General features: G+C 41.0%; 4 protein-coding genes across 9 annotated transcripts; all 4 read right to left on the minus strand.

Moving 5' to 3' along the window:
- Nucleotides 1-8,197: 8,197 nt before the first annotated feature.
- Nucleotides 8,198-25,751, minus strand: LOC115591717 (high-affinity choline transporter 1-like). 4 transcript variants are annotated; one of them, XM_030434240.1, is made up of 10 exons: nt 25,623-25,751; nt 21,581-21,830; nt 16,888-17,001; nt 16,453-16,608; nt 16,214-16,362; nt 11,345-11,488; nt 10,387-10,540; nt 9,581-9,798; nt 9,234-9,404; nt 8,198-8,944 (listed from the first exon to the last, which is right to left on the minus strand). In XM_030434240.1, exons 2-10 carry the CDS (start codon nt 21,762-21,764, stop codon nt 8,831-8,833), a joined length of 1,404 nt encoding a protein of 467 aa, XP_030290100.1. In that variant the 5' UTR covers nt 21,765-21,830; nt 25,623-25,751; the 3' UTR covers nt 8,198-8,830. The 4 variants fall into 4 exon arrangements, with proteins under 4 accessions (XP_030290100.1, XP_030289850.1, XP_030289938.1 ...); XM_030433990.1 differs by having other exon boundaries at nt 8,198-9,404; XM_030434078.1 differs by having other exon boundaries at nt 8,198-9,404; nt 25,638-25,712.
- Nucleotides 25,752-28,395: 2,644 nt separating this feature from the next.
- Nucleotides 28,396-39,777, minus strand: LOC115585380 (multidrug and toxin extrusion protein 1-like). Its single transcript, XM_030423716.1, has 16 exons — nt 39,474-39,777; nt 37,562-37,663; nt 37,352-37,420; nt 36,984-37,132; nt 34,414-34,456; nt 34,225-34,269; nt 34,039-34,136; nt 33,541-33,638; nt 32,775-32,956; nt 32,518-32,626; nt 31,299-31,374; nt 30,449-30,518; nt 30,226-30,358; nt 30,034-30,128; nt 29,874-29,937; nt 28,396-29,793 (listed from the first exon to the last, which is right to left on the minus strand). Exons 1-16 carry the CDS (start codon nt 39,663-39,665, stop codon nt 29,552-29,554), a joined length of 1,767 nt encoding a protein of 588 aa, XP_030279576.1. The 5' UTR covers nt 39,666-39,777; the 3' UTR covers nt 28,396-29,551.
- A 2,311-nt stretch (nt 39,778-42,088) lies between these two features.
- On the minus strand, nt 42,089-54,981 carry LOC115585390 (multidrug and toxin extrusion protein 1-like). Of its 3 annotated transcripts, none has more exons than XM_030423734.1 (16): nt 54,538-54,981; nt 53,481-53,582; nt 53,283-53,351; nt 52,980-53,128; nt 52,120-52,162; nt 48,782-48,826; nt 48,590-48,687; nt 47,668-47,765; nt 47,302-47,483; nt 47,028-47,136; nt 46,629-46,704; nt 46,353-46,422; nt 46,152-46,245; nt 45,917-46,011; nt 45,763-45,832; nt 42,089-45,637 (listed from the first exon to the last, which is right to left on the minus strand). In XM_030423734.1, the coding sequence occupies exons 1-16, from the start codon at nt 54,682-54,684 to the stop codon at nt 45,390-45,392; spliced, it is 1,695 nt and encodes a 564-aa protein (XP_030279594.1). In that variant the 5' UTR covers nt 54,685-54,981; the 3' UTR covers nt 42,089-45,389. The 3 variants fall into 3 exon arrangements, with proteins under 3 accessions (XP_030279594.1, XP_030279603.1, XP_030279585.1); XM_030423743.1 differs by having other exon boundaries at nt 46,113-46,245; nt 52,980-53,083; nt 54,538-54,980; XM_030423725.1 differs by having other exon boundaries at nt 46,113-46,245; nt 54,538-54,979.
- Nucleotides 54,982-56,761: 1,780 nt separating this feature from the next.
- frmpd1a (FERM and PDZ domain containing 1a) lies at nt 56,762-101,905 on the minus strand. The gene is made up of 16 exons (XM_030432771.1): nt 101,521-101,905; nt 88,470-88,583; nt 81,090-81,212; nt 80,614-80,777; nt 73,779-73,881; nt 73,589-73,634; nt 72,286-72,390; nt 69,382-69,477; nt 68,711-68,836; nt 68,478-68,597; nt 67,400-67,536; nt 66,811-67,030; nt 66,513-66,695; nt 64,710-64,854; nt 63,255-64,592; nt 56,762-62,182 (listed from the first exon to the last, which is right to left on the minus strand). The coding sequence occupies exons 3-16, from the start codon at nt 81,206-81,208 to the stop codon at nt 58,785-58,787; spliced, it is 6,300 nt and encodes a 2,099-aa protein (XP_030288631.1). The 5' UTR covers nt 81,209-81,212; nt 88,470-88,583; nt 101,521-101,905; the 3' UTR covers nt 56,762-58,784.
- Between the last annotated feature and the right edge of the window lie 42,274 nt (nt 101,906-144,179).

Genomic DNA, 144,179 nt, shown 5'->3' on the forward strand with positions numbered 1-144,179 from the left:
ATGGTAGTTGTTGTTGGTTTCTGCTGCCAAAGCCAATGCAGGTAGTGGGCTTGAAATGTTCCTCAATGACGAACAAAAAGAAACAAGCAGCGCCGACAGGAGAGTTCGCCGCTGGCAGGCGATGCAATTATATGTAATTTGCGACACAAGGCTGGCAAAGCAGCTAATAGTAGCCAGACAACAGGGCTATGTAGGCCACACATCAAGACTGGCTAAAGAAGAAGGCAGTATATTAGAGAAACAAACAACAGACCAGTTGACCTTTTTCTAGTTTGGAAATACACTACGATGTTCAGAATTCTAAATGCATAAAGGCAGAAACAGGAAGAGCCAGAGTTATCAAAATAAAATTGAAAGTATTACATCACCTGATGGTCTGCAAAATGACCTCGGTCTCATGACATTCTTGGGCATTGTCCAGACAAGTGATCTGAGCTGCTCGTGCTGCTGGATCGCAGCCGGTGCCGAGAGCTCAGCTCACCACTAACATGTCATCATACATGTGAATAATTTATGCTGGCAAAAAGGCCACAACACAGAGAAGCGCTGTCTTTGTTCCAGCTTCTTGGTAGACAGCGGTCTACTTGGATGTGCTTCAAGCGAACAAGGTTAGGGTTCATGTTCAAGTTTGGATGCAGAAATCAGCAGCAGGGTGTAAAATCCAAGACGTGCATGAAACCAGAGGTAGCACATCTCAACCTGGTGCAAAGCAACTCTGCTGGTGAATTTACCAGTTTGATATTACTGGAAACACTCCTCCATTAGACACTGATTGCTTGAAAATGATCAAATGCAATTACAGATGAATTTGATCATTTTCCTCTCATAGGTGTACGGTCTATGCTTTGACCTCAGAATGCTGTTGAGCAGCGACATGTCTGCCAGTAAAATATGAATAAAGTGAACTAAATTACACGCGACACTCAAAGTACTCATCATTTGGTTGTTGTATGTTGCAACATAACATGCTGCAGGTGGCCAGTGGCGTGCACCGACTTTTTGAAGGGAAGGAGCGAAAAGTTAAAAAAAAGGGCACACGTTTTCACCACTGAAGAGGGCACTTTAGCACGCATTTTGGCTCCCAAGAGGGCACTTTAATGCGCGTTTTGGCTCAGAAGAGGGCGCTTTGTCTGCACACATTTGTGTCACATAAAAATAAAAAACATAAAATGCTTTCAGTAGGCAGACATGATAAGACTGTTTAGATGTTCACACTGTTGAGGGCCTGTGGCCAGCCTGTTTAAATGGCACACACTGAAACCAGCACTTAATCACAATTACTTCCTGATAGGAGGCAGTTCTGTTGTCTGACATTGATTTATTGAATGTTTTATGGGCTGTGTCATTTGTGCTAATTTAGTCGCTGGACTGGTTTATGTGTTCTAAACAGACAAATGTACCAACTGTACCGTATAGATATTAGCCGAACGTTAGCTAGCCACGGAAGCACCGACTGTGTGTGTGTGTGTGTGTGTGTTTATGCAAAACTTACACGAGTTCTTCATGATTCATGATCAGCAGGCCTGATGTTAGGAGAGTGTTTCAGTTTGGTGAGACACACATACAGATAATATAATACTGTATAAACAGCATAATATAAACTTTGTTTTGCTCTTAATCATTTAGTGGCTGTTTGCGGCAGTCAACAAATTGAAATGTGCAGCCACATTCAGCTGTTTGTCTCACGATTGCTTAAGATGGCTGTGGCAGAAAAAAGGGGGAAGGAGCTGCAGTCAGAGTCACGCATGTTTCACACGCAAAAAGCCACTGACTTGCACAACCTGAACATGCACCGTGGGACTGCTGCCCACTTGGACAGTGACTAAGGCTGACTAGATAAGATGGACAACAAGGTGTCGAAAGCTAGACTTTGATTAGTGAAAAACATCTGTCGAACTATAGGTGAGGAAGCAAAGCAGTGGGGGTAACGTGACAGGTAACAATATGTGAAGAGGCAAAGCAGTGTTTGTGGTAATAAAGTTAACAACACCAATATTTTGACCATCTTAAGATGTGAGCATGTTACACAAAGGCTCAACAGCAGTAACTTTATAATTGCAGGAGCAGTTTATCTGTCAGTGGTGGGGCCACAGAACCAGCTGGCTCACTCTGCCATGCCACGAGAGAGAGAGAGAGAGCTCACACGTGAGTATTTTTCCATGACGTGTGAAGTGCGAGTGTATGTGCAGTGTATTTCCTCTGTTACATAGAGTACTTTTTTGTTTAAAAAAACAGAATTGGCTTTTTGCTTTTGAAAGTCTAAAGGAAGTTGCAAAAAGAGGATTTGAGACATGGCACAGTGTCACAGGTATGAGTACATACATACATTCAAAACTACAAATGAAACCAGTAAATGAGTGTGACCTTTTCTCAAAAAGTAATATTTAGGAGAGCAGATGCATAGGTATGAAAAGGATGAATAAGTGGCCACATTAGTTATAAAACAAAACAAGAGAGACAAGGGAATATGAACAATTGTATATCTCATGACGTATATGAGCAAGATGCAAAATTACGCAAAACTTAACTGAAGTATAAGGACATATAAAGTGTCATGAAAAGCGTCCTTTTTTCACAGCTGTCTTTTAAAAGCCCTTGATAATCATCGTCACCAAACCTGCAAACATTTGGTCTAATCTGATCTTGATCTCTTTTCTGGGTAAGTGAAAAGGAAGTGAATCTTCTAGGTAAATGAGTAAATGCCAAGCTCTTCGGGTAACTAGTACCAGTTCTGATACCACCCAATAGACTGCTATATATAATCGCTTTAATACAGCCTTGTTCCTGTCTGTCATGTCGATCCAGCAGTGTCACGTTTACACTTTAATGGCTTTAATCGTGTAGGTTAAAAGCATGATTCTACAAAAGAGAACCAGTTGCTAGTACGCCAAACCTGTAAGGAGACACTTGGAAACTAATACATTTTTCAAGTCGGAGGATGGGCCTAAGTCCAACACGGGATGTAGATTAGTACAACTCATTAACCTTGATACGAACCAGATAGCCCAGCTAGAAGGTCCAATGAGGACACCGGCGCACAGCAGCGAAAACTACAAAGGCAGTTTACAAGGACGTTGTGTTTCAGCTGCTGTCTGCAGACACAGAGGTTAGATCAGGAGAAACATACAGGGAGGCAAACTGTTGGTCACGAGTAGTGGGTGACAGTGCCAGCGCTCGGCCTGAGAATGAAGACACAACGCCTGGAGCAGAGAGAGGGGCGGGGAGAGGATACATGCTGAGTCGCGCCGATGACACGTTCAGACCAGTTTTTGCTGCCTGCTTGCCAGGTGATTATTTATGTAAGTCATTGCTCTTATAAACAACGAACCTCAATCCAAACATGGTAAATCCCTGCATATCAACAGAGAACATACATCAAATACAACAGATAACAGTAAATGGGGGCTAGACAGCAGTGGTAGAGATGAAGCTAGAATCCACTGATGATTTACAGTTCAACTGAGGGTGGGGTTGTTTTTCAGGAGCTGGGCTTGGCCCCTTAGTTCCAGTGAAATGAACTCTGAATGCTTCAGCATACCAAGAGATGTTGGACAATTTCATGCTCCTAACTTTGTGGGAACAGTTTGGGGATGGCCCCTTCCTGTTCCAACATGACTGTGCACCAGTGCACGAAGCAAGGTCCATAAAGACATGGAGGAGAGAGTTTGGTGTGGATGAACGTGACTGCCCTGCACAGAGTCTTGACCTCAACCCGATAGAACACCTTTGGGATGAATTAGAGCGGAGACTGAGAGCCAGGCCTTCCCGTCCAACATCAGTGTGTGACCTCACAAACACGCATCTGGAAGAATGGTCAAAAAATCCCAGAAACACACTCCTGAACCTTGTGGAAAGCCTTCCCAGAAGATTTGATCCTGTTATAATGGCAAAGGGTGGACCGACATCATATTAAACCCTCTGGATTAAGAATGGGGTGTCACTTTAGTTCATATGCGAGTCAAGGCAGGTGAGCGAATTGTTTTGGCAATACAGTGTATGTTTTTACTGTGTTGTTTCCTTTAAATCGATGTAATGTCTCTTTAAAGGAGACAAATTTTGCTAATTTTCAGGTTCATAATTTTATTTTGGGTTACTACTAGAATAGGTTCATATGCTTTTATACATAAAACAATGCATCAGCTTTCTTATACTGTCCAGTGCTGCACTTCTGTGTTCACCCTCTGTCAGGGCACTCTGTTTTAGCTCCACTTTAAAATACCCAGTCTGCTCTGATTGGTCAGCGCACACGCCCGTCATGTTTCCAGCCTCCAGTGAGCTTCACTTCAACCGAAAATATAAGCATTGATCATGCAGATGTGGGACATGGTGATGTAGTGTGATGTCAGACATTACAAACGTTCATGCACTGCTCTACATGGCACACAATTCCCTCACAAATGAGAGCGAGGGCTCCGGGTTCTGACTAAGGATTGGCCTCAGCAGCCCACGTTTGCGCAGCCACAAGTGTTTTTATAGTTCCAGCTGCATTAAAGTGAGGGTACTATAGTAAAGCAGTAAACTCACCAGTTGGATGCGTCAAGTCAGTTTCAGGTATCAGAGTCTCTCAGTAAAAATTCCAATCATGTTCTATCAACAAATGAAGATGATTAACTTAAGGTTCTGAATGAGCTTCAGAATTTAGAACTACTATCTTTTGAAAAATATGTGCCAAGGTCAGCAGGCTACTGTTATTTAAATGTGTTAATACATACTTAAAGAACATTAGATACCTTCTGCTTCTATGTATATATTTATTTACTTTTTGTTTACTGAGCAGCTTTGGTGCTAACTTTCTTTCTTGCCTTATTTTCAAGTTGTAGTCACAGGTTTGTCAAAAGTTCTACTTTGTGTTTTACCGAGCACCGTCATCCAAAACATTCACACACAGAGAAAGGGGAGAAAAAGATTGTTATTGAACAGTTTGTCTAAAGAAATTCATGTGCAATAACAAGTTTTGTTTCGTTGGATTTCGTTCAGTACGGCCTCGTTCAGCCTCCTTTTGGCAGGCAGACTGCTTCAGTGACTTTGGCTGTTACATAAGACAAACTGGGACAGAGGTTGTGTATGTGCGGGGCATTTTTAATGAACAGCATTAGATCATCTTTTAACCTTCCTCTCAGATGGATAACAGCTGTCATTAGGGGCTTTAAATACAGTATGCCCCTCACAGGGTGAGTGGTCAAACACTTGAGGACTGCGTCTGCGTCTGACTCCAGGGCCACAGCTTCAGTAACATGGCTGGTGTCGGGACCTTCACGACACCCGTCTCATCACAAACATGTGCGTCAGGGATTCTTGTCCAGATTTATGATGCAGGCCCAGTTCTTCCTGTTCAAAAATAGATTGACCCACATCTTAACATAGCGGCCTTTTTAGGCCCCATACAACCCTATCCGTCTGTGTCAGTAGCATATGGTGACAACCTCATGCTGACAAAAGGTCAGCTCCAGACACGTCAGTAATTAGTTACTACATCTTCGCAGCTTATTCAGCTAAGCCAACGGGGCATCCCCGAAGTGATTAATACTGAAAGTTCACGATCATAATCAACACACTGGGTTGTTTCGCAGAATGACTTTTCCCTGTTCGAAATCACAGAGCTAACAGTAGCATAAGGCCAGCTGCTGAAGATTATCTACCCTTCAAAGCTTATGTTACACTAATGTAAGAGCAAATTTAGCTCACTGACATGATTTGTTGTTGGGAAAACAAAAACGATGACATAACTCCAAGAGGAGTATCCGTGTCTGTCTAGTATGACTGTATGCTTTACACTCAGCCTTTCTTAATTAGAATAAAAATTATAATATTTGTCTGAATGAAGCGCAGAACAGCACCAATCTCAAGTTTCAGCCGCCCAAATGTGCAGATGCAAAATCAGGAAACATCTGTCACAAAAGTAGGACTGAAAACAGACAAAATAAACCAGACAAAAGAATAAAAAGACAACATGATCAATGATCTTGCAGCGATCGTTCCCCAAAAGACCAAGTCTGAGAGGACATTAAAAAGCCTGATGGAAATAGGAGATTTGGACAGAACAGGACAAGAAACATCTTACAGCAATGTGGTCTTGAGCAAGCTACACGGATTGCTTGTCTGACTGATCTTTCAAAAACAAAACCACAGCATAATCTATATAATCTATCTAATATTTTCAACAGACTATTCAAAAGGTCCAGAACAGATACAGGGAATAATATCAAGACACTGGCATATGCTTCAATCACATTGTCAACTCATGGTATACAAGAGGAAACATGCTGAGACACAATCTGGTACTCAGTCAGTACCAGCTCAAACTACTTCAGCCCCTCTCTGATGGCAGCCGCTCCTGTGGTTCTAACAGTGGTCCAGTGTAATTACACTTACCGATGTAACAGCTTCAAACATCCTCAGATGAAGAGACCCCCATAAAAGGAATTATTTCATGCCACACTAAGGAAGTAATTCATCTTATTACTTGTCCCTGTGGTAAAACAAGTAATTAAAGCAATTAAAACTTGTGTTGCTGAACACAGAAGAACTATTATATTAACTGGTCCCATCACAATATCTTGAATTCAATCATCCTGTTCCCCCTACGGCATATCAAAATTGAAAAAGTATCACTTCCCCCAAGGGGAAGAAATTCACTTCCCAGAAGAGAACACTTTTGGATCCACTGTTTAAGAGCTCTGGCACCTCATGGACTGGATATAGATTATGACTTGTATTTTTTTTTTTTTTTTTTTACAATATGCTGATGATGTAGTTTATGATGTTCATTTGTAGCTGGGGTTCTTAGCTTGTGTGCATAATTATTACAGATCTTCTTTTTTTCATATTTATGATTTATGATGTTCATTGGAGCTGTAGTTTGACTTTTGCCTACTGGAAAGTCCATCCATCCATCGTCTGTAACCGCTTTATCCCTTTTATGGGGTCACGGGGGTTTTTGCTGGAGCCAATCCCAGCTGTCTCTGGGCGAGGGCAAGGTACTCCCTGGACAAGTCGCCAGCTCATCGCAGGGCCCACCGTGTCAACTGCACATCATGAGCAATTTGGGGTTCAGTATCTTGCTCAAGGACACTTCGACATGCAGTTCAGCTCAGCCCGGAGCTGGAATTTGAACCAGCAACCTTCCATTCACTAGCCGACCTGCTCTACCTGCTGAGCTACAGCCGCCCCGCCTACTCACAGTATTACGGAGTACAAATGTGGACATTGTGACTTTTTACTCAGAACTGGTTTGATCAGCTATGTTCCATTCACTGTTTTGATTGTCTGCTCACAGCCTAGTGTTGGGAGTGAATTATTTGAGCACTCTCACATGTGTCACTAGGGCATGGCCTTTTAACACGAAGGCATGTGAAACACGAAGGCCGGAGGGCTCATTTTTCATTTTTTTCAATCAAACAAGCAGACGTGCTGGCTCGCTCATTGGTCAGGTGTGTGAGGGTAAGAAGTTGGCAGGGTTTGAAGTTCCCTCTACAGCTCTCTGTTTCATTATTCTATCCATGTTTCTCACTTTCTGTGTTTATAATTGAGTGCCCCAACAGTAAGGCCTACGAGAAAACATAGAAAAAAGTGTGTTATTATCTCCGCTCAAAATACGATCTTTTTCAACTTTTGTACTTCGATGCAGTCGGATGACACTTTGTATAAACTAGTTCCTTGCAAGAATGCACAGCCCCATAGCGTCATTACAGAGTGAAACGTAGTAAGAGCCTTTGTATAACATGCCTCAATGTTACGTCCCCGTGAGGCCAGGGGATGAAGGGAGCAACATAGTAAAAATAAAAGTGGGTGTAAAGGAGGGAAAAGAAACGGTAGGTAGTGGTAAATCAAAAACCATCAACTAAGATGGCTATTGTCTTAAGAAAACTGCAGGCTGTAGCGCTGTAGCGCTGTAGCTCTGTAGCTCTGTAGCTCTGTAGCTCTGTAGCTCTGTAGCTCTGGCTCTCAGGCTCCTGCATATGACAGCCGCTGCAGCCCACTGGCATCAGCAGCACCTTATACCACTCAGCCTAAGTGGCAATTAGATTCAGGTGTGGTGCTTCACACACTGACAAGGAGGGGGGGGTACAAGGGTGGCACCTGAACAGAAGAAACAAAACACAACACAAAACACACCCACAGCACTGGGGCTGTCACATTCAATTTAAACCTTTTCGAGGCACAACGACCACTTTTCTACACAAGCAACAAGACAGAATTTATTTGTAGAATAACGTTTAATCACCTTTCAAATAATTGGCATCTATGTGTCGGTGAAGCCACTCTTACAAAGTCATGTAAGAAGTTCAGATTTTGATTCCAAATCCAAAAGTTAACCCAAATCACAGAAATTAACCCAAAAAAAAAAACGAACAAGGAGGTGAATGCAACTTTGGTTGTGCAGATAAAATTTATATTTGATAAAACAAGCAATGTTAATTTCTTGGTTACAATAAAACTAATCAAAGTGAATGACTCAGAGCAAAAGACACTGACACTACAGTTGAGCGAGCTTTAAAATAAATGCTTTAAAGAGCAGAAATGAAATATAATATCTCCACTGTATTTGGGTTGCAACAGATACCTCACAGTCTGATATCTCAAAATCCAGCTTACTATCTGCATTGGTAGATGCCACAAGTGGTTTTTAATCTAATGAATAATGTGTATGAATACTATAATATACATTAATTTAGTCACCTGTTAACTCTTTAAGTGAGATACCTGTTTTTTATTTTGAATAATTTCGAGAAAGAACAGGAAAGAGCTTAAAATAAAGGCACATTCTACTTGTGTTTTCTCTCTATATACACACTTATCAAGATCTTAATACACATTCAGGCAGGCAACTTCACAAAAGGAAAGACCAAGGATTACGATTCAGCTTGCAACATTGGCTGTAAGGCAACTCCTTGTCCGTTCTCGTCAAGCTCAGGATCACTTTCAGGATTCTGTGTGACGGCATCTGCTGGTGCAACAGATACATTACGTTTCACTTTGAAAACATCCCACCCCTCAGGTAACAGGTTGTGGTTGAACATGAACACAGCCAGCGAAGAAAAAACTAAGATGGCTACCAAAGTGCAGACCATGGTGACTGTCCGGACAGGGGACTTTTGGACAAAGACACCATCTTCGAATGTGCAACCAGGAAGACGCAGAACAACAGGAAGACCTATAGTGTTCTCTCCCAACAAAATCCTCAAAGGCATCCCTATGATGTAACCTGCCAGCGCACCGTAACCGTTACTCACTTCAAAAAAGAGCACAGAGACCAGATGGGGAAATATCAGGGAGTAGTTGATGTCTGCTCCGAGAAGCCAGAGGACCAGGGTGCTGTTGGTCAAGAAGGATATAGTTGTCCCAAGCAGACCCACGACCACCACTGTGACGCGGATCACCCATTTCATTTCATAGTCTGAAGCCTAGGATACAAAAAAGGAGATTCATGTACCTCTGTTTTTTCCAAATGCATTGTTTTAATCTAGCTGTGCTTTTTTACAGTTTGTAAAGAACAGGACAAGGACAGGACATCCTGACATCTACCCTCAAGACACGCTGTGTCACTGAACTGCCACCATCAACATGTAGCACTCCTTACCTGTTGACGCAGGATGTTCTTGTAGATGTTTGAAGAGAAAACAGACGTTGCAGACAACAGGCTCGAGTCTGTAGATGACATGACAGCGGCGGCCACGGCTCCGATTCCAATGATCGAGATGTAAGATGGAGTGAGGTTTTGTAAGGCCAGGGGCAGGATGAAAGTATTCTCCCCACGTTCGTAAGGAGATGGGGAACCGTACAGAGTGTGGTTCCAGTCTTGCCAAAACAGTTCAGAACTATTAATATCATATATATATCATTTTTTTTAGATCCATATAACACTGATACAAAAACATGGGCTTTATTCTGTCATTGAATAGGTTTGCTATCTAAGGTCAACTACATTAATTGTCTAAGGTCTAAGGTCAACTACATTGTCAGTAAATTTGCAAACAAAACATCAAATGTTGTTGCTTACAGCTTCTTAAATGTAACGATTTGATGCTTTTTTTTTATCATTTATAATAGTAAAAAAAGTCTGGCTGTGGTTTGAACAGAGAAAGATCTCACTGTTAGCTCTTGGAAATTTTGATGAGTATTTTTTCACATTTTTTGAAAAGTGCATCAATTACACGAGCCTGGAGCCACTTTACATTCAATCGCCTTTTGAAATACGTATAAAATAGGCAAAAGAAACAAAAGGGCAATATAGATAGAAATAGTATTTATCACAAAGATGTTATCTTATACTGTATTCAGTGCTTTTACATGTTTTTCATATTACAAAACAACTGGCAATAAAAAGCCACTGGCCACAATGTAAGGGTCTATATTACGGTTTACCATCTCTAATCCAATTCTTACCTGTGGAGGCAGCGACAGCTCCAACCAAGATAGGCGGGATTCCCAGTATGGCAATGATAATGGCAGAAGCATAGCAGGTTAACTGGGCTGTTTGTGGTGAGGAGGCAGACAGCGTCCTCTGGTGGAAGCTCTGATATCCTAGACTCCCCAGACCCTGAGAAAAAAGAGCACAGGTGAGGATGCACATTGAGGACCAAGAAATGATGAGGAAGACGGAACAGTGCTATATCAGTGACTATTCCTCCCCCAGACTGAAGACAGACGTTCACTGAATAAATTAAGCAAGGAACAAGCTGGTGCAGATTTCTTTTATTGCTCAGGAAAATACAAATAATTATCCTACTAAAATTGAGATCTCTCCTTCGCAATAGCTGCATATCTATGAACAGCAGTCCACAGAGAAAAACTCTGGAAACGTTCACGACACAGACCTCATTTGCGGAAGATTCTAATCATTGAGCCACTCTGCTGACATGCGCCTTCATATGAAACTCTGCACTGGAATTATTTCTCTCTCTAACTTAACCTGCAATAGTCAGTAATTTTAATCCAAACTGAGCACACGGATGTGGGTAATTTACACCCCCTCCAGAGTAATAATTACTGTAATTCTGTCTGGAGCGTCGTCATAGTACTTTAAAGTGGATATCACAGTTTTCATTCACAGGAATATCTTTTCATCTCTCAGTAAGCCGCAGTGCACTGACAGAAATACTTTCCCTGTATTTGGACCTGGTCATGTCATATAAAGCTAAAGGGTATTTATTTAATTTGGCATGGAATCTGACAAGGAATTGGGTTTCTGTAATCTCCATTCTAAATAACATAAAACAGTCTGTCTTGTTTACATGAAATTGAAGAATTGAAATGCATCGATGGCGGTTGTCTGTTCCACCAACATGTGGTTGAGTTCTGACTTTGTGGATGGAAACAGGAAAAGTGTGAATATTCTTCTCACAAGCATTAAGAAGTCGTCAATCCAGTTCCACATTTTGTCCATCTCCAGAGTGCCGACCCAAGGTGCTTGGAACGTGTGATTGAAAGCAGTCTGGGCGATGTTTGTAGATAAGGGGTTGAGGAGCAGGAAGGGGACACACAGCCACTGCAAATAAATCATATTGGAGACCTTAGCAAGAAAGAGTAATTTTTTTGTCAGTGTTAAAATATTGTGTTTACACCTAGGGCTGGGTGATATGGCTAAAAGTGTTATCATGATATGTTTTTTTATATCGATCCATGTCGATAATTATCACAATATCCATCCATCCATTTTCATCCGCTTATCCGGGGCCGGGTCGCGGGGGCAGCTGCCTGAGCAGGGACACCCAGACTTCCCTCTCCCCGGATACTGCCTCCAGCTCTTCCGGGAGGACCCCAAGGCGTTCCCAGGCCAGCTGGGCGACGTAGTCACACCAGCGTGTCCTGGGTCTTCCTCGGGGTCTCCTCCCGGAGGGACATGCCAGGAACACCTCCCGAGGGAGGCGTCCCGGGGGCATCCGAAACAGATGCCCGAGCCACCTCAACTGGCTCCTCTCGATGTGGAGGAGCAGCGGCTCTACTCTGAGCACCTCCCGGTTAACAGAGCTCTTCACCCTATCTCTAAGGGAGCGCCCTGCCACCCTGCGGAGGAAACTCATTTCGGCCGCTTGTATCCGGGATCTTATTCTTTCGGTTCATGGCCATAGGTGAGGGTCGGAATGTAGATTGACTGGTAAATCGACAGACCGATACAAAGACCGCATTACTGCGGCCGCTGCACCGATCCGTCTGTCAATCTCACGCTCCATCCTTCCCTCACTCGTGAACAAGACCCCAAGATACTTAAACTCCTCCACTTGAGGCAGGAACTCTCCTCCCACCTGGAGGGAGCAGGCCACCTTTTTCCGGTCGAGAACCATAGCCTCGGATTTGGAGGTGCTGATTCTCATCCCAGCCGCTTCACACTCGGCTGCAAACCGCCCCAGGACATGCAGGAGGTCCCGGCTCGAAGGAGCCAACAAGACCACATCATCCGCGAAAAGCAGAGATGAGATCCATTGGCTCCCGAACCAGATCCCCTCCGGCCCGTGGCTGCGCCTAGAAATTCTGTCCATAAAAGTAATGAACAGAACCAGTGACAAAGGGCAGCCCTGCCGGAGTCCAACATGCACTGGGAACAGGTCTGACTTACTGCCGGCAATGCGAACCAAGCTCCTGCTCCGGCAGTACAGGGACCGCACGGCCCTTAACAGAGGGCCCCCGACCCCTGTACTCCCGGAGCACCCCCCACAGTATGCCACGAGGGACACGGTCGAATGCCTTCTCCAAGTCCACAAAACACATGTGGACTGGTTGGGCAAACTCCCATGAACCCTCGAGCACCCTGCGGAGGGTATAGAGCTGGTCCAGTGTTCCACGGCCAGGACGAAAACCGCATTGTTCCTCCTGGATCCGAGGTTCGACTATCGGCCGAATTCTCCTCTCCAGTACCCTGGAATAGACTTTCCGGGGAGGCTATCACAATATATATTTAACAATACTAATAATGTTGAATTATTAGTATACTTCAAACTTGAAGGTTAATAATGGTTTATAAAATACAATTATTTATTAATTATAAGATACAAGATGACAAACATGCAACAGAACCAGCCAACCGAACGGCTTTACGTTAAACACTGAATCCAAAAAAAGAATGATAAATATGTACAACAAATTTGTTGTTTCAAACGTGTCTCAAATCGAGGTAGTGTACTGAACTGAACATTGATTAAAGAGAATAATAAAAAGTTAAATGTTGAGGATGATTATGCTACTGTATTCTGTGAATACTGCACATTCTTGCAGGTAGTTGTTCAGTTCAGCTTCATCAGCCTCCTGTTCTGTAAGAACTGATGTGGTTCGGACGTGCGACCAGACCACATATCATCTCTGAGCTGCTGCTCCACCTTGACCCTCCACTCTGGGTACAGCTGAGGGGATGATGTTTGGCAGAGTGTACTTAACATCCATAACCATCATTAGCTTCTTGAAGCCCTGTTTTTAAACTGTGCTTATAGGCATCATATCTGTAGTGGTACAGTACATAGTTATGCTGATTTTGTCTTTGTATCGCTTCGGTTATGGGGGAATGGCTGAAAAAGCAGCGGAGATTGTCGTTTGTCGAAGTGGGTCGGTACCGGTTGAGATGATGGAAGAGGTCGGTGGTCGCGACACATTTTGCACCTAATGTTGGTCTGCCATTTGTCAGACTTCAGGTAGGAGAGGGGTGGTATGACCTTTCTTCAGTTCAATTTCTTTGTCTTTCTTCAGGATACAACATTGTTGATACAACAATTCAGACTGTTCTGTGAGGAAAATGGCATCACACACATTAAAACCACACCGAAATACGCTCAGGCCAACGGAGAGGTTGAGCGTCAGAATGCATCACTTATAAAAAGGATCAAGACTGCTCAATCAGATGGATTTGATTGGAAAAAAGAGCTGAGAAAGTATGTGACGGTCAACAGGAGCATCATCCACAGGAAAAAGCCCTTGCTTTTCAACTGAAAGGTAAGCGGAAAGCTGCCTGAACTGATTGTAGTGCAGACTGATCAAGAAGTATGTGATCGGGACACAGAGCAAAAGGCAAAGAGCAAGCTGTATGCAGACGCCTGCAGAGGAGCACCCAGCTATCTGAGGTCAGTGTTGGTGAGACAAGACAAAACTGCCAAATGCAACACCACACAAGATCATCAGCAGGACAGGAAACAAGGCCATAGTGGATCTGACAACAGGAGCACGGTATGCGAGAAACACCACTTTTGCCAAGAAATATGAAGGGAAGGGACTGAAACAAGGGACATTCCAAGATAGGGGGAAATACAGGAAGCTGAGGATGACACAGGAATCGGCGAAGCAATAGAAGAACACACACACACACACACCACTGACACTTAGAGTCCACAAACCAAGAATGACACTGACACACAGATAAAAGCAGACGTGCCATCCAGGCCGCAAAGGGTCAAGCGAACACACAATAGATTGTCTGACTAAGATCTCCAATTATCTAAAGAAAAAGAAGAACGTTTTCACATTGTTCATGAGTTAAAACCTGTGGGTGTACAGAATGTGTTTGACTTCCAGCAATAGAAGAAATTATTATAAGTTCATGTCTTTGAAGAATTGTTGTGATTTATGGTTTCTTAAAGGACAGCAATATGTTCACTGAGTAATGATTTCTAACTAGTACTAAGTAATGAAGTGATTTTGATAAGCATGGTACATGTTCCCGTGTGGTGAAGTTATGTTACAACTCTGGCCGCTCAGAAAGAAGTTAAAATGAGTATTCCTGGAATGTAGAGTATAATGTGAAGTATAATCCCGCATTATATTTTCTGTAACTAAGAAGAGTTACATTCTAAGAAAAGGGGGGGATGTTATGTCTATTGGTAACAAGCCCTATTAGAATGTTGAAAGGTATTATGGGTAGATAATAGGAAGATTGTATTCATTAAATTCGCACTCTGCAAGAGACAGACATGTCCATGTGTGGTCCATATTATTCAGATTACATCCTGCAACCTCTGCTTAATTCAGTAGTAAAGCAGGGATACAACAGTCAGCTTCCTCGCGCTCAGTTTTGATAGCCGGACCGCGCATTTTCTTGTGTCGGCGGAGTTGTTGAGTTGTGAGCGAGAGGGGCCAGAAACATGCATCCACCACATGCATTTGTTTCTCTGCTGTGCGATTGGCTGTTGGTGTAGTGTTTTCTAGTTAGTGAAAAAATGGACTCAAAAAAAAAAAAAAAAAAAAAAAAACGTTATCGAAAATAAATGTCACAAATGTACGGAAGAGGATTAGGGCCACACATGAATTTTTTTTGTAGTTCTGACTTTAAAGTCAGAATTCTGAGATTAAAGTCAGAATTCTGAGAAAAAAGTCAGAATTCTGAGAAAAAAGTCAGAATTCTGAGATTAAAGTCAGAATTCTGACTTTTTTCTCAGAATTCTGAGATTAAAGTCAGAATTCTGACTTTTTTCTCAGAATTCTGAGATTAAAGTCAGAATTCTGACTTTAATCTCAGAATTCTGAGAAAAAAGTCAGAATTCTGACTTTAATCTCAGAATTCTGAGAAAAAAGTCAGAATTCTGAGAATAAAGTCAGAAGTCTGCACATGTAATTTTTTTTTTAGTTCTGACTTTAATCTCAGAATTCTGAGAAAAAAGTCAGAATTCTGACTTTAATCTCAGAATTCTGACTTTAATCTCAGAATTCTGAGAAAAAAGTCAGAATTCTGACTTTAATCTCAGAATTCTGAGAAAAAAGTCAGAATTCTGACTTTAATCTCAGAATTCTGAGAAAAAAGTCAGAATTCTGAGAAAAAAGTCAGAATTCTGAGATTAAAGTCAGAATTCTGAGAAAAAAGTCAGAATTCTGACTTTAATCTCAGAATTCTGAGAAAAAAGTCAGAATTCTGACTTTAATCTCAGAATTCTGACTTTTTTCTCAGAATTCTGACTTTAAAGTCAGAACTAAAAAAAAAATTCACATGTGGCCCTAATCCTCTTCCGTACAAATGTATCATTGTTTTTGTGGAAAATGTTATCGTGAAAATGAACGAGATATTTTCATCGCCCAGACCTGTTTGCACCCCACACCTAACACTGCCGTTTCCTTTAAATGGTTTTGGTACAGACTCGATTTTCAGTGGATTTTTCCCTTTCCATTTAAAGGGTTAAAAGTGTGAAGTCTGAACTATTGTAGCAGGATAACGCTTATCTTTGGCTTTATACTACGTGGCAACATACACACCTTCAGACACTGTACTGTTTGAAAATGAACTTGGTTTACTGTAACTTACCAAACTGAGGAAAGTTAGAGAGAGCTGGATGACGTCAGTGTAGGCCACTGAATAAAGGCCTCCTAACAAAGTGTAGATAATGGCTATAGCTGCTGAGATCCAGACAGAATAGACATAGGGCACGTCCAGTATCACAGTCACAGTTGCTCCTGCCAGGAAATGCATACATTAAAATGCTTTAGTTGCAGCGACTAAATAATAGAAAAAAATGATTTTACCTGGTAGGCATGCATATTTACCTAAGCCAAGCAGGGTGCAGGACACCCACATCAAATCCCCCAGCAGACAGGGCAGCACTAAAACAGCACTCAGTATTTTGCCATACTTAATCTGGAATGGGTCCATCATGGTGATATACTTCTTGTCCCTCATTGGCTTGGCAAAGAAAAGACCACCTAATGCATTGAATGAGATATAAACCATTATATTGCATTAATGTATTAAAAACTGCACTGGATGCTGTGGCCACTGTGCTCTGTAAGATGCTGACATCCAGAAATCAAGCACACCTAAACAAATTCCTGACTTTTTAAACTATAGTACATTTTACTGCAGCTGTTAGATAGATTGTCAATTAAACAGAACAAAGCAGCCACACAGGTACAATAAATCGATGTCTAATATTGTTAAGATCAACACAGCCTACTGCCTCTATAATGCATGATTTGTCTTACCTATTATGAAGGATAATGAGTATTGTATGGGCATCAGAGCCCACATTAGGCCCAGTTTAGGAGTGTAAACTGCCTCAGCCAGACCCAGGATGAAGCCACCGCCGACCCACGTAGCTGCATAACAATGACACACAGACAGACACACGTTAATTATGTGCATAGTGGTATATGTTAGTATCAAAATGTTGTTTCAAAGTGTATAAATCTAATACGTCTGAAATTCATCTTTGATGTTTTAAAATCTACTTACAACTCTTTCCCTAAAGTTAGTCATTTTTCCTGTTGTGTTACATAAATGTCAGCTTTTCTTCATTCCGAAAATAGCAGCTTCTTGTCATGGATGAATTCTACAACAAAATAACAGAAACATCTAAACTGAAAACAAAAACCGTGACAGTTTGCCGTGTCACTTAAAGAAAAATCACACTGAAATTAAAGTAAAATGACTTAATTCTTGGATTTTGGACTGCTGGGCAACCACTGAAGAAACTGTACCTGACAATGGCTAACACATTTGAGGTTCGTGCTCACGCTGATTACATACAGACTGAAAATCAGGCATTTCTACTGTGTCACTTTGCACTACATGCACAACTAATATCAAGTAATTTTACTGTGTGCTTTTTATGTAATCCCATTTCAAAGACTGTTTTTAATGAAGGATAAAATCATTTCTATAGGTGGTTAATGAGTAAATAATTATTTTTGGACCTCTCGGACTATATGCATATATAGTCTGAACCATTTCTACCCTTTAGTTTAGAGATAAGAGATAAGAGATCTCATTTTTAAGTCGTTTATGAGTACGCCTTTTTTGCCAGATATCAATGAAATAAAAACAACTTCTTCTTGAAGTAGTTCAAGACACTTTTACTGCTGGACTTAGTAGTTCTCATACCACATACACGAATACCATGAACTACTATTACTGTGTAGTATTTAAGTAATCCAGTGTCAAAGATACACCAGGTAAGACAAAACACTGTAGTTTTTGAATATTTCCACCACCACGTTTCACAGTGTGTTTGTTACACTGCAGTATTATCGTCCGTCCTGTTCTTATCCTTACATACAGTATACCCTTATATTAATGCCACAAGTCCAGTGGTGAAATGTAACTAACTACATTCACACATGTAGTGAAGTTTTACTTTGAGTTGCTTTTACTTTCCTTGAATAGTTTTAATATTCTTAAACTTCTTCTCCGCAACATTTTTGAGGCAAATATTTCACTTCTTACTCCATTACATTTAGATGCTGAATTCTGGTAAGTTTTAGCCCGCCAACAGCATCAAAGCTCACAGTTAAAATTAGATTAAGGCCCATGAAAGGAATGAGATACAGTTTAAGGAGCAACTGGAACAGGTGCGGAAGGTGAATTCCAAAGTGTTCCTAGTTCTAATAGGAGAATTAAGGGCACTGACCCCCATAGTTTATGACTGGCGCCAGAAGATTCAAGTTACAACATCCGAGGTCTCTGTCCAGCTAATATACTGTGGAGTAATAAAATCAATATAACCTGATGGAAGTCCAATGTCAATAAAACACGATATAATGGTCCTTTGTGGCTTTTGTGCTTTTTTTAATCGTTGTGTAGGTATATGTTTTGGAACCAGAAGGTGACACCAGAGCAGGGAGCAGTTTAAAATATATTCATTGAAGCACTTGGGTTTGGTCGAAATATGAATTTATAAATCTGTGTGTCAGAGAACGCGACCAAGTTCTTCGTCATAATTATGAAATCATTTGGCAGCAAGCAGAATATCAGGGTAATTAATAAGGTGCTGATAAGTCCAAGCACATGGAACCCTGCCTAGCTTCTCCAAAGCACCTCTGAAAAACACAACAAACAAAAACACCACCAACAGGTATACAACCAGTCCAAAATATAAAATCACTAACATGAACTTAAATTGTATATACATAACATTGATTTGGCCTTGTATATGTATCTAAATGGCTGTCTTTTTTCTGTATTTAAGATAGTTTGCGGTTGGATATTTGACATTCACTCTGGATCTCACAGCATCTTCTTACTACTCTCCTGATATTATTATTACTTTGGACAATAAGGACACATTTCTTTTTGGATTGGATTTTAGTTCTTTTCCATCAAAATAATATTTTTGAGATACAACTCTTTTAATTGGATTGTAGTGCTTTGTCAATTTCATAATTACATTTTAGCTTGGATGGTTTTTATAGTGGCGTAACAACCCATCAAATCAGAATTGATACATCAATTTCATGATTAATGGTCTAATACCTGTTAGATGTGCTCTGTCGCTCTCTCCCTTCTTTCTTTCTGTTTCAGGTGGCACCTCCTCCCTCTCTACCTGGGCACACCTGTGGGTAATTGGTGCTCTGGTGGAGTGGGGGAGGTGTTTTAAGGGCTGGAGTGCAGGGACAAAGGAGAGGAGATCACACACAGACGGGAGAGGAGAGCGACTCCTCACCGGTGTGCGGCTCTCCTCACCCATTTTTGGGCTGTTTCAAACAGGTTGGAAAACCCCAGGCGTGAAGGTGCTGGGGTATTTTGTCATCTTTTGTTGTGTTCTTTTTTTTGGCTGGAGATCACCAGTAGCTCAGTTATCTGTGTCTTTTTGTTTTAGGCCTTGCTGTCCTATAGGCAGGTTAAGGGGAGGTGTGGGGGGCGACGGCTCACTGCGCGGCCGGTCCCGCATCTTCCCTTCTTTTTGTTCTTTTTTGCTGGGGTCTCCAGCCATCTTTTGCTTGTTCTGCTCTTCTTTTGATAATTATGCAATAAAGCTTGATTAATTGAGGACTTTGTGTGGGGCGTCTTTTAATATGTTACCTCCTCCTCCCTTTTGAGCCACTGTGTTTAAATTATCAGAGGAGGCCATAACAATACCCCAGATGCAAAGTGAAAACATTCATTCATATCATCATCTTTAGATTACCCCTTTATTTTGAAATTCCCATGGAATGATGCATCACCATTTCCATTAAACTTCAAACATTTAAACTGTGCTAGCTCAAGAAAGGTAATGGCAAGCAGCCAAAGAAAAATTAGGATATTTACCTCGCACTTTGGAAAACAATCAGCATTGAGGAACTATTCTGGATTTCAGATAAAAAACAAGTCAACAGACAAACTGGGCAGCTCACTCTGTGAGGCTGAAATAATCTTCATGCACACTGAAATTCATCCATGCTTGTCATGTTTCAGTTCGTGTTCCAGGGATTTCCTGTTTAATATTTAAGTTTCCTCCCATTGTGTGAATTCCCGCCCTCTTTCTGTGTCCACCTGTGTCTCGTTTGTGATCAGCCCTTGTGTGTATTTAAGCCTGTGTTCTCCCTGCTGTCTTTGACAGTTTGCCCTGTTTCTCCTGTGTTATTCTCCTGTGTTTCACCTAAGCCCATTCCAGAGTCTTCCTGTGTCTCCCCGCGGTATGTTCCTGGTTTTTTGTCCCTCGTGTTTTTACTGGTTTGAACTTTGCTTTTGGTTGTACTTCGTTGAGCTGTTGTTTTTGGTCTTTGTTTTGTTGGTATTCGCACTTCTTGGTTTGTTGGATTTAACTTTTTGGATTTTGTTTTTGGTTCCCAATGCTGCTCCCTTCCTTGATGTTTTTTTTTTTTTGCATTTGGCTCTTATCCAATTTCAGCCAAAGGTAAACAAACTGACCAATATGGACCCAGCAGACACTAGCCCTCAACTTCTGAGTATTTGGGACAATGTGTTTTTTTTTCGGGTTAAGGACTATAAGAGCTGTGTTGAGATGCTTAAGGCCATAGCCATATTCAAAATGAAGCTGGCTCTTTCAGCTCTGGTTGCGACAAGCTCCTGGCGCAGCAGAAATCAAATCCGGAGTGGCTCTGCTTGAGAAGACTATTGGACAAATTACAATTCCAGTTATCCCCATATACAGCTCCAGTGTATGCTAGCCTCCCGTCAGCTCCAGAGCCTGCTAGTCCCCAGCATAAGACTGTTTCTGAGCTGATGGGCATTAGGGCATTAAGACATTTGACACATCAGACAGGCCCCAAATGTCTCCTTTGACTGGCCTACAAGTTCTACCACCAGAACCAGAACATTTAACAGGTAATTTGTTTGACAGTTACTGTGAAAACAACCCCTCTTTTTTACATCTACATTAAACAATAAAGTTTTGACTAGTTTACGATTCAGTTTAAAATGCTTTACTTAATTTACTTCTTTACTTCACAACATGACACAATTTGGCCTTGGAGCTTGGCTGTTATTTGAAGCAGCCTGGTATTAGTTGTGCAAGATTTATCTTGGTGAACTGCAGTGAATCTGGCAGCGGGTCTATTTGGCTGTTATATCATATTTTACTAGTCTAGAAGTTCATGCTACTAGATCCTCTCGATTGATCAGCTGCTCCAATATCACAAATCTGTGCATGTTGCTGACTTCATATAATTTTCTTATTATACAGATGTGATAAAGAGACTACATCACTGAAATATAAAATTCTGTTTCCACTATTGTTTTGAGAAGACATTTTTTTTTTCTTAAGATCAAGCGATAATTCAGATATTAAGTTTATCTCAAAATAATGAGATAAGCAATTTGATACTGAGATTGAAATAATAACACTAGCTGTTCTCAGCATCTTTCTACAACCTATGTTCTACTCGAAAACAAAAGTGACAAAAAATGTTCAAACAAACAAATAACTAAGTTTCTGAGCCCCACAAAATCACATACCAGTCATGGTGAAAATCCCAACCAGGAAGCCTATGTTCCTGTCTCCAAGGAGCACCACTTCAGTCCTGTCTCCATGACTCTTTCTCTCAACCTTCCTGGACTTTCGGGCAGCCCATAGTCCTGTCCCCAGAATCAGGAGGTAGAACAGCACCATTGCGACCACACCGGGGATGTTGAGAGCCATGGTGTTCAACCACTATGGAGCACACTGACAGATGGGATGGATGGATAACCGATACAAATACTGTGCCTAAAACGAGAGTGTTTAAGAACAAAGGTCACAGTCAGGAACCCAAAAACCCAGGTGTTTGAAATAATCCACGGTTGGCCTAAAAGTGTGTACATAAGCAAAGTTAAACAAGGAAGAGATAACAGCTACATGTCAAAATGTGCTTAGTATCAGTTTTGATTTGTTTTAACCTCTTCCCTCGCTTGCCTTACTTTGTCCTGTTGTTGGCATTATGCAGGTCAGATAAGGTTCCCTTTTAAAACATTTGGCCTATAACCCGTATACACAGATACACATACCTGCACGTGCATCTCAATGTAACTACTCAATTTTACTCGGATACCTCCTGTTAACTACATAATCAATGCATATTCCTGAATGGTTGCAGCAGACAGGAACTACTCAAACACATGAATCTGGGCAGTGAGTGAGTACAGTTGACGAAGAGCCAGAACCGCAAATCTATTGATTCATTCAACCTTTGTTTAAATCTCATAACTCATTGAGGGCAAGCCCTCACTTTCAATGATGTCGACAGCACAAATAAAAAAAACAAAAAACAGAAAAGCTGCAAAAATGAAAAAAAGTGCTGATATTGATAAGAAACTACAAACAAACATGTCACATTACAAATAAAACAGGTGAATTTTATAATCAAAGTCTTAAACTGACCTGTAGGTATGAGTGTATCAATATTAAATGTACAAGTGTATGGAGCACTAAAATTGAAAGCAGGTTTACCAAATGTTTTTTTTTTCTGGGGAACTTCGAGCATTATACAACCACTAGAGCGCACTGAAGTGACTCTATGACCATAAAGAGCTGATATTTGGTGGCATGTTGCCCTTCAAGGCTTTAAAAATTAACAGAAACCAATGGATATCACGTTTTACTGTTGAAGGTGCCCATCCAACTTTTTTATACAGAATACAATGATGCATGGAATAACAGTCACCAGTAATGAATCTGAGGGGGAGTGATAAACCGAGCCTAGTGGAGAGAGAGGCATGTCTATGAATATCGCCATAATTCAGGACAGATAAAACATTTTTTTTAAAAAAAAGCTTCTATGATCCTCTGATTGGTCCTGCAGAAGATGGGGAAAGTAGTTCTGTTTCTGTATAAATAACCCTTTTTTTTTAAGTGTGTTAATATGACATTTAAATGTGAGTTTCTGATCTAACAGATACCCAAATGTTTGTATTCAGGAACCCCTTTCAAGACTGTGTCCATTTAAAGTGGTAACATGCAGCCCAATGTGTGCGATATCTCTGGCTAAAATGAGCATCATTGATGGTTCTGAGCTGACCCATGGGTTTGATCTATCTTTCACCCTTACCTGAGCTTTTTGAAGGGTGCATGTTTATCAATAATGGTATTTAAAGAGTTGGTGAAACGTTTAAGAGCCCGTTCTACATCCAGTATTTCAGTAGTATATTGTACATTACTGTTAGCATTGTCAGTAAAAAAAAAAAAAAGCCTGTTCATTAAAATGTTTTTCATTTCTTTTGATAAACATTCTTGACCCTGATTTTGCCAATCCAGCACTTCTAATGCAGGCCACAGGGCAGTGGTCATTTGGACCAAATGCAAAAACTCCAGCGGCAGTAATTGCTCCCTCCCATTACACAGAACAAGATCTATCAATGTTGACGTTGAGGGATCCCTCAAAGTAGGTCTGCTCATCAATCAGCTGTGCCGGATTGAGATTGACACATATCTCTTGTAGACCATTAGAATCACTCGTTAAGCAGTCTAGGTTAAAATCGCCTAAAACCAGCATTTCAGAGTTACAGTACTGAGCAAGTAAGTCTGCTAAATTATTAGTTGCACTGGAGATAGCTGAGGGTGGTCTATATACACCCACAACAATGATTGCAATATTACAAGGAAAGTACATTTTCAGAGCAATGAACTGAAAGGAATGAGGTATAGTGAGAGCATTTAAAACAGTGAGAGATAAACCTGATTTCACATAAACAGCCACACTGCCCTCTCTTCCAACTCCATCTATTCTACATGTTATAGAAATGCAGAGAAACCTCTGATTCACGAATACTCTGCTTGAGCCAGGTTTCGGTCAGAACCAAGATATCGTTGTCAATATGTAATGATATGACAACTTTTACATCATCTAATTTAGATTGATTAAACAAACTTTTGATATTTAAATGAATCAAGCCTAAGCCCTTTCTGCATTTGAAAAGCATGTCATCATAGGGCTTACTGGCAGAATGCATGCATTTTCAGCTTTATAATTTGTACGGTAATAAGACATGTGATGTTTGCCACGACTGTTTGAAATCAAAACAGGAATATTAGATGCAGGCGCAGATATTTATAGTGGAAGACAGGGAGTACTCTGGGTGTCATACCTTCATGCACTGAATACCCTTCTATTATCACAAAAAAATATATATACAGTGGCTAATGTTTGTGGATCTAATTAGAAAATGGACAAGGCAAACTGAAAACACATAATAGAGCCAATAGCATGAGAGAAAAGCTCTGGTGGTGTGAGCTGCATTGATATGCAAAAACTCTGATAATCGAGGCATAATATTTTCACCAATAAAAAATGCGGTTCAGGCTTCTCCATTGCAAGGGTTTTCTGCTTGTTCTGTTTTACAGCATTGTAATTGTAATTTGAACATGTTCACCCTTTTTCATATCAAACAATAAATCTATTAATTGAAAAAAACAACAACTAAAAAAACAAAAAACCAACAATAATAGGCAGATCAATTAATAATCAAAATGTTTTAAGACACACACCATTACATTGGCTTGAATCAAATGTCACAAAACTAAATATACTTTTTCCACCATTTAAGACCCAAACATTATCTTAGGCTGGTTGTTGGCTAATATTGGACTTATACGGCATAGCATTTACATAATGAGGATCAAATATTTGCAACATTTAGCAAGCTAATTTCTTTAGATTAAGCAAATAAACACTGCTTCACCACAATGTCATCAAATTGTGTCTAATTGTAGTGAAAATTGCCTGTCTCCATACATACTATATACTTTTATGATTTATACTTTTTATAATTTCCACTGACCACTAAAAAGCATAGATATAAAATACTTATACTTACAAAAAAAAGAAAAGAACACATCTAAAGAGGAAAGTCAGCAGGAGCAGCTATACCTACACTCTGCATATTGCTGCCCCCAAGCCAATCCTGCCTAACCCCCACCCACCCCCCAGTCCAGTGTTCCTCCCCTACTCGATCTCCATGCCCTCCTTGCCGCAAACCATAAATTCTGCAAATAATCCAACATAACTATGTTTAAAGGTTGGAATATCTCACGGTTTATCTTGTTTATCCTTACTGAATAATTTATTGAATTATTTAATATAATTCTATTTGTATGATATGGTTGGCGAGTGTACTTATGTCCTTAGCTTTACATGTCTTCCTGTTATCATTATTAGCTATTAAACTACTAGTAGTAGAAGTAGTAGTAGTGGTGTCTGTTACTGGTATTACTGTCAGTATTTATTGGCTGTTGAAATAAAAACACTGTTTTTTTCTTTTCACTAAAGCTGATTCAATTAAAATTGACAATTTGTTAGCAAACAACTTGAAACACTGAAATTAATGTTAGCTAGCAGCTAACTAAATTAGCTTAGCTAACGTTAATAGCGAGGGTTAGCTAAATAGCGGTCTTTACAGCACTAATAAGCAATGACCATGAACTGAAAATGATGAGGACTTTAAACGGTATCTTCAGTAAATGTATTCATCCCCTGTGAAAAGGAACTACGCAGAATTGGTTATTCAGTAGTTAAAGTCAGCTTAACTTGACTCTCCATACGTTGACGCAGTTCTACCGCGGGTTAAGCCTGCCTCCATCCCGAAATCCAAAATAGTCAAACTAGCTCCCAGTTATGTTTAGGTGCCTGCCTAACCCTGGTAGATATTACGGAAATGCAGTGTAAGAACAGAATTCAAAATAAAAGCACGGACCTATGAACGCAATTTGCAATTTCACATTAATTCAGTCAGTCAGTCTATCAATTAATTGAGAAATTCATCCATCTTTCCATTCTAATTCTGATCACATTGAAGCCTTAGAAGATGGAGGCCATGGCATTTCGAATGTGTGAATCATTAGTCCAAGGTAGAAATAAACACTACCAATAGCAATATATTCAGATGAGGAATTTATAAAGTAAATCAATTCAGATTTATGTTAGAATGACTATTTTTAATGTATGATTTGCGCGTCACTATTTCACTTTAATAAATACGCCGGCCTGCATGCAATTCTTGTCCTCACCATTGAAGCGTGGGGGCGCTATGTCTTAAACGTCACTTTAAATCAGACATCGGAAACGAAAAAAAAGACGCGCTGGACCACTTGCGTTGGAGATGCTGGGCCCACTCAATTTCGGTGCTGTATCGGCAGATCCTACCTTGAGGACAACCGTCACCACCGCTGCACCTGCGGGGACTGCTGCCGGTGAAAGGCAGCCAACAGCCGGCCCCGGGCTGACCATGATACAGGACGAGCCGACGACCAGCCAGAAGTGGAGAGAATACCTTATACCCCATTATGTGTGATGTGAGAGGGAAAGGAGACGGACAATGTATTTTTAGACATTACATAACTGACACATGGCACAGATGCGGAATACATTTACAACAGTTTGAGACAGAGTTTGCGCGAAGCGGTAAGGGCTAATCTGTATAAACGGTATTATTAATTGTTGGCACTGTGTTGTATATGATGTTGCTGAGGACTGGATCTCTGGTAGGCAGCATGTAATGCTCGCCAATGTAATAATGTCCGCAAACGTAATAAACCACAAAGGTAATAAACATCTGCAGCATTTAATGTAATAAAATTAAACCCACAAATGTAATACATTTTCCACAAACGTAACACGCGATTTCCCACAAATGTAGTATTACTTTAGACTTGGCTGCAGTGATGCGTCAGGGCTTCTTTGGTTCAGCACCGCGGACAGCGGTGAGAGAGGTGATCCTCATCAACAAGAAGCATTTTGCTTATGCAAAGAAATAAATCAGCACTAGAAGGGCCGGAATTCCAACACTACTAGAACAGCCGTAAACTGTCATTTTGACCACTAGATTTTAACTCTATAATCTCTCATGTAAATACCCAATTGAGTGATAAATGCATTCATTGTGTCGTGATATTTTTTTCAAAAAACGAAATAACACCAACATGAACATTTTAACAAGTTTAATTATTTTTTTTTTTATCATTTATCAATATTATTTATCAATAAGATTTTAAAAGAGAAAACTCAGAACACAAAATTAACAATTAAAAGTAACTTATTTGATTATGAAACATTTTATTTTATCACTTAATAATATAAATTTAAAAAATAATAATAATCGAAAAAGGTTGTGTGGCATTTCAAGTATCCACGTTTATTCTGTTGCTGCGTGTTATAGTATTTCAGAGGTTATTTTGCGCATGTTAATGCGGACTTTATTTCCTTGTAGCCAGACTGGGATGTTTTGGTTTGATTTAGATTTGATGCTTGTGTGGAGATTGGATGTGATATGTGCATATATGTACTAACACTGCTCACAGGTATTGGACAGATGTCACAGAAATACTTTCCATACACTAGGCTCCTGAATAAGCACTCCTTATACTACTTGCAAAACGGTGACGTACTTTTTACTGCATTTAAAAAAAAAAAAAAAAAAAGTAATTTAATTTCTTTTAAAGCCAGGGTCAGTGTTAATCAGAACAGGCAATTTCCTACTCTGACACGCATATAAATGGTCTTAAAAGTAATATAACCATTAACTACTACTTTATTTTTATTATCTACAAAAAGTATTTTTATTTGGACTATTATTATTATTATTATTATCATTATTATTATTATTATTATTATTATTATTATTATTATTATTATTATTATCATTTTTTTTATTATTATGTTTTTACTTAAAATATGAACAGGAGAGGTGCCATTAAAGTTAATGATTATTTTTTTCATTACTTGTGATTTTGTAACGTTCAAGTTTTTAAGTTTAAAATCAATGAAATAATAACAAAGCCTTTCACATGCCTAAGGTGTTAAGTGGCTCCTAGGATGTCTCCAGGAAAATTAACTAATCTGGGTTATTTATTTAGTCTCTGAAAAACTCACAAAGCCAAAGAACACATTGTACAACTTGTTCCACAGGGCAAGAAGTACTTATTGTGATGAATAACCCTAGCTTGATGTATGTTTTCCCTCCTCTTCTTAAATCATTGACAGACTCCTCATAAAGTCATTGTCACAGCTTTGGACAAACTGTGGCTAAGTAGGCACATTAATTACTTTTTCAAAATGGCAACCTATGTACTTTACTTCAGCATTAATAAGCACTAATGGTTTTACTTAAATTTGAGCAATATTGGGATGAAGCAATGGTACTATGATTTTCATTAGGATGTTCAAGGACTGCGTCAACTCCCAGATTGTAATAGTAAGAGGACATGCTCCAAACTATGAAACAGTCTCATATGTACTGTGAAACACAGCTTTAAATTGCATGGTGTGGGGCCATGCTATACACAAATACATACAACCCAAATATATCAATCATTCAACTATTTATTCATATATAGACATATGACGTGAAAAAACTACTTATAATAGAAAATACTTAAAATGCATTGCTTACACAACTTCCTTTTATGTTGCTGAATTTCACTTTGATTGTGGTCTTTGGAATTTAGCAGCAAAACATTCAGCAATGTCCACAAAGGCATAAAAAAGATAAAAGATCAACACATTTAGAGGATACTAAATGAAATACATGTGCATACTAGACCAGAATTCTTTTGTTTTGGTCTTCCAACAAGCCAGTGAAATCAAAATAAGAAGCACCTAATGTAATCTCATTAGTGCTCCTTACACAGCTCCTTACACAGAGTGTAAACATCTCAAAATGTTCTTCTAAAATCCAAACATTCTTCTTCTTCTTCTTCTTCTTCTTACACCTGAGCTACTGAATAGTGTTGAACAGTGAGACAAACATGAACTGATTCTTTAACGAAGCAATTTTCCCCCTTGAGGGGTCACAAGTTGAGTCCAAAACAAAATCCTTGTAAAAAGCACTGACAAAGAACATATAAAGACTCCGGCAGAAATATAATAATAATAATAATAAAATAAAATAAAATAAAAGTAATAATAAAAATAATAATAATAATAAGCAGTTTTAACTAGGAATTGTGATTTCTTTACTTTAGAATAAGGTAAAGGAATATCTACAGCGGGAGCTGGTCCTCTTCAATGTCATGTTTCTACAGTAGTCCAGAACGGACAAATGTTATGGTGGCCATTCATGTTATCAACCTCGTAACAGAGGGTTCTGTGGAAAGCATTTGTTTGGTTCATATCTGCAACCTCACCTCTACATACCTAAACCTTTTTTTGCAGGCCCAATTACTTGCATTTCAGCTCTAGCTTCCTCGTGATCATACGTTGGAGTCTCTTTGGCTTCCTAGGTATGACACCTTCATCACTGTAGTTAATTCAGCTCTGTCATTGATTGCTCTATGTTATGTATGACAGGGTTTTGAAAGGATGCACAAAGTTGCAGAATCAACCGTTGGTCCTCAGTGGGAACAAGGAATCCTATCACACCACAAGGTGATTTAGTGTTATATATTAAACATTATTTAATCAAACTTTATCAACCCTGACAACCATCAGTCTGATTACTATCTTTACATTATCTAAGGACTCATTTCATCAGCTTGATCAGGAAATCACTAGTGAAGATTCCAATGCCGAGGATAATGACCATTATCAGCAAGGCGAGGCCACGTCGTAAAACCAGCTGTGTTACTGACAGAACATCTCCAACCGTTGTGGCCGTGGATTTATTCTGGTCTGGAATTTGTACCTCCTGGTATGTATGGTCTTCCACAGCACTCTCACAACTGGATGCAGAAGTGCTAAACTGAGCCTGGTTCTGATTGGAGTCTGGAGGTTTGAAAGAATAACCTTTAGTATTATATAGTTCTGTCACAACAGGATATTTTAGGTAGTGCTGCGGGCCTTACCTGTATTTTCCATCCTGACCATCTCTTTTTCTTCTTTGCTCTTGACTCCTGCTCTAACAAGAGCCTGATTGGGGAGACAGTTTTTAATAGCAGGTTCTAACTTCAAATATATCTCAAGACAAAGTTGGACTTTGATTCGTCAGTGGATAAATGTACACACCTCTTCAGCAGCCTTCTTCCAATCGAGTTTGTACACAAAGATGATAAAGAAAATGGACTGCATCAACACACAGATGGTAAATCCGGTCCATAGTCCTTTAACAAAGATGAGAGAATACTTTTATTGGCTTTTCTGATGACATTTGACAAACGGGAAATAATGATACATACAGTACTAATGGTCTGTTCTTACCAACAATGCCCATATTTGCTGCGAACATTAGGGAAACACCAATAGGAAAGCCAATCATGTAGTACCCCACCAGGTTACACAGAGCACCAATCAGCTGTTTTCCTGTTCCTCGTAGAACACCTCCAACCACACCCTGACAACATCAAACAGACATTCAGTCAGATCATATTCTATTTGCCAGTATTAGTCTGAAATCCTGATTACTTGCATGAAACTTTCTCACCGCAACGGCATCAGCAAGATGCATGAAGAAAAATATGATCATGACATCAGATACCCTCTGTAAAATTTCTCTGAAACACAGAAAGACAGATTCTTGATGGATACTAACATATGTTCTGATAAGGAGACGGAGAGGAGAGAATAACTATTTATTTTGTGGGAGAACTATAAATAAAAATATCTTCAACTTTAAGTTTTACTTTTGTAAAGTGTGCAAAGCTTAATGTAGCATGTAACTTGTCATGTCATCGTCTGTAATCGCTTTATTTCTTTTTCAAGGGGTCGTAGGGTTTGTTGCTGGAGCCAATCCCAGCTGTCTCTGGGCGAAGGCAGGGTACACCCTGAACAAGTCGACAGCTCATCGCAGGGCCCTCACTGATGAAAGCAATTTGGGGTTCAGTTCAGTATGCAGCTCAGTTCAGCCCGGGGGAGCCAGGATTTGATCCAGCAACCTTCCAGTCACTAGCCGACCTGCTCTACCCGCTGAGCTCCAGCCGCCCCAGCATGTAACTTAAAACTGTGAAATAGTCTCACCCTAACGTAATAATTTTAAATGAATAATATTTGTGTGAGTTAAGTGAAAAGGAACAAACTGGGCAACAGATACTGTCTGGCAAACTCTGCAAAAATTGGAAGGAATAGCTGTTCAAGTTCAATGTTGCATAACAAATGGGTTCAGTGATTGTGAGTTGGCATGAAGATGATGACCTGAGTTAATTTATAACAGCCTGAACAACAATATGAAACTGACCCTGCTATTGCACATGTACTGCAACTAGAGATGCACAAAATAACTGAACAATTCACTTAGAGCAAGAAGTGAAGGATATTGTGTCAAAGACTCTACTCACTGCTCTGAGGTGAAAATGTATCCAATGACATTTCTGGAGAGGCCGAGACTTCCGCCAACAAAAAATGCAATTATGACTGCCATGAGAAAAAGAAACAAAGATCCGTTGTGTTGCTGTTAGTGTTGTTTTGATCAAACACTTAAAAAGTACCCAAAAGTCATACTTCAGAAAAAGTAAAGATATTTCAAATATGAGTCACCCATGTGAATATTTTCTTGAGTGAAAATTGTCAGTCCTTAAGTATCAAAAGGTAATTTACTGGCAGTAAATGTACTTGGGTATCAAAAGTACAAGAAAACAATTATTTAGCATTTTCCTAGTATGGACTATACATATTGTATATTACGGGTCAACTGAATTTCGGCCAGACTGATAATCGGATCTAATATTTTCTGACTATCTGAATAAATGTTTTTCAATTAGATTGGCTCTATGTAACAATTTACATGTATAAGTCACTTTTTATTGACCATATGTATCATTTCATATGAAAAATGAGAACTTGTTTGATGCTGCTTGATTGTGGATTTCTTTGTGAAGGTGAATGTGACTTTATGCATGTCCCTGAGTGCCTTGTCTCAGTGCCTCGCTCCCCTCCACTAACAGAGAGCAATGGTAGCAATCATTCGTCTACAAATGGAGTCTGCTAATATAAACTAACCGACCTCCAGCACAACACAGAAATTCCACAGAGCAAAACTTGGGCTCTGACGCAGCATGTAGTCTACAAAGACACTAGTAACCAAGGCCCTGTACACACTTGTATACAGTAAATATTTTTGTAAACAGGGTTTTTGGAAAAAAAAACAAAAAAAAAAACCTTTCTACAAAAGAATTTTAGCAACGTCTCAGAAATAAGTCTATAAAACTTAACTGAAAAGCCATATTCTATGCTCATTCACATAAACTGGGCATGCGTATTCCGTTAGCTACAGAAAATAATGTGAACGAGGCAGGGAAACCGGACTGCTCTGCACAAAAAAGTACAACATATGCCTCCAAAATGTAGAAACATGGAAGTATGAAGTTCCAGAAATACATAAGTACATCATAAGACCATACGGAAGTACATCAAATTGTACTTCAGTATGGTCCTAAGTAAATGTACTTTCTTACATTCAATTACTTTTTATTTCAAATCGCCATTAACAACTATTGTTACCAAGCGCGAGTGAATAAGAGCTTAAAGGCCACATGCACTGTATGCTCTGGTTCTTACATGCACAAACGATGGGGACTTTGCAAGACAGCTTGGCCTGCTCTATGTTTCCTGCACCAAGAGCATTCCCAACCCGTACACTGGCAGCAGCAGAAAATCCTAGAGGGAACTGTGGGAAAAAATAGATAACGAAAGTGTATTAAAGTTGCGTTTTCTTAACATCCATTTCACTGGATCACTGGCCAACACATAATCAAAGGGTTAGCTTTTACAATTTATATGCGATTCATGGAAGGGAAAGCACTGAGAGGCATTACCATGTAAGCTATAACAGCCAGCTCATATGCTATAGACTGGGCTCCGAGCTCTGCCTCACTGATTATTCCAGCCAGAAATCCTCCCACCTCAAACATCCACCACTCCAGACAGAGCATGAGCATACTGGGGATAGCCAGCTTGACAAAGGATCCCCACTCCTGCAGACAGTCCAGTGTCCAACCTGTGAGTCAGAGGTTTGTAAATTAACCTGTAGGTTAAGCTTGTGTTAATTCCTGTGTGAGTGACATGACGTAAGTTGATGTGAGATTCATGATTGACAAAATCTATAAATGCAACTTAATCATTTAATGTATTTAAATAGAACAGCAGTCATAATGTGTGCTTCAGGTTTAACAGAGGCAAGGTTAAAAAGGTTCACTCAATATTTTATTCTAAAATTATGCAGACCTTTGTCGCAAAAAGGATACAATTACTGTGTTGCTGGCAAATCATTGCTCATACAGTGTTCTGACAAATTAAAGCAAATACTAATTCATCTGCTGCGTCATTGCTCTAACCTCTCCTCTACACTACATTACACAGTAATAGAGTGTAACTGATTTTGCCAAACATTACACACTGGAAAGTTCACAGTGGATAACCAGTTATGACGTTGTGAAAGACAGAGACTTGAATGAGGTAAGAGGATGAAATTACTGGTTAGCATCAAAGAATCAATGCAGTCAACACCTGAAGAAAACACATTTAATATTTCAATTCCACATTGTGGTCAGTTATCTCAATAATAATAAGAAAACAGCCAACCTCCCCATGTGGCCTTATGCAGACCCCTCCAGCAGATGTAAATGTATAAGACCACAGCCAGAAAATACTGTGAGATAGCATTGGCTGCTGCAGATCCACTGAAAGAAGAAAAAGAAAAATGCAGCTTGCTAGCTAAATGCTAGATGAACTACACTTCACATACATCTCGTGTCCAGATGGCCATTCAGATTGTTATAAAAGGTGTAACTGAATAATGATACAGAAGATAAACAGATGCTTCTGTACAATACCATCCATTACAACAACAAAATACACAATTAATTTGTGAAACTAGGACAGGCAGATTGATTGACCAACATTTGGTCACTCAGTCTAATACAACATATTCAATACACCTCAACTGTACTTCAGTTCAATGACATAACATGTTCATCATTATGAGAAGAAATGAATACACCTAAGGACATAATTATCCTAATATAATTTTGTGTTAGCATTAAACAAAGCTTTACTACAAAATGTTGTTGGAAAACTCACGCAACGCCCAGTTCCAGAATATGTAGGAAGACATAGTTGATGATCGCATTGCAGATGTTTCCCATTGCTCCAGTTATAACCTGAGGCCATATAATTCCCTGTAAACAACAGCACAACCTGGTATTAGTATATATCTATATAAATATGGTCTATCCAGTACCTTCGAGTGTGTTTGAATTGTTGGACCTGATTTTGTAGATACCGCCCTTGCAGCTGATACATAAAAGCAGCCTGAAGAAAGGATACAGAGTCAGTGTCACTATTTGCAAATTTGAGCACGAGAATAATGATCAAGCATGACTTGAAAACCTCTTCAAAATCTGTATCATATTATTAACTTATCTTGTATCTTATAACACGGGGTATAGAACTCACCGGCAGAGCAGGCATGAAGATCTTCACATATAGCTGGGAAATACTTCATGCAGAGACACAACAAAACACAACAAACAAAAATGCATGAGACATGTGGTTTGAAAACATAAGTACGCACATATATGTACACATAATGTAAAGATCTGCACCTACAGATCATTTTAATTGTCGACTCATCTGTTCATAATTTGATTAGTGTATTGTTCTACGTCAACGAATGGAAAATTATTGCTCAGTGTTTCCCAAAGCACAAGATGACATCTTCAACCCACAGAATGTGGGGAAAAATCATCTGTGTCTCAGTCACAGTACTGAGGTCTTTGTGCTCTGAAGTCACTACTCCACCACCTGGTCACTGATATAAAGTCTCTATCCCCAAACTCAAATTGTCACCATTTCAGCACATCCTGATTGATCCAAATGGTGAATAGTAGGAATGTGGAGTGAAATCAGGCAATATTTCAAGGAACTTTACATTTTTTTTTTTATAACTCACTAGCTAACATTAGCCATCAACCACTTCCTCGCTAACATTACTGTTTGATTACATCCAGTGTGTTGTCAGAGGAAAATAGCTGCCATGTGAAAATGGTCTATGGAGCCATTTTATGTTTTAACGTTTTAACTCGACTCCCCATCTACTACAGTTGTTTAAGAGAATGCCGCAACCCTGCTTTGCTGTGATGCTCCATATATGTTTTGAAGACTGTGAAACTTCGCCTGACTCTCCATCAGCATGAGGGGAGTAGATAATGACAAAGTTTTTTATTTTGGGGTGAACTTATCCTTTTAATGTAGTTTAAAGGTATGTTACTTCAAATGCTGCACAATTAAAGCCATCTTCACAAGTAGGTGACATGGTTGATGTGTAACAAAGAAAAAAAACATAGGAGGGCCACCCCATAACACGAATACCTTTCCCAAGTTGATTCTTTGATAAAAACCTACTAAGATGCATGTGCATGGGTCTAATCTAGAAATTAAGGCCTCCATACATGTCATAATCATGAACTTATGTCTTGTCAGAGCTCTGAAGAAACACCGGATGCAAAACAACCACCCAAAAGGTACATAAAAAAGATGTAATTATAATTATTGACTTATTATGGAAGGGCAACTGAATAACCTTTCGAAGAGGTTTAAGATATTCATATTGGCTTTAGGTGGGCTGAGTTTTCCAGCATAGTTAACTGTGTTTAAATGTGTTCTAAATCACCACAATATTTACCAAGCGCATTGTTATTAATGTCACTGTTCTTCACAGTAATTCTACAAATATATCTTTCATAGCTTACAGTTACTATTGTAGGAAAAGCCATTTTTGCAGCATGAGTGAAATCATGTGCACAGCCAGTGTCAAATGAGTGTTAAGCTTTAACTAGGCTATACTGGTTGGGAAATTAATTATCTGCCTGATGTCTTATCGTGTGAAACCACCACCTACTGTGTGTAAAGTTCCTGCTATGGATAGAAAACTTAAAAACAATAGGCAACAACAAAAAATGGGGCCTGCTGTGAATGGATTGAGTGTGGAGAGTGGCTTGGATTGACCTTAGATTCCCAGCTTGAATTATCATCCCAGTCGCCCCTGCTGCAGGGCCTACTGACAGGTCAAAACATTGTCTTGCATGAATGGGCTTCCATATGAATGCATCCATAGGAATGTTTCCACAAGAATGCTCACCCCAGTTTGCACATTTCGCTGTGTATTGATGGCGCAAACTTATTGCATTCATTCCAGCTCTAAATTTCTGCGCATCTAAGAAGACACCCAGTCTAGAAAAGACAAAATGTCCATCACGTCAAGTCAGTAGTGTCACTTAATGAATATAGACTGTTTAGAGCAAGTCTTTCGCAGGGCACCTTAACCCCCCTTCCTTCCGCTATCTGTATTGTTCTAGAAAATCCACCCCGCTACATTAAATCCAAGCTGGCAACCTACATGCTTAAAATAAGCAGCTCTACCTCCAACAGTGTGTCCAGCAATTATTTACATGCCGCAACCGAATGTTGATAATGCATCATCACATTGCATGGCAGAATTTAGCACGTTCACCCAGGTCTTATTTTTAAATCAAAGACGAGGCGAGCCGAGGAGGTTAAAAACCAATCTCTACTGCAGAGTCAACTGACCTGGGTGTAAATGCCGAGTGCACCCATTCCCACTGCAAACAAAAGCCAGATATTAGCAGGTTTAAGTGGGATATTTGACCAGTGGTAAATGGTAAAGGGGTATAACAATTACCTGTTTGCTAAGGGCATGAAGGTAAGCTAGCAGTTGTTACCTTCTTTTGCAGTGATTTAGTCATTCTAATGCCAGGGCTCCCCTACCCACACGCAAACCAAGTTTCCCACGACAGTACTGGCAGGGGTACCATCGCCGTATCCTGAATTACGTTTAAAGCATGCACACATGCCAGAGCACTTTTCCTTTATCCTAAAATGAGAATTGGCGCAACCAGACCTTTCCTTCAACGCTGAAAAGCACTGTGGAGATAGGTTTGGCTTCCCAAGACTACTTAATTAGTTGCTAAAAGTCAATGTTGTTTTTCGGATTAATTATGGCTGACCTGGCCACCTCCGGGCTCTGTCTGACAGCGAGAAGGAGGGGTTCGGTGTTGATGAGAATGGCCCAGCAGGGGAAGCAGGCCAGCAGCAGAATCAGAATCCCTCTCTGCAGAATCACTCCCACACGCTTCAGGTTACCGCTCCCATAGGTCTGCATGAAACAGGTACACAGATAAAGACGCAGAGTTGGAAAACACTAATCACACGAACATCCAAGGTATGATGAGTCAAAGTAAACTAACTTGATACAAAAGCTCATTGTTGAGTTATTTGAGAGAAGACCCCAGGACAACCTGGGAACCCAGCAGCAGCTGTTGTATTTGTCTTGATTACATGAATAAAGTGAAAGAATCTCTAGTGAGAATATTACCTGAGATATGAGGGTATCACAAGTTAATGACAAACCAGTACCAATGGAAATACCAGTGACATTAACCACCTGCAATAAAAAGAAACATAGTCAGGGAAAACACATATATATATCCGAAAACTGAGTATTCAAAATGTGTGAAATCCCGTTTTGCACTGGTAAGCTGTGACACCAGTCCGCACACAGATAGGACTGAGCAAGTCTCCTCACCGCAATTGATAATGCTACTGCTGCAAGTTCAGTTTTTCCCAGGTGGCCGCAGAACACAGTGCTGACGAAACTGATCATAAAGATCATCAACTGGGAAATTACCTGGAGTACAAAAAAAACACATTACCTGTTACTTTCCTTTTCGTTCACACAAATGTTAGATATACTTATACAAAAATAAATATAACCATGAGATGTCATAGAGAATTTGGTGACACTTTATCTTATGGGTCTGCATGTTTCATGGTAAATGGGTGGTAGTAACCAAGTAACATATTTGAAATGTCTTTGAAATGACCCCCAACTTACCACTGTAGTTACCTTAAAATTTGTTGAGGAGAACAACAACATTATTTAAAGTGGCACTACGTAGTTTTGGAGAGGAAATTCAAACTCAGAAATATAATATTTACTATATTAATGAGCTAAGAATACAAATCAAAAATATTCATGTTTCCATAACTGAGTAAGCAAGCTGTTCTCAGAGGAAGATAAGGTCCCCAGAACATGGTTTGAATCTAGAGAGGTGGCAGGGTCCGCCAAATATAAACAAAGTAAAAGTATGAAATTGTATTGTCCTTTTGTCCCTTGTGTTTGTTTATTCAGTCATGAAATGACTTTTTTTTTTTTACTTTGTTTGTTTATGCATGTCTTCTCCAAAATGACATAGTGCCCCATTAAAATTAATGTTCATCTTTTTTTCAATTAGCGGTTAATAAAAAGCTGGTAATTTCTTCATACCAATTAGTTTGTCCAACTCAGGAGGCTACTCAATTAAAGTGAGGTCCGTAAAGTGAGGTATATTTTTAAGCAATGTACATTTTCACCAATATCTATTACTTCAGCAGATCTGTCCAACAATTCTTTAATGTCATTTTTTATGATTAGGCAACATAAATAGCTAATTACAGACAAATTCAACTTCATAATCAATAATCAAGTCTTTTTGTATTTTGAGACAAAAATACATTAGCAAATACATTTATAACAGGAAACTAGTTAAGCTATAGTATAATTGTATTGTACCTGCTTATAATAACTGTTTGTGTGTGTGTGTGAGCCTAACAGAGAAAGACAGATGAGAGCCTGATTGTTCACTGATGTATTGGTGAAAATTTAAGTATTTATAAGAAATGTATCATGAATTTCTTGACCTAAAGAAGGAGTGCAATTACCAGCTATTTATTAACTGCTTATTGGAAAATAACACAATAACCTTATCAAACAATGTCAGGGTGATTTTCAATACATTTTGAAGAAATTACAGTGGTAAGCTGAGGGTCACTTCAAAGAAATGGCAAACATATTGCTTGGTAATTACCAACAAGACACCATCAAATTTCTAACACGGTTAACATATACTTGCTGTTTAAATTATATGATACAAACAGGACAGGAAACAGTGTGTGCTTCTTCAGAAGTGATTTTAAACGAGATGTGTCACAATTTGATACCCGTTAAAAAAAATCCACTAATTATTGATGTACAGATGCGAACATAATGCTTAACATCATATTTCGATCAAAAAATATTATCAGAAGATACGTGATGCTATGCCATCAAGTCATAAGTCGAATAAATGACGTCATAGGCATGATAACAACAGATGAGTTAGTACAAACAATTAAATAAGTATAGATACAGTGCAGTCCGCGGTTATTTAGACTGTGGCTTTCAGGTTTAAGTGTTGAATGTTTGTGGTGTTCTGATAATTGCGATTTTTTTTCTTACAAACATTAACAAACATATCTTAACATTAATACAAATTAAAGGGCCAAAATTTGACGCCTGCGTTATTACATTAACATAGAGTGGGTGAAGCGTGCACACCAAGTGCCTTGGTATGCACTGGAAACTACAGGTATAAAATAAAAGACAGTAGAGGAGACCTGGAGACTGCTGAGTGTCTTACCACCGGGCCCGCCAGTTTCAGAAGTTGCACGAGCTCATTCCGGTACTCCGGCGGGATGAGGCGCCTCGTCCTCTCCCGGCAGGAGCCGCAGCCTTCACCCGAGCCCTCGACAGAAGAAGTCGCCTCACCCGCTTTTGAATCTTCTTTCACTCCTTCTGTGTATTTGACTGGGTTTTTATCAGGGCCGTCCATGACTGAATAAACTTTAGTGTTCCCCACAGACAGGCTTCTCACTGCAGTCTCCTTGAGAGCGTCTATGTTAGACGGAGTGAGTGAGCACGTTATGTCTCACAACTATAGGAGGGCTGACGCACGTGCGTGGTTCCGACCCTCCCAGGAGCCAACCAGCTCGTGCTGGAATTTTGGGGCGTCGCTGCCATTGGGTAGACTTCAAGTTGCATTCAAGTGCATTTTACCAGCTTCAGCTAGCTTGATCCTGCCTCATGATAAATTACCCGCTGTGCAATATATACATCTTGCCATAAGTCTTAATACTTTGTGTAGTGTACTGTACGATGACATGTAGCCAGTACATGCACAATTTTGAGATATCTGTACTGTATGCGAGTACTTGTTAATTCGATGTTAATTCTTCTTCCCTATATTTTACTTCATTAGATCTATTTTATAGCTTTAGTTTCCACTTTTTGATATGATAATAAACCTTACTCATACAGCACCTTTAAAAAACAAAAGTGCTTTATTACTACTGCAAACGCCATGAAAACCAGAATTTAAGATATTAAATATTTAAATATTAATACAAAAAATGACCTTCTATGCAGATGGATTGTCATTTTAATAAAAAGATTTTGTATTAATAAAGTATGAAACATTATCATATGGAATTAAAGTTTTACTAAATTCTACCAACTGCAACATGTTCACATTCAAGCATTACTAATCATAATCCAGTAATATAGTTAGTGTAACTCTGAAATGGCCATTCTTTATAAAGATCTCTTCTTGAGGTATTTATTTTATACGTCAATACCAGCACTTACAGCCCTTGCAGTGCTTGTGACAGAGTTTTCTAGACTCTTTTTAGACACTTACTTTTACTGAACAAAAAGATCTGAATCCCTATTCCACCACTGCATACCTCCAGCATGCTTCAGTCATACAATGTGTGTGCCTGAGTGTCCGTCTCAAGTGTGTGCTGTAGCTCTAGGACATGCCTCTCATGAACTACCACATTCGTAAATACTCAATCAGACTGGTGCAATGGAAGGTTGTCCATGAAATCCAGTAAGGGCTGCCATATCTTGTAAGCCATTTAGAATGGCTACTCTTAAGGTTGGAGGTAATTAAGTTAGCCAGTAAATCTCAGAATCCAGTGGAAAGACAACTCCATGATTGTTCAATAGGGTGTCGCATACTCCCTGCCAAAACCCCTTAAGTTAAGGGCAATGCCAGTTGGAATGTAGAAAAGTTCCCTTTTCTATATCTCATCTATAAATGAGGGGAGATATGTTGAAGTTTTGTGCAGCTTACATGGGGTGATACAGAGCTTATGCAGAAATAAAATAAAATCAATTTCTGAAGTTTAAAGTAGAGGTTACACCATCACATAATCACAAATCACCCCATGGCTCCCAATTCAGATTTATTCCCCAATCTTTTTCCAATCTTAGTCTGGGTATGTCCTTATTGGGTATTGATAAACTTGACACAAGAGCTTCATACATTAGAGATACATAAAGTGGTTGGTCAGCATGGCACAACTGTACCACAGGTATTAGAGTAGGTAAATCCAACAGGCCTTTGTGATTGTCTTTACCATATCTGGAAGCTGACATGGTAAGCTGAGCGGATACCAAAAAATTATCTATGTGGGTGTGTGTGTGTCATGTGGGTGCGAATAAAAGGAATAATCCTTGTCCCGTGGGGGCATCTGTCACCAGGCATCAGTCAAATGTTGGTCCCTCATGAAAGAAATTGTGGATTTGGCTGTCTTGCTAAGAGGGGATGGCTTATTCGAAGACCTATCAAGTACTCTATTGAAATTAATTAAGTTTAAATCAGTTTGACAAAGCTTATAATGGGAACTCGTCCAACTCCCCTGGTCCCAGTGAGGCTATTTTAGGTTTATCTATGCTGCAGTCTCATGGCTTCATCAGTGGCATAGTCATTGTCACCATTTGTTCTCTCTTTTCAATGTCGTGTAAATAACTAAAATATGTACAGACATACAAAAAAAACTTTCATGGAAAGGACAACACAGACAGCAGTCTAAACAATATTTCTACCACATGGGGACTGTTATGTCACTTACAGAGCAAGGAGCATAATCCAACCAACAGACCTGAAATTGAAAGAAAATGCTAATTATAATACACAATCAGTCTAAGGTCCTTCCAATGTGACACTTTAGACTTAGTGTCTCACATCTTGCACATGCAGAATCATTTTCAACAATCATTGAACCAAAGATGGCATACAAGGGAAACATACTCAACCAATGGGGGAGTTAAACGTCATCATTACTTGGCTTTGGCTTTGTTAAAATTTGCCTCCAACAGTGTGTCCAGTAATTGTTAATGTTTGTTTTGACCTACGAATGCTGCTGTGTTAACATCACGTTTTTCTTTATTGTGAATTAATGATATCTGCACTTGGAACAACTTAGAGTGGTTTATTAGGGTTATTCAAACCAGACTTTTCAGAGCAATTTATGAAACAATGTTTTACAGAGAAGCTCAGAGTTGAAGACGTCTCAGCTTAAATGCCTTGCTGACACTCACACAAGCTGCCCAGTACAACCAAAAATTAGCTATCCCAGAATGAAAAATAACACATAGGCCTACCCAGGTGCATGCTGGTCATACACCAATCCTTCTGCCTTTATCACCCCAGGTGCCCACAGTGTTACCCAAAATTCCTAAATAAAGCGAAAACAAAACAAATCCTAACTGGACAAAACTGAACAAGGTCCAAAAGGAAATAAATAGCAAAGAACTAGCAAAAGAAAAGCTAACTCTAATCTAAATAAGGCAACCATCAAACAAAAATACTACTTGTGATTAGCAAAAATATGAACCAAAACTAAGAACAAACAAATAGTTTCAACAATAACAGTAATAATTGAAATGAAATAACATGGCAGATGATACAAAAAACAAAGAAAGAGAAAGTGCATTGTTTAGATTACAACTAAAGAAGTTTAAAAGCAACATTATGTTGAAATTGGCATTTTGTGCGATTTGGCATTCCTCACAGTTAATGAGTGCAACACTACTGTCGTAAATACAGACAGAAGTGCAGGGGAGGAATTTTCCCTATTTTGAGCAGTGTCTATTTGCTTAGCATAGTAAAAATCACAACAACTCAAAGTGTTTATCCTAAAATTTAAACATCTTTGAATTCACATTCTAACCTAAAAATCCTTATTCCAAAAAAACCTTTGGACGCTCTCTAAAACTGACATAAACATAATGTGATCATTTGCTAATCCTTTTTGACATATACTAGATATCTGAAGACAGTACAAAGACAATATATCTCATCACATCAGCTAAATTGATTTACAAAAATATATATTCCTGCTCTGAATTTGATTCAAGCACCACGTTTCCAAGAAGTTAGGACAGAGGAGCGAGTTATAAATTGTTCTACATATGAAACTTAACAATACAGATACAATATTATTATGTATTTAAAGTGAAATCTCATATCTGTTAACTTCCAACATGAGCTCTGTCTTATGATAATCATGTGGTTGAGTATGAATTGATGTATTCATGTATTGTATGTGGTATAATGTGCCTTGAAAAATAACAAATGGAACTTAGTTAAGGAGTCATCCTGAAGGGGGTTGGTGAAGCCTCTTTAAAGAGTTTTGACCTTAGGTTGACGTTTGACACACAACAATGGTTGAAGTGTATAAGAAGTTGATGTGTATCGTGAGGCATATCGATATTGAGATCACTTACTGTTTTGGGTTATTATAAAAGATGAAAACAGACTGCCTCTCTTCAATCATATATGCACTCCTGATGTGTGACTCTTGCTTGCAAGCAATAGAGAACTTCTAGAAAATAAATATTGTGTCACACTCAAGTTTTGACCAACTCTCATCTGCCATGGCAACAGGCTAATTAGTAACATGTCATTGTATCATGAAGGGGGTGTGAAAAAAGGCATCCTCCAAAGGCTCAGTCGTTCACAAGCAGAGGTGGGGAAGATTCCCCGCTTAACCATGAGGATATTATGGGCTCTGGAACACCTTGTTAAACTGCTGTTGGTCAACACAGTTTCTACAGATATTCTGTTTTTAGGCACGTTTGACAGTGTCCCAACTTATATAAAATAACATATCCAGTCAGTGATTTGTTCATTCTTAAGAGGGGGGATGGCACAGTGGGAGCCGTTCCCATTCCCAGCCCTACAACACCGACCAACACACACCTGTGTACACTTCTCAAAGGACACAATTGGTAAAAACTTTATCTGTCTTCATGTCATGTCATAGTTTAAGTTCATGCTTTTGTTATTTTCTGGTTTATCCTGTTGCGTTTCTCATTTCCTCCCTTTGTTTTCCCACCCTTTTCTCGCCTCACCTGTGTTCTATGAGTCAACAACCCGTGTATTTAAGTCCTTGTCGTCCCCTTGCTCTTTAACAGTTTCGTCTGTTCTGTTTTGCCCTTGCTTTCCTCTGTTTCCCTGTCCACTCTTCCTGTTGTGTCTTTCCAGTATTTGGTTCCTGATTCCGCATATTATTTCTGGTTTGTACTTTGCCCTTTCGGTTTGTTCTTGATGTTGCTTTTTTTTCTTAGATTTCTCCTGTTTAGTCATCTGTCTTTGTTGCTACATTTTTCGATTTTGGATATGGATATGAAGCTTTACTTGCCTGCCTGTGTGTCTGTGTTTTGGGTCCCCTTTTTTTAACCTCGACAGTAGGTCAGTTTGCACTGCAGAGGTTAAACAAAGGGCACCCAAATGAACCAAAATCCGGAAACACGGGACAGGAAGATGGGACAAGGAGACACCGGAAAACAAGAGCAAAACAGAAATTATGAACTGACAAAGAGTGAGGGGAAGATAAGCACTTAAATACACAAGAGGTGACTAATTTATTGGAACACAAGTAAGGAGTGAAAAGGGTAGGAAAACAGACAAAGGGAGGAAATGAAAAGCAAATACTGGCACAGAACTTCAAAATAAAATAGTAAATAAAAATAACAAAACCTCAAACTGTGACATGTCTCCCCTAAATTATTTTGTTAAAAGAGGCGGCTTGTATGGGGGAGTATTTCAGCAGCACAGATGTTACAGAACAATCAAATAAATATTATCTAAAATCTACAGGTAGCAGTGTGTAAAAACCTGATAGTGTTGAGGTAGAAAAAAGTCAGCTTACTAGGCTTCTGTAGCCTGCTGCTTAACTGCTTCTGCAGCCCATCCATTGTAAGTCTGACAATTATGTGTGCTAAGCTAATTCGATGGATTTCTCTTTTGAAGCAAATAGAGAAGATCTGAACAGATTATACGGTAAAAAGCAATAAGTAAGAAACAGAGTTTAAATACTGGGTGTTGTAAATCACAAACTTATCAAGTTCCCATTGGCCAACATGATGGCAAAAATGTGACCTATGAAACTGACATATCAAGCATCCAGAGCAACATGCGTATTCCATGCCGTATGTCCAGTATTTCTTTGCATTTTATCCCTGGTTTGGTCTGAAAGCGAAGAAAAATATTTGGTTTTCTCTTTGATTTCACTCAACACAAGGTGCTTGGCTCTCAATCATTTGTATTGCAGCAGAAAGTACGAATGTTAGGGACAGACCAGCCAGCTCATTCATAACCCTGAGGGGAACTGGAAGCTTCACAGAGTTGGAGACTGTGAAGCTAACTCTAAGTGGATTCAACATGATGAGCAGCCCTTTGACACTCAATGTCTGCTTTTAGGATGAGTCACTTGAACAGTTTAACCAAAACGTTGCTGGTTGCAATCCCAGCGATGAGGATGAAGATCATGATTAGCAACGTCACACCACGCCGTACAACCAGCTGATTTACCGACAGAACATCACCCTCTCTGCTGGCAATGGACAGTAGCGGACTGTGGTCTGAGTCACACAGGTCCAGGTCTGCGTTATCCTCCTCAGCGCTCACGGAGTCGGATAGAGTGGTACTGACCACAGTAGGGCTCTGATTCAAGTCTGGAGGTTTGAGGCACAAAATGAGAAGGGATGTTAAGTATGAACACAAATCTGTCACACAAGACTCCTTCCAAGAAGGAATCTTTGATGTGATTACAGAAGAATTAGAAAGTGAAGGAATTCACCTCTGTGTTCAAATTCTACCATCTGATTTTCTTCTGTGATCTTGTTCTGGACTCCTGCTCTTACAAAAGCCTGATCAGGGACACAGAAAAGGGTAGCTTACTGTGAGTTGTATCTTCAGATACATTTTAATAAAAAGGTGATGTAGCTACCAACCTCTTCAGCTGCCTTTTTCCAATCAAGTTTGCTCAAAACTGTGATAAAAACTATCGCCTGCAGTGACACACAAATGGTAAGGCCTGTCCACAGTCCTGCACAGAAATGGACAAAGAGTTTAAATGGACTTTTTGAATGATAGATGTCAAATTAAAAGCAAAAAACATAGTAGTCCACATTAGAATTTTGGTTTTACCAACAACCCCCATTTTTGCTGCAAACATCAGGGACACACCGATGGGGAAGCCGATGAAGTAGACAGCCACCAGATTACACAAAGCACCAATCAACTGTTTCCCTGCTCCTCTGAGAACTCCTGCAGCGACACCCTGATCATACCAAGTACACATACAGTTCAATAACCATTTATGTCCATATGTATTGAAGGCTTAATGGATAACATGTATCAGTCAGTTAATTTTGCATTGTTACTCACCGCCGTGGCATCACCAATGTGCATGAAACCAAGCAGAAGCATGACATCGGCGACTCTTTGAAGAATGTCACTAAGAAAGATGCAAAGACAGATTCTTGTTAGATGCAAAAAGTTCATACTGACAATCACACCTGAAATGCAAGATTAAAAGTTTTAAATAAGGGAGCAGCAGTATGAATGACCTGTAACCGAAAGTTTAACTGCGTGTGATTGAGACATTGTGTGTTTCTGCTGGTGCAAGATAGTGAAGGATATTGCATCAAAGACCCTACTCACTGATCTGAGGTGAAAATGTATCCAATGACATTTCTGGCGATGCTGAGACTGCCACCAACAAAACAGGCAACAATGACTGTGTTGGCACAAAGACACAAAAAACAGCGGCTGTTGTCAATAGAGTTGAGCAATATAGTATTTCTTAGAACACATGTTGAAAAAAAGTTGGCACAAAAGCACGTCTTTTCATATACTGTAGTTCTCCGTTTATGGCTTTTTTGTGTTGATGGGACATGTGGTTTAATGTAGCAAATATATTCTTAATACAATATATATTAGTATATTAGTACTATAATAGTTAACTACAACCAGAGTTGAAATAGAAATATGTGTTCTTATTACTTTCATCACTTTCTAGTTCTAATGGAATCAACATGTGCTGTATGCTTTGGTTCTTACATGCACAAACAATGGGAACTTTGCACGAGAGCTTGGCCTGCTCTATGTTTCCAGCACCAAGAGCATTCCCAACCCGTACACTGGCAGCAGTAGAGAATCCTAGAGGGAACTGTGGGAAAAGAATACATGATATTGAATGATGAAGATCATCATTAAAGGAAAATTTGTGCAAATACATGTATTTGCTTTGTTGCTGATAGTTAGATAAGAGGAGTGATACCACTGTGTGATGAATATGCAGCTACGGCCAGTGGCCGTCTTAGCAAGGAGTTACCATGTAAGCCATGATGCACAGCTGGTAGACTATGGACTGAGCTCCCAGCTCAACCTCACTTATCACACCAGCCAGGAATCCTCCGATTTCAAATATCCACCACGATAGACAAATCATGAGCATGCTTGGAATGGCAAGTTTGACAAAGGGACCCCACTCCTGCAGACAATCAAGAGACCAACCTGTTGGTCAGAGGTGTGTTGTTATAGAGTGTAACTGTACGACGACATAAGAAAAGATTTCTGCGCTGTAAGATACGAGAATGATGAAACGGGATGAATGTATTGGACAGAACAACATAATTATTATAGACAAAAAAGACGAAAAAAACAAACATTTTTAGACATTCACTGGATAAGAACTGACCTCCCCATGTGGCCTTGTGCAGACCCCTCCAGCAGATGTAAAAATATAGCAACAAAGCCAGCAGATACTGTGAGATAGCATTGGCTGCAGCAGATCCACTGAAGTGGCATCATGGGGAACCAGCAGGTTTGGAGCAAGGGCAGAAAAACAAAAAAGACTAACTAGCTGATATTATAGTAAAGAATGCTTAATATTTATTTTGTATGGTTCGTCAGATTGTTATTAGATAATATTACAATAAATAACAAGAATAACTGAAACCCCTTGACATTGCAGTCCTATTCATTAACAACCCTAAATACTACCTTGACGACAAAATAATAAAAAAAAGAGAGAGAGATACCATGTTGGCTTTTCAGACCTCTTTCCCCAATGAGTCAAAATAAGCATCATGCCCTGCTGCAATAACATTTAGAGCCTGCCAGTTTATGTATTTATTTGAAAAAGCGGCTTGTAATTATGTCCAACTCGTTTTTTGCTCCTACCAGCTAAAGTGGAGGTCCAAACACAGAATGATTTGCAGTTACTACAAATTCAAACAGTTCTTACTTAGATGTTACTGCAATTCATCTGGAAGATATGTGTGCACGATTTGTTTTAGCTCTAAGGCCAGGTGAGAATATTAATCGACTAGTTCTTCCAGCATTAGTGTGTTTTTAAGGGTAGTATTTGTGAGTCCAACCACACAGACACAAAAGCCCGATCACACTGTCTAGCATGTTTGAAAAGAAATGTATGTATGTATGTACGCACACAGTATGTCATAAACTTGGTGTTTATGGAAGCTGGGAGTGTAAAAAACAATAACTATCCAGATATTTTCATGGTATAATGCTTGTGTAAGAAACCTAAAGATTGACTGTTATTGATCAATCAACAACTAATCTATAACACATGGTTATGATAATAAAAAAGAACTCACGCGACCCCCAGCTCCAGGGGAAAGAGGAAGATGTAGTTGATCACCACATTGAGGACATTTCCGATCCCCCCAGTTATGACCTGTGGCCACATGATTCCCTGTAATCCACAGCACAACTTAATGGTTAATGGGTGATTTTAATAGCTTCAGTGCTTCAGCTGTTATTCAATTTCATGAAGTAGCCTCGATCACCTGATTCTGGAGATACTTCCCTTCCAGCTGGTACATAAAAGCTGCCTGCAGAAGACAGACACACGTACAATTTAAGCAGTGCTAATTTGGCACAGCGATCAGAGAACGTGAGCTGGAGAGTAATTATGAAGTCTAGAAAAATGTGTTAAATCTAAATCTGTTGAACATAGGGTTATGCGACAATGGATACTGTAAGGGAACCAAAATGTGTTTATTTCGAGGTAGCGTCCCCTCAGGCCATCATGGGCAATGTTGCAAATCATTGAGCAGAACTGCCTTATGACAATATTGAATTTAAAGGTCTCCCACTACGCTCTGTTTCAGCTTCAAATGTTTATTTTGGGCGCTATTAGAAGATGCTACATGCTTTGATGATTCAAAAACCCATTTTTTTTCTAATACTACCCATTGCTGCAGCATCTCTATTCACCCTCTGACTAAATGCTCTGTTTCAGGGCCTGTGTCCTTAAGGCTCTCCTCCCATCAAGCCAAGTCTGGTTGGTCAGTTCTCGCAGACCTGAGCAGGCACCACGCAACGCGTTTCCTGATCAGCTCTGACGTCTTTTTGCAACCTGACATCTGACATTCTGACATCACACCCTGATAGAAGTCCTGGCTGCTTGTTTGGAAGCACAGTTTCTGAATACGGACTGTTTGCATTTCTCAGCGGATTGAGTGTTTTGATACTTTTACAGTATCTATATAGCACCTAAGTCTGCTTTCTTAAGGTTAGGGTTTTTAATTTTAGTTTAATGTATGTTTAATGTATGTTTTGTATTTTGTATGCTACTGGACACTTGAATTTCCCTCGGGATAAATAAAGTATCTATCTATCTATCTATCTATCTATCTATCTATCTATCTATCTATCTATCTATCTATCTATCTATCTATCTGTCTATCATCTTTGTAATAAAAAAGAACAGGAAATCTGACATTCTACAATATGGGACCTTTAAAGGTTTTGAGCTGCAGCCTGCTAAAACACATTGATTTGTAGGGTGTTAAATTTGTTACAAAACAATACATTACAAAAGTGTATGTCATGACAGTGCAAGGTGCAACATGATAACGAGAAGAGCACTCTCTAGCTGACTGCTGAAATAATTATTTACACATTTATTCACACTTAAATTCCTTCCTTCAGTCACAGTCATCCTTAACCATCTGCAATGCAGATAGCATCTGTCCCTCCCTCCATCTCCTGTTCACATCCCCCAGTCCATACTTTACTTTAAGTCCTCATTACATCTCCTCTCCCTCGGTCTGGATGCTCCATTTCAGTGTATTTAAGGCCCCCTTCCCAAAAAACACAGTCTGCTCTGATCCTTGAGCTGTCCACCAGATGCCTTCTGACTTTTTTCTCCTTTTTTCTCCCTCCTCTCTCACACCTGTTCCCACTTTTCTCATCAGCCCTGCAGCACTTATGCTGCATTCCAGACAACTTGGAGTAAGAAAACTCCCGACCTCGTACTAGGAAAAGAACAATAGAATGCCCCTGAAAGATAGAATTCCTGCTGTAAACCTGCGGTGCATCCATCTACTCTTACATGAAGAAGCAGTTGTCTGACATCACACAACACGGTCAGCCGTGCGGTGAAGGTTTTTGTGTGCTTGGTGGTCACAAACTGAACTGGACTTTTTTAGATTGGTATTATTTTGTTTATCTGTCTATTTATCTATGTGTTTATATTATAGAGACAGAGCAAGTTAATAATAGTCAGTATAAAAAATACACGACTACATGTTGGTTTTAGCATGAAAGCTAATTTACGTCCGTAGTCCCTTGAAAGATAGCAAAAATAGTCAAATTACAAATAACACTGTGATAGAAATTTTGTACTTCAAAGAGAGATGTAAACTGAAGTCCTACATAAGAATGTTCAATGTAACTGTTCAACATGACCTGTAACCTGTGATCTTGTTTTAGGCCATTTTATTACCTATGTCTGGTATTGAGTGACCACTGAAGCTTAACTCTTCCTTATCACTTCCTCCTCTCTGGAGTATTCCTTTAAGTGCAGGTCATAAATTAGGAACTAATTGAGTGAAAACACACCCACAAAGAGGGATATATACCATGCTTTTCTCTTCAGATATTGAGTCTTCACTTAGTAACAGACCTGCGTGTTGCTCTGTGAATGCTCCTCCTGTACAAGATTAAAACTTTGTTCCTTCTCCTTCCTCCAGTTCTAAATTAACGCAGAATTATTTTAACAAACACTATACAGATATAGCATACACAATCCAAAAAACAAACTGAAAACATTATAAAAATGTCAATTTAAAAGTAACCACAGCTCTGATTTTCTTTAAAGTGAAACCCTAGCCAAAAAGCAACTGAGGCTTTATTTGTGACTGAATATGAGTCAAACTTTCAGATAAAAGCGTAATTACGTTCGGTCAAGCTAGTTTTTAATGGAGTGCTGGGGCAGTCATACACTAGCATCAATTTTTAAAACACTAAGAAGGCTCAACACAACATGAAACTGTGCTCGTAGTGTCACCAGGGTCTCTACACATGAACACGAGCATTGAGAACATTGTTTGTTTACACAGCGTTTACTAAAAAGAAGGTTTTTGACAACTCACGGTAGTAGCTGTATCTCCGGCGCGCCACCATCATGGCAGACACAGTTGCGATACCCAAGTGCGACCTAACAGTCAGGAGAGTTATGGTGGACCGCTCCTCAAGCCTTCCTGTTAGGTTGCACTCGGGGATCGACACCTTTTTTTCTGCCATGACGGCGGCGCGCCGGAGATCCAGCTACTAACGTGTTTTAAAAATAGCGATTTTGATGCATAAGAGTGCTCCTGCACTACATTGAAAATTAGCTTGCCCGAAAACTAAACTACAGTAAATCTTAAAAGTGCCCCTTTTGTCGTAATTATGAGTTTACACGAAGGTTTGACTCATATTCGATCACAAATAAAGCCTTGGTTGCTTTTTGGTGAGAGTTTAACTTTAAGATGAGTTTTAAATGTGGGATATGTTAGCCACTGCCTTATTACAAGTGCTAGGTCATTCCAAAATGTACTTCCCTTCACTGACAACACAGTTTGTCCAAATGTTATTTGTGTGGCCCCCCACAGTCCCCTCCAATAGCAGAAGTTTCATTGTTGCCATGTGGTTCTTGCTTACGAGCCACCCGTGCCTGAACATTCACTCACCTAACACAAATTATGTTGCCTAAAAATCAGCCAGCCCCATTCACATGGGTGCTGCCATTTGTTGTGTGATGTTAGACAACTGCTAAACTACTCAAGTTCTGAGTTCTCTCTCTGAAATGCTTCATTAGTACCTTGATTCACGGGAACACAAAGGGCAACAAACTCACCGGCAGTGCAGGCATGAAGATTTTCACGTACAGCTGGGAGAGACTTCAAAAGACAAACAGTGTGTATTTAAAAAACATGTAGAATTCAACCATAAGACTATATATGATGTATGTAACATATGAAGATATTAGAGTAATCAACATTAAATTTGAATAACATTTGAGGTCACTAAAAAGGAGATTCTACGTTTACCAGCGCATAGGCGCAATCCCGCTGTTGTTTTTCTGTAATGAGCATCAACTGCAAGGGCAACATAACTTAGTGGTTTTCTATGGTTTTAAATTGTGGATATAAAAAGTTGATTTTATTTAAAGGGGATCTATTGGCAGAAATGCAATTTATCATCCATAATTTTATTTGAATTTGTGTATAATCACCTGATACTAAGAAGTTTATTGCAGTTACCTAAAAATGAGACTTTTTAATGTACAGAGGGAGCTGGTTCTCTTCAAGTGCCTAATGTGTTGCACCACCATGTTTCTACAGTAGCCCAGAACAGTAAAAGCAAACACTGGCTCTGGAGAGGGCCTTTTGTTTTGTTATTTTGCAGCCAACGTAAAAGAAGACGAGGCAAGGTGTGTTCAGTTGGTAGCAAGATGCCACTAAATTCTACATTAAATAGCATACGTTCACTTTGCATGCTCATGGTGGTCTTCTCTGGTGTTTGCTGTGTCGGCTGTATGCACTTTAATGCCACCTACTGGCCCATATTTTGTAAAATGTCGTGTGGGTAGAATTTGCTTTTAAAACCGCGGGGGAAAATATCTGTTTCGAAAAATATCTGTATTCATATGGAAATGGCCTGAGAGAGCCGATAACAACAGCACCATACGAATTTTGCCTTATCATTGGGACTGACCTGGCAACCTCTGGACTCTGTCTGACGGCGAGTAGGATTGGTTCAGTGTTGATGAGGACTGCCCAGCAGGGGAAACAGGCCAGCAGAAGAATCAGAATCCCCCTCTGAAGAAAGACACCCACACGCTTCAAATTACCGCTCCCATACGTCTGCATGAAACAGGTAGATAAATAAACAGAGTTCAACAACAGCGATCACACTACTAAGCAAAGGTTTGAATAGGGCAAGAAAACAAACTTGATACAAAAGCTCAGCGCTGAGCTGTTCCGAAGGGGAAAAAAGAACAACATCTGGCGAGAATACCTGAGACATGAAGGTATCACAAGTTGATGACAAACCAATGCCAATGGAAATACCGGTGACATTAACTACCTGCAATTGACAGAAGAATGACCATATTAACTTAAAAAAAATATAGGCAAGATTACAGTGGGAAATAACAGCAAATAGTCTGGGATGCCAGCATAAACAAAGATTGGGCTCAGAAGCATTTCTCCTCACCGCAGCTGCCAAAGATACCCCTGCTAGTTCTGTTTTCCCCAAGTGACCACAGAACATCATGCTGACAATACTGATCATGAAGGCCATCAACTGGGAAATGATCTGGGAAGAAAAAGAAACAGATGAGTAATTGAAACTAAGTTGTCCAAAAAAAAAAAAATTCAAAACACAACACATTAAATATCCATTCAGCATTCGGTTCAACAAATCTTCTGGCTACATGTTCGTCTGACTGCGCTAGAGCTGCTCTGATGTATTTGTGTGTGATGCATCAAGGCCTTCTTCTGGATTCCTCTGTGTAATACGCAAGAAACACTACTATTATAATAGCATCTGGACTTCTGATAGAGAAATCAATCAGGCTTTTGATGCTTTCTGCAACCTCACATGTTTTCTGCAACCTCAGATGCTTTGTGCAGTTTTAACTCCCATCTAGATCCTGCTTCTATGGAGGATTGAAACCGTCAAAATCAAAAACAAATAAATAAATGCCTTCACAAGTACATAAATGAATGTGCTGTTAAATGCACCAAAAATAATATTAAAAATGAATGGAGGCATTGATACATTTTTCAGTGTGACATCATTTGATATTTACTTTTATTTGCTTGCATAGACTGATAGATAGATGTGGGCTGTGGTCTGGAGTGGTTGGAGTTGGGGGAGTTGGAGTCAACTGCTGAATAAGTAGTTGAACTTGTTTGCTTGTGTAAATGTCCCTAAGCTACTTTATACTTCATGGGATTTAGCAGACACTTCTGTCCAAAGCAAGTTACACTAATTCATATTAATTCACTGATCGCGGTGGTGACCATGCTAGGTGCCGACCAGCACATCAGGAGCGGTTTGGAGTTCAGCGTCTTCGACATGCAGTCCAGGGAATTCGAACCAGCGACTTTGCGTTACCAAGACACAGGCTTTACCCCTGCTGCTTAGCCTACATAGTGTTAGGCTGTAAAAAAAAACAAAAAAAAAACGTCTGTCTGCGGTCTGTGGCATTTGTAGTTACTTTCTTTCAGCCCTGGACAACAAGGAGAGGTGCTCTCTGTAATCTTACCACCGGTCCTGCTAGCGTCACAAGCTGCGCCATCTCATCCCGGTAGTGTATCGGGACGCATCCTCTGAAGCGCTTCGCGCAAGAGCCGCTGCCGCCGGAGCTGTGGGCAGAAGAAGCCGCTTCAAGTAGTGCAGCAGGACCGTCCATATCCGAAAAGGGACGATCTTTAAACAGACAGCCTGGCCAAGTCTCTACATATCAACTGGTTCGCTACGTTACGTGCAGTTAAAGACGGTGTTAACCAGAACCGTTAGTTCACAGCAGCTGTGGGCTGCAATACGTAAACAACTTCGCCTCGCGCTTCAAACTGAAACCGGGTCTGACGTCTGACGTGTCAGGAGCAAAGCGGACTTCCTGTCTCACAGTGAGGGGGGTTCTTCTGGGGCAGCTGACGACTTGTGATGACACTTTACATAACGGTGCTCGTGCTCCTCCTCCTGCTGTTCGAGCCATCACCACGCTCACAGACAGAGACAGCGTCATAAGATCGACGTCACTGCAGCCGGCTCCAGAGGGGATTTATATCCTGACAAGGTACACAGAAGAAGCCGTCACACACCAAGTCCCACTCAATAGCTATCAAGAGTAACCAGCATCAATCTGTCCACATGTATTTGTGGCCTTCAGTCATTGTGTTGCATTCAAGTCCTCACAGAGGTGTATTTTATACTAAATCTGTAATAATAAATTGGTGCACAAGACGTTCAACTGTGTACTTAGCAACTTGTTAACTTTCAGCTGGCTGTGACGGATGCTTGTACCCACTACTAACAGGGTTGATCACAGCCCCCCTGCCCCACATCGCCTACTGGTTATACCCACCCAAATACAGGACACTGTACACACGTTGGAGGCCCAGTGGTTTAGTGGTGATCAGTGCAGCCTTACAGAGAGGTTCTGGGTTCAAATCCATCAGCCATCCGTGATTTTGACCATTTCAAGGACTATTTACAAGCTTTTCGGGAGCTTTCACTCACATCGCATGTTTGTGAAGAGCCAAATCTTCTCTGGTTAGGACCATGACACAGTACACAGCACGATTGCTGCTTGTTTGAAAAATGTCCCTGTCCTCTAGTGGTACAATGATTTAATGCAAATTTTAAGAAAAACTGACCTCTCCTTTAGCCGCTTGAGAGTATTCATAGTACCAAGAGTGAAGAGAATTGTGAATATTTACTGCAGTGTCACCAAAGCTGAAGAAATGTGATGTGATAGGTGTTTTAATAAGTGATCTGGACCTTCATATGCACCAACTTCACTGGGGTTCTGCCTGTGTGAGAAGCTTTGTTCTACTGGATCGAGTCCAGCATTTTATGTCATGTGTATTTTACACCACATACAATATAAATGCTACTTGTCTACAATATAAATATGTTTTTTAAAAGGAAGGAAGGTCTGACGTGAATCATGGTGCACCATATACAAAACATTTGTGAAAAATTAAATAGTTTTGAATTCAGTAATCAGTGTAGTGTAGAGAACATCTTCAGGATGTGAGAAGAGGGGAGACTTCCCCCTTTGGTTTCAAGAGGTCAGAAAGTCACATAAGGGGCAATTCTCTTTGCCTGAGGTGTTTACAGGAAGGTAGATAGGATGACATTTGCTGTCCTGATAAAATATCAAAGGGTCACTGCGCTGGGAAAGGCATGATCAAAACATCAGGAGGTCATTGTTTTGGGAAGAAATGATTAACAGTCATAAAACTATGTTACCCCTGTTCTGTTGTATTCAAGTCGGAAACATTTTAAGATTCAAGATTCGAGAATTCTGATTCATCACACTGAGTCTAACATTTTTCTGAGAATTAGCAACTCTCGACCTCAACAAGGAGAATTTCCCTTACACTTTAAAGGTTGCATGCATCATTTTATAGGAGAAATACTGGTAAAGACCAGTAGAGAACAGTGTATTAGTTAGTGTGTAATTTTTCTCCGTCAGTAGATATACAGATAATGTTTCAGTAAAAACACAATTCTGCGTAAACACAGTCACATTCATATTTGGTGTGCTAGACTAATTTTAGTCTTGCAAATATCCCTTTTTTATAATTCAGTGCTTGCTAAATCACATCCTTTTTCCCTAGTTCGGTCTTGAGACTACAAAGACTTTCTGCCTGTGCTGGGGAATAAAAAGTGATTGTAAATGAACCTGTCGACGTGGCTGTCAAGCTGACTGAGCAGAGAAGCTACAAGTGGATGAGCAACAAAGGAGTCATAAAAAGAAAATCTTGACATTGTTTTTAATGGTGGGAGTTAAGCATTACAAAGCAAGAGCAGACATCATCATTCAGTCATTCACAGATAAAATCCCTGATAAAACAAGAATGCATTTTATGGCTTACAACAGCATGCTTTGTGAGCACAGATGATGAGTTAAAAAGGTTATTATTTCATTATTTGTTTGGGGCAATTTTCTCATGGAGATCAAGGTAAACGTATTTCAGTTCTTCTCAGCTGCATATTGGGAATACAGGAAATTATATTATTTTGCAACCACAGGGAACAAAACAGGACGAGTTAACAAATAAAGTGTTTCAACTGCCATTATAAATATATATAGAAACACTGTTTGCATTAAATTGTGTTCCCAGCACTGCAGTGGTGAAATTATTTCTGATAACTTTAATTTCTCCAGTGAACATGCAGGTCCAGTGTGCTTCAGTCCTTTTTATTTTTTAGAAACATTCCAAGTGAAAATGCTGTAATACGACAGCTTATCCACAATTATAACTTTTGCGTAAATCAGTGTTTGACATGATTTTGTGAGAAATGTGTCGAGTTCAAGGAACTCCAACAATAGTCTGTCAACCAATGACTGGGTGAGTTTGACAGATGTTCTGAGACCCTCCCACTCAATGTGTTAATCATAAGCTGAAAAGTATACAGACAGCAAACAGTGCTACACACTGAACTGCTTGGGCTACCTGTGCCTGTATCGACTCACTGGTTTGCCACTGTTAGTGGTCATACAAATATATGGGAGATCTGTAGTAATAATGCACTTAGTGTAAGGGACATGGTAGACTAAGTCCTTCCTGACTGTCCCCAGAGCTCAGAGAGAGGTGTGTAGGTTTTTATGATGTTGAAAAGCCTGTGGATTGCTGGAAAATTAAGATTCTTAAAACTAACGATATAACATGATGAATGGAGATTCCTGTTCTCAAAGAACATGTTGGTAGCTAATATAAAAATCAATAAGTATATGTAAAAGACTGGTGGTTGACAGCCACGTAACCATGCTCCGAGGGGTCAGTGTTTTAACTGGAGGTGGAGAAAGAGAGTGTTAACAAATGTATTACACTTAAACAAATCATACCAAATGTCTGTGCAAAATGACAACAAACTGAATGTGCAAAGGACTGTAACTCATCCAAACTGTTTCATGAAGTCACATAATGCGCATACATCAGCATTCTGCTACTAGAATTATAAAATGGCAAACACAGCTTCAGGCTTGATTTCTATGATTTGATGAAATCATTTCTCACTCGAGTTTTTGGTTTTTGTAAACAGTAACATTCAAAGAAGTCCGCGCTGACAGCCTGGCCAATGTAAAGATATATAAGCATCAGTAAACTTCAGTGTTCCTTATCTTCACATGTTCAGTCAGTCACACAAAAGGCCTGTGTATTGATGCAATCAAATACTGATTCACTCCGTGTATTTGAGGTTGTGTGCTTATGTATGTGTGTAAAATGCCCACTGCTCTCACACACCACTATTCCTCTGTCTAAAGCTTTGTCTGTAAACATTTCCAAATATCTTCCTTCCTTTATTTACATTCCTTACTTGCTCACTGTAGTAACTCGCTAATTAAATAATTGATAAATAAATAAACATAGAAGTTAACATAGAATACATTCAAGTACAGTAGTTCCTCAATAATGGAATGCAAGCAAGTTCTGCTCTTGCATCTTGCACCGCTTACAGTCGGTCGGTTGTTAGCTGACTGTTTGCGGGCTCCAAGACGTGCACAGCAAATCAGTCAGTAACCACATGCACCTCGCCAATCTCAAACTGGCTTTATGATGTTGAGTTTGTTGTGATCATTTGAGTGGTCATGTCAGTGACACCAGTGTGTTTCTGAGGTTACCTCACCTCACACTCTACTGCCCATCCTAAACATGGCTGTTCTGGGTCACACTGTCCACATTTGCAGCAGCGTTGGGCTCACTGGTGACCTCACTTATGTGAGGTCAAACGCTACAGGGAGCTTGAAGGTCTAACACTTCATAGGTTGTGATCCACTCATAGTGCAGTGAGGGTGCGGAACAGCTGAGTGAGGCAGAAGACAGAGGCGGTGAGCGCTGTGCATTGCTTGGCCAACAGCTTGGTGCTCAGGTCCTGGCAGCTGCGCTTGCTGCTGGCTCGCTCCGCCGCCAGACAGAAGTCCCTGAATGAGCGGGCCACATCTGCCAGACCTGCCACTGCCTCAGCATTCCTCCGGTCACATCTGTCGCACCCAGAAAACCAGAGGCATATACCAGCCAACTCCACCAGGGTCCGGAAACTGTCAGCCAGGGAGTGAAGCATTTCCTCAGGGCTCTGTCCAATTCCCACCACCTTCTGGCAGCCTGACATCAGCCGCCGTGCCTCTATCTGCAGCACCCGCTTGTTCTCTGTAAAGTGAGCAGGGCAGGTGTCCCTTGGGTGGCGACCTCCATGGCCTGATCGGTCAACACCACTACTTTCCAAAATGGAAAGGAGCTGATCCACATCGACACGCAGTACTTGGAAACCTGTGGGGGGTTCTGGGTAGCACTGCTGGCCTAGCCGACTGATGGTGTCCTTGTGCGTTTGTGATAGGAAACTGTCAGAGGGGTCAGACAGTGGTGAGAGGAGAGGGCTGAGCTCAGAGGTAGAGGATGAAAAAAGGATGGAGCGTGGGAAGGAGGGAGAGTGGGTGGAGGAGGTTGAGAGAAAGGAGGGAACAGGTGAAGAGGTCATGAGAGGAAGACCTGCTCCAGAAGTCTGAGTCAATCCGCTGCTCTGTGTGCGACAGGAGAACTCATAGACTGTCAGCTCCTCGTCAAAGCTGTCCCCGCCGCTGAAGCAGTTGGTATAGACTGCTGGGCAACCGCAAGCATCCAGTGGAATCTGCATCCCCTCCATAACCGACTCACATCCAGACGCCAGCACAGAACTGCAGCCGAACTCAGGCTTCAAGGGTGGGGTCGTCACCACCTCGGTTAGGGTCTTTGTCTGGGATGGTTCCTCACAGATGGTAAACACCCTGCAGCCTGAGGAAAGGGATTTTGCTGAGTCTAAATTCTGCCCAGAAGGCCTGCAAAGACCTATTAAAGGCCTGTCGCTACTGGTCCTTCTTACTTTCTGTGATTGACTGTGAAAAGAAAGTCCTGGCCCATTTAGATTCTGTGTTGTCACCACTATTGGAGGAGGGACAGAGGGTGAGGAATCTTTTATAGGGCCAGGAGCGTCTATCTTTTCGCCCAAAGTGTCTTTTTGGATGCTGTTCACAATGGAGACTGGAGGCTCTGTGATTGGTCCTGGCGTGTTCTTGATAGGAAACGTGTACAGAAGCTGATTGTGGTATTGGGATTTGGGCTCAGTTTGAACAGGCAACGGAGAACTTACTTCCTTCACCTCTGGCACTGAATGAAGAGTCTTTGCTGAGGTTGTTTCTACAAAAAACTCCCCATCCACCTCTGATCCTGTAAGGGTTGCATCTGAATCGTCTGACTCCACGGATTCTGCAGTTGTGCCCGTTTCGAGGTCTATTGTTTGTGTGACGTCATTAACGTCTGTGATGGTGATCTCGACATTGTCTTGCATTGGACTGTTGTCCGTGGAAAGACTCTGGGCTACGTTCCTTACCCCAGCTTGGCTGAGATTTTCCTGGGATCTTGATAGATACAAGGGCAACTTTTGGATCTTCTCCCTAAGTGTGGAGGCAGATAAGCGACCCATAATGGTAGGAGAGCACGTCTGGAAGAGGAAATGAGTTGGAGAGGGAGGGTCTTTGGAGCTATTGTTGACTATGACTGTGTTAGCTTTTGCTAAACTAGAACAAGCTAAACTATCTTGAGTTTCAGCACTTCGCATGGATCCACTTTGTGGTTTCTCTACATTTTGATCTGAATCATTTTTCAGTCTTGTACCTGAATGAAATGTAGGAGACGTAACACTTGTTGCAGCTCCAAGCTTTGCAGTTATGGAGTTTATAGCACGAGTATAATCGGAGTTAACTGGATGAATTCTTGTCTGAGCTTCAGTGTTGGTATGAGTAGTCATCTGACAATCACCTTTATCTGCTGGAGTTGAATTAGCACTGATGCTATGCTTTGTAGCTATGCTCCAGTCATTTTTCTTGTCACTTGAATGAGAATTTAAGGAATTACTCACTTCATCATCCTCGAAAACATTGTCCGAATTGGTGCTGTCACTTACTTCATCACTAACACCACCGGTGGCTTCATCTTCATAGACACCGGTTATGACATCTAAACGTAACTGTGCTTTATTTGTGTGATTTTGTTGGCAAGGTGGCATCTCCTCAGAATTGGATGAAGATGCTCCTGTGTTTTCCTTTCCTGTTTCTTCCCTAACCACACAGTCACTTTCTGATTTGTCGACAACTGGTAGAGGAGGTAGAGGGGATGAGGGTGGAGCGGGTGGTGGTGAGTATGATGGAGGATTTGACTTTTCACAGACACCTTCAAGGGTGTGTTCTGCTATGCATGAATTTTGCTCTAAAGTGATCAGATGGGCTCCTAAAAGGCCATTACTATCCTTTTTATTCACATCTATCAAACACGTAGGCAGTGTGTTGGCCTCTGGCTGCCTCTCAGCGCCAATGAGTGGTCTCTTTGAAGTGGACGAGGACCCTCTTACCCCCTCTTTCTTATCCTCATCCCGCTCCTCAGTGATTTCTGGCAAGAACATATGACTAGTGAACGGCCCATTCCCTGGCACAGCTGTTGTCTCCTCCTCTCCCTCCTCACCACTCTCCTCCTGTCCCTCCCCTTCCTCCTTTCCATCTCCCCTTCGATCTGCACACTCCTTCCCGTCTGGATCCACCCGGCAGCGGACAACAGTGATTGTAGGAGATGCTGCCTTCACCAGATCTGTGACCGATTTGGATTCCATTGCATCTGGTTCCATCTCCATGTCCTGTTTCCTTGTCCTGGAGGAAGGTTGTGATTCTCTAGTCTGCTCACGAGACCCAAAACCACAAGGAGAGCCTGGTCCACGCAAGCGGGGTTTGGACAGGATGGGCTTTGACTCGAGCTGAGCTGGTTCCCCTTCAGAGTGAATCAGAGAGGAGACAGTAGGACTGGGATTCTGGGTTTGCTCAGAAGGTTCAGGATCTGAACTCAGCATCTGTGCATCATTGGCTTCTGCTGAACGGTTCTTATGGAGAGTATTAGCGAACAGGTCCTGCCTTGATTCTGGATCTGGCTCTGGATATGAGACCCTCGAGGTGTAATCAGTTTCCATGAAGGAACGCCGCTTTCGTGATCGTTTTCTGAGCTGGAACAATGTTTCTATGCCTCCTCCTTCCTCCTCGCCTCCTTTTCTGTCTTCTTCTGCTTTTCCATCTTTTTTGTCTGCATCAGTCACTGAGACTCTAATGTCACTGAGGCTGACTGTGCTGAGGAAGTCCAGTTTCATCTCTGTGCAAATATCTGCAAGATAATAAAAAAATTGTCAAAAAAAACAAAACTAACAATTTCCTCTTGAGTTTTGTGAACAGTACACAGATGCAGGGAAAAGACATACTGTGGGCAAACCCAATTAACTAAATGACAAACAAAACATTACTTTATTTCTGCTTGGAGGTTTACAGTGATTTAATGAACTAGTTAATTTATCTAATAGTGAGCTGTGTGTCACTATAGCCACTCAGGGTGTTATTTGGGGGACAATTTTCTTATTATCTTATTTTTGTCTTTTTTTGTTTTAAATTGTTGTTGTTTTAAGTTTATATACTATAGTACTACTACTTTATTAAGAGTTAATATTTTGGAACAAGGATGATGGATTCAACTAAAATGTTGCTGTATTTCTTTACTTACACAACAGTACCAATACAATAATCTAAAAACACTCCATTACAGGTAAAAGTCCCTCCTTTAAAATCCGACTGCAGTAAAAGTTTAGAAATATCAGCAGCAAAATATTCTTCAAGTAAAAGAAAAAATATCTTATGTCATTTATGTGACATCTGTTATTATGTGTACATTAGTAGATAATTAATACTGTAACATAAATATGTCTTTAGCATTTTACATTTGAAGAACAACTGGTATGATCTTTATTGAACTGTATTTCATCTGGAAAGTAACTAGTAGACCATAGCTGTCAAATAATTGCTGTGGAGTAAAAAGCACAATATATTATTCTAACACGTAGCAGAGGTACTATTAAAGTTTTACAAATTGGAAATACTCCAGTGAAGTAAAAGTATCTTGAAATTGTACATAAGCACAATGCTTATTTTTATGCTCTTGGTTACTTTACAGCACTGTACTGACTTAATAGTCAGTGGGTCACATTAAGCATCAGAGTAGGTGTGGTCAGAAGCTGGTCTACTTTTTTCCTGGAGTTACATAACATTGCTCTATAGAGTTGTATCACTTAGGTCGAGTAATAACCTTGATCACTAGATGGCAGCAAAAGCAGAATTAACCGCCTGTGCTTTCAGTCTGCAGGGCTTTAAAATGTATGTGATGAGCCCCACAATAAAAAATGAATCACCTCTTGGCAACGCCCCCGAGGTCGGGTCTTCAGGTGAGGTGAAGCGATCTCTGGCGTCATAGAACTCCTCATCCGAGCTGCTGTCTCCGAAGCCGGGCGGTGGCTGAAGGATGGGGACAGGCTCCAGGTTAACCGCCTTCGCTGGCTCTCCCTTCACCTCGTCTCCATTTTCTCCATGATTAGGTGAAATGGGTTGGGGAAGGCTGCGAGCGCTGTCGGGGGTGATGCTGGAGCAGAGTTTGTAGTAGCAGCGAGCATCGCTCTGGTCAAAGTTAAACACAAACTCCGTGTTGGAGGAGGGGGAGGAGGGGGATAGTGCATGTTCTTTAAAGCCACCCTCCCCACTTCCACTTCCACCTTCACCCGCTCTTCTCACCGACTCATCCATTTCTTTCAACATCTTCCTCCTCCTCCTCCTCAACTCCTCTTCTTCATCTTCATCTTCCTCGCTGGCCTCCGGAGGGCTCGGCAGGAAGTCCACGAGGCGGGAGAGCTCAGCAAAGCACAGGGAGTTGTCATCAGAGCAGGGGTTACCTGGATATTTTAGGACATGTTCGAGGCTTTGAGAGGGGGAGATGGGTGTGAGGAGTTGTGGATCAGCTCCGTCACCTGACCTCCTGCAGCCCCCTCCTCCTCTCTCATGATTTGCAAGGTGAATAAGGGGATGGGAGTGAGCAACTGGAGGGGCGAGGAGGTGGGGCTGATTGCTCCGATGAGAGTAGTGATGAAGCTGCAGGGAAGGGTGGATGTTGGCATGGGTTTGTGATAGAGCACTAGGGTGAATAGAGGAAGAAGAACATGAAAGTAAGTCGTCTTCCTCCAAAGCATCAAGGGAGTCGCTGGAGGGGCTGGTGAGGACACGAGAGTCAGATTGACAAGAATCTGATGCCTCTGATATGGATGGTTGCTCATCTGCTGCTTGCACATGTTCTCCACCTCTGTTTTTACCTTCTTCTCCCTCTTTTTCCTGTTGTCCCCCTGAGCTTTTATTTGTTATCTCACTCTGTATTCGCTGACCATCCTGAGCACTCCCTGTCTCTTCCTTGTGCTCTATGTCTCCATTCTTACCCTCTCTGTTCTTATCGAGCGGACAATTTTCCTTTTCAGTGTCAGCATCCTTTTCTTCTTTTTGCTTCTTATTCCCCCAGGGTTTGTCTCCTTTTTCTTTGCTATCTTTGTTTCTCCTTCTATCTTTGTCTTTTCTTTTCCTTCCGTCTGGGTCGGATGAAGATCTGACACGAGGGCAGGGCTTGTCGTCATGAGATACCTTGGTGACCAGTGGATCCATGTCCATGTCTGAGGAGTTGTCTGAGTCGCTGCCACACCGTGACACATAACCTGGAACATACGCGACATGAAAACAAAAGTGGTTTATTATTCACAACAAACTTGTGTTTGAATGTATTGATGTATGGACTATTTTATGACTGTACATTGCTGTAAATGTTTCTGCACCTTCCTCAGCAGACACTCGATGCTTCTTGGAGTCATCAATCCAGGGAAAGATGTTGAGGTTGGGGTCAACAAACAGTCGACAGTACCCTGCTATTAGACAGGACATATCTTTCGCTGCAACTGACTCCAATAGCAACGTGATGGGCTTCATATGAGAAAGGAGACAAGATGGTATGGGATGAGGCAAAGAAAGACAGGTAATGGTACAGACAGTGGAAAAACACTTAGCTATAGTGATTTTGTATCCACAGGGCTCATAATATTGATGAAAAGGCAGTTGTTCTTTTCAAGCTGACATCTGCACATTGTATAGAGGAGGGGGTACACAAAATAATGAATTGAATTGAACACTGAATTATATTTAGCAGTATTCTTAAGCTATTAAAAAGTTCTGGCAGTCAGCAGTTGACTTCAGAAGCTTCCAGACCTCAAATCTCCTGTGTCAAAACTGCAGAAGCATCCAAAAAATGCTAAATTATGTTATTGCTCTATGAAATCTGTAAAAAGAATCATAACACATGATAAATGGTGAAAAAAACTGCCAACAAAGAGTGAACAAATAATGCAAATTGATGTGCACACTAATATAATCCTGCTGTGTAGCAGTGTTTGCAATACTGATTTAGTTACTTTACGGTTAAAGTGCTTTTTCACGTTTGCAGTATTCTGTCTTTGCCCTGTTTATTAGGTGTGTGTTGCAACCAATAATCTACAGTAATAATTTCCTGAAAATGAATAATAACTTTAATTATTATTACTGTGCCTTTAATGTAAATTGCATTGAACTTGATCAGAAATGTAATAAAACTGAATAGGCATTAACTTTGCCAGTAAGGTTATAAATCATCCTGACTATTATTGTAATATTTAAACAATAATACAATAACTCATCACATTTTCAGTAGGGACATTTCATTTTCATGTAATACTTTTGATAATGATCAAATAATGTAATACTATGCTCATTTTCAGTCCACATTTTGTGTTAAGCAGAAAGAATGTTATGGGACTTTATATCGGATTTGAAATCGCAACAGTGACAACATGCAGACATTGAGCCCTATACAGCCATAAGCACATGGGCAGAAACTCAGAGACACCAACATCCTGGTTTTTTTCGACTGGGTGATGGGCTACCTCCTTGGAAAACCACAATTTCCCTAAACCTTCCTCTTCACTCTTTGTTTCACTGATCTTAAATAGAACACTGCCTCAAGACAACAACCATAACCCAAAAAAACAACTATATGTAACGTTTCAACACTCACAAAATTACACTAAAAAACAGTTTTGATGTTATGAGGTTCATCAACTGTGTTGCAAAGTAAGTATGCTAACCAGCTAGCACTGGCCTTTCCCAGTCCATAGCTCCTGTGCTAGTGGCTTAATGTATATATATATATATATATCTATATATAGATATATATATATATATATCTATATATATATATATATATATATGTATATATACACACACACACACATACATAAAACGTATACACACTACATGGCACCTGACATAAACATACCTAACCAGTTGTAATTGTTTGCTCAATCTGGTCATAAAGATGATCATTGCCTGCTTGTATATCAGCCATTAGTCATCTTCTACAGCTTTACAGTCTCATCTTTGATTAATTGCAATATCTGTTTTGAAAAAAAGTTCTACCGGAAAGGTGCAATTTAGAATTTTTTGATGCTTCTTCAGTTTTTTCAATTTTTAGTTAGGTTAGTTAGTGGCAGGAAATTCTTACATTATTGGGTGCTCCAGGTGTGTGATGTATGTGTGTTTCCAGGTCTTACCTTGATGTCCTGCAGGTATATTTTGACAAGGCTGACCTTGTCAGATTCAGGCAGCAGCTCGATGCGTGTGATGCTGGTGAACTCTGTGAGGCTGGACAGGATGCTCAGTTTGTGGTTGACCACCTGACTCACGCCGTAGCGCGCCCCCACCAACAACGTCACCATCGACTCTCTGTCCTGGAGCTGTAGGGTGGGATGCAGGGGAGAGGTCGTTGAACAGACAAAATATTGAAACTTCAATCAACCAAATCTCAGTAAAGAATGAATATAAATGTACAGTAAGCAGTCTGAACCCTACCATCATGGTGGCACTGAAGGATTTCCCTCCAAATGACTTTAGATCACTAAGTTCCTCCAGGTAGTTGATCCGTGCCTGGTCGACTGACAGGCCCTTCTGCTTGGGATCGTGCTGTGATTGGCTCTTCTTCATGTGATATGCAATGGCCTTCCTCAGATCTTTCTCTCGCATGTTCCTCAACAAGGTGGATGACACAAAGTTCTCGATTCCCCACGTCTTCCTGGAGCAAACACAGAAACCAACACTGAGAGGGTCTGTCTGTGTGCACAACACAGTTAAAAAGCTTAACTGTATTTACAGTGTGTGAATTCATAGTACACATGAATGGAATAGTATTCTCTTGATCCCAGACCAATTTTTGATGCAGGCTGCAGAATGACTTTCAAATCATGAAATGCATACTTGATTCTCATTTAAAGGACTACAAGACTGCAGTTCTATTCCACAACTTGTTTAACTGTGGGACTGTTTGTCAGGGTGCTGCTTGAGAAACATGTTGGGTCCATATTCACTACTGTTACTCCAAAAGGTTTATCATAGTTTAACTCAGCAGATTTAAAGATCATTCAAAGGTGTGCATGTGTCTCACGTGATGATCTTCAAGTTGGTCTTTGGTGATTGTCCAAAACTTGCCAATCTCTCCTGGATGTGCAGTGCAGCCAGTCTCAAGGCAGTGTTACACCTCATCTCTATTGCAAAGCGCTCCTGCAGCACATCATTCACCCCCTAACATGCAGTGACACACACGCACACACATACACGCACGCACAGTGAAAAACAGTAGAGATTATGAAAAAAATACAAATCTGTGCACATTTCATTGGATAAATGTGTTTGTTAAGTTGTTAGGATTTGAACAGATTTCAGGCCTGTTTATGGTTTTAAACAACTCGAACTGAACACAAATATAACATAACAACAGGAGGCAACGCAACATGGTGTATTTACCATTCAGATTTTGCTTGTAAAGAGACAAAAGCCTTGGCTGCCAGTCACAACAGCATCTGACATGTTTTCATTTTGTCAGTCTGTACGAGTGTGTGTCATCATGGCAAAATGTGGTCCTTGAGACACCTATTGTAGCTGGAACTAACAGAGAAGCGTTTTTGAGTGTTTCACCAGGTGTTTGTATGTCTGTCTGTGGACAGAGTTTTGTCAGAGCGAAAGTACAGCAACAACCGTGCAAGATGTAGCCATTAAACTTCTCAGGTGTATAGTTGAGATCAAAATGAAGGCCTTTTTCAAAGATGGGCCTGCTCCGACCCATGAGTACTGAATACTAAAGTAATACTGTAGTAACGATTAATGAGTAGTCATGGATCAGAACAGGAACATGGTGATGGGTGTTGTGGCTGGTGTGGTCCCATCACAAGATGAGCTTTCATTCTTCTAATTTACATAATTAAGAAATGGGCAGCACAAGCTGTACTTGGTAAAAATGTTACTCCTTAATTTGATTCAGAATTCCCTCAAAGGTAAGGATTCGAACAGCTGAACAGCTGATTACATATTTTTTTCCAAAACATTACAATTATAAAACAAAATCTGAAAGATTAGGTTAAGGATACAATGGAAATCCCAAGATTCTTACAAGTGACAAAAATGATTAGTAATATGAGGAGTCAACTCCAGGAGTTGATCTGTGGATCTGAGGTTCATCAGTTCACCTGCTGGTAGAGGTACACAAAGGCAGTGGGATCCTCCAGCAGCATGGTCTGGAGGTTTTTGGGCATGAAACAAACACGAAACAGACATCTGTAGTCGTGGGCCTCTTTCTTCTGCACCACCTGCAAACATACACACAAACACACACATAACTGTTATTACTGTGTGTCTGTGTGTGTGTGTGTGTGTGTGTGTGTGTGTGTGTGTGCGTGTTTGTGTGTGTGTGCACGTGTACCTGCTGTATCTTCTCCTCATCATGTAGCAGCAGCAGTTTACTAATGCTGTGCTGCTGCTCCAGCACCAGGGAGAAGTGTTCAATCCGGCTCAGAGAAAGTTTTTCCTTCAGTGTCATCACAATGTCCTGATGCACAGAGAAAATTATATCGTGAGAGACAATATTTTATAACATCAGGGAACAAGATTGCTGAGGTGAGCTGAGCTGAGGTTTGTAGGTCTCAATGAAGGAAGGGAAAGGCTGAGTAGTTGGCAAATTTAGAGAGCTGATGTACAGGATATCGAATATTGACAAAAACTGAGGAAGTGACTGAATCACATTAGCTGTAGTTTTAAATTAAATTTAAATTAGCCTATAAATTCAATGGATATACTTAAATATGCAGCTTTGTGCAGTCTTGACAATGCATCACATTAATCCACATTATGGAGTTGTCTCCTTGACAAATATTTTGATCTCTAAGGAAATTAGCATGGAAATAAGCTTTATATTTGACTTGATTATGAATCACAGAGAATACTTTCATAACATAAACACTTTATGAACCTCAGCATCATCTCAGAACCTCCAAACTCAATTACAATTCTTATGTGTCTAGTATGAAGACAACATGAAGTTGGTAATAGATAGGAATGGATATTTATGTGGTCAACTGCATCATTGCATAGTACCTTGACTGTGGTGCCTGGTTCAAATTTAAAGGCCTTGGTCTGCCCGTTCTCCAGATACACCTTTAAAACGTTTGGCAGGAAGAGCAGCGAGTTGCCCTGCAAACCAGACATGAGGTCAGAGGTCAGAAGTGTCAGGTGAAACTGTGAGCATTACATATTATATCTCTAAAATAAGAAGCTGATTTTGTCCGAGTTTGTCAGGTATGTTGTTCCAGAATAACAGTATGTCAAGTCTTGACATCGGACTAGACAACAGGCAAAGTGATGCAGACACAGTCTGGGGACAGGCTATGAAGTGTTTCAAAAGTACTAAGAAAATGTTTCAGTTTGATTTTTCTAATAAACTGGTAGCCAATGTAAAGACATGAGAAGGGTGTAATATGCTGGCTGTTTAATTGAAATTCACAAGGCCATAAATCAAATGAAGAAATTAAAGCCTGTACAATTAATTTGGTTTCTCTGCAGCTTAGAAAATAACACAATGTTAAATATTCTTTCAATGATGAAAGCACAATTCACTGACCTTAGTTTTGAAATGCTTTTTGAGACTAAGGTTTGAATCAAATAACACACCTTGGTTTTTGACAAAGGCTCAATGGACCATGTGAGAACTGCAATTCTGTATGCAGATTTTCATGGCCAAATGTAGCACAGATATACAGAATATCTGCAAAGGAAAGTGTAAATAATGCACATTTCTATCCACTACACATTGTTTCAATATGATAAATGGCAAAACCAATCCTCCAGTTGGGTGCCATTAAACCACCTCAGAAGAAGAGGACACAAACTGATGAACAATAATTAAAAAGACCATCAGTTGAACCTTAAACGATGCAAAAGTGCACAAGGAAATTATGCAAATATGACATTTCTGTTTGTGTCATGTAATAATTCGAGGAACTTTACATTGTCCTATCCGATACTTTCATTATTTCAGACTCTTCACTGGAAGCTATATGAACTCTTTGAGCTCACCTAAACATAACAAACTTGACTGTTCTTCCTTTACATACATACTTTTCTGCTTAAATTGAAAATGCACAACAAAACCAGGTGGATGTTAATACATCTAATGACAGAGGTTAAGAGTTTAATCAGAATTAAACTGAAGCCATTTCTCAAGCAATTCTGCTTTTACATTAAAAAGTATTTAATATGCATTACAACAATGCCAAATGAACAAAGCTAAAGGTTTACACATCACAACATACTTAGACAAGGAGAGAGACACAGAGAGAGAGAGAGAGAGAGATTAGCCTTGTCTTATTTTCAGCTCTTCTCACAGAGCATTTCTTTCCATCATTTCATCTGGCCTGTTTCTGTCGGCCCAGCTTATTCACTGTGGTGAGTCATCTTTTCCTGCTTCATCTCTGTTCGCTTATCATCTTATAAAGTGTTTTTTCTGTATTGACACTGTGATATAATGCAACATTGATGTTGGTATGTTTTTAAGATCAAATGGAGAGCTTTCACATTTTAGACAACCCCTCCCTTGTCACCCTCCCATCTTCCATTTCTCTTGTTTCTGCTCCTTTTACAGTGGCTAACACTGCCCCCCTCTCTCCCTCCTCTGTCTGCCTCTGTCTCTTTTCCTACCCCACTCCTTAATCTGATGCTTACTGCCCTGTAATCACAGACATTAGGACTGTAGGATGAGGCAGATATTGATCCGTGTTTTCTCTGTGATTAGTAATGGGCACTCCGGCCTCTGTGGTTTTCCTCATACTGCTAATTTCACATCCGCTGGCAGGATGGGAACCCTGACCAACCAGAGCCAGGCATACAAGAGAAACACTGCACACAGTATAGAATAATACTGAACAATTATAATACATCTCAATACACCGTCCAAAAGTTACACTTGGTTATAAATGTCACTTAAAGCAATGTCTGACCAAGATCTAGGAGGCATTGAAGGGGCCCTGTGGAGTTTTCCTATGAACAACAACAACAAAAATCATTCCGGGTTACTAACCAAAATGTACTGTATATCTGTGAGGTCTAAAAATACGTTGCAGCTATTTCCTTCCTCACGAATCATTTGTTTACATCCGTGTTAACTAGCTTGCGGTCTTCCTCTATGCTTTTGTTGATGGCACTGCAGCATACTATGTGGCCGTTACAGCCTCATTCTAATCAGTGGAATAGTGTCACAAAATTGGAATGATTGTGTATCATGTCATGTCTATGTGTGTCCTTTTGGAAGTACATCAAATATTGAAAAACAGGGACCCAATCAAAAAGAAAGAGCTAGCACCATAGCACCACTAGAAGTCTTAAACTCCAGAAGGAACCTTCACAACACCTTTCCCAACCCGGGGGTCAAGACCATCCAACTGGATCCCAAAATACAGTATATCACAAGATTTAAAGGAAGAAGCGATAAAATATGTTGATGTATAAATTACCGGTAAATGTACTTTTTTTCTTTTATCTTATGAAGTGTCTTTTTTTTCACCTCATCAGGCCTCGCAAACATGGCTCCTTACTGAAATATCCTTTTGACACCTGACAACAAATGTGTTGGGGCCAGGGTGGACATAAGTAGTTCTTATATATGTGAAATGTTACAGAAAAACTGAAGATATCCCATGTATTTTAGACTCTATTTAGACCTGGTATAAACACATACATGATGTATCTGGATATCTTATATAGATGCAAGAGAACGTTAGTGCCACTGACTAAGTTCAAAGACACTTAGCTAGCTATTTCGAGCATGACAGGCAAAATGGCACAGAAGACCTGTTCCTGACAAAGCACAGTTACAATGTTTGTTGTGACTGAGCAAAATTTGTCTGCTTTAAAATAATCTGAATTAAATATGATAAATATCTGTCTGAAAGATACAGTGCTAAAATAAAAATAAGCAGAATAACTGCATCATGTACTCTCACTCACCTGAGAGTGTCCATTGACTTCCACCTCCTCAGCAAAGTGAACTTTAACAGGGTTGGACCTGAGCTTGGCCCTTTTCTCTGGTGTGATGAATGATGACTTGGGGCCCTGGAAGGAACACAGATCAATAAAGCAAGTTGTCACAGTATTTCTTATAATTTAATTAGGACTGAATGTAGTGCAGATGAAGTATAGCGGTACAAATGAGTGAAATGAAAATATGCAAAACCCTTTTACCTTTGTAAATGTATCCAAACACATCTGATTATTTAATGGGTTGATAATTTATACCCAGATTTTCTTTGGCAGTATTCTATGACAGGTTGCAGACTCAAACTTAAAGCAGATGAAATCACTCTGCCACTTCAATATCACTTCTGCCATTAAAGCTATTAGGCAGTGGGTGCATCCATTTTCAAAAACGTATTAATGCAGTAACTGTAATTCTTCTCAAAACAGCACAAGCTTCCAAATACATGAAGGTCTACATTTAGGAGCTATCATTATTTTACAATATTAATCCAAAGTACAGGTTCTCAGTACAAATATATGGACATTGCTGCGTTCATTAAAACCAAACCAGTTACAGTCCATCGATAAAAGCACGAAAAATCAATAACAAATTATAATTACAATCTTCAGGTTAAGAACCTTTTTGATGTTTTGTTACCATCACCAAGCAGTGATGACAGTGATGAATACTTTATGGGAAATGCTAATAATTCCTTGAAGCTCGATAATGATTTCTTAGAGGAGCTGTGAATCAGATGGTAAAGGTGCTTCCATCAGCAGAGCCGCTGATGAGAATCACTTAGGAGCAGCCATTTATTTACCGATCTATTTCTCCTTAGTGCAAACACATACGTCACCTTCACAGATTAAGGTCCCACACATGCACGCACGCACACAGTAAAAACACACACACACATGGATTGAGTGATGATGGTAGAGTGTCTATTTGAGTGTGTGGGGGTTGAAACATGCTGTCACCGTTAACAAAGATGTAGTGGCAGGACCTAGGTGACAGGTCGCTTGTTAGCAATGACGCTTGACCCCAAGCCTCATTGAAATGCTGATTAATGTGTTTGGTGACAACAGCTTTCTAAAATCCCATGTGTGTAGAGACACTGTACATCTACAGTATGTAAGTATGTGTACACAAACATGCCTGTGTATGCGTTTGTGTTTTTACAAGAGTAAACAGGAAAAGTTCATCTAAAATACTGCTGGAATTGAATTTCAATTAGGAATCTATCAGTGTAAATGTGTGTTTCTGTTTCTGCGGTTCTAAATCAAGCAGACTCACCAGCATTGTTCTGAGGACAGTCATTGTCAACGAATCTTGACACTCCCTGAAAAGAAAAAAAAAAGGTAGGGTGAGATTTGATGTGTATATCTTAATTTCAAACAGCAGTCTGTACCAATACTCATGGCTCATGATAATCATGTGTGTGTGTTGTGTTGTGTTGAGTGTGAATGCAGCTGTCAGTGTGGACCTGATTATTTCAGCAGCTTGCTCCGGGGTCAGGTCATCGACAGCGACGTTATTGATCTTCACAAGCTGGTCGCCGGGGACGAGCCGGCCATCTGCAGGACCACCTGGATACACAAAATGTCCTTGTGTTGTCATGCCTGAGCGTGTTCAATTGGCCTGCATTCATGCTGCGACCGGGATTGATGACAGACAGTAGCCTGTATTCTAGTGATCTCCTTTCATCTCACACTGATGCATAATTTTTCACACAGCAGTCCAAACCTCCCCGCTGCAGGAAGAACAGCAGTGTAATCACTGAACATACTATACACTGTGTATCAAACAACTGTATATATCTCTGCTTAATTTAGCATTCTACTACCCTCCTAACGTCACCTTTCTTTTAGTGTCCCTAGTTTAGCAACCAACATTAAATGGCTGCTGTTAGCCCTTCTGATGACAGAATTCAATATGTATTTGCATACTGTACAAGATAACCGTGTACAGTATGCACTGTTAGAATATACAGTTGTACACCAGTATAACAGTGCTGTGACCAGAAGTTACAGCTGTTTGTAACTGAAGATGATTTCTTGCACATCCAATGTTAAAACTCCTCCAAATACATTGATGGTGCTGTTCCATACAGTGCATATTTGGATATGACTGAAACACTTTGGGCAACACTTTATAGTAAACATTGTTAATACATGGTACATGTGTAGTTAACTCAACTTTAGTTAATTTAGTTAGTTAGTTTTTTCCCTGAAAACAAACAATGCAGTGATTTATAAACCATGTATTACCCCCACCACAGAGGTTATGCTTTCACTTGTGTCTGGTGGCAAGTTGTCAGCAAATAAGACTGCTTACAAAGCTAACAAGCTAACGGCAGCTACAGTACATGTAGAAGCAGTTAGCACTTACATTAGCAACAACACTACTGGTATCTGTCAACCAGGAAACTCCATAAACAACCTTGGTGCTGTAACTGGAACCCTCTCAGAGGCAATTGATATTGAATTAGGCTCTTTTTTAATCAAGGGGACTGTTGAGCCTTGGCGAAGTATGCGCTCTTACTGAGTGCCATTCTAGTTATACAATTGTTTATTCTAATGTTGCAGTATGGGGAAATAACTGTTAACTACAGTTAACTAACTATAAATTTACCATTTATTAATGTTAGTTAAAAGATACAGTGTTACCACCCTTTGTTCTTGATGTTATCACTCCTCCCGTTCATACTGGCCATTAAAAGTTGGCCATTAAATTCACAGTCCTTGTTCTGTGCAAGGACACAATTAAATGTTTATCATACATAACTCCCTCTTCACATTACTATCCTTCAACTGCAGCACAGAACCACACAAAGAGTGAATTTTATACAAAAAACAGCCACTTGAATTGGCTGAATCTAAAACATGAGTGTCAGTGAAAAAGAGTTTGACAATATTGCAATAAAGACATGTCAAGGGATCTTAAGTATAAACTCTAACAAAGCTTTAATTTAAAGTTTATATATTTTATTTATACAAAACTTAAAAAGATTCTTTATTTTCTTATTTAGAAAGCTGCTTTTATTATGCATATTTTATCTACTTCTATATTAATTAATATCATGGGGTAAATGGGTCTAATTTTTCTTTATGTGAACAATCATAGAGGCATGAACAGTGTCTTTGGCTGAGTGTCCACCATACAAATGTTAAAAGGCGAGTTGGTATTTGATTTGATCTGAAATGGGCAGTAGAGCAAAAATCATGGCTCTGAACACAGGAAACTCACATGAATTCATGCGGGTATTGTGCACAAAAATACAAATTTTGTACCCTAAACTACATGGAATCTTTGTCTACTGTGTCAATAAAAATGTGCATACATATAGACTTTCATCTCATTTTCCCTGCCTCTGTAGACCACTCCCTGCCATCACCTCCATATTACAATTATACACAGCATCCTCAGCATATTTTTCAGGGGACCTTCCAATACCGAGTAATACAATTGTGATGGTAATGGTTATTACTTGATGCTACATCCAGACATAGATATAGACAGATGGAGGTGACACAGATAGCTCTAGAAATGCTTTTAAATGAAGGCCTCATATTTCACTGTCAAGATGCTGCAGCACGTGCCACAGAGACACAGAGAGAGGAAACACAGAGCCAAGCCTTAGTGGGGCCACTGGAGACTGTGATGACCGTGCACACGTGCGTGTGTGTATGTGTGCGTGTGTGTGTGTGTGAGAGAGAGAGAAAGAGAATGTGTGTGTGTGTGTGTTTGTGTGTGTGTGTGTGTGTGTGTGTGTGATCGGCAGAAGCAGATGGTGACAGAGCAGACTTGAGCCAGACAGGAGAGAGCGGGGTAATCTGCCCTCAGACCTCAGGGGGATTCAGATCGTTGTGGCTCTGCAGCTCAGCAGCAAAATGCACTTCAGAATACAAATACAAGCACAATACACAATGTGTACTGAAGTCATTCAATACAGCATGTCTCATACATAGGACCTACTTGGGCTGGTTGCCCAGGTAGAAGCAAATCTAAATACATATTTTGAACTAACTTTCCACCAGCGTGCCTTCATAGTCAAAGTGATTAACTGATTTAGATTAAGACACACGCAAGATGACCTTTGCCAGTAGGTGTTATACCTCGACAAACTGCATCCACATTATCTATAGGAAATACATTTTCATGGCCTCAACTTTTAGATGAATCTGACCCTTTACTGCACTGCAGCTGTTCCTCAGAATGGATGTTTCCAGTGTGGCTTAAAGGAGAACTTCGGTCGATTTAAACATGCAGCTTCATTGCTCAAGCTACCCTTGACTTGCCAGTACCGAAGACGCGAACACATTTGGTCCAACCATTACAGAGCTCTGTGAACGGAGATTTAGCATTGACAGCTAACAGCATTGGGTCAGAACTTTACACTGTGTTTTAAGCAACATCAGCAGACACCTTACAACACAGCACTGTAGCGTGTATGACTCAAAATGAATAAAAAAGTAGTTAAAACAGTGTGTTTGTGCAAGGAGCTACATACCTGTTTGTTGACATCCATGTGTTCCGGTAGCTAGACCAAACTAGTCAATCTGTCGAGCGATATATGTAACGCTGTTACTGTGATGATAAATGACAGTTAAATATTGAATCTGTGTCTTATAAAAACACATTCTGTGGTTTGATGCCGACCTGTATACTGAACATATAAGGAGTAGTTAACGTTTATAATCATCAGAGAACGTTACAGACGTTGTTTTTGGTTCCTCTCTGTTTCCTGAATATATCCGTACTTGTGTGAATGTGTAAATGAGACAACAACTTATAGCACTTTGTAGAAGGAGCTTTATAAAGTTCACTCCACTGATTTGTATCAGTTCACGGGGCTGAGCTGCCGGCAATGTTGACGTATCGTAGCAACGGGCCAACCCGCTCAGTGAGGCATCTATGTCTATGTGGATATGTACCGGTGTCAACTATGTACCTAGCTAGTTCCCACCTCCTCAGCACAAGCTGAACAATAAATCTAACACAGCAAGAGAGGCGGGACTTAAGGCAGAACAGCCAATCATCAGCTAGTCAGACCCAAAGCCAGTGTCATGTTTGGAACAACAACAGGAGAGGGAGGGGGAGAGGAGGCAGCCGCAGCGAGCGCGGACACTTAGCGGCCAGAGAAACTGAGCGACTGTAGTAAGGCATTTGTGCAAAACTGCAGAAAAACTGCAGAAAAAGTGTAGGTGTTGAACCCTCACACCGGGAAAAAGTGTGGGTGTTAAAACACCCACATCCCCCACGGATGCGATGCCCCTGCTTTAGACCGCCCTAGAATATATTGTAGACCCAGTGTAATGTGCAACAGAATGCTATACAATAATGTTCCATCTGTCCATTAGCTAAGGGGTCCTTGGCCTTGGGTCAAATGAAGTGTTTATTAGGAATGTACATAAGACATAAACAATATTATTGACTAAACACAAAGAAATTGTATTTTCTGAACCGACGTGTCACAATTTAGAACTGTACACTCTACCATGCAAAGAGAGGAGTTGTGTATAAACATTGTATTTACAACATGTTGTGTACAAAAACGCTGTAGGCACAGATTGCCAATACAATTCAAGGAATCTCTGAATGATTCACTATGCACACAGCATACAGGTTGCCATCAGCTCTAAAAGGCAGTTAATCCTTAAGTAAGTATGATGGCTGTAAGTAGATCATATTCAGGATACTGTATGTAATGATGAATGATTTAGCTCTCTCAATAGAGAGAAATGTATCTGGCACTAAACAGAAGAAGCTCTTTCAAATCTTGCAGCATTAGTGTTGCATCACTCTTTTCAAGTTCTGCAATCGACACTAAAGCTAAGGATCATTAACAGGGGTGGACAATACTGTACATCTGTGAGTTCCAGAATTGTGCAAAACTACATATCTCTAAGGTTACATTGTGAAGAGCAGAAGGTGCAGTGCCTTTAATCAAGTCAAGGTGACATGTCCACCTACAGGTGCTATCACAACCTCATGTCCCCTTTAGTAGAAAGTTGTCCAACAGATTTTTCCAGGCACACTTTCAGCTGTATGCAATCCCACCCAGTCCAGTCACAGCCCTAACCCCACTCTTGCCTATCTATTGCATTACATAAAGTACATTAGGTATGTGATTGGATGAGGTTCTTGGTGAGAGTAAACAGCCTGGAAAAAATGCTGAATGAGAGCCTCAATTAGGAGCAAAAAGTGCTCCCTCTTCTTGAAAAGCTCCTCCTCTCTTTTGCCTCCTCATTATAGTGAAGATGCCTGACACACACACACACACACGCACACACACACACTCTCACACACTCTCTCTCTCTCACACACACACACACACACACACACACGCACACACACACACTCTCACACACTCTCTCTCTCTCACACACACACACACACACACACACACACACACACACACACTCACACACACAGTTCAGTTCTACACTATGTTTTCGGTGTCCGTGTATGCAGTATGAGCACACAGTATTGGCTCCTTCTGAGTTTACACTTTTTACAATTTGATTTGTTCAGCGGCCAGAGGCCTGCAGTTGTCTGGCACCACTCCACTATTACATTTGCTGAGAAGACTTGCTCTATGCAAAGTAGGAGACAACAGGGAGAATGAGACAAAAAAGCTTTGTTCCTGAAAGATATACATTTACCTTCTTAATAATTATGGTATAACATAATGCAGTAAAGGAAGGCGGTTTTCATTGTTTAGATGTTGCACAGTAAAGCTCTTTACAGAGGCTTGCATTTCGATGCCAAATATAGGACTATTGTATTTATTCAAGTTAAAGAAACGTCAAGACATTTCATTGCTTTGCTGATTCTTTACGACTCCTGTGGACAACAGCAGCATTGTTTCCACCAATGGTGTTGTGTCCACTGATCTTGACCTGGCTAGCATGTGCATTTGTTTTGGAAGTGAGTGAAAGAGTGAATTTGTTTTTATACTACTTTTCTTTTTTAAACACAGTTGCTTGCAGGATGCATAGTGATGAAGTAGTGTATCTTTCTGTGGCTATAAACATGACGATGTAACAAACTTTGTGTTAGTACTCTGTATACTCTGTAATTCTACAGCAAACAAATTTGGTTGCTCTGTAATTTTGTTGAGCTATATTTAAAGCTATCAACACTCCTTCGTAATATTAATATTTTCATAATAACAAACCAAAGAAAAGAAATACTTTAGCTAATTTGCAAGGTCAACATAAAATGTAAGATATAAGCCAGTTGTTCTGCTGCCATACCACAAGACTACAAGACAGCTTCTTTCCCCAGCCCGTGAGACTAATTTTCAATTTTAGGAATTCGACCCTGTTACAGGCATTAAGAATTACTATATAGAAATAGCCAAACTGCACATTAATGGTCTTGTTTGCATATGTAGGCCATACAGAGGTTTTCACAGCTAAAAGTTCCTTGTAGTGCAAATAAATAGACTCTAAGATTCATTAAAAAAAAAAAACTAAAAAAAAAAAACTGGATACACAGGAAGTAAGATAACCTATAGTACTAGGTACTAATTGGAGAAGGGGTAGGAATTAATAAGCTAATGCTTCTTCCTACTCCTTTTCAAACATACAAAGGGTTTTAACAACTAGTGCTTCAAGTGTAAATATTATTCACATGTTTGAAATAGAGCATTAATTCATTCATTCATTCATCCATTCATAATTCCAATCTTCATAAGCAGGTTTTAACTCTGGTTCAACTGATTAGATTGGACTTAACTGACAAAACAATACTAAACAGCTCTTGATACAAAACTGTATCTACATTACATGTCCTGTATATCTGTCAGTGTGGCCCTGACCCTCCCATTGGTGGAGCAGGTTATTTCAGTGCTGCTGCCATAGCGGCTCAGCACCTACAAAGTAACAGCTGTGCCTGTTGTGCCAGAGACACTGACAAAGCAGACCAAAACACTGCAGACCTGGCACATAGAAAGTGATCTCGGCGGGGAGGGAGCCTGCGCTGGTGTTGGGTAAGATGATAGGTACCAACAAGACAGAGCTGGGCCCACCTAAACCTGCAGAGTCAGCTGAAATCAAACCCCCTGATACTGAGTAGTACTGTGTTTCGTTCCACTCATGAGCTGGGTAAGAAGCACTGCATCGGTTTTGTACAAAAGGGTTATATATCTGTATATAGAGCAATTACGTACACGCACAATACCATTTGTAGCATGAGAGCAGCTTGAGCTTTATAACCGCTACCTCAGAACAGATAACCGGCTGAGGGAGGGGTTTGGCTGTTAATAACTAATTCATATTTTGTCTGCACCAGTTTAAGAAGTCTTGTCATACCTGGGGTGACCTCCTGCACCAGAATGGGGGTCTGGGGGGACAGAGTTAGACCATGAGAGTTGAGGTTGGGGTCCCGTTGGATCTGAACGTTAAAGCGGAAGGGGTAATTCCTCTGATCTGAGCCACTGGACTCTGCCGTCTTCCCATCCGCTGCAACCCGGTCTCTGGGGAGGAGCAGGTGGGCATAAATATAAAACCAAAAATAAGTCATTCAGAATGATATCTTGCCTTGCAATTTCCATTTTATGCTCTGGCAGTCTTAACAGTTGTTTGGTAAACAACTTCATATTTGTATATTTAGAAAAATAAGAAAAGAAAGAATAAATACTATATAAAGTACAAGACATTGCTTGGTGGGTCATTAATGTCTGTAAATGTTTCAAAAAGGCCCCTCCCTCAGGCAAAAGACAATTTTAGGCTAGATAAAACAGAGACTCTAATTACTGAATCTAAATGAAGCAAAAACAGAGTTTTACCTGCTCAGAGAGTGAGACCTGCTGCCCAAGTCTCTGGAACGTCTCAGCCATCGTCCCACCACCTGCTCCACCCGGCTTGTCCTACGGGACGGGGAGCGGCTCCTGTCCTGCACCTCCATTTACCTACCAGGGGACAAAAGTGTAAAGGGGTTACACAGACATTTAGTTAACTGACTTTACTTTTTTGCCAAAGCAAAAGTAAGTGAAATGTCATGAAAAATTTCCTGCATGAATCCAACCAGAAAATATAGGCATATTAAACAGGACACAGAGAGCTCAGCTGCTGAAAAACATTTCTCAAGGTTTTTGCAAATGATCAAAATTGAGCTGAAGTGACAGTGTGTCAACAATCAGATTCAGAATATGAGATGCTGAATGATTAAGTTAATTGCAGTAGTGAAAATAAATAATGCTTCTGAGACACAGTGCACTCACTCACAGACACACACACAAACACATGTATTAGGCCTGGCAGTGGGACATCTGGGCTGAGGCCAGCAATGATGTCATTTGTGACTTCATGCAGCCTAATAGGCTCTTAGCCCGAGTTATGAGCCAACTGCTCTCATGTTGTGCTCAACCCTCAGTAAATATCAATATCACTAATTCTGAATTATCAATAAAAATGCAGTCTTCTTTAAATGGGTCCCTGTTGTGTTTGCTGTAAGGCAGGTGGTTGTTATAAATGACTGTTGACAGGCTGTGGTGCTCGGTGAGCTGGATGTTATGGACATGGGTTGCCTCTGGTGTCTGTAGGTAGGAGCTGTAGTTGTGAGCTAATGGGTCTTTGTGAAAGCTTGAAATCGTTTATCTAATGACATATCAGCTTACACACACACACACCCACACCCACACACACACACACCCACACTCTAATGTTGTCCTTGAAGGGCCACTTAAACTCAAATGGAAATTGTTGTGCTTAGAGCCACCATTAATGATTCTCTTCATTACTGATTATATATAAGATATTATTAAAAGTTGAAATGCTCGTTGCTTGTTTTGTAGAAAAGAAAAAGATCACAGTTTTACATTTGAGAGCTGAAACCAACAGATGTTTGGCCTTTTTGCTTCGAAAATGCCACGGAATGAATAATCTATTATTAAACCATCTCGAAAAATTAATAACAGAAGGTTTTATTGTTAAACCTGATGAATATGAATGAATAATAATTTCAGTTCTAGTTGTATTTATGCTACACTGGGTATCATGTTAGTAGTAATACACTAACTCATAGATTGTGCAGTCACATATTTTGGGCTGAATGCAGACAGTCAGTCCAGACACCACAGATACTGAAATCTAGTTAATGTGGCCTTTTGCAAACAGTTTTCATGGTTTTGCTTTTTGAGTAAACTAGCAAAGGCTCAAAGGGCACAAACATTAGCATGGAATTTGTGTAGATGCTGCCCAAGACTTCCTCTCTCTCTTACTTTATACACGCACGCACGCACGCACGCACGCACGCACGCACACGCGCACACACACACACACACACACACACACACACACACAACCGTCAACATGTTCATCATACATTTGAGTAACGTAGTCATGACTACATTATAATGTAGTTATTATTGAAATTGTCCTTCATTTTAATTCATACTACATACCTGTTACGTTTCTTGAATGCATCTTGCACGGTTGGGAGACTATCTCTGTGACTGTCCAGAGTAGGGTTGGGCTGATTTTAAAATGTTCAAACCGGTTTTCTTATGAGAATGTAATGGCAGTACCAAATTTCCTCAGCTTTCTTTTTGATTACACACCTGTACATTCTGATAGTTGATAGTTCATACGACAAAAGGTGTCTCCAGGAACACATTTTAACATGATGACACACACACACTGACGCAAAAGGTGAAAACATCACCAGCCGACACTGTTGCAGTTGGTACTGACCAATAAATCAATGATCAAAGATGCCATTCACAAAGAATTACTGAATAAAAGCATGGATGGATGATGAGCAGATACATGAATTAATACACTGATGGATACAGTGAATGAGTGAATGATCTCAGCAGGCCAGTTGTGTCCCTCAGTGAGCAGATGCAGGAAGGGATCTCCCCCAGACGGACGTTGCTGTTGATGGACATTAGCACCATCCATTAGAGAAAACCAGAGAGGGAGGAGGAAGGAGGGGGAGGAGGGAAGGAGGGGGAGGAGGGAAGGGGGGGGAGGAGGGAAGGGGGGGGATGGGGAGTTCAGGTTCTGAATAAAGAATAGAAAAGGAAGGTGTCTAGTGATTCACTAGAGACAGTACGATGATAGAAGAGAACAAAACTGAATGAAAGGAGGAGAGAAAACAGAGAAGTGTGATAGAAGGTGAGAGAAGATGAAAGAGGTGAGTGACACAGTGAGACAGCAATGTCTCCTGGGGGATCTTGAGTCATAAGCACATTATCTATCCATCTGTCTGTGGATACCCCTCTCTTCTCTTCGCCTCTCTCTTTCTTTTCATCGCATCCGCCCCTTACTTCTATCTCTTCCACAGTTCACTCTTCCTGTTTGCTTCACTCACAGGATCTCCCTTCTCCGGTTACACAGACACAATGGAGAAGTGTACTTCAGTTTGTTGGGGTCAGAATAATACTCCTAACTCACCAGCCTGGTGATCTCACAAGTGAAAATGATACAACAAATATAAAGGAACAGTACGACCCTGAAGGGATTTCCAAAAGGGTTACTTCATCCTAAAATATCAGGGGTGGATTACAGCCAAATGTCGGTGCATTTCAGATGGGACTAAGTCTTCATACACACCTAATCACCTCTAATCCATAAACATGTTTTCCTTCCTAAGTGGCTTTGATTGACTGTAGTGATGAAGTACAAGAACAGTGGTCCACTCTGGGAAAACAGTGTTGAGACCTCACAACAATTCTTGTTTTGCAACCACAGCATTCAAAATGAGGGCGGCAGATTTTTTTTAAAGGAGTAACATTAGAAGCTGCTGGGAACATTACACTGTACTCCCCTCTCACATGTAACACAAGACACATCACATTTCTCAACTTTCAAGAAAGAATAGGTGGTTTGGAGCATTCTTAGTCTGCAACTGAACCTCACATGTGTGAATAACGATGGGTAGAAAACAATACATATTGTACCATGACAGTGGGAGGGGACTGTTTCTTTGTGACTGCTATGTTTCACACAGTTTTTAATGAGGAACAGCTGGTACAAACTGAGTAGGACACAAGCACAGCACACCTCTGATTCAATTCCATGTCCCAATTTGATGTATCAGGGAAACTCTCTGCACTTGTGCTTATGTGCCTGTTTAACAATGGTTACCAAATCGTTTGTCGTAATTCTATGGTTTGCTTATAGGAACGCTTCCTTGACAGTTCCCATAATTAACCCATGGTTCTTACACATTTTATAACAGTTTTGAATTTAAGCTAAAAACCTGCATGTGCTATCACATGATATTGTGGCTGGTACAGGTTCATTTGACTTCTCTACTGAGACACTTCTTTTTAAGCAGCCTTGGTCCATCCAATTGTTGGGTCCACATAGTTTTAACCAACCTAATTGAAAAACGTAACAGTGTTCAACACAAAACTGTTCAGGTTAGAGGCAGCCTAGCTCTAGGCTAAAGGGCCGTCCACACCAAGAACAATAACTATAACCCCAGTCCATCTCATAACAATGACAGTGGCGATCACTTTCAGAGCAATTTGATGACAGCCATTCAAAATTCATACAACTTTTACATATTGCCATGTATTTACATTATGTAATTATGGGCTTCAAATAAAAACACAAATCATTAAAATAATTTTTCATGAGATATACTGCAAAATTGATGGGGTCTTTGAAATGTGTTTTGTCCTTAATAATGCTTGCCAGGATAACTAATTTCTATATACAATTTATTCTGTACAGATATAGAGCCTTGCAACCTAGTTGAGAAGGCTGCTATACAGATAAAGGTTATTATTGTTATTTATAATAATATTATTATTCTAATTATATGTCTGTTGCACTTTGTTGCACAACAAAACTGTACTATTGTTCATTATTCTGTGCCATAGTTAGAAAATATTTTTTTTTTGTTGAGTCAATGACATGGTTCCCCACTATGTTTCAACCAGGTCAGCCAAAGAATAACTGGTAGTAGTTAAACATGTAGAGTTTTATCTGACAAACAGACATTTAATCCTCTGGCCAACATTTCGATAGAGATTCTACAGCTACAGCATGTTCTGCCAGGTACTTGCACTGTGCAGTGACCTGGATGCTGCTACTGGCCCAGTTACAACTCAGCGCCAATCTGGCAACCCTACTGTGGGGACAGGTGTAAGAAATAACTTCACGTCTACCGAATCAGCTCTAAAAGGTCAATCCATTATATCGATGACAGCTTTAGATTTCTTATTTCTTTAAAAAAATTACATTTTCCTTTTCACACTGGTCCTTCCTTGGTGTTTATCTAGCCTAACGTCTGCTGTGTCTTTATTTCTCATGAATGTGTTGCTGCCATCCAACTCCTCATCATGTAATCCCTAACGTGTGTGTCTCCCTCCCTGTCTTTCTATTAGATTATTGTCTAAATGTGTGAGGAATCAGGTTTCTCACATGTTTATCTTTTTCTCTGTGTCTTACTCACAACTGCAAAACAACCCTTACCCTCCACCCTCAGAGAATTACACAAGATATAACTTATAGTGTGATCAATCTTAGTCACCAGGTGAGCTAAATCAGACACGTATCCGAACAGCTGCTTAACTCATTACATAGTGTAAGTGACCTTTTCTTGTGTTCCTCTGCTTTGTTTTCCAAAGTTTTATTTCTTCTAACAATGCCAGTCATGGTCATTGGTCTTAGGCTTGGTGGCTATAATACACTGCAGGAAACCCTAACGTCATCTCCCAGCAGAGAGGTGCTTTAAGAATGCTGCATTCTTAAACTGGTGCAGACAAATACACACACTGAGACAAGGTGAGTGATAGAGCTGCAGCAGCATTTACAGACTATGCCATTGTCCATACTTATGCTCGCTCCTGCACCGTCATTCATTCATTTATTCACTTTATTCACCACGTCTCCCTGTGTTTCACACATACTGAAAATACAAATAAGTTTTTTTCCTATTGAATGCAAGTGAAAACTGATCGCATAAAAATCATGAACACTTTTATACAAAAAAAGCAATATTATTTACAGTGTAGTGTATTCTTCCTCACTCTAACAGTCTAACGTGTTGATGGAAAGAGCAGCAGCGTATATGAGCATTATTAAAAATAATGAGCTGTGTTGGTTGTCCTCTAACAACCACGTCAGCTGCTGATATAATGAATCTCATCACAGAGCTTCAGTTTACCACTGAGATTAATCTGCCCTGAGACAAACAAACCATATTTATATCCAGACAGACATCAGAGGGTGAAACATTAAGTAATCTTAAAAATACAAAAAATCTATTTTTATTCTATTTTGTTTCCTACAGTAGGTGGCTTATACAACTACAGTAAATACATTTCATAGTCAAAGTAATCCTCTCAAATAATGTTTTTTTTAATGAGTGATGAACATTTTCTATTTAAAGTATTGCATCTGAAGAATATTCTCTGTTAACATATTTAATTTCTTCTCCTTCGTTATCTACCTGTGAAAACTGAAAAACACTTTATTACAATTTTTATGGTTATGTTTGGACACTTCAAGATGATCAGGGAACAATCATTTTCTCTAACCCTAACCCTTCGATTCAACGTTCAGTTTAAACATACTACTCCTACATACTGTACTTAATCCTGGTGGCTTTTTGCCGGTTATGGTTTAGGTAATTTCAAAGAATATTCATGAAAGATACAGATTCCAGTGTTCATCAAAAAATGCCACCCTGCTGATATTTAACAATAAACAACAAAAGATTGAAATTCAGTTTGTTACAAATGTTGGTTTCTCAAATCTGGCCCAAGTAAAACCATCTTCCCAAACAAATCAAAAAAGGATCTCTGACAAAGAATAAAAAGCCAACATCTGCAATGTTGTGGGAGTTTCCTCCAGCAACAGTCAGTTCACCATCTTTATGCACATGATAGAAACACACCTGAGTTAAACAAACACTGTAATTAGAATTTACATACACCTATATAAAGCATGTACAGTATATCTTGGCAGTCTTGAGTTCCAATGATTTCTACAACTCTCATTTTTATGTGATGGAATGAGTGGAACACAAACTATTTTGTCACCATAACATTCATGAAGTTTGGCTCAATAATGGATTTATTATAGAGCTTCCGAAACTCTAAATCTGCTGAGTCAAAAATATACCTAGAGCAAACTGAACTGTCAATTTTGAAAGTTGTGTAAATCAAATTTGCTTTTTAGCATGGCCTCTTAATTTCTGCGAGTGATTATGACTGACAACGTCCGATGACTTTTCTGGGGCCATTTAAATAGGGCTTGTCTGATACACCCATTAGACTCAGCCACAAACACTGCAATGGGAAAACCTAAGGAGCTCAGCATTGATCTGAAAGAGCCCACACTGTACCACACTGGAGTCGTAGGAGGATGGTCTGGGTTTATAGTGGGAATAAAAAGTGCAGAACTGTGACACCAGATTTGGGGTTCACATCCAGACTCCTCTCTGTTGAAACTGGTTTATGCAACAAGAGAACTTCCTATTGTTCCAAAAATCTTACGTCTTATGTCTAACTTTTTATGCATGAAACAGAGCATGACACTCGTCGAACCTTTTCCAAGTTCTGCCAGGGCCAAAACACAACGATATAAGTTGAATAATGCAGGAATCACTTGATAGCATAATTCGCTTGGCATTTTGTTTACCTCAAAATGTATTTGCAGTAGCCACTCAGCTGTATACAAAGATGATTTCACTGAGACAGGGTGGAGTATAGCTGAGCGTGAATATATTTTAAACTGTAACTATGTTTCCTCAAAATAGTATTGGGTATAGTTTCCTTTACTTGCACCATAAACTTACTTTGTATAATGCTCTGAATGCAAACAGACACTAACACACAGAGCAGGCAAATGGGATTACCAAGTGTGTCTGCACGCTGTGACGGTGAGCTTGTGCGTCACTCCCGCTGAGCCAGATTACATTGAGCTTCGCCAAACCTTACAGGTCTGTTTAGAGTAACAGATTGACTAAAACTATAACACAGACTCTGTCTCTGGTTCACTATTCACTTCCCTCTCACTGTCTGTTCGTCTGACTCTCCGCTTATCCCACGCTCTCTTAATCCTCTTATCTAAGCATCTTTGTTTATGTGTACATATAAAAACTAAATATGTTTCACATTTGCATTTACCGACTTGGAAAGACTGACACACACGCAGGCACGCACGCAGGCACGCAGGCACGCAGGCACGCACGCACACACACACACCTGCTCTTTGCCCTGTGTATCAGGGCTCCATGAAGGCGCCAGTTACAGTCCCGCTCTGCTTTCTCTCCGTCCATCGTTCTGCTGCTGACGACCGGCCTGATGTGTCTTCATCTCCTGAGGGCAGACACAACAACAGAATTAAGGGTTGGGATATGCTATGGGGCTGAATCACAGTCTGAATGATTTTGCATGGCCAAAAATACTCAGATTTGCGGATGGAAATGTACACAGACGAACAGTCTATCTATGGATGGATGGATAGATAGATGCAGTAGGAATATCAGTCAAGCACCACGCATGATTTTTACAATGATCTAAAAGGAATAGAAAGCTATGAAGAGGGGAGTAAACAATGGAGGGGAAGCTTCTCTCTTTATTCATTAGCACTAATCAAACAACTGGGCAATCATCACAGGGAGGAAAAAAAGAGTGAAGAGAGGGAAATGAGCAGTGATGAGAGAAGGATGAGGATGAACAGATGAAGGAGGGAGGAAATTAGCAGAGGGAAACGACAAGAACAGACAGGACGAGCAGTGAAAATAGATGCACTTTGTCATCAGAGTGGCTTATAGACACAACTGAGGGAAGAGAGAAAGGCTGGGGAAAAGGAAATGAATGAGGGAGGAAAAGGGGGGAAGACAGTGGAGTGAGTCAGGATGGAGAGACAGACAAGGCGAAAAAGACAGCCAGGCTCCATCGCAGTAGGATGGGCCTGCCTGGGCTGCTTGTGCTGTTTGTGGAGTCCCACTTGCCCCTGCTCTGCTCCAAACACCATCCATATTTAATGAGGCCCTTACAAAGCCCTGGGAAAAGAGATGCTGGGAACTCTTCTGCGCCCCCCTCGACTACCTCCGCCTTCCCCGCCACTCAAATTGTCACTCCTCAGTACTTTTCTCTTTCATAACTCTTTCTCGTCTCCTCTCTTTTTTGGTTGATTTGAGTTTCTCTTGTGTGACTGCTCTTTAGTTATTTTAAAAGATTGATAGTTTCTTCCAGCTCCTCCTAAAGTACTATAGGGTGTTGAGCAAGCACACAACGCTAAGCTATTAGCTCAGTGTGTGGTCGCAGATGTTGTGCTTAATTCTAGTCTCGTGCATTTCAAACAAAATGACTGTTTCATGTCTTCTTAGAGACAAAGTTGCGCAGAATCAGCTGTGCATTCATAGCCACAAAGAAAAAGCATGCACGTGTGCTGTCGTTCTCTTTTTCTCTACCACTCCCACTCACATTCAGAAACAAATTGAGGCACATGCTCTTTGTGGCAGTGTATGGGTGTGTGTACGTGCAACAATGTGTTTGATTTTATGAGTGTATGTATGTTTTTATTATGTGAGTGAGTGGTTGGAGTTTGTGTATGAGTGCATGTGTTTGTGCGCGTTAGTCAGAGTGCTGCGTGCATCAATAATGTATCTAGATAATGCAGCCGCTTCACTCTACCAGGAACGACTAACAGGCATACCGACGCAGAGCCCAAGACAGAGAATAAGGGAAGGAGAGCGAGAGAGAGAGAGAGAAAGAGAGAGAGAGAGAGAGAGAGAGAGAGAGAGAGAGAGAGAGAGAGAGAAAACACATGCGGTAGCAGAAGAGACGAAAGATAAGAAAGGGAAAGGTAAGTGATACAAAAATGGAACAACATAGTGAGAGTATGATGTTTCGGAGAGAGAAACCTAAAGAACACAAAAAATCACACCTGGTAGCAAATTCTACTTGGGATCAATCCTCAGTGTTATAACCCATTTAAAGCACACATGGGGTTTATGTAAGAAGCTAATTTGGGTATTGTTAGTAACTGACTTTCAAGTACTAAGTAAACATTCTGGCAAACATTATCATGTACTGAGATTATGTGTATTACGTTGGATTAAGTAGAAATCCAATTTAGAGCTAGAACCCATTATTCAAAGTAGGAATTCCTCTGTTTATTTTGTAAATACAGTAATGCCTGAAACTACTTTTAAATCCATATTACAAAAATCCAGATGAACATCAGATTTCCCAAAAATAATCTGAGGTTCAATAAAGTGAAAAATTTAATTTGTATAGTGTATTACTAATACTGTGTGTTAGTTTATAACTCTTTGAATGTTTGCAAACCTGCAAGCCACTCAAGTGAACTCTGTTAGGAAGTGTTGAGATCACTACATAAACTCTAACAGCTGTGATTAGCACTACTGCGTCACACCAAGAAGGTTCTGGGTTCTAAACTGCCTACTGGCCAGGGCCTTTGGATGTAGAGCAGGCGCGTCGTTAGACCTGGGCATTTGGGGCTATAGCCCCAGATGTTTTGGGAACAGTCCCGGATCTCTGCGCCTTAAAAATATAATTGCCTACCGATTAAAATAGCCCCAGAGGTTTTTATGTGGTTGCATACCGAACGGCCAGCAGCCACAAATGCAACATGTCACCAGCGCAAATTGCGCAGAAGCTGACCTGGCTTTCCTTATGGTATATGCCCATATATGGGCAGAGTCAGAATAATTTGTTGCAAATTCAACATCAGTGTTATTCTTTCCCCCTCTATGCATCACTGATATTACCAGAGCCTGTCTATTAGCTTAATGTTTAGTACCATTGCAGCGTTTATAGTAGTTAGTTATTATGGATACATGGAGGTTCTTTGGAAAAAAAAGTGCAGCCAGGGCAAGAAGACGTGGAGACATCATCTCCCCCAATTGCCTGATAATACTTCAATCAGCTCAGGTTCGTGAAAAATTATTATTAAAATACGATGAGGACCCCAACGATTGGCCTTCCTTTCCATCTCAAGCTACATTGAAATTGCATCTTTAACAGCCAGATTTTCAAACTTTCCCAGGGGAGAAATCCTCGGACCCCCGTTAAAAAAAGACTCTATCCTGCAGTAGTAACACGATAGTCTAATCTGACGCTTTAATATTTCCAAACCAGTAATCGGATTAAAGTAATTTACTCAAGTCACTGTGCGTTACTATTATTTTTGTCATTTTCCTAAGTAAAAATATATATTTTTGCTTTCTTCTTCACAAGTCACGTTTTCAGCACTAGGACAGCTCATGTTTAACACCACACAACGACACAAACACAAACAACAATGGAGGGAGGAGAGTGATATGCGTGTTTTCTAGTTGGAAATACAGTCATTATTTTGAGTTTGTGTCAGCTAAAGATGAGAATATTAAGGTTTGCTGTACACTCTGTGCTAGCGACAAAGTACTATCAAGCTACCAAAACACGTCAAATTTGAAGAAACATTTGGAGTTGCAGCACAGCACAGTTAATTTACAGCGCAAGTCACACCAGGTGGTGTTAAGCAAAGCCACGGCCTTGACTTTTGCAGGAGGTCCCCCACCACCCAAACAACAAAAGCTGGACTTCGGTGCAAAACGAGTAAGAGGGGGAGAGTTGAAGAAGTTGGTCGGGCGGTATGTTGTAGAGGAAATACTGCACTTAAACACGGTTGACTCGCCTTTGTTTGGTGCCATAATAAACAAGATCCCTGCTACTATCAATGCCGTGCTTGGTGTTACTGTTAAAAATGCACTTTTTATGTTGAGGCGGCGGGGGTGTTTAGCAGCTGCTGAATCTAACTAATAAAAAACTAGTAATCTAAATGAGTTACTTTTAAAAACAAGTAATCAGTAAAGTAACTAAGTTAATTTTTAAAGGAATAATCAGTAATCAGATTACTTTTTCAAGATAACTGAGGCAACACTGTCTGCAGGGCTAAAGCCCCGGATGTTTTGCACTCCTAGCGATGCTCCTGATGTAGAGTATGTGTTTCTGCATGGGTTCTTTCCAGGGGCTCTAGTTTCCCCCACAGTGCAAACACATATACATCACTAAAAAAATGAAGTTGCCATCATTACCTACTCTGAGGCAGGTGGAAAGTCGGAATTTTCATAATTCACAAAACATTTCTGGAAGCATGTTTGTCACGAACCTGACAGCTAAATATAAATATTGTGAATATTTTGTCTGGCAAATGTTTAGTTTGGTCTTTAATGATTTCTGAGTGTTATTTAATGCTTTATTCAGAACTTTCTTCTATCTTTATCTATTTGAGGCACAAGTAGTAGCTGTCAGTCAATGGCTGTGCTCACAAAGTTCAGAGCAGATTGGGTCAAAGTAAAATTGTATAACTTTTAGTGCGGTGGATAGATCAGCATTGGACCATCACAATACAGCACATTGACGATAATGAAGGAGGTGCATGCAAAATGAGTTTTTCCTGCAGTAAAAGACAAACATCTTAACATTCTCCTAAATCAATTTCTTAAAAATCCTTTACACAGGTTTTCTTGTGATTTTACTCCTGACTATCTGTAGACCCTTTCACGGCAGACATTTTGAGTTGTCTAAGTAGGAAAAGCACAGGTGGAATTAATAACATTAATGAAAGTTGCATTACATCTAGGTGAGCCACTTCCAGTCCTCTGGTATTGTGTATGCTCACTTTCTGACATGGCTTACTGGGACATTTAATAGGATGGAGCCATCGTTAACGTCATTGGTCACACCTGTGTCTCTGCTCTAAAAAGGGTCTATTACAGAAATGTACTGAGAACAACTTTTGAACAGCAGATTAAAGGCAAGAAGGAAGGATTTACTGGGTGGAGTAGTGTTAAAAATTTGAATAATGATAATTGGTGCATGAAGACCTTTATTCTGCACTGACAGAGAGCTGTGGAGATTGGACTGGCTATGTGTGACAACCACAAAACTACCAGGTTAGTGAGAGATGTCTGTTCAATCCCACACAACCCTGAAACAAGAACTAATCTATCAAGTGAAAATACCTGTGTGGGTGGATTACATGTACAGCAGGTGTGAAGGCACTTTTAGGTTGCATTAAGGAAGTCCAGATTAAAAAAAGAATTGTATCTAAAATGCCCAAAGCTGATATATCTGTAAACTGACCAGACCACTGCTATGTTTAGCAGCTCAGCTTTTTGTGACTGCCTCAGGTTATATGCCTACCCCGGTCAATGCTGGTCTAAAGAGTGTTCATTACATTACTTGCTCTAGATTGTTCCCACAATGATAACTCCCAATTGAAAGCCAACCTTTAACAACAATCTTTACATTACTCGAAGATAGTCTCCTAGATTGTTTAATTATATCAGAGGATTAGGTTACTGTGGATTTTTAAAGTAGCTTTTTAAGAAATCGTGTCAGGTATGTGTAGACCAATACAATACCCATAGGCCTTTTTTCGGCCATTGTTTAGATGCCAGAGGAGCCACAAATAAGACAGAACAGCACCTGTTTGGCTGAAATGCACCAGTCGAGAGCATTTTAATGTCTACAGCAAAATGCTCCAAATGTTTTACAGTGCTTTTACACAAAGTGTTTCGACCTATTCCATCATCTGCTGGTTTGGCAATGCTACTGAGGCACAGAAAAGGACTCTCAGAAAAACTGCAACATTGGCCAGCAAACAGGTACTGCACCTTATCTCCCATCCACTTTGACCACTTCTTCACAAAGGATGTCCAGAAACTCTTGCATGTGCTATTCTGTTTTTCCTCTTCTTTCTTGCCTAAAACTTAATTAGTTGCAAAGTGCAAAGTTATGTGTCTGGGTATGTCCATGAGTATGTCTAGTGGTGAGTGTTGTGAAGTGATGAAATGCCCTGAGATTGTGCTGCAAACCAGTTTACCCATGAGGACAAATAAAGTATGTGTCGAGGACACTGCTTGGGTTTTTGTCAGCCATGTCTGTCTGTGCTGACTGTTATGCCTCTAAATGGCTTCTTTGTATGTGTCTGGCTGAATTATAGCAAATGCACAGACAATCTTTAATCATTTGTCTGAGATTTCTGTTTAACCTATTTTTAATTCATAGTGGCTAATGCAAAATTTCGCTACCAGCAGAAATACACAATGCTTCACTCCATGTTCAACATTGTTCTAAGGAACAGACTTTAATTTGTCTACATTTGACAGCAAATTAAAATACTGAATCAATTAATCCTACAAAAGTATGAGCTACACAGTCTTACATGATTGGAAAAATCATATCAGCCTCCTTTGCACTGCATCTGTTTTATGTCTGTTTATCCTCTTTGTCAATGTTTATCCAGAGACATAGGGTACTTGCATCTCTACCATCTGAGCATTGGTTGGGCATGTCCTCAGAAATGAATGCAACACATCCAAAAGATGCAGTACACACATAAATGGTATTGGCAGTATGGGGATGTGACAGGGCAAGAGGTCAGCAGGCATGTCAGCAGTGAAACTATGGCAGAAATTTTGCAGACAAGCTGACAGACCAAGTCTGCATCCCTACAATGTGTCACTGTTGCTGCTGCACGGTGACAAATGTGCACATTCAGGTCGATTCCATTTATACATTTTTTTTAATGAGAATTTACAAAATAGTTACGTCCTTGGATGTCGACATGTTTACTGTTTAAATTCTATAGAGAGGTGGAGTCAGGTCAGACCTTATTTCAGAACAAATATGCATGGTGCTGAATGGATAGAGATAAACCTTTGTTTTGATCCCATTCAAACTGTGCTATGAATTACACATACAATCTAATGTTTTTGAAATAAAGAGATCATTTTTTGATTTGAGAAAGCCGAAGTTTGTCATAACACTAATGACATGCGTAAAATAAACTGCATACCCAACACTCGGCGAGGTGACAGCATCTTGTTGAACGCTAACTAAAACCCATAACTTCTCAAACCAAAGAGCAGCAGAGAGGAGGACACAATCCAATTAGCAGCTTACATCACAGTTACATACAGACCTGCAAGCATGCACACACACACACACGCATGCACGCACACACACACACACACACACACACAATCGTTGTAACCGAATGACCTTTTCAGGTAAATGCCAATCATTTAACTGACACAGACAGCAGGTGGCTGACACTGGATGCATGTTTGTGTGTTAAAAAGTTTGGAAGGTGTGTTTTTTCAGGAACTTTGGTTTTACATGCAGTGCCAGACAGAATGGTGATTGAGATGATAAACTGCCTTTACTCTCATTAGTTGATTCATAATTCATTGCAATCTATAATGAGTATTTAGTCTCAGGGTGCAGAAGTTTGGCTTTGTTTCAGGGAACACATTTGTCTTCGATCTCCACTCCCTCAGAAAGCCAAAAGGGTGTTTATGGCAAATATGAAAATAGGATACGAGGCAACACTGGTGTCATATTTATTCATATGTATCTAACTTTGCAAACCCTGTTTCTATTTATTCAATTCACTGATGCGTTTGTTAACTTATTAATGGCAACAGATCAAGAATCTTAGTTACTTTTATCTTGTTGGGGGGATACTATTCGGACTGAGAGAAATTAAATAGAGACAGAGATGCCATCAGTTAGTTTTACATATGACATTTTGTCAATTAGACAGATATACAGCCATTGGCTTTACTGTTCAGGAGGGTAGTGTGGGCATGTGGGCAATGGCTATAAGTAAGAATGCTCAAACTGATCCTATCAATAACTTAATATTGTGTGTGGTACTGTGTGGTCTCCACTGTTTAAATGTTTACTGAAAGCGTCAATCTGCTCTTTAGAGGTAACATTTCCAGTAGTGTTTATAGTTATTTGCTGACATCTGTATTTCACAATAAACTGAATAAAGGGTACAGCTAAGTTGTGATCAATGCGGTAAAGGATACTTAGTTTCAATGATACTGAGGCACACCATCTTACCATTATTTTGTACCTGTATTTCCTGAATATTTTGTACTTAAAGCGAGGGAAATTGTAGCACACCATCTCTTCTTTCACAGACTTGCAGGGAATTGACAAAAATCTTCATTTGATGTTAAATGCCTATAAATATGAGTATTTATAGACATTTGCAAGTGAATTAAAGTCTGCAGAGAAGAGAATTGGTTCAGCAAAAATAGACTCAGCATGTAAAGAAAGCAGAGTGGAGAGAGGAGCTGTGTGTGAGCAAGTGAGACTCTTCATTCACACATCCGGTGGACACTGGCACAGTGTGCTGAATGGCAGCGGATCATCTCCAGTATCAAGTAGACATTAGGATTTATAAATACATTGTACTGGCTGGTCTGAGCATGTGGCATATAGAAAGAAAAACATGTTTTACCTAAATGAAACTGGTCACAACTATAAACATATAAAAGAAGGCCACATTACATTGCCCTCGACAATATAGGGCCTCTTAGACATATATAGTTATACTTATACTCTTTCTACACTAATACGCAATGACATGTTTCAGGGTGTGGTACCGCACCATGCCAGGTGGCCCAGGATCCCTAAGAAGGCAATGGGCTAAAGCAGTGATCTTTGGAGCTTACAGGGACAGTTTACCCAAAATGTAGAGATACATATGTCTTCTCTGACCTATCAGTAGAGCTATTTTTCATCTAGATGTTTTTGGTGTGAGTTTCAGAGTTTTAAAGATACTGTCATAAAGATGTCTGCCTTTTGTTGAATTTTCCGGGTCATATAATGGGGCAAAATGGAACTCAGCTTCTGGTGCTCATAGCACCAAAAAAGTCCACAGATCTTGTTGTGTGCAGTTTCATGTTGGAAGTATTTTCTTTGTACTGATCTAAATACCATTTTTTACTTTTGGGAATAAAAAAAGTAGATGCATCTTCTCTCTTGATTCTTCACATCTGGCGAAAGATCTGTAGTGAGTGACAACTTTCGTCAAAGGCTAATCTGAACACAAACACACAGACTAGCAAGCCCCTTAGATAGTTTGGAGCTAGGTGGGTTAAGTAACCATGTTTCATTCTGCTTGCCTCTGCTCCCCACATTAGCCGGTTTTCAGATTAGCCGTATTTAGGTGGAGTTGGGCACTGCCAAGATGGCAATAGTCAGCTGCACCCAATTTAAGCTTTACATTAGCTCTGGAAACCTCTGGGAGACATCACTGATGCTCTGTCCACACTCTGTCCCAGTCGTCATGGCAGCCGAGAAGTATCAATCTCAGAATGCAACGTAACTTGGACGAGAGTTAAGGTGGACCGCTACTGTCTTCCAGCTACTATCCATGTGATATCTCACGTGACTTTTCTGGCTTTTGATTTTAGTATTGTTTCTTTAATGAGGCTCCTTTTTCAACTTCAAGGTCAATATTGTTTTTCGCTAACGACAAAACATTGAATTATCCGTGTATTTATATGGAACTAAGCTTTAGGAGCGGTCCACCTTAACTGTCCTCCATGTTACGTCACATTTGGAGATCAACGCTTCTCACTGGCAGGACGGCAGCGAGTGGAGGAAACATCTGCTAACGTGAGTTGTCTAAAAACTTTCTTTTTAGTAAACTCTGTGTACACAAACAATGTTCTCAAAGCTCGTGTTCATGTGTAGAGACCCTGGTGATACTACGAGCACAGTTTCATGTTGTGTCGAGTAGTGTTGTCACGATACCAAAATTATGACTTCGGTACGATACCTGCCTAAAATGTCTCGATACGTATACTAAAACGATACCACGGCGGAGAACTAGAACATCATCAAAAGTAATGGAATGCAACATCAGATGACAGAATGTGGAACTTAAAATGATATATTTCTTTTTATTAATTAAAACACTTCAAAAGTCAAAATAAAAATATATATTTTGTAAAAGCTGCTGAGCTATAGCTTCTATAGCAAGTGTCTTCTTGTTTTGGTCATTTGTCTTGTTTGCTCTTAGAGATTATTAAATAACCTGATTTTCCATTAAAAGCTCAGTGCTTGTAGTAGAAAAAAAATTAACAGCACATTAACTACAATTCTATTCAGCATAAAAATAATGAACATAAATGACATTGACTGTAAATCTGGCAATTCATAAAATAAGATAATAATTTATTCATCCTACAAAGAGGAAATCTGCAATTTGCATTTCATGTTGATAAAGTTCAAATCCTGGATTATTAGCCTGCTAACTACATTAGTGCACTAAAGTACAACACAAATGACCCAGACCTGGTGGAGGTCTGTGCTAATCAGACCATTTTCTAATAATATAAATTACAATATATATTATAAATTATTGACAAAAATGAACATGCTATGATTATATTACTAGTACTGATTGACTTAAAAAAAATTATTTATAAGTGTTGTTGTTTAGCATACTTGTGAACACCAGCGCATGTTATGGTGAAGTTCATGTTACCAGTGTGAACGTTGTGTTTGCATACAGAGATGTGTGGAACCACATCGGACTGTTAAACAGTTAGCTTTACCCCTGACTGCCTCGTGCAACTCTGATGGTGGAAAAAAGCTCGCTTGACTTCCATCCGGGGGATATTTATGTTATCTATCGATAACCTGCAGCTCTTTGAACTCTTTGAACAAGTCCGCATGTCTGTCAGCTCCTGCCGACCGTCCTAGGCTTGTTGAAAAAGCAGACGCACGGAGCGAAGCATGGAAATATTTTGCTTACGTTGCTGACAGTAAGAGCAAGCCCACGGACACCACAAAGCCCGTCTGTAAACGAGGCTTTAAATCCGTAATGACCAAAGGAGCCAAAACGTCTGTCTCGCTCTGTGACTGTCTGTCACTGTGAAACCACGCCCACTCTGGCTGCAGGCAGTGAGGAAGCAGAGAGAAGCTGCACACAGACATGCTGCCCCGCTGTCGCACAAAGTTCATAAAGTACCGATACTAATAAAACATGAAAAAGTATTGTTTTTAATGGCTGGGTACCGCGGTACCTTTATAGTATCGGTTTACCGTGCAACACTAGTGTCGAGCCTTCTTAGTGTTTTAAAAATAGTGATTTTGATGCTAGGGTAAGAGTGCCCCAGCACTCCATTGAAAATGAGCTTGCCCGAAAACGAAACTACGGTAAATATTAAAAGGGCCTCTTTTGTCGTAATTATGCTTTTACACGAAGGTTTGACTCATAAACATTCACAAAAAAAGCCTAGGTTGCATTTTGGCGAGAGTTTTGCTTTAAGATGAGTGCGTGACTTTCCCTTTCTGTGTATTGATGTCTGCCTGATAGCAGAAGAATAGATGTCTGTTTTCCCTCTGTTCTTTATGATGTAGGATGCCAGGAATTCCCAATAACCTCCTGGAAATAACATTTTTATGAAGGTACAGTCTAAAGTAATAGAAAGTTGACTGACTCAGCAGGCAGGTATCAGTTTGTTTTCTGTCTCCATCAAATAAGAAGTGATGGATAGCTACTGATGAGCCTATTGCCCTAGGAGCGCTTATAGAACTATTTGTGCTGTCGTCTGAAAACCCTTTAATCAGGAGTTTCAGATTAAAGCCAAACTGACTGAAAGCACTGTCTATGTGGCAAAAGAGATTAGGGTCGACCTAAACCTTTTAGACCTCATTAGAACAGTTTCTTACAGTCTCTTTAGTTGGTGATTCACCATTGTGTCCTGATAAGCCAAGAAAAGCGGCAGCAGTACCAGTTTTTGCTCTCTGGGAAGACTCTGAAGATTATCTGACGCATTCATATCCTCAAATGTTTTGTGGAGCCTTTTAAAGGGATTTACCTCTTATAATATTCTGGTTTCAAAGCAGACTAATTGTAGCTCAATTTGAAGAGTGACATTGAGTTTTGGGGTCATAAGTTCAATATGTAATTTCCTTGCTTTGAAGAAATAACATTTGACTCTAATTACCCTTGAGTGTAAAGGTTAAAGGCTCTGACATGAAGAGGGAGCTGAGAAAAATGGGTCAATCAGGGACTTAAGCTAAACACTGCACTTGAATGGGTGTGTATATGTTCTCAAGACAATGTCAAGCACCTCTTTAACATTGGTGTATTAGAAGTGCTAACAAATTACCTTTATTGTGATTACTAACAATCTAGTTCTGTAGGGCCTTAAAAGTATCTCCACACATCATCTGTTAGTCTGAAATTGTGCAGGTGCATGTGTGTATGGATGTATGCACGCACTTACGTACAAAGAGGTTGACAGACACACCCCGAGTTTTCGCTCAGTATTAAACTTGACAAATACGAAGCATCAAAAATGTAGCCGAGCCTAAAAATAACATCATAAATTAGTAAAGCCTGGGACGGCCTACAGAACGCAGCTGGCCTCATATTCTTCTTCTGTTTCAGTGTCAGGGCTCACTTTGTATTCATGTCTTTTCATGAAACGCAGATACATGCATACACTGTACACACCCACAGTCATGGGCACACAGAGTTCACATGCACATAGAGCTGAGCCACACAAACAGCATCAGACTGTGCCACTTATTAGCATGTTACAACAGCATGCACACGCTGTGTGCTGTGTTTCAGGAGGCTGAAGCATGATGCAGCAAAATATCTGGATCTGACTGTTAATTGCATGTGGTAGTGCGCGTTTGAGTGTCTGTGTGCACATAATGAGTGTTTGTGTGTGTGCTTGTTCAGGTCTCTGGTTGCACTGATGCATTAGTAAAACACATTTTGATTTCACAAAGACTACGTACTGTTCGTCTGTTCATTAATTCTTCAGCAGTAGTTGAATATAGAAAATGACTGAGTCATTTGCTTTAAAGAGATCCGGGAGTTGCCTCAGTCTGTTTGTGTCTAATCTGGCTGAAGTGAAACATCCAGAGCACTACCTCCCAGTCCTGTCTACACAATCCACCTCTCAAAGGGCTACTAAGCTTAAAAGTCCCTCTTATCAACCTGCCTCCTCCCCTCCATGTGCATCCCTCCTTCATCATATGACCGAGGTGGATTTTACCGAGGTACAGTCGTTAACTGATGTTAACTTTCACCTGTAGGTTTGCCATTACAAGTAATGATAGGCTTTATTGATAAATGTTGACTTTTATTTTGAAGCTCTATATGTCCGGCATTTTATCATTTTTACTATTTGTTGTAAACAGTCAGCTTGTGAAATAATTAAGACTTTTGAGCATTTTAGTGTTCTTTCTGTCGTTTCATTTTAACAAATAACAAATGTCTAACAAATGTGAGCTAATTAAAGCGCCGTCGTTCGCTTTGCTAGCTTGCAGCGAGACACTCAAGCGAAAAAAAAAATACAATTTGTTTACTGAAAATCTATTTTTGGCACTTTGGTTTTCCAGTCTGGTCGGTGGTGTGTGTCCGCTTGTTAGCTGGCTGTATAATAACGAGCAGTAAAGACCTTACCGAGTGGCTTGTCGCCCGTCTCCTTCTCTAATCCCCCTCCCGAGCGCAGGGCGAGCCGTCCCGTCAGTCCTGGATGTGGAGCAACTTCGAAAAGCGCCACAAGCAAAAAAAAGAAAGAAAACAGAAAAAGAAAGAAAGAAAGAAGAGGAAGACGGAGCCGCACCTTCCTCAAGACAGCGAAGTTAATTAATCCATGTTATCTGGCGGCTGGACGACACGAGGAGCACAGCTCGAGGTCCCTGATGAGAAAGCTGCGTCTGATAGAGTCCAAGCAGGGCAGGTGAGCGCGCGAGATGTGGACGGGTGAGGCGCACGCGGCTTAAGCGACTGTAATCTCTCTCTCTCTCTCTCTCTCTCTCTCTCTCTCACACACATACACGCACGCACGCACGCACGCACGCATAAAGTTTTAACAGTGCTTACGGCTTACGGGCCAGGCGAGCGGTGACAGAGACACTGATGTTAACACATACGGAACGCACCTGCATCTATCGCATCACACTTGACGTGCGTGCGTGTGCGAGAAGACCGGAAGAGCCTGTGCACACTCAGTACATTTCTTATGAGGGAGACACTCAAATATCTTAGCAAACTTCATATTTTACCGTTGTGTCTTATTTTGAAAGGAACTGAAATGCCCTACAAGGTCAGCTCACAAAGATAGATGGATAGATAGATAGATAGATAGATAGATAGACCGTTAATTGGCCTCTGTCGCCCCCTTCTGGCCTCAATGTTTCACTGCCACTCACGTCTATCTACCACCGTGTGCTCAAATGTATTTTGGTCAAGTAAATTACCAGAGAGGGGCGCTGTTATTTTTGTTACTATTTTGAAATTCAAATCAATTAAAATTACCCCTAACTAAGAGACAGGCAGAAAACACGGGGCTGGTAGGTTAAACAAGTAATTCAGTAAGGAAATAGGAGTAAATTGTAAAGGAAGCTGTCGCTCTTATACAGGATAGCTGCAGTGCACATAGTAAAACATAGAAACAAAACACCAAGATCCCTTTAAGAATGCTTGTGTCTCCCAATTTTTAAGGGTTTGGATTGTTTGATCAGATTTATTGCCATTACAGTTTGATGAGAAATCACGCAGTCATTCAACAATCAACACTCACTACCAAGGGAGTTTTTAAATTTTTTCCCTCCAGCGCAATGTATGATGATAAATACTGCCTGGTTATATATGCCCTCTATGCAGTTTACCCTATATTATTGGTTATTATCCGAACAGCACAACAAAATGAACTCAATATATAGTCTACTTTTTTAGAAGCGAGGGATTTTGCACACAGCCCTACAGTACAGGTTTGGGTAACGTGAGCAAAATTGCAAATCAATAGGCCTCATTGCTTTGTCACTGTGAAGTACCATGACCTTTCAAGTCATTTGCTGGTTAAGCCAGCAACACATTACTATCTGGTTGTTCATATCAGTGTTTCTCAAACCTTTAAACCTTAAGGACCACTAAACTGACACAAATAAGATCAAGGAAACCTGTTAAATAAGATTCTTTTCCCCAGGGCCCCCCATATCATAAGAATTTTGCTCGTAAATGTTTTATTACAAGATATTCATACATTCCGTCATTGTTTTGCCAGGGGATAGAATTATAGTGACAATGAGTTACTTCCATTTGTGCTGTGGACTCCCTTGAACCACCTCAAGGGATCCACTTTAAGAACCACAGATTTATATAATTAACATCGCAATGTGTATTGATATGTCTCCATAAAACAGTATATATATCATGATATATCATATCACTCCTGTCTGTTAAAGTGTTAATTGGATGAGTGGTGTTAAATTATTACTATTATTAATAGTAAATCTAATTTTTTTTAATAGTAGATAAAATTTGTACAGAATTTGTCTCCAAAACAACTGAAGCAGATGGGGACTTTTGAAATGTAACAAACAAGCTCAACCACAACTTTTCAAATCAACAATTTGGGATCTCTGTGCTTTCAGAAATGACTTTAAATAACTTGAATTACACCGAAATGCAGTATAGAGCCATTATAAAGTTTTTATTTAGGGTGTCCCCATTTGCTGCTATTGTCTCAGAGAATCTTCCGACAATGTTTTGCTGTAAAGCTCCAGAAATTTTTTGTGGAAATTTCACATGACTTTCCATCAGCATGGGGTGTGAGCAGCAGCTGAATGTTCATTTTTGGGTAAACTTTATCAAATATCTGACCTTACATATCCTAAAATATCAGTGTGCCCTGCTTCTGCTCTGATGCAATCTGCAGAGCAAAGTAACGTCAAACAAAAGTAATTAAATAAAGGTAGTGGAGTAGAAAGCACAATAGTTCCCAAATGTAGCAGAGAGTAAGTGTAAATAGCAGAAAATGGAAGTACTTAAGAAAAGTACAAGTACCTCAAAATTATACTTAAATACAGTACTTGATTAAATGTACTTAGTTACAGTACATTCCATCAGTGGGTGTGATTGCAGTAGTACAGCAGTATGTAACAGCATCCAGCTTCTTTTCATGGTCCAACTTGAAGTTAATAGCGCAGTTTACACATCTGGCCACAAGATGTCAGTGTTGCACAACTGTACTGCTGCTTCCTCTCTCTCTCTCTCTCTCTCTCTCGCTCTGTCTCTCTCTCTCACACACACACACACACACACACACACACACACAAACTTTCATACATCAACACACACATTGAGCTTCAGCACTTGTCCACCCTCCATGCTGCCTTTATTAATAAAATCATAACCACACAGTCCACTTCCAGTCACTACTCGAGCCCCTTTATCCTCTCCAGGAAGCCCACACCGCCACGCTCGTCTACTCTAATTTAACAGAGATTAAGAGAGGAAACCCTTTTGTTGCTCTTGCTCCGACCCCCCTGCTCTGTGGTTGGTTTGATCTCTGTCCTTGGCCGTCAGCTGGTGGACAGAACTATTTTGGGCGGGTGTGAGGGGATTTTTTCGCCCTGCTGATTGTACTGAGTCATAAGAATTGGTTCTGCTTTTCTACCAGAGGAGCGAGACGGGATGTCTCAGTGACAGTAGAAGCATATTCTAGTGCTAAAATGAGGGAAAACATAGTGTTTTATACACATGGATTGATGGGAAAAAAGAGGAAACAAAACCGACAAATCAAATCTCACATAAAGGTAAAAGTAGAAAACAAGAAGATCTGTGGATGACCACAGCACTTGAGAGAGAGACAAGTGTCAAAAGTCATCATGTTCTTTCTGTCCCCAGCTTTATGTGAACATGTTGTTTTCCTCTCCCAATTTCAGCGGCATTAATTGAGCACACTGTCAAGACTGTAAACAAGAGATACGTTTTCTCCTTTTGACCGAATGTACGGAAGTTTCAAAGCAAAGTCCAACAAACTATTGTATTGACAACAGAGCTGAGCGTATACACATTCTCATCGCTTCCTTTCCCCCTTCCCTCTCTATATGGAGATGAAAAGATCTTTCATGTTGTTTCCTCTTGTTGCATTATTTATTGCCGTGTGGCGCTTTATTAGCTGGTTTCATCTCAGATTTCGCAGGCTGTTTTTGGGGAAGCCTTTGAAATGTGTTTCTGACTCCAAACAATCCTTTTCCCCGCTTTCTCTCACTTGCTCCAGTCGCCTTCTCTCTCATGATAAACCCCCCTCCCAAGATTTTCAAAGTGAATTGAGCCACACGCCGAAGCCAAAATCCATTCAATACTGTCCTAAGGAAGGGAGATGTTGTTCTTGTTCCTTGGCTGACATGAAAGGAGAACAGAGGATCCTTTTTGTCATTAGCCTTATTAGCATCATTAGTGCTGTATGGATGAACTTCAAATGATTGGCTTGGAGTTATTTGTGTTACCATAGAAGCAACATGAACACTATTTTATGTTCTGTGCTGGAGACTGTTGCATTCCGAATGAGGTGGGTTCCTTTTTGAAGAGAGGCGATGTGTTTCGGATTCAGCCACTAGATGGTGGAGCTACTCCTGAATCGGGATGAGGCTTACTGGAAGTGGAAGTGGAGAGGGGAGTCGGTATCACTGGAAGATATGAGAGATTTGGTGATGTTTAAAACCACATAATCACATCTTAAAACAGATCTGTTCCATTCCAGTATTTATGAACATTACCAAGCTGCACACACCCTCTGAAAATCTTTGACTCCATCTGCATATTACAAATTTGCCTGTCTCATATTGTCAGCTCCTTCCAGTAAAAGCCCAGGTATGTTCGGAGGGAAACAAAGAAAGAGGACAAAGCCAGAGGGATCCAGTGCAGCAAGGCAGTAGAAATAATTTCAACATTTTGAAAGGGCACAGCTGATACCTATGAATAGTTGTCTGATTGGTAAACTACACACTGTTTGATAGTGTTGACATGTATATCATTCGCCCCTTGAATTAAAAACGGGCATTATCTCCGAAGGCACTCTACGGGCTCGTAATGCCCACTGGTGGTCAGGTTTTTCAGAATAAAACAAGCATTTATGAGTAAATTGTCTTATTCAGCCAAGATGAAAAGGATTCCAGATAAAGACGTTATTAAAACCAAATGTAACTGTCAGTGGTGCGTCTGATGAATAAATGGATAAGACGTTTTTGTCTCACCAGGGATGACATCTGCTATATGCAGAGAAATATGTTACTGTAAATTACAATAAGCAGCGAAAAATCTCCTCTGGCTGGTTAAGAGCTTAAAGCACCAGCATGACTCCGGAATCAAAGCGACCATCACATCGGGTGAGCGATGAGATGAAGGTGGGAGAAGAAAAAAGGCGGGCAGATTTTTGGATAGCATGTGAGCAGTTGGTGGTGGGGGGTTGAAACCTATGTAAACTTAATGGTTCAGCGTTTTTTTCCCTCTCCTTCTTCTTCTCAACGTGGGTCCTTGCATCTTTATCAGGAAGCTCCAACCACTCTGCAGTTGATGGTGGATAAGCCCAGCAGGCCTGATTTGGTTTGAACTCGTCTTTTATTCATTCCATCTCTCCCGGTACCCACACCTCCACAATGGCCCGGTTTCTCCTGGCAGGCCTTAATCTCTCTCCCTAATCGGCTGCAGACGTGAGGCTTTGCCATTCCCCACAGGGACACGCATGGGATATGGCCAAGTTTTACAGAGTGAGCGTGGAGGCACTTGGTGCAACAGTGGCAGAACCGTTGTCACTTTCAGGTTTCGAGAACTCAGTGTGCTACCTTGCCTTCTGCCTTCATGGTTTTCCAAATCTGCTGAGATAAGGTGAGGCAGCGCATGCTACTGAGGTCATACCTAAATGTCAGCAGAATTAATGAACCCAGAGTAGCCAGCTGATCCCAGCATTCAAGACCACTTGGGTCCAGCATCAAACGCACACCAGCACTTTGATTCTCTGAGGGAGTCTTCCTAAAGGTTCCTACTGTGAACCCAAGTCATAATAAACACACATAAACAGCTCTGTCTTTCATGTCAGCCTTATAAAAGAGGAATAAATAAGTACAATCCACTTCCAGTGAAGGCCTTTGTGGAGAGGAAGCAGCTGGAGATGGCACTGGGCCCTGGTATTGTTTGCCAGCAGCTCCCTAATCGGACCATGGTGCCTCGCTGGCGTCTTCTGGAGAAGCGGGCAGGACACGTCACCCACATGAAAGAGGCAGTTCAGAGTCTGAAAGTGCTGAGATGGTCACTGTGGGTCACTTTGTTGTCAGAGTTCTTTCCACATTGAGTGGCTCTTCATTTCTCGGTCATTATTGTTCATGTCAGTGATTAATCTCTTTAAGGGAATAAAAGCGATCAAATTTCCTTTGAAAATTTCTTCAGAGAAACGAAGATCAAACACAACTTCTTGTTAAGTGAGGATGGAAATCGTGCATGGCTCCGAGGTTTACTTTGGACTAACCCCTGTTGAAAATGTACTTTTCTGTCATCCATAACCTGGTTATGGGAGCTTTTGCGTCTGAGGATTTCCTGGCCTGAATATTGAACAATATGGTATTTTTCCCTCTCCCTTTCTCTGCTCTGAGTTGGTGTTTTCTTGCTAATTCCGTCTCTCCCTTAGATGTGGTTCAAGCTATTTACAAATCCAACTTTTGGAATGAGTGTCCAACTCCCTTTCGTCTGGGATTAGATAGAAAGAGAGAGGGATGAGGGATAGGGAGGGAGGAGGAGACGGATCATAGCACATACAGTGCTGCTGAGGACAAACTTGGAAGGATTAGGGGTAAAATACAAAATGTCTAGCAAGTAATAAAAATGCTTGTTATTTGTTGTTGGCTACGAAGTGAGATCAGCTTTCCCAGCTTCAAAGGACATCTGATTAATGCTGTGAAGTCACCAGATATAAAAGTGGCCTAAGAGCTGTATGGAATATTTACCGATACACAGAGCGCGACTTGGGTCCTGAGCCAGCTGGCAGCAGATACTGAGAAGCAGTTAGAGAAAGTGTAGAGGGGGCCAGCAACAGCGGTACAGTTTAAAGAGAGGGAGAGGTATGTTTTATGTTGCAGCATATAAGTTCAGAGGGAAATACTGGGCTCATTAGTGCAGAGAAAGTGTGCGAAGCGTATGGAGTTCATATTTTTCAGATGATTGTTCACCCGTCAAATGCTAAATCTATCACCTAATCATCGTCATCATTCATATTGAATATGTTTTAATCAAAATACATTTTTACACTACCTCCTGCGCACATTTCTGTGGTTCATTCAAGAACCCTCAAGGTTTAGCGTATGTTTGAAACGAACCAGTCTGTAGAAAGTGAATCTGTTGTGCAAAGGCTGTGCAAATGGTCTGGTTAGGTTTAGGTACAAAAACCACTTTGTTAGGGTTGGGACCAGATCATGCTTTGTTCCGCCTTATCCGGTCACCACAAACACAGCTGGATCTGAACGTCTCCTCAAACATATTTAGGGGTTTCACGCTTACAAATGAACTGTAACGCCACCTTCATCCCTGCCTCCCTCCTGACATGTCAGCTCATATACATTTAATCTGAACGTGATATGAAGCAAATTGTAAAATTGGCGCCAATGAAACTGAATGAAACATATTCAGCGTATCTGCGGTTTACAGAGCCCCTAAAGCCCGAGTATTTCTGGAATAACTAGTTTTTATGCGGTGTTGTCCAACAACATCTGAGAGCCAATGTTTTATTCTGGTGACTGGACTGAATGGAGCACGGGGCTGCCAATGAGGTCTTCAGTTGAGCGACATGCACTGCTTTGGTCTTCCGCCAGGTTTTGTAGCCAAAGTTCAACTAAAATTGAATTGTGACCCCAAAATATTCAGAACCCCACAAGCCCAAGCACCAGTGGTCCCGATGGAGTTCGAGTTATTCTCTTATGACACAGGGACGTGGGTTAAAACTTACTGGGTTTAAAAAATTCAAGTTGTGATTTTTTTATATTTCAGGATCTTAGCTTGCTGCTTTGTACGATGGGACATGCCTGACGTGCTATAATTCATCCTAGCCTCCACCACTTGCTAACTACTTGCTCTTGGTGGAAAAGATGAGGGTTAGGAAGGGTTTTTCACCTGCTCCCTCCTACCAGCCTAAAAGAGGTAAAAGCTGTAAGTCGACGAAGTGAGGGACATCAGCAGACTGATGATGTGACTGCTGTGCATACTAACTGGGCTCCAGTCAGACACAAAGCAGTCTATGTGTGCGGCATGGCAACACATGCCGGCCTCATGTTTATGAGACTGTCTGTCTTCAATGCACATTGTTGGGCTCTCTTGCTCTCACACACAGGAGAATGAAAGAGACAGACAATGAGACGGAGGCATGTTCTTTTCCATCTGGTCAAGATCTAGCTGGCTTGCAGATGAATACAGTAAACCAGACACATGGCTGTGAGAAAAAATTGTTTTTTGTCATCAGCAGTTTGAGCTTGAGCACCTTCAGTACGTGATTACCTGGTAGTCACCTTTTCCACGGGACTTTGAACTGCCCGCGCAGTGTCGTAAATGTGACATGGGTGGCCGCAGTAAGATGCAAACCCCTCCACTGTCCCACTGTTTGTATCATTTGAGAGCACGCCTGTTCATTGTCCATGGAAAACTTTGTCGGCCTTTTGTAAAACTTCACAGGCATCTGATTTTGTCATTACGTTTTTGCATCAAACAATATATTTATATCTGACTTATTAACCAGCCGAGGAACACGAAACAAATGTGTTTAACTGCTGTTCTGATGAAACGAGTGCCACACAGCACCACATGAATACATTAGTCATCAACAGGAAGCTGATACTAATAGCTCCCAAGTTGTGGTTTGGAAGGACACATGTCCTGACAATTAACCAGGGGCTGGAGGAAGTGGGTTACTGGCAACACAATGCCCCAGCCTGGCCTGATGTATGCCTGTCTGATAAACAGTTTGGTCAGAGGAAAAACCAAGTGTCAGCCGGATATTCTTTTGAAGTCTGTTTGTATTGTTTTTTTTTTTTTTTTGCAGATAAAAGAGACAGGTGCCTTTGTTGTCGGAGGCTGGAGGAATGTGAGAAAAGAAGCTGCCATTTTGTGTCATTATATCCTCTTTCATATTGGTTCCCATTGAAAAGGGCACGTACTGTATTTACAGGAAAGGCGAAGCTCCATTACCTGCTAGTTTAATGTTACCTTGGGGTAGTGGAGGTTAAAAAGACTGCTATCCTTTGATGAAATAGAGCAACACTTAAGCCCCAGAAACCAAGGGTCTTTGATCACTTAACCCGATCTTCTTATATTTAATAGCAAGACCTAAGGAACAAGCATGGGAACAGACTGCACCTCCTTTGATGATCTGAACCGGGTTCACGTGCGCAGCTCCGGCAGACGAAAACATCACAATGTAATAGTATAAATCATACAGCCGAGACAGGTCTGTGAGACAACTGTGTGAACCAGGGGCACCACATACTGTACGTATGCGGGAGTCCACTTCACATTTAGCTGTTTTGGCTTTTGTTGAGCGCACTGACTGTATAGAATATGGACAGAGCTTTCCCATCTGAAACCTGACCCCAGTGTGGAAGTGTTTTAACAGGGGGGTTATTTCTAAAGGCCGACGTGGGGACAACCCCACTGGTTTAGCAAAAGGTGTTCTTAAAGGGGCTCTATGTAACAATTAGCAGGAATTGAACTAGATTGAGCATTTTTTTTTATCTGCCGTGTGTGAGTGGACTGGGACTTGACATGCCTTCCCGATCTTGGTTGCCTATACAAGCCTGTGGATCATTTGTTTACATTGTTTAATTCTGCCGGCCTGTTGATTTCTTTCTTTCTGTTTGGATTTTCCTCATCAGTCCAAAGGATGCGACTTAATGCAAGTATTGAATTCCAAGTTCCATTAGTGCAAAATCCTTGAAACTGCATCGGAAGCGAGGCTGAAGTCTTAATTCTGAGGGAAATTTTTCCATCCCTTGTATCGGACTGCTTTCCGTCTCATTCGGGGCCCGTATGCTATGCGAGTTTTTCCCTAAAGCAAACCTGCTGAGGCAACTAGAATCTGTAATTACACCATGATATTTTGATCCAAGACAGCAGTTTGTTCCGAACGCACACAAGTGTTTTGTATTTCACAATGAAATGCTGCGAAGGTGTTCAGTTAAACAGCCCAACATATTCATACAGTATTTTACAAATATCTATCATTAAATCATTTCTGTGAGTAATGGCTCAAATGTGGACTGTCTCTTCAGGCGGGTGCCAAATTTACCAGATGGCCAGTCTGGGTCTGGCTGCCGCTCTGCATTTTTTTTCTCCTAATATATGTTACATCTGATTCACTGACACTGACCTACATGGCAGTGGGAGGAATGGAGGGTACAGAAACCTTTTTTTCTCCGTCCAAAAGAGGAAAAAAAACAATCTGTGGCCAAGTTTAATGATGATGACAGTTTGTCTTTTATTTGAGAAGAAAAAAAAAAGCCCGCTGTATAAAGTGTCCTTTGATGTAACTCTTTCTGACTTGTACCATTAAATTTAACACTGAGTACAACTTGGCATAAAACTCCTTTCTTTTCCCCTCTTCTTCCTGTTAGTGCTGTGCTCTGTTCAGTTTGATAAACTTCCATCAAAGGGCATATGCTGATCCATCAGACATCTTATATAATCTACGCTGCTCTTCAGTGCTGTAATTTAGTTCTACTGGAGAGATCAGCTCCTTCTCGCGCTCTTTATTATTCCATTGGAGTTAAATGGACTCCTTAGTGTCATGGATGGCTGTTTGGGTGGGTACTAAAGATGAAAAGGGTTGCCTTGAGCAAAAAGAGGCAGACAGAGTCAGAGAGGGAGGCTGATCTTTGTATGATACAGGCTCACAGTTTTTGTTTCTTCTTTCTTTCACCACAGAGCTGACTTCTAACGGCTGCTGTTGCACAACCAGCACTTTATTCTCATTTTCGGTCCTCACACTGCATGTCATACATGTACCAAAGCTTCAACCCACATACCAGTTTCCAAAAGCCAAAGCACTCGGCCTCTCTCATCAGATATGTGCTGCCCGCAGGTGTTGGTTTTACAGCACGCTCACACTTTTAATGAGGACGATCTTTAAAACTGTCTGATGGGAAAGTTTTCACATCAATATTGACCAAGCAGATTAGTTGTGAAAAAAGTACTGTAAATCATGGTTACAAGTCACAGCAACAGATTATTTCAGTGGAAATTTAAGATTGCTGCAATCAAATATCAACAATAGATCAAATCATTACGTGGAATGTGAAAGGGATTATTTGTGTAGTTCCCCTCCAACACATACTCCTCCCAAAACAACATAACCATTAAAGCACACCAGCAGCAGATGTACTGAACCTTCGTCGTACAATCGCAGTTTGGTTAGGTTAAAGAACTGGATCTACTTGGGTTGGTTTAAGAAAACATCAATGTTTGGGTTGAAATAACTATGTTGCTTGTTCATCTTCAGTTACAAACATACCTGAGCTAGGTAAGTGTGACTTCCGGTCACCCAGGAGTCTCCTGGATGACAATACAGTGATTGTTTTACTCGATCACCCATCCCTGAGCTCTTTATATTACTTCCCCTCACGTCCTCTTTTGCAGCCATTATAATTAGTGCTCCCGATGGAGGTCGCCGCCTAACAGCAGTCATAAACGTGGGTCGTAAGAAGCTTTCTTTCCTAAAGGCAGTGAGACTCATCCTGAGCTTTCAGCCAAAAGAAATAGCTGGGTAAGTCCCAATCTGACCTGGTGACGGGCGTTAAAACTACTGTAATAATTATACAGACTTTATAAAGGCCTCTTCAGTGGAATTGAGACAGTTTCATAACCAGTCAGTCCTTGTAGTACATTTAATGGTGGAATACAAAACACCCTTTAAACTTTGATATTCTGACTTAAGTCGAGGTAGAGAAACTACAAAACCATGATCACCTTGTGCAACAGATATTTCTCTCCATTTGTTTTATTACTAATTATTTGGAGGAACGGTTTCAACAAGGTATAATACCCCACTGAGGTTAATTTTTGGGAACAAAACACAACAATTCTGAAATTGTCAACTCTTTATCACTTTGTATTTCGAGGCAAGTCACAGCACAGTGTGATGTGGTTTTTTCAAGTATTCTCCATGCTGAACTGGGCACTCTCACAAAGTGCCATTGTGGGATCTTTAAAGAGTTGCCCAACATTAAAGGGGAGGTAGTGGTAGCAGGTGGTGTGCTGGAGGAAGAGGATCTCCCTGTGGTCCCATTCAGGCCTGAGAGAGAGGACTGGGACAGGTGGTCAGCCCCTTTAATGTTGCTAAGCTTTTCATCTGTGCATGTGGCTCTAAAACAGGGCACACTGTACACTGACCAAGAACTCTTTACTGGCAGACCTGTGATATAGTTTCTGCTGCTGTTGCTGGCTGTTTCATGTGGTTCCACCCAGCTTACGTCCGCAGTTGAAGGACTTTGTGCATGTCATGGCTACTTAATCCGCCAGTGGCATGTGCATTGCTCTCGGTGTTCCACACACGTAATGTTGTTCGAGCTTTGAGACATTTTTTTTTTTTTTTTTTGTCACCTGTCCACGACAACTGGCAGCTGACTTAGAACAATGTCTGTTCCTGTTTGTTCTCAGGTTATTCTTGGACGGGCCTAATGTTATTAGGAAAGATGAAAGGCTCGTTCATGTAGTCCTGGACATCAGAAACTCCTCCAACAAGAACACAACACATAAAAGTAGAACTCTGATAGTTAAGATACCTCCTGAACAGCCCTGTTTGGACATGTTTGGATGTTTGATTTATGATACACTTCTTCTTGAGTGTGACCACAGCCAAGTCAGGAGCCTCGAGGTCAATGTGTAAAAGGAGCAATTGGCTCACAAATGTGAGTTGTCTGTGTTGTGGAAACAAGCAGGTGCATTATGGGGGCCTTTAAACACAGCGGTATCACTTTGCATAGGGGCTGCCCCTTGTTACTGTTTCTACTTGATGGATTGCATCATTATCCCAACATTGTTTTTCTGTGTGTGCTAACAGGAGGAACCGTCAATATGACCGTTACAGGTTTCATGTTCCCAGGTCCCGAGTGCCGCAAAGGGAAAGAAGAATTTTGTTTTGCTCGGGAGTTGTTGAGGCTCATTTGTAAAGCGCCTCCTGGTTTGTTTGATGTTGGCAGCGTCCAGCCTGCGTCTCAGGGAGTAATGAATCTGACAATGGTGGCAGCTTCCCAACAGCAGATGCATCATTTCTGTTGAAATGCTTAAGGGTTCACATGAAGTTTCACTGATGTAATGTTTATGTGCACCGTATGATGGAAAATGCTTCAGATAGACCCTTCAACTAACAACTAGTCCTTTATATTGCCAAATTTAGCTGTTAATTCTTGTCTTGATTAATCGATTGGATGAAAGTGAAAAAATACCCGTCACAGTTTTCCTTGAGTGACATCTTGTTGTTTGAAAATGAATAAATCTTTACATTAAGAAACTAAAAACTGGAGCTCAAACGAGAGCGGATTTTTGGGTCCAGTGCCAATACCAAAATCAGAAGTAAAACGATTCTGATAACCAGTGACGGCTGGTGGTGATTTTGGGTGGGTGGGCTAACGAATGCATTACATTTATCAATACTTCCCACAGCAGCAACAGTAGCATCACATCAAGTTGCAGCAACAACAGTGTATGCTTTGTTATAGAATCAGAAGCAGAATCAGAATCAGAATCACAAAAACTTTAATAATCCCAGGGGGAAATTACTTGCTAAGGAAACATTCATGTTTCCTTATTTTGTCAGACAAATGTATCAAATCCACAATTCCTTGTTGGGTCCAAGCCGCGTCTCCTCCAAACAGCAAACATCGGAAACAGAAAAGTGAATTTCTCGCTACACTTGCTGTTAACCAGTCCGTTCGCTGAAACCATGTAACACAAAAGTTATGATTTTGACGTTTATCCTTTTGTGTTATTTTAACATCGTTTGGATGATGTGCTCCCAATCTCTTCACTTCTAATTTTTCCTCCAAAGACATTAAAGAAAACTGATTAGAAAGTAAATAATCCACTTCGTTCATGTTCATGCTAACGCCTGCCATATTTCAGTTGCTCTCTTCATGCTCTCCAACTTCTACTCCGAACTAGAACTGCGCTGTGATAGGTCAAAGGTCACTATACTGTTGCTACCCCGCTGTGATAGGTCGAAGGTCACTGTACTGTTGCTACCGCGCTGTGATTGGCCGAAGGTCAGCCTTTGGGCTGAATTAATTTAGCCCAAATGGGCAGCATATTAAGGGGGCGTGGCAGGGCACCTGTCAATCAAATGTCAATGGAAGCTTACCCTACTGAGTTTGGGCTGAATGAATTTAGCCCAAATGGGGGCGTGTCACGACACCTGTCAATCAAAAGTGAATGGAAGCTTGCTACTGTGCTTGGGCTGAATACATTTAGCCCATTCACAGGAAAAAACCCAAGATATATCATATATCCTGGGTTTTTTCTGCCACTATTTGGTGCTGTTGTTGCTTTAGGTTCAACCAAAATTTAAAACAATATGTTCTAGGGTTTTTAATATTATTTTTTCATTTTTACTGTAGAAGGTAGGGAGGGCTTAGCCCTGTTAGCCCATACATACCAGCCACCCCTGCTGATAACGATACGTCAGCTGATATTCACACTATTATGCAACAAGCCCTCAAATGTGGTTATCGAGCACGTGTGATTAAGATACAGTATGTAACGGAGGAAGGATATTTTACAGTTTAACAATAAACCCCCCCCGTGGGAAACTTGACAACTTGCTTTCAACATTTATACTACACCACAATTAGATTACTGTCAAAATCATTTCCAATTCTGTTTACTTCGGTCAACAAATCAGCCAGTTTACCAATCATTTCAGCTTTAGCTTCAGTTCTGTAACTCTAATTCAGTGGCTGTGATGCATTATCTTGTGTGTGCATGTTTGTATATGTCTGTAATCTGTCATTGTGGTTTTGTCTTTTCAGTACCTCTGTTTAACAGAATGGCGGTGGAGTTTGATTTATTATCAGACACACAGTATTGGCACATTTTTGTTAAAACACACACAGCATGAAGTAGCATTTTGGAACGTTTCTCTGGCAGAACTCAAAGTACAAGTTGTCTTTTCACCAGTGCCATCCCAATTACAAATGTTGGACCTCAAACGACTCAAATTGGCATTTTGCATTTTATTCTTCTTCCGTAACTACTAGTTGTGTAAAACATCAATAAAACCAACAAAACTGTGGTATAGTTATAGTTAGTTTATCTATTTTCTGTGTCATGCCAATATCTGTCCCATCTCCCATCAAGATTACAAGTCACCGTCACTGTACAAAACATACATCATCTTCAGCTAGACCATAAAGGAGCATGAATAAATAAAAAAAATGACTACATAAGGTATTGCTAAATTCTTGCAGGAAAAACAATATTTGCAAAGACAGCATTTTTTAATGAATTGCACAGTGAAAAGACCTCTTACAAATCAACAGCTTTGCTTGATCAGGAGCTTTTTTTCTGGCGGTGACGAGCTCGTCATATGCGAATAGCCAACTTAACATCCGCTTTGCAAAATCAAGAGTAGACAACGCATCAGTAATATAACGGAACCACCTGCATAAACACTAACCCACTCGTGTGAACCTCGGCAGATTAAGTGAAAACAGAACGTTTTTTGTGTTTTTTTTTTCCCCCAGCTGAAGTACTTCACAAGGCATTTCAAGACACAATTCAAACTCATGAATCCGTGACTATAGCCCAGATTTCAGCCTTCCTCTTGTTTTCCGTATCCTTCGCTTGAGTAAAGTGCTCTGGCTTTTTCATTAGTGCCTGTTTGTTCATCCTTGGTAATGATCTCATAAGGGGCTTTTTAGTAGAACATGGTGCTCTGTGATTGAATGGTTTTATGTGGAGTCAAAGCACTCAGGTTTGCACAGCGGGGCGCCACTTCAGATCACTCAGCACAAATCCCCGTGGAGCTCTGGGGGAAAAAACCATCGATTGCTGCTCAGCCTCCCTCTCCTTTTTTCCCTCTTCTACCCCCAATTTTTTCCCTCTTGCAAAATAATCCACTTTAACCGTCCCACTCCATTTCCTCTCTCCCTTCCCCTGAAACTAGTGATTAAGCGCTTAACCAGTTTACACACAAAGAGAGATGTGTTTGAAATGCAAACAAATAAGCACCTGGGACTCTGGAGGTTGTGTATATTGTTTTATGAGTTGCTGTGGCAGTATTTAGCTCTAATTTCCTTCATCAGTATGTTAATGCAAAGGGTTGTAGGCAGTGATAATTGTATCTTCCCTTGTGTAGGACTATTTTAAACAATTGGCCAATGTAATGATATTCTACATAAAGCATGTTGTGAATTACCAGCAAAAATTAGGATCAATAGTTTAGTCAGTGTAAGGAACTCCTAGAGGTGTGTCACTTTCATCTGCATGAGGAATTAATGTATGAAGATGCATATTATATTATATTTAGAAGGGTTTTTTTTACAGTAGGTTCATATATGATGATTATATGTATATATGTTTAATAAAAAAAATGTGCTTCACTGTCACTCATTTTATGAAATATCCCATAGTCATAAATAAATAGATAAATATAAACCTGCCCCTATAGCTGCTAAAAGCTAGTGCTAGTTTCTAACTGTCTAACTGTCCTTGTGCTGTTAAGTGCTGAGCAGGTAGTAGCCTATACTGTGGATTCCCCAGAACGTTTTGCTTAAAAATGAAAAAAAATAAGTGAAGTTAAAGTCAGTGAAGTTTAAGTTGCGGACCGTAAAACCAAAACAATCAGCTTAAAGACGCTAAAGTGCACCTTAGAACTGAGAATTGAGGGGTAATTCTCTTTGGGTTTGTGACTAAGACTGACCCTTTTTACATACATATACAATAAGGGCGTCACGATTTCGATTTTAAATCGAAATCAATTGAAATTAAGTCAAAATCTCGAACTTCGAATTAAAAAAATGGGATTGTCGATGCTGCCACACCCCCATGTCACGTCCGGTCGGCTTGCCAAGTGGAAAAAAACACACACGGTAAGTGCTGAAGTGCTGCGAGTCAACCTCCTCTAACTTAGCTACTAGCTAAGCCAGTAGCTATTAGCTACAGCCAGCCAAACGATAGCATGGTGTTACACAATTCCTGTTCAGCTACCGGACCGTGGTCGGGAAGCACAGGGGAGATGATTTCCTGTGGGGCCGAAGTTTGTGTTTACTGTCGGTGAACCCCCTTTCACGTGTTAAGCTGGGCGGGAAATAACACCAGGGAGCTTTGCTGTATCTTGAGGAGCCGTCGCCTTTATTCACAGCCAAACTGCAGACTGTATTGTACACTTTACTGCTGTCACTACTGCTACTGCTTTCACTTTTCCTTCCTCTCCCATTCATTCACTGTCCGCACGTACGCACGCTCCCTCACTCTCGCTCGCCCACTCACACCTTACGCACGCACCTCACGTGCCGCCCTATTCCTGAAAGGGGCTCCGCCACTCTTACAACAATGGAGACCCATCGACAGAACTTGAACCCCCTCCTCTTTCACTGAAGTCGCAGGTGTGGAAGTATTTTGGATTTCCAGTGAGTTATGTTGACAAAAAAGCCACAGTTTGCAAGCTCTGCAGAAACTAGATGGCAGGTTTTTCTGTTTAAGTTTCTAATTGACTGAAGATATAAGTTATTGTTACATTATGTTGTTAATAAATGTTTTAAATTTGACAATGTAGTGTGGTGCATTGCGAACAAAGGTCAGATATTATATATTGCATAAAAGTCTAGTCTAAAAATGGCATAGCAGCCTGTGCTTTAAAAAAAATAAATGTAAAAATGGAGAATCGAATCGAACCGTGACCTTAGAAGCGAAAATTGAATCGATTCGAGGATTTGGAGAATCGTGACACCCCTAATATACAACATTACATATTGTCATTTCATCTATTATTGATGCAAAAGTATTGATTAGAACAGCTTTAAAGGTTTGAGTTGGGAGAAAGAATTCAAAGGCGGCTCCTAGGTGAAGCAGTAAGCACGTGATTTACAGCAACTCCAGGATTACGACTCTGGGGACGAAAAGACGAGGCAGGCGGGGAATTCAACCAAACCAGAGGTGATTGTGGGACGGCAAACCGAGACTGTGTTGGTGAGTTTTATTGCGTTTGAATCAAGTGTGTTTTACAATGACTTAACGAGACAATTAGGCTTGTCTCAGTTCAGTAAAAGAGAGACACAGATCCACAGGTTTTGATTAAAAACAGAAAGCAAAAAGGATGAAAAAAGTCCCCGATGGTGTTTTGGAAATCACCCAACTGATCTGTGCATCTGTTGACATGTCTCATTAACCTCCCCTCCTTCCCACACACACACGGTTTAGATAGTATCTCCCTCAGCCTATCAGTGTGCCATCTGCAGGGCTCGGCCTGAGCCTGTGTGACATCACTTCCTCTCACACATGCAGGCACTGATGGGAAATTGTACCACCATGACATCATGTAATGGCTCCAACATGTGGTGAGACGAGTTGTATCCAACCGCCCGTGGATGTAGGAATGCAAGCTCAAAGTTTACAACAAAGCCAGTTTCTCCGTGCACCTTAACCGCTGTGGCCTCGGTCCTGATTGACTCCCATTCATGTGGACTTAAATTTCATGTTTTGACCAGAGCGGGCCTTGAGATTAAGCCTTTCCAGCCTACCCAAGTAACAACGGGCCACGGGGAGATTAGAGTCCATTTCCACCTCCACTTTTAAGGTGAAACTGCACATTAATCTCCTTTATAATGATGTAACGATGACCCCCGCCTTCGCACTCTCTGCTGTTATTATCATATTGCTCAAAGTCTTAGTCCTATAACTCAATATGACTCCTCCAACTCTTTCATCCTGCCTAAGGATCTTCACACATCTTGTATCCATCATGTGTCCCTCCCACACATGATACACTCCTCCTCTGTTCTCACGTTAATGTGCCCATTCCTCCCTCACTCATTCCCACTCTCCTCCAGCCATTCGCTCATGTGGGATCCCCCCCTCCCCCCTCCCCTCACCGACATGGTGCACCAGGAACCATTGAGAGCAGCCAGTTGTGCGCGCTAGCTGCATTTGTCTTGGCACCGGCTCAGGGTTCTAATATTGCCACTTCAGATTAAGTGTACTAGATGACTGTGGAAGGGGGCTTCCTTCTCATGAGGCTGCAGTAAGAGATCAGAGGATGTGGGAGGAGATGTCCACTAATCCATCTACTTATGATTCTCGCCGTTTTGTTACACCAACTTAAACCACCAGTCACGGAAAAATGACTTGTGAGGCCTATTTGCTGTGCGCGACACATTTTTTGGTTGCATCTATGGATAAAGCGTTTTCACGCGCGGGCGGTCGACTCGCCCTCACAAACCAGAAATAAGGCAGAAGCCGGTGATAATGCAGGAAGTGCTCCAAAGCTGCCCAACTTTTGGGCTGAGCCGAACTGTTTATGAGCTGAACTCTCCTCCTCTTGTAGTTGACTCACACACACGCTGTCAAAGAGGGTAATAGTTCTGCCACTCGTAATGAACTTCAGAGAAAGCAACCCCAAATATGTAAGCCGGTGTTTGTGTATGTGTGGGTGTGTGTAAGCTGCTGTGCAAATGGGGTGGCCTTTGATGTAGCGCCGCTCGGATCCTCTTGTAGTTAGCCGTTCCCAGGCTGTCTGAGCCTGTCCTCCTCTTTTTCAAGGGCAGGACACAGGGAGAGATAGAGATGGGGGGAACGAGGGAGAAAAACAGGCTTTCTCAGCTTTACTGTCTTTGGTTGACGCTTTTGAAAGAGGAAAAAAAAAGGCGAGCTAAAGAGGGCAGTTTCTCCTAAATACTCCATAATTGCTTTTGTGTGTGCGTGCGAATGTGTGTGCGGCGTTGTGGTGGGTAAAATGTGAGGGTGCTTTCGTACATTCATGCGCATATGCAAATCATACCTAATGACAATGTTGCCAGAAAACACTCGGGACTTCGTGATGACAACAGGATGTCTCAGTGTCTTGGCAATATTTTCATTTTTGTCAGAGAGTCAGATTCAGAGGTTTCTTTATTTGTTCCGCAAACGGGGACATTTCTTCATCACAGCAGCCAAAGGACAGTGGTATTAAAATGAACAATGATAATAGTAAAAGAATAAACAATATAATAAAAAAAATTAAGAAGTAAGAAATGCAAAATAGAACTCCTGACTCAGATTCTCTCTAAAAACCCCCGAACCACTTGGTCATGAATCAGTCCAGTGGTGGAGGGGAACCAGACAAGTTGGGTGACTTTAAAGAACCACTCTTAACACATCCTGCCATGCACTTTTAATTTAATTTGCGTATGGGATACAAAGATAACCTTGCTTTCCTTGAACACTGATGATGTAAGTCGCCGCCCTGCCAGTAACACATCCTGATGAGTAACTAACCGTCCTTCAGTCTGTGTCCCAACAGGAGTCCTGTTTTTCTTGTAAGACAAAGCCGTGTGCTGTGAGTCTTACTAAGCTACTGATGTTGATATGATAACATGATACAATTCCGTTAGCTGGCACAGACACGTGCATGTTTGCAGACAAGCTATGATGTCGCCCCTATGTATCTGAAGAGACAGGAGTTAAGATTTAGGGTGGGGCCAGATAATGTTTAGAAATGGGAATTAGTCATTCATACGCTGCATTTCATTCAAAGGGAGGTTTAATTTTCTAAGTTTCTTGGCTGAAATTCAAAATAGAGCGTTACCTGAAGTTTCTGACCCGGAAGGAACTCATCAACCCTGACCTTCAAAATCCAAAATGGCTGCTCCATGCATGAATCGAAAGTGAGAGCTGTTTATTAGCAACAGCTCTCTGTGTATCAGCATATCAGCCGTAAACACGGTATTGTCTATCTTTTTTCTGTGCTTGTGTTGCTACAGTGGTTTTATGCACAAGTACTGCACAGCGCGTTCTCATTTACTGGTAGCGAGCAGAACAAAGCTTCTCCTGGAGGCAACCATCTTGGTTTTCCAACTGGTACAGAATACACTCCAGGATTATACGACTTCGAGGTAAATGGAACTAGTCTTACTAGTCTTACACTCGGGTGTTCACATGAAAACTGATGGTTAGTTGTAGTAATAGTGTCAAAAACACAAGAAGAGATCCACAGAGGGGGAACTAAGGCCATGTCCACACATACAAAAACAATCTTTTTTTCCCCCGTCTTCCTTGACATCGTTTCAAGAATATTTGCGTCCAGATGGATCCATCGTGAACGACTCAACTCAACACGCTGTAGTTCATATTCCAGGCCTATAGGTGGCGATTGAAATTCACCAAAAACGGAGAAGAAGAGACGAAGCATGCACATAAAGCTTGCGCGCTGTATATACAAACAGACAGTAGAAAGAGAAACCGAACACAACAAGACGACGAAAATGGCTAGTGCAAGGAAACCAGAATCGTTTGTGTGGACCGATAATGAGGTCGAACTGCTGCTGCGACTCACACTCAACTACAAGGCGAGAAAGTAGGCTCAATATCTTCTGCAGCACGAACACAAGCATGTAGTCCGCCATTGTTATTGCTGTTGTTATAAGACGTCCCGGGGTTAAGAGGTTCGAGGGGATGGAGCGATGACATCATCGATACGCAAAGTATGCGGATTCGCTGTCCAAACGAGAATGCAAGGGTGGCGTTTTGGAATGTTTCCACCCTGAGACCAGGTTTCAAAAAAGTGCGTTTACAGGATACATCAGGACGATCGGCCAAAACGATGCTAAACACGTGCGTTTACACACAAAAGCGTTTCCATCTGGAAGGCCCCTAAAACGCCTGCTGGGGTGTGACTGTTGGATGGAGGGTTTCGCAGAGCCACAGAGGTGATCTGATGGGGGTAGAGCTTTACAAGTAGCTACAGCCACAGCAACATGTGATAGGCTGAGACACCTGTCCATCAGGTGCACGCACTCTCAAAACATACCACGAAGAGTGAGTCAAAGGGCACACTGACAGCAGAATAATAATTAGGAAGCTACCTTTTGATGCATGCATGCATTATATACATTATTTTACAGTATGGGCTGTAATGCTGCCCCTCTGGACATCGTTACAACATAGACGTATGTGCGCTGTGACATATTGGCGACGCCACAACACATCATAAAGCTCTGACTGACTTTTCTTCCTTAACCTCATCTTTTTATTCTGCACTACCTGGCTCTGTGGTATGGATGAATGAAGAAAACCGTTTGCGTTGTTCCTCGCTGGAAACTGGCTGAAGCAGCTTTAGGTGTCCTCAGTTGTTTTTTGTAACACAGGGCATGTACATTAGAGTTCTCTGCTCGCTGACTTCCTGTTGACCCCCAGACAGGTTACTGATCCAGCCCTTTTTCATTTTGTTGGACCTTATGGCTTGAATAATTGTGTTGAAACAAAGAGTCAGTCATTTGTCTATGTACCTGCAGAAGTCTCTCCGCCTGCAGTTCTGGCTGTGGCCACTACTCCAGATTCACAGCCCAGCACTGATCCTGGGGGCTTGCTTTAGAGTCCTGTATAAATCACTTCCTTTGAGGTCAAAGGCCACATATTTTTTCCTCCCCACACCTTTCCTGCTGTCTCTCTAAAACAGCGCCTTTGGAAACATCCAAGCTGCTCCTCCTGTGTCTGGGATGTGCTTTTAACATACCAGATAAAGCTCGTTTTACTGTGTGTCTGTGTGTGTGTGTGTGTGTGTGTGTGTGTGTGCGTGTATGTGATTGAAGCAACCTGCAGGTGGAGGAACATCCTGTAACCTACAGTATCTCCTGCCTTCAAAAACCCCTTTATGTTCCACCGCCAGATGTGGAGAGAAGCAGCGAGAAATCGTGGCAAGGAGCCAGAAGGAATTGTGTCAGAAAGCAGCTTTAGCAGGTCATTGTGTGTTGTGTTCACTCTCTTTTCCTCCCCGTCTGTCTCGCAATAATTTGACTGTTGCTGAGATTTTCTGAACCAACAGTGCGCTCGTTGCATGCGAGGAGACGGCCCGTTTGATGAGAGAAGTATCATCACCAGCCAAATCGCACCGCGTCTGGAGATCCATCAAGCCCGCTCTGACAGATTGACGCCGTATTTTACATTTTGTTTTTTTTTCTGCTTTGCCACACAGTTCAAACTTAACACCTGATCCTCTGACCCGACTCTGGTCCCAGCCTGCAGGAAAATGTTCTCTGACCCTGTGTGCACATCCTCAGTAAAAACAGACGGGCTCTCTTGACTGAATTCGCCCTCTATGGGTGGAGAGCTGCCACGACAGCAGCTGTCACTACAGAGAGAGGAGGTGAGCATATCCTCAACATTCAAGATCTCAGATAGTTTTTTCACCCTTGTGCTTTTTCGGTCCGACAAAGTCATCTCAGATCTCATCTTATCTTTGAGGCAACACATCTCGGAGATAAAAGCAACATTTACACAGCAGAAGGGCACGAGATGTGTGCACAAACTCCAGCATCAAGTTTAGTCGGAAGACGTGATGGAGAGACGGAGCCTCGCAGGGGCAACACATTAAGTCTAAACGAAGGTGTTAGTTCAGCCTCGACGCTGCCGTCTATCAGTCGCTCACTGTTCAAAGCTTGTAATTTTGAAGGTATGAAACGCTTCCTCCAAAGCTTTCCTGCCTGAAGGATGAAGCGCTCATGGAGAGGGTTCCCTCAGGGATCCTCTGAATCTGTTATCTCACACATACCACAACACACATGTTCAAACACATGCTTATATTGACACACACACACACACCTCACTTATCTTTGGATGGAACATCTGCTAAACTATACTCTTCACCCCTCCACCTGAGCATGAGTAATCTTCCCTCTATTGATCCCCCATTAAGGCTCCGCAACTTTCCGCAGAACAGATGTCAGGCGAGCATCACGCAGATTGATGTTTTTAATAAAAATGCAATAAGGACGAAGAAGAAGAGGAGGAGGAGGAGGAGGAGGAGGAGGAGGAAGAAAGGACACTTTTTTCACGGAGGAGAAACCTGGAGGTAGGTGTGTTACTGCATGTGTGTGTGTGTGTGTGTGTGTTTGTGTCTCACTTGGCAGCCCTTTTCACAAGTTTCGCCTCTACTGATGTGGTTGGCGAGAAACTTTTTTTAAAAGCACATTTGAAGAATCTCAGATGTTACAAGACGCAACACCCACATGTGTTTGTGTGTGTGTGTGTGTGTGTGTGTGCGTGCGTGCATGCCAGTGAGTGAGCTCAGATTGACTTGACTCTTTCACTTCAATCGCATCTTTGTAGGTCTGCTTGTGGATCCTATAAGCAAAGCACAGGGGGAGAGGTTGCATCGCAGAGCTTCAATGGTTTCTTTGGCTGAGCCATAAGGGATCTATAGCACCAGCAACCTGACTGGCAGGCAAATGGGTAAGGATGAAATGATAAGATATCAGATAAGAATCTGTCAAAATTCAAAACTGCGCCGGTCAATAATCCATGTTTTTACCCGAGCACCTGAACAAGGACTGTGAGTTTGAGTTTGAGAGACAGACAGACAGACGGAGACAGAACAAAGACAGAGATCAACAAGGTGTGAGAACGTGAGGGAGGAGACACTGACTTGATGGAACAGCAGACGGACAGAGATAGATAGAAGAGTGTTTTGAAAGCCACATTGAGCAAAAGGACACTCATTACTCTCTAAAAGGTTATAAATCCAAGATAGGAGGAGGACACACACACACACATACACACACACACACACACGCACACGCACGCACACACAAATCACACAAATTTGAGAAGGCTGCCTGCACCAGGCCCGCTCCTCTCTCCTCCTGCACTGCTGATGTATTTACCCGGCTGACAAATACATGTGTCGGCTCATCGATGAATTGAAAAAGATGTGCGTATGAATAATAAATCTATGGCGGCTGTACATTTTTAATTGATTCTTCCCGAGTACAAACAGCATGGAGATTGTGAAGCTCCACGCGCTCCCTCCGGGAGCCGGTTTGATTTTCTTTTATCCACTAATGTATTTATTACTATTGAAGCTGGAATGAAACAGGGAGGGAAATGGGATGTGATGAATATTTGACAAGGAGAGCTTGTGACGCGCAATATGTCAGTGAGGTTTCCTGACAGTCGGTTTTGCCCTGCTGCGCTTGTTTCGCTCGTTCTTTCAGGAGCCGCTCTGTGACCCCTGCCTTGTTAAAAAATTTGATTTGCATTCATGTTTTATGATGGCTGCTCGGTTGAGACACTTCCATCAAGTAGATAGATCATCTTTGATAACTATAGAGTCATCACCGTCACATCAATCATTTTGACTTCTTTCTTATTATTTTCCCACTACACAGACCACCTCATATCCTGTATCACATCCCTGTCACTCAAGCCCTTTGTATGACGGCTGAATAAGGTAATCAGCTTTCTGATGTGACAACGCAATGATTAAGTTTTGGTTATAGATTAGCTTAGAAGAGGTCATTGTTACATAATGGATTATGGTGATGCTTTAAGAAAAACATTGACTGTCGATAGGGGACATAGGTTGTGTTTTAGGACCAGTGTTTGTTGATCCCTCCATTGACCCCGACTTCCTAGCACAAACTTTGGCGCTCTATAACAACATCACCTGACTTCCTCTTTGCTGCAGTCAAAATTAGGCGGCTAAAACTGCAAGAGGGCTTTGTGACATAAAAGATCATGCCCAGCGAGATGTCCATGATCAGGATAGTTCCTGATAATGAAACTGCATCTGTCAGAGAAAAGAAGATACAAGTTTGGCCATCAATTAAGATTTTCAAGCATTTTTTCAAATTCGCTTGGAGGACGGAACAACACAGCCGCGCACACGGCAGGTAACAAAGACGTGCCCAGCGGAATCCATGTGTTACAGTTGTCGGGCAAAGTTTTCCCCGAGAGGGACGCGGGCAGAGTGAACCTATGACAAACTGAACAGAAAGTTTTATTCTCTGTGTGGTAGCTGTTTTAGGACCTAGGGTGCACTGTATGTCATGTGTACTTTGGGTTAGCTGTGTTTTGGGCTTGCTAACATGCTAACTTTGGCATTTAAGGCTTTGGCATTTCACAATCAGCACATTAGCCTTCAGTGGGTAAACATGCTTACATGCTCACTGTAAGCCGCCAAGTTTAATGGGGAATACACTTATATTTAAGCCAGTTTTCTACAGCTCTACGCAGTGTTTTAGTATCTTTCAGCTTGTTTTGGATTTACAGCTCCGTAACCTCAAGGTCTTGGATGCCTCAGTCAGTTGCTGGCAAAATAACTCGTTAAATACACTGCCCACTAAGTGCAGACTGACTAAGTTAACCTCTGACTGGTACGTGTTGCAGAGCGTCCAGCAGCTAAAAAGCCAGATATTTTCCTCAAGAAAAGGGGAAAACACAGCTAATGGAAGAGTGAGGCTTTGATTCGTCAAGTGGACACAAACACAACTCCAAATCGATGCTAACGGTGTTGGTTGTCTGCACGGGGGGAATAAACAGACCACTGTTTGTTGAAAAGACTGCCATCAACTGAAAAGGTGACAATATGTCACTGTCGTATCGTTTCTGCTGCTCCCGATTGGCATCAGTCATAAAGTAATGCTGATTTGATGTTTTGCACCAGCTCAAATGTAAAACGGTGAGAGATTGCAGCATGAGAAGATTCCAGATTCTGCGGACGAGCTGTTTTGAATAAACACCGCAAGACTTGGGTGGCAAAACTTGCTCGCAATTTGGCCGTCACTATCAACCTTTATCCACTAACATCCCGGTGCTGCATGCAGGCTCATGGCTCTCTGTGAAACACTTCCAAATGAATAAAAACAACAACAGAACTCCCTCACAGATATTGTAGAGCAACAGAAGTGTTTTGTGGGTTGTTTTTTCATTTCAAAGTGGCCCACACATGCTCAAAGAGGCACGCGTTATAAAATGGTGCAACACGAACGGCAGAGAGAATTTTTTCCTCTGCATATTTACACAAATACGAGAGGTCACGAGGGTTAGATATGTCCAGATGTACATTTTTGAGGGCCCGGTTGTCCGGGTTAGTGTTAACGATCGCTGTGTCTAATATTAACGGATATAGATTCTCCCATAGCTTCATTTATGTGCAGTTAATTGCTTCCTTATTGCTGAGCAGATGGTCCCTTCACTTTAGTAATTTCCTCCTGAGAGTCAATGTTAATTACGGTCAAGTCAATATGTTTGTCCCCACAGTGTGAGACACAAGACCGATAACACTGACAAGGTCAGTCTTCACCTGCCTGTAATGGATTCACAAGCGTCTTCCCCCCTTTCCTCACTTTACTAATTACTGCCAGTCAGCCTGCTTTTAGTGCAGCTTGAGGAACAGCTGTGGAGGTTTATTTGCCTGCAACACTTTTATATAAAGCAATTGCTTGTGTGTTAATGAAGGAGCACATGAAGTTAAATTGAGACAACAGGAAGAAAGTTGTGTTCTTCCTTTTGGGCTCCGAATGGAAGGTCATCCTCGCATCCAGCCACCTGAATTGGGGCAAGAAAAGAGTGCTGATGAAGATATTTTTAGACTTGTGACTCTTGAGTAGTATCCTCATTAACTGAATATCAAGACGGGTGGTAGAAAATCCCACAGAAAATCCCTACACTCCTATACCCAGTATTTTAAAGAGAATATTTGATTACGAGTTGAAGGGCGTAGTTGGTGCTAATTAAAACACATGTACACCATTATGGCATTTCATCCATTAATATATGGGGGAAAACAATATGTTCAGCACACAGAATACACTTCCATGAAGCAGTGAAATAAAACTGTGAATGAGAGTGCTGTGAACACATTATTTCTGCTATTGAGCTAATGTTCCAATTTGAAAAAAAAAGAAGACGTTTTTTCATCACTGGCACAATCCATTACTCTGCAGTTTAATGTATCACTAATTAAACCACATTCAAAGGTCAGTTCACATCATTTACGTAAACACCATTTATCCCCATTTAGTGTGTTCGTTGTTAAACTCTGTCCTGAGGTCTGTGAACGGTCACTTGGAAATTTTGGTTGTATTTATCACATTTAATCACATTTATCGGTCATTGGTGGCGAGAAACATGCAGCTAATCTATCAGACATACAGCAGCAGAAGATGAGCTCCTCATGGATCTGCTCACATTGCAATTTCACGATTGCCATTCAGTAGTAGTACCGATGTAAATATGTTGAGCTATTCTCCCCTATGCATTCTCTTATAGTCATTCAATGAGATGTACACAGATTACAGTGCAAAGTGGAAGTGGCTCTTAAAGTGGCTCTTATCTTGAAAACTTCGTTCATTGCGCGAATGCCATTTAAATCCAAGGCAGTAATGGCAGATTGCGCCATTTATAATGCTAACTACTACATAGAGAGGCAACTAATGACTGTGAATACATTTGATACATGCCTATTGATAGTATGAAAAATTGGGTTTGTCATGATAAAAATCTGCGAAATTGCAAGTAAGCAGAAGATAAACTGAAAGGCTTTCAAACTATACAATGTTACAGTCTTTTTTCTGTGTGCATTCTGCTTCAGGCTTCTCATCCACTTTTAACAAACAAACTCACAATTAATCAAACACCGCTCAGTGAACCTGGAGCTTTTGGGACCCCTTGGAGCCCGGGCCAGTTGTCCACCTGCATGACTGCAGCAGATCCCAGTACAGTTATGATAGAAATGTGTGTTCTGTGACTCGGGTTAACCTCCAACTTTTTCTTTATCATTGAGAAAGTAATGATTACACCCAGAACAGAGGACAATGTGAGCAGGAAGGACGGGCCCTGGGCCGGACTGATAAGAGCGCATGATCAATATTATATAATTTAACACTCGCTGTTTGACTTTGCTCGGTAATGTTATCATCGTTCTCGGGCGATACAGGAAAATGCCATCAAAGAATGACATCTCCTTCTGCACACATCCTCGGACGGGCGGCGGGTTTCAGATAGACGGACAAAGTCATTGTGAAAGACTTTTGTAACAGTTCCACATCGATGATGAACAGACAGTCACAGCACTAATGGATTTTCTGACACTGGCTTTGGAAAAAAGTATGATGTGCGTAACTGTGATACAAACTACTTTTTGAATGTATTTTTCTGCTGCTGTATATTGTGTGTATATTGACCTTGCTCTAACAAAACTAGACAATCCGTCTCGCCTCACCTGTATCTATGTTAATATGTGTCGCGTATTAAAATAAATACAGCTCCTTAGAAAAAGGGAGCAGTCTGATCAGTTCCTGCTGTATTTATCTCAATTTTATTCCCGTGCTACAGGAGCAGAACAGAACTCCGCTGCTCTGCTGAGACCTGCAGCAAAGATATCCAGCACCAGGACTCCGTGGTGGCTTGGGATCCTAAACTCCAGACATGTACTGTATGTTCGACTGGGGCCTGTTTACGTGTGCTCCGGCAGCAGCGGCGGGAGCAGCAGCAGCGCTCCGGCAGGTCTTCAACAGTCTGCGTATTGTCAGCCAGCCGGTTACGAAACACATCAGTCTCGCAGTCAGATTGTTCAACAGATGTGGGGCTGACTGGCTTCCAGCTCCTTTGATGTGACGCTGGAGTTTCTGGATTCCATGTCTGCCTATCTGCGTTTGGCCGACTATGGAGGCCGCAGAGGGTTAGATCTTATTTGCAGCTCTCAGCGTAAACAAGTCGGCCGCGGCGAGCCAAGTCAACCTGACTTCCAAAGATGAGGAGTGTAAGCAACGGGCGGGAGATGGGGCCCGGGCTTTCTGTAAGCCGCCGTAATCAGTGACACCGAGATGGAATCGGCGCAGATGTGAGATGGAGGTCTTGCGCCATAAACAAAAGGTTGGGGGAGGTTATATCTAATCTTGCCACTGTGTTCTTATTTGTAACATTGCTGGGTAATAAGTCGGCGTCTCAGGAGGGCCTCGGTATCGGGCGGCAGAAGTTCAAAGGCGATGCAGGGGTCATGGGACGGAGGCAGGAGGGGATTTGGTTGGGACAGGGCTCTTGTTGTCCCCAGCTGTCCTGTCCGTGTCCCTCCCGACCCGCGAGCAGCCCCAGGTCAGGAGGCCACCAAGAAGAAAGGAAAGAGAGAGAAGAGGGGGTTCAAATACAGGCTGTAGACCGGAGGAGTCTGGAGGAGGGGCGGAGTCTGCATATATGAGAGTGTGTGTTTTGCGACAGCACACACTGTCATCCACTCCCCTCCCCTGTTCTCACACACACAGGGACAGCGTGACCAGACGTCCCTTTGGCCTCTGATATATTTATATGCTCGGAGCAGTCTCTGCTCAGAGAGGGAGACCCGCGAGATGCACCTGAGCAAATATTAACATCCTCCATAAGGAGCCTTTGATGTGCGGAGGCCAGAGCCCGAGGTCGGCACCCCTCAGCGGGCTGGGCTCAGAGCGCGGGGTCTGCAGAGTCAATAGAGGAGTGGGAAGATACTGAAGAGCAGACGGGTCAGACTCTCAGCCAGACATGAAGGCTGTGCAACACAGTTTGGGGTCAGGGAAATCTGCATCCAAATGATGAGGGTTATTCAAGAGAATTTATGTAAAGGTGTGACTCAGAAAGAAAAACACACTCGGCGACCTATTAAATACATCCAAATGTCAAACATCAAATAAAAGGTGTTGATCGAAGAGCAGAAAGTCTCGTGACAGTCTTAAGGCGACGGTTAAGATTTTTTTTGTTATTAGTCCACAGTTAGCGGTGGGAAATCTGTCTCTCGGCCCTCCCTGAACCACTGTCGAAAGTTCATAAAACTCAACAGCGTGACAAAAAAAAAAATAAAAAAAAAATCCACAACTTATTTGAAAGAGGAAAAAAGATTAACTTCCAGAGACTTAAGTGTCTTCGCCGCTAAATCCCTTTTCAAACGTTGGGAAGAGACTTGAGGGAAATAAATATATAAAGTCATCCAAGAACCAGGCTAAGTGGTTTATCTCCTTTCATCTTGCCACCGCTGTATGAGGACTAATCCTGCCTTGTGTCTTCTGTGTGGAGCCGGGGCCCCTCTGAACTACATTAAATAGAATAGATTAGCTCCTCCAAAAAGTCACGAGGTGGCATTTCAGAATCTGCCTTGTGTTTTTTTTTTGTCTTTTTCTCGGTGCCATAGATAGTGGATGGCACGAGTCGGTATCTTTGTCTTTGGGTGCGTCGCTGACATCTGAACTCTCACCAGAGCGAGCGGAGTTTGCGGCCGGCGATAAGGGCGCATCGATTGTCTTTTGGCAACCGGGTTCATTTGAAGCCTGAATGAGTCTTTGTGTGCGTGTTTGTGTGCGAGAACTGTATTTGAGGGCGGCTGTGTTTGTAGCCGTGTGAAGAACTGATAAAACCATTCGACAAACCACACTGTCCTCCATCTATTCATCCCGATGTCCATTCCTACAGGCGAAGGGGACGGTCGAGCGCAAGAAGTGGAGTGTGGGTGTGTAACGCAATTAAACGAGTCCTTCATCTTGTTTGATCCGCTCCATTTCATTTGGTCTTACTAATTTGGAAGAAAAATCTGATAAGGCGCAGCCATCATGTGTTTTCACATCAGTGGTGATGGATGACAATGTTTCCACTATGTTTCCTCTTCATCTCCTCACTCAGACTTCTGAGGGCAGCGGTGATTAGATCATCTCCAGCCCTCCACACAATGAGCTATTGTGGGGAGAAGCAGCCATAAATTGGACTTGTCAAAGCGATCTAGTCAGGGCTGGATCAAAGGGTTCCCTGAATACTACTACCTCTCATTCTGTTGATATCTGCTAATTTCTCCTCTTTCTGTGGGTGTGAGTTTATGGTAGAAGATGCGATGAGACAGTTTATCTGAGGACAAACACCGAGGTAGTCCGAGTTCCGAGCATCACGGCCTGTTTGCTGGATGTGTTTTTATTGTACGTGTTTGTGAAGTTGTATACCCATTTTTCGAGTGTGTACGCCTGGGTTGTCTGACACAGCTGAGGAGGTGTGCGGGAGCTTCTCCAGATGCACCGAGTCGGAGGAAGTATTAACAAGACCGCAGCTATGCCAGATATGCCCAAACCAAACAAGTGGGGGCTGGAGAGACGCAGGCCGCACACAGATGAGACTCCAAAAATAAAGGGAACAGGCAGAGAGAAGAGGAAGGTAGACACAGAGTTCAGCATCATCCCTCTAATCTGGTGCCGGATCGGGGTCAAGAACACGGATTTCAGCGCTTAAAGAACGCTGTGACCACTTCCAGGAAAATCATGAGGCTTTCATTCGTTGAATGACGGCCTGTGTTGTTGTTTCCCATGTCTTATTGATTTGGAGGGAGCATTTATCAGCATGTCAGAGAGGAGGCAGTCTAATGTTATTTATAGGCAATCATAAATCATCCTCTTACTCCATCCCTGCACATCTGTGGTACAGCACGTGCCCGACGGCTTCGAGGTTCGTGAGACATAAAGCAGTCTGCATTCAAACACAGTGAACATATTGTATATTTCTGCATCTGTGGTCACAGCATGTGACAGTCACAGCCACGTCTGCCTGCATGTGACATGTGGCTGTGCATTGTGAACTGAAATCTCCGACACCACACACGTTGCAGATACATAGCTGTCATTGTGTGACAAAGACATCATTTAGACCCTTTGCTGCTTATTATCTCATCTCTCAGACTCATCTATCTGAACACCAGACTGGTCACAGTCAGTTATTCCTGATCATTAATTGCCATATTTTTATGTTCTTATTTGATTGCATTCTCTTTAAGGGTCTTATTTGTAAGAGAGGTTGATTTTATAGTCTCAATACCAACTCATCAAAAGCTGACATTTGGGATGGCGGCTGACCCGACCTAAAATGCCAAAGTGTCATAATTGATGAAAATTGCCTTAAGGCACTCTCGTCAACACTGGTTGTTTTTAATGTGCTCTTGAATTAAGCTGACTTGGCCTGACAGTTTGATAGATATTACATTATTTACACAACAGTTACAATAACTTTTTTTTTTTTTCACAAACAAAACTTTATGTTGGAAAACGAAAGGAAAAATATATTTACATGCACGCACAAGTGCTGCCTAAATGTATGCACATACAATGTATGTACACATGCTGTAAACTCACAAGCAAAGCACTCCATATCAGATTAGAGGATATATATGTTAACAAAAATACACATGTTAACACAAATACACGTATGTTAACATAATTTCATATACTGTATATACTCACATCCAGTCACACAGGATAATAACAGAGGGATATATATATATATATATTTAGTTAAACTAGTTTGATGTCTGTCCATTGCAATTAATGCATTTTGCGCTAAAAGTCTGCAAAGTAGATAGTGCCTGCAGCAGCCATCATATACCTTCAGTTGAAGTATTACAGTATATTGGCACAGACAGCTTAACAAGCACTTAAAGCTGCTGTAAGCCCACCATCCAATGCCATGAGTACCATGAGTATAACAGCTAGCAGACTATCACCAGTCAACCATTGATAGAAATGCACTGTATATTTTTTTTGGGGTGTGTATGAATAAAAAGTAGGACCACATGCTTTTTCTGTAGTCTACGATTAAAACAACCTTTAATACTTTGTGAAAAACAGTGACTACTGTTGGAGGAAATAAGAAGCAGTTTAATGATTTCAGATCTCCCCGTATGTGCACGAACAAACAAATAAAACAGCGCGGTCGGCATAGTGGCGATGAAGAGGGTCTATGTGTAATGTAACGTGTAATGTTGAAGTCTGAACGTGAAAAAACTCCCTAAGGCGGCTGTAAGACCATCAAAGCTGCAGTCGGGCTTTATTACATACAGTAAGCAGTATTGGGACTTGCCTGCTGTTCTATTTTGGTGTGTGTAAACAGGGGCCAGTAGTGGACCTCTATCTGTCAGCAGAAACACATTTGCGGGAGCATCAAATGAGGGCCAGAGCTTGAGAGCAGGCCGCCTTATTTAATAATTAATCAAGGTGCAGTTCAAGGCACACAATCTGATGAAAGCGCCGTCTGTCAGGCAAAATTAAGCCCCTCTATCATTCCATTATTGTTGTTGGTTTAGGCTGATCTCTCTTTCATTCCTAAGCCTCCCCCCTCCCTCTTTCCTTCCATCCTTCTTGCCCCCACTCCCCTCTTCTTATCATAAGTTTGAGGTTGTCAATGTGTCAATTAAAACAGGCTGCGGCATGTTGTTTCATCGCACGGGACGTTTGATGTCCTGATATAAAAAGTGCTTTGAAATCTGTTTATTTTGCCTCCGCGTCGCTCTTTCTTCGGCACTCTTCTTCTCGCTGGCTGGTATGCTGTGGGTTCCTCTTATCTTTTGTGGCTGTGAAATAAAGTGCAGGGGAAAACGCAACAAAGGTATGCACGAGTGCCGGTGATGTCACATGCGCATGATGAGGAGTTGAAAGTGCAGAGAGCTCCTCGAGGGCACGCAGACAAGGCTGTTAATCAAGACAGGAACATGCTCTTCACACACGGGGACCAGGTGGGGGGTCAGGTATGAGCGCAAAGAAAAACTTCTGAAAGATGAGTATCAGTCAACTCAAAAAGTGTTTTAACTACTTACTTGTTGGCTTCAGTCAAATATTTCTTGTTGGCTTTTCGTGAGCAGTCATACACGTCATTGCTCCCGACTCTTGGAGTGCTGCAGCTCGGTCAGCGGCCCGGAGCTTCAACGTTCACCCCTCCAGCATCTGTGCTGCACGTGAAGGACTCTCACGGTCGAGATGGCGGCGATACATACACGGCGTCCAGTGAGACTTTCAAAGTGAAGCTTATTACATTCCAACATGTTCTCAGTCCTAGCTTGTGAAATACAGCAGCTTGGTCAGTTGCCATAAGCTTCAAAATTGTGACGTGAGACCATTAATGCATGTAAACATACTTGCATAAGTCTAACAAATCATTCCTGGCTCAATCGAGACACGAACTCGGGGCTCCAGAAGTTAAGTCTGACCGTCCCACTCACCCCCTGTTGGACTTTTCTCGCTCTTCATACTGCTCCTCTAGAGGGCTGCTTCAAGAATTCACACTAAAGGCGTAACTACAGCGTCGAACTTTAATGTGTTGAGCCACTGACCAGGCTGCTTTGTTTGAAACGTTGAGAGTGAGAGCAGGCTGGCTTTAGTTTAAGATATAATGTTGAATTACTACTGCAGTGACAGTAAAAGTTACCCTAATGAATAGTACTTGAGTAAAATATCTGATATTAAATGTACTTAAGTAGCAGGAGTACATTTGTGGCAATAAATGTACTGTAAAGTACTGTAAATGTAAAATTACTACTACTACTACTACTACTATTAATACACATATTTACACACTTTATACACTGTATGCTATGGTTTGACTATTGGATTATCGGCCTGTTGGATTACCTGACTTGATATCCAGCATCTCTTTGATTATCAGGATCAGTGTTTTTTTTTTTTTTTGTTAATTGACTGGAGATAAAATACATACATACATGATTTCACAACGTGCTGCTACGGCTCTGAAGCAGGATATTATCTGTGATTTAACAAGTAACTGGAGTTATCACATCAATCATTTATGTAGCGGGGTTAAAAGCCCAGTATTGCCCTTAGATGTAGGGAAGAATAAAGTAGCAAAAAATGGAAGTACTCAAATTAAGTACAAGTACATCAAGTAGCGCAGCGCCTGAGTAAATGTACTCAGTTACATTCCATCTCTGCTTGCCACACATTGTGATTGCTTGATAAAGACTCGGAGCATCGTGGTGATGTCTTATGATGTCATGTAGGAACAAGTATGCTGCTGGTGCTTGAGGCATGCTTTACTGCAGCGAGCACACCTTAATAACCCTCACCTCAGACACACTGCGTTATTGTCTGACCCTACAGTCACTGTGTAAACTGTTGCCAAATGTGAAACAGACCCAGGATGTGAAAAAAAAAAACCCAAAAACAAAACAAAAGATTTTTACTTAAAGAGACGAGCGCTCGCCTTCCATCGCCACCATCCATTAACATCAACTCTTGGCTCTGAACTTTAAAAGCCTTAATCGAATAAGTCTGTCGTCGTCAGGTGTATAAACCTCCACCTTCTGCATTCCAAAATGCTAACCCTTTGCGTGTGTCTGGGTGTGAGCCTGTGCGCGCGCTCATTGTTCGCGGTGTGCATATCTATCATATCCATATGCCCATGCTGTACATTCCTCGCTCCCCGCACAAAGAGCTCAAAGGCACATTCGACGCAGCAGAAAACACAAGCAGAACTGACGGGAACATTGTGTGCAGCACTAAGTCCGTCCTGCATACCTGTGCAGCAGTGTTTCCTCAGCAAAGGAACATTACCAAGTATGACTGAAAATCAAAAATGAAGAAATAAACAGGGAAGTCGACAGTTTTAGTGCTCCAGCAGGTGTTGATGTGAAACCATAGTACAGAGCTACCTTAAACACATACATAGTACATTGTTGCATCTAGGCTCCAAAATGGGCTGAATCAGCTGACCCTTGAAATCTGAAAGGCTGCGATGAAGCCGTTTTTAAATCTTGTGTAGCTCATGATATATTATCTCCTTTAAGCAGGTGAACACTACATTTCCTTTCAAGCTGCACTGATTCACATATTTGACCTCTTGGGGGCGGTGAAACATCCTGTAAACACAACATTGATGACGTTTGTGTGTCTGCCATTCTTCTACAGCTGAACACAAGGCTGATGAGAGTGATCACACTGAGACAAGGTGAGTGAGTTTGTGGCGCGCTAAAACCAAAACAGTGAGCGAGAAGATGTTCAGATGCTCCGTGGTCTGAGGGGAACTGCAGAGTTGGGTGATAATCCTCTGTTGGTTTGTCACTATATGCGATATACCTTTTGCATTGTAAACAGTCTTATATACAGTCATTACATCCATTGGTAAAATAAAGCTAAAGTGCAGCTTTAAAATATCAGATAGAATGGTGCTTCAGCGTACCTCTGCCAAGGCCCAACTGTCTCCTTCAGTCAATCAAGCCTAATCCAATGTCAGACTCAGTAGGATTTTAAACCACCTGTACTGTCATTTCAGCCATTTTTAAGCCTGTTGTCACCAGATCCAGGATACACATCAAATTGTACTCACCAATAGATACCAGCCAAATCAAGATCCATGCATTATTCCCTAAGAAGTCAATAACGCCCTCACAATCTCTCGATGTAAAAGAAGAGAAGAAAAAGAACTCCTGGATCTGTCCCTTTATCTGGATCCTCACCTAAAGTTAATGGGGGTCTGTCCTGGACCGTTTGTAGAAATCGCTCAGTGGTGTTTGTGTAGTCGTGCCACCTAACGCACCAACCAAGCACACAAACACATGGACAGGGGTGAACGCACATCCTCCCTGGCAGAGCTGGAGAGCACAGCTGAAAAGCTGGTGTACACTCTCGGATCTCAGGATAGAAAGTTGAAATGAATGTTGTTGTATTTTGTGAAAAAAAATTCTCTATTATCTATTTTTCCAATTTAAAATACACTCATTCTTGTTCTTTTATGACATCAGTCACCTCGTATTCCCACCTATGAGAGTGCAGGGGCAGGGGAACACTGTTTACAGTGGGGTAATGAGAGCAGACCTCACATAACTTTTGCAGCTCTTTTTTTGAAATCTAGGCTAATTCATTCTGTTTCTTTCAAAACCCACTCCATAATTTATATTAAAGTTCACTTTAGGTTCATTTTTGTCAGATTGTGCCGTCACTAGCAGCTCCACCAGTCTTTCCCGTCTCTGCAGGTTGTGAGCGGTACGCAGAAACGCGGGGGGATTTGTGTTGAACAGACAATGTGGGCCCGACCGTGTGACTGCGCTACTCCTTTTCAACTGCCCTCATGATGCTTTGTGGGAACTTCACTTTGCAGAGTCATCAAAGGCCTTGTTTAAAAAAGAAAATCAGATTAGATGTAAAAAGGCCTTCAGAGCGGGCCTGTGATCTGTGAGCAAGATTCATGATTCACACGTGTAGGTTTCAACTCAGAGGGCCACGACTGCTTATTATAGCTGGACCAGGAGCAGCAGCTATTTTAAACTGACAACGTAACTCTTATTCTTTAGCATAAACAATGGTTTCGATCTTAAGGAGGAAATTTGATAGGCGCGGTGTTGGAAAGGTGAGAGCTCATATCTTTTCATTTCAAGGCACAGGTGTGTGTGTGTGTGTGTGTGTGTGTGTGTGTGAGAGAGAGAGCAGATAAAAAAGCTGATTTCATTCCACAGTTATTGGCACGTAATTGGGTTTCATTTCTCGGATAAGGTTATATCTAAATAACACAGCGTATTATCTCTCTGTTTGCGTCTGCCTATGAAGAAATACAATTAGACCTCTGGGTGAAATGCTAAGATTTCTAATATAGAAATTCCCAAATGGCTTCATTATGGACAGCCCAGAGAGAATTTACATTTCAATGAAGTCGTAGTATGATGTTGTATACATGCATTCACATGAATTATAGATTATCTCAGCAATGGCAGAAACAGCCTCTGAGTGATATAATTGCTTAAAAACCATGAAAAACGCACACCTCAGCAGAAACAGAGCATCTTTGGACTTTAAAACGTACAAAATCACGTTTTTTTGTGGTTAATTATAAGCAATCAGACAAAAATCAAGTTAAAGAATGAATTATTATCGCAAGATGCAGTGCGGGGGGAAAAAAAAAACTCATCAGAGTTTTATTTACATGACCATGAATGACACAAAATATACATTTACAAATACACGGACGCAGCATCAGATGTGTTTTTCATGCAGCAGTAGTCTTGCCTTACTGTGAACATTAGGGTGTGTGTGTCTGTGTGTCTATGTGTCTGCTGAAGAAGGCGGACTGGTTAGGCCTGAGGCCCCGGGCCTTTTGTTAAGTAGAGGGGATGGTAATTAGGACGGACTTCGTCTGGGGCCAACGGTCTAATTCAGTGGTGCTGTTAACAGCCTCACTAAAGATCAAATGCAGTGCAAACAGATCAAAGCGAGTGGCGGACTGGTTTTAAAAGGGAAGCTACAGCCTAAATTAATCAGTGCTTTCATTCTCCTCAGTCAGGTGGCTGAGAGGAGACAGGTATGTGAGCGGCATGAAGGCAACACCTGGTCAGCGTCCAGGGGTGCAGTGTCAATTAAGCCGTAACCGAGGAGGGAATGTGTGTGTCAGTGCTCACACCTGCCTAGTTCCCTTGAATGAAGACACCTGCAGCAACCCTTCACCTTCTTGGTATGCTTGATTTAAGGGATAATTACATTATTTCTTACAACTTGGGTTTTATTTTTACTTAGTTTTGCTCTTGACTTACACTGGGGTTGGACGATAATAACAAAACATTCTGAAATTCTCTCACATTCAAGATTAAACATGATTGAAACTTCATATTTTAAGGACTCACTCTAAAATACACCACACACCACCTGCAACATCATGTGAATATTCTAAAACTATAGGCTGTTGCATTCTGCTGTGGACTGTCAGTGCTCCTGCGTTTGTTTGTGTTAAAGAGACACCAAAGTATCTCCAGGCTGGTTCACCAACTTCCGTGTTTCACTTCTTTTTCAAGTAAAAAAAAACCCATCATAATGTTAATAAGAGGTAAAACTAAAGGGGATTGATAGAAATCCCTCCTTTGTGCATAACTGAGGTGAGAACAGTAGGTCAAAGTTGAACCAGGAAGTCGAGCTAAAGTGGATGAATCGTTTGACCTTTACCTTTATTTTGTCCTCTGGTCTGACTGCTTGTGTTTCTCACCTTGTCCAACTGATAGGAATGAGGACCAAAACTATGAAAATAAGAACTGCGTTGTGATTGGAATTGAATAAATGGAATTACTTTAAAAAAGACTGTTCACACCCATAGCAAAAAGACATGGTCTTCCTCTTACCTGTAGTTATATTTATCACTCTAGATTGTTTTGGTGTGAGCTGCAAAGTTCTGGAAATACTGGCTGTAGATAGGTCTGCCTTCTCTAAGGTAGACTGGAACTTAGAATGGAGCACAAAGCACCAAAAAATATGTTTGAGAAAACTCAACAGCAATATTGCTTTTTTGAGAAATCCTGACCTGTCTACTCAAGATAATCCCCAGACCTTATTGTGAGCAGATTCATGTAGAACTATTTTCTTCAGAACAGCCGCAAACTCCATCCCTGCGCAGAAGGAAATGTGCTTGTGATGGTGCAGGATGTAAATAGTAATAGCATCCTCCCTGGCTGATTAGCTCGCTTGGTTAGCCAGCCTCTTGTCCCTGTAGCATATGTCTTTACCACAGAACAGCTAAATCAAAGAGTTAAACGGATTTAAAATGACATCTACTACTTTCTCCCTAAAAACAAATGTACAGTATTGATAAATACGAAAATATTTTTTGAGACACAATCTCTGCCTTGCCATTAAAAAAGTCCATTGTTAGTATAAAGTGCACTGGACGTCCGCATTACATTCAGTGTTAGTTGCACACTGGTGAACTCTGTCCTAAACTCCTGAACTCCTAAAATCTGATTTAAAGCTGCCATAAGCATTATTTCTTTACTTAGCTCAACAGTAATCACAGCTATAATGTCATGACTGTAGATTCTTGGTTGTTGTGTCTGGTTTTGTCTTGTAGTTTCTTGTATTTGATTTCTGTCTATGTATCTTGTCTTGTGTCTTGTTTTTCCCATGCCCTCATGTGTCCTTTAAGTTCTCCTGTGTTTTTTCCTATGTTCCCTCTGGCTCCCTCTGTCCATTGCCCTGGTCCCTTCATGTTCTCATGTGCTCCTCCCCTTCGTTATCTCACCTGTTGGTCCACCTCACCTGTTCCTCGTCTTGTCATCAGTGTTTGTGTATTTAGTCTCTGTGTTCCCTTCACTCCTTGTCTGGTCATTGTTCTTGTCAGCGTCTGTCTTTGTCCATGCTCCCGTCAATGTGCCTGCTCCTGTCTGATCCTTGTTCCCCACGGTATGTGTTTTGGATTTGAGTTTTGCATTTTGCCTTTTTGATTTGAACTTTGCTTTTGATTTGAACTTTGTCTTGCTGTTTTTGGTTGCTACTTTGCCTAGCTTTCTTTTGTTACTTTGCCTCTTGCCCCCGTTTTGTCTGCTTCTGTTTTTGTGAAATTCAGCTTTTTGTTAAATAAAAGCTCGCCTTTTGTTTCCCCACGCCTTGCCTCTCGTGTGTTACTGCATTTGGGTCCACCTTCCCCTTTCCATAGTCTTCCCTTTAAAACCCCGACATGACATATAGTGTGTTCGGTCCCTTCTCCCCCTGCTGCTGCAGGAAAAGACTACAGAAATGTTCTGGCATCCCTGCCCATTTTATCCAATCACAACGGAGAGCTCCAAAGGTGGCGGTCCTGTCTGCTCAGGGAAGTCGCAGAGAGCAGGATCCTCTCTCGAGCTCTCTCTGTCAAACTCTGCACATACATCACATCACAAACATGTTTTGAGTGGAGAAGGACTTCAAGAATTTAAGATTTGAAGAAATTTGGAATCAACTTTCTGTCCATTGATTTTTTTTCAATTCATCTTTCAAAACCTTTGGAATTTGTGACAGCTGCTCTACAGTGACATGTTTCCTCTGTGGGCCTTTGTATTTTATGTTTCTGTGGCGACAGGACGAACCGGACGGAGGGGTCTGATTCGTCCTGAAGGGGCTTATTTTTCCGATAGTGACCGCCGTTCTATACATTATCCCGCTTATTACACGGTTACTTGCCAACACGAAAGAAAACTTGACACAGGGTGTCTTTTTACAATTTATTTGTTACCGTTCATAGTGTTTTTCAGCAGAGAAATACAGTTCGCCAAACCAACGCCGTTTCGCTTCTCCCCCTTCGCTGCTTTCCTCTCTTTTTATTTTCTTGACCGGTGAGGAGAACTCAGCCTTTTGCCAAGAGTTGAAATCACTGTATTTTCCAAGAATATTAAAGTTAATGTGAAACTCATCCATACTATCGGCCTAGGAGTACGTTTTTTCTGATATGAAGTAGACTGCAGATCAGCTGACGTCGCTTAGCGACCGAAGACGCTGGGATGATAAGTGACCGGACTACTTGCGGAGCAAAGATTTAAGAGCGTGGAGTGCTACGAAATATGTGAATCAGAGGCAAAAAGGCCATTTTCTTGACGATTGGTCAAATATGCTTAGCAGCGGTCAATTATACGAAAACAATTGACCGCCGAACGTTGGGAAGGCCCATTCAAGTGAATGGAGCATTCTACAACATTAAGAAGAGCCGTGTAATAAAGATTACTATTGAACATGACATAATGACACAAGAACTTGCTTCATTTCATGCGTTTATTTATCATTCTGTTATGCATTACGGATTTATTGTGACAACAGTTGCTGCATGTTTGTACTTGTCTAATGTCTCAGTGTCGTTGTGTCCTGTCCTGAGGTTTCTGTTTGTTTTTGCCAGCAAAATTCCTATAAACAGCTTCCTATCATATGACTGACTCTTGAGTCATTATTCTGTATCTTTGAATTCTAAACTTCCCTTTAAGGTTAAACGTTTCCACCCAGAAACTAAGCTCTCCTCTTGAACATTTCCCTATGATGTCACACTTGATCGGTTCCCATAGATGATGTCAGTGTTTACTCTGTGTTTACTCGGCTCCTGCCTGAGAGATATCACACCAGGCTACCACGTGGACTTGGGCCTGATGAGTGGATTCCACGGTCGGCGCGCCAGGGCCTCATTTAAGGCTAATCTGTTTGGCCGCAGAAAACAATGACGACGTCATCTGTAATTTGGCCCCTTGTGTGAAGTATGGCAAGGGGAGCTGGCTTTCATCTCTAAATTCCGTTCCCTTTTCCCTATTCGCTGCAAATTTTAGACCGCGTCTCTACAAAATTCCCGGAGATTCCCTCTTGAGATTACTGAAATTCTGTTGCTGCGGCAAGAATTCCAGCCCTGCGTCTCCTCTTCTTGCTGCGAGAAGACAAACAACTTGTGTGAAGTGACTAATGGCTGCCATGCATTATGAAGGCCTGTAAAGATTAAGCCCAGTGCTAAGTGGAATCAGAGGGCTGTTGGGAGGTAATTACATGCCGGCCGTACGAACACCACGTTTCTTTGGGATGCAGCCAAACCTGCCTTAGTTTTCCTCTTTGAACTGACTTAACCCCGGCTGTAACCTGAAGGGGGATACATAGTGTGTGATCCCTGCGTTCGTTTTTTTTTTTAATATCTACAAGATTATCCCATGGATTGTGAATTTGAATGAGTTTCTCGCTTCTCCTTTCATATCGGATGCCAGGACCAACAGAAAGCCTGACTTCTTGACCATGCATGGAGATAATGAGATCCAGCGGAGTTCTGCAACAAATACCACCCAGAACCTCCCGATCTCACGT

This window comes from Sparus aurata, chromosome 1, assembly GCF_900880675.1.
Source record: "Sparus aurata chromosome 1, fSpaAur1.1, whole genome shotgun sequence".
In the NCBI taxonomy this organism is placed as follows: Eukaryota; Metazoa; Chordata; class Actinopteri; order Spariformes; family Sparidae; genus Sparus; species Sparus aurata.

Excerpts from the sequence above, each read along its gene's own strand:
- LOC115591717 (XM_030433990.1), bottom strand. The coding sequence starts at position 21,764 with ATGGCTCTCAACATCCCCGGTGTGGTCGCAATGGTGCTGTTCTACCTC. Across the intron at positions 17,002-21,580 it reads TGGGATTTTCACCATGACTG|CTACGTGGGTCGGCGGTGGC; the intron begins GTATGTGATTTT and ends ATTGTTATGCAG. Across the intron at positions 16,609-16,887 it reads CTCATTATCCTTCATAATAG|GTGGTCTTTTCTTTGCCAAG; the intron begins GTAAGACAAATC and ends TCAATGCATTAG.
- LOC115585380 (XM_030423716.1), bottom strand. The coding sequence starts at position 39,665 with ATGGACGGCCCTGATAAAAACCCAGTCAAATACACAGAAGGAGTGAAA. Across the intron at positions 34,137-34,224 it reads GGCGGTATCTACAAAATCAG|GGAATTATATGGCCTCAGGT; the intron begins GTCCAACAATTC and ends TGTTGTTTACAG. Across the intron at positions 29,938-30,033 it reads GGAAGAAGGCTGCTGAAGAG|GCTCTTGTTAGAGCAGGAGT; the intron begins GTGTGTACATTT and ends CTCCCCAATCAG.
- LOC115585390 (XM_030423725.1), bottom strand. The coding sequence starts at position 54,684 with ATGGACGGTCCTGCTGCACTACTTGAAGCGGCTTCTTCTGCCCACAGC. Across the intron at positions 48,827-52,119 it reads TCTTCATGCCTGCACTGCCG|GCAGCTTTTATGTACCAGCT; the intron begins GTGAGTTTGTTG and ends TGTCTTCTGCAG. Across the intron at positions 47,137-47,301 it reads TGTGCATCATGGCTTACATG|TTCCCTCTAGGATTCTCTAC; the intron begins GTAACTCCTTGC and ends CTTTTCCCACAG.
- frmpd1a (XM_030432771.1), bottom strand. The coding sequence starts at position 81,208 with ATGGAGGTGCAGGACAGGAGCCGCTCCCCGTCCCGTAGGACAAGCCGG. Across the intron at positions 73,882-80,613 it reads GGTGCAGGAGGTCACCCCAG|GTGGTCCTGCAGATGGCCGG; the intron begins GTATGACAAGAC and ends TTGTGTATCCAG. Across the intron at positions 67,031-67,399 it reads ACCAACTTGAAGATCATCAC|GAAGACGTGGGGAATCGAGA; the intron begins GTGAGACACATG and ends TGTTTGCTCCAG.